This window comes from Bufo gargarizans, chromosome 3, assembly GCF_014858855.1.
Source record: "Bufo gargarizans isolate SCDJY-AF-19 chromosome 3, ASM1485885v1, whole genome shotgun sequence".
Taxonomy (NCBI): domain Eukaryota; kingdom Metazoa; phylum Chordata; class Amphibia; order Anura; family Bufonidae; genus Bufo; species Bufo gargarizans.
Window position 1 is genome coordinate 345,291,392 of NC_058082.1, and position 138,745 is coordinate 345,430,136.

At 45.4% G+C, this 138,745-nt stretch overlaps 1 protein-coding gene across 1 annotated transcript; it reads left to right on the forward strand.

The window, feature by feature from the left end:
• The first annotated feature begins 41,997 nt into the window (after positions 1 to 41,997).
• On the forward strand, positions 41,998 to 120,095 carry AGO4 (argonaute RISC component 4). Its single transcript, XM_044287641.1, has 18 exons — positions 41,998 to 42,340; positions 64,893 to 65,061; positions 65,168 to 65,288; positions 65,600 to 65,781; positions 65,871 to 66,007; positions 69,928 to 70,062; positions 70,154 to 70,241; positions 73,262 to 73,409; positions 74,288 to 74,407; positions 76,841 to 76,969; positions 77,937 to 78,070; positions 93,262 to 93,446; positions 99,944 to 100,103; positions 106,346 to 106,661; positions 109,837 to 109,971; positions 110,625 to 110,726; positions 110,811 to 111,010; positions 118,494 to 120,095. The coding sequence occupies exons 1-18, from the start codon at positions 42,322 to 42,324 to the stop codon at positions 118,600 to 118,602; spliced, it is 2,589 nt and encodes an 862-aa protein (XP_044143576.1). The 5' UTR covers positions 41,998 to 42,321; the 3' UTR covers positions 118,603 to 120,095.
• The last annotated feature ends 18,650 nt before the right edge of the window (positions 120,096 to 138,745 follow it).

The following is a 138,745-nucleotide window of genomic DNA, read 5'->3' on the forward strand; positions in this document are numbered from 1 at the left end:
GTTTGTTATTGTTTTCTTCTCAATGGGGGACCCTTTTCGAGGATGAAGAAAAGATCCTCCCAAAGTCCACAGTGCTCCCCAAAAATAAGCCATATACATTTATTCTTTCGATTCCTCACGCACCATCTCAACTGTGCAGCCACATAATATCCTTTTAGAAAGGGGACAGAGATTCCACCCTCTTCTTTATACAGGTATTGTATTTTAATTCTAACTCGTTTACGCCCCCATATTAATTAATTAAAAAGGGTCTCCAGTTTATTAAAAAAACATATCTTCTACCGTTATTGGGCTTGCATTTAGTACATATAATAGCATTGATAATAATGTAATTTTTATCAGGGCTATACGGTTGATTTGTGACAGGGGGAGTTTTAACCATGTTCTAATTTTTTCCTTAACTTTTACTATTATTGGGAGTATGTTCAGTTTCTTATAATTTCCAGTTTGGTCCCGATATGGATGCCCAGATATAGTAGAGATTCTGATGGGGTCAGCGTACTAACCCGCAAATTATAACCCGGTGGAACAGGGTGTCTCAATGGGAGAAACTTAGATTTTTCCCAGTTTATCTCATATCCAGATAAACATCCAAATTTGTCCACACTTTCCATAACCCTGGGCAAGTATCGTCCGCAAAAAGACTTATTTTGTCGGCTTCTCCCTCACATCCAAAGCCCTGTATTTCCTCATCTGCTCTAATTTTGCATGCCATTGGCTCCAGGAACAATGAAAAGAGTAAAGGGGAGAGGGGGCATCCCTGACACGTTCCTTGGGTCAGTGGAAAAGAGGAAGAGTATTCCCCATTAACTCGGACCCTGGATACCGGGTTTTGATACAGAATGCGAACCCATCTGGAGAAATATTCACCTATCTTCACCTGTGACATCACTCTCCAGAGGCAGGGCCACTCCACCCTGTCGAACGCCTTAGCCGCGTCAAGAGACAGGATGGAGCAGTCCTCCCCACCCCCCATCTGAATATTCAGGAAGGCCCTCCTTACATTATCCTGTATATTCCTTTTAGGAATGAACCCAGTTTGGTCCGTGTGAACGACTTTATGAATAACGACTTTTAATCTGTTGGCCAACAGTTTTGCAAGGATTTTATAATCTGTGTTCAATAGAGAGATGGGACGATAAGATGTAACTGACAACAGGTCTTTCCCCTTTTTGGGGATTAGTGTGATGGTTGCTTCCATCCATGAGGGAGGTAGAGAGCCCAATATCCATGATTGGTTTAATACTTCCAACATTTGGGGGAGGATAATTCCCTAAAATAGTTATTAGTTTACATTTCCCATATGTCTACTTATGTGGTCGTAAACTACTGTATGGGCACACGGCTGGGCGTAGAGGGAAAGGAGTGCCGTGTGGTTTTTGGAAGGCAGATTTTGCTGGACTGGTTTATTTACACCATGTCCCATTTGAAGCCCCCCTGATGCACCCCTAGAGTGTAAACTCCATAAAAGTGACCCAATTTTGGAAACTGCGGGATAAGGTGGCAGTTTTGTTGGGACTATTTTGTGAGGCAAGGTTACCAAAAATAGAAATTCTGAAATTTCATCTCCATTTGCCATAAACTGTTGAGGGACACCTAAAGGGTTAATAAAGTTTGTAAAATCAGGTTTGAATACCTTGAGGGGTGTATTTTTTTTTTTAGATGGGGTCACTTTTATGGAGTTTCAAATGGGACATATGGCATTCCTTTTCTTCTGCGCCCTGTCGTTTGGTCACACAGCAGTTTACGACCACATATGGGGTGTTTCTGTAAACTGCAGAATCAGGGTAACATAGTAACATAGTACATAAGGCCGAAAAAAGACATTTGTCCATCCAGTTCGGCCTGTTATCCCGCAAGTTGATCCAGAGGAAGACCCCTCTCTAGTAGCTATAGCCTGTAATATTATTAAGCTCCAGAAATACGTCCAGGGCCCTCTTGAATTCCTTTATTGTACTCACCATCACCACCTCCTCAGGCAGAGAGTTCCATAGTCTCACTGCTCTTACCGTAAAGAATCCTTTTCTATGTTTGTGTACAAACCTTCTTTCCTCCAGACGCAGAGGATGTCCCCTTGTCACAGTCACAGTCCTGGGGATAAATAGCTGATGGGATAGATCTCTGTACTGACCCCTGATATATTTATACATATTAATTAGATCTCCCCTCAGTCGTCTTTTTTCTAAAGTGAATAACCCTAATTTTGATAATCTTTCAGGGTACTGTAGTTGCCTCATTCCAGTTATTACTTTAGATGCCCTCCTCTGGACCTTCTCGAGCTCTGCTATGTCTGCCTTGTTTACAGGAGCCCAGAACTGTACACAGTACTCCATGTGTGGTCTGACTAGCGATTTGTAAAGTGGTAGGACTATGTTCTTATCACGGGAATCTATGCCCCTTCTGATGCAACCCATTATCTTGTTGGCCTTGGCAGCAGCTGCCTGACACTGGTTTTTGCAGCTTAGTTTGCTGTTTATTAAAATTCCTAGATCCTTTTCCATGTCAGTGTTACCGAGTGTTTTACCATTTAGTATGTACGGTTGACTTGCATTTTTCCTTCCCATGTGCATAACTTTACATTTATCAGTGTTAAACCCCATCTGCCACTTATCTGCCCAAGCCTCCAGTCTATCCAGATCCCTCTGTAGTAGTATACTGTCCTCATCAGTGTAAATTACTTTACACAGTTTAGTGTCATCTGCGAAAATTGATACTTTACTATGCAAGCCTTCTACAAGATCATTAATAAATATATTGAAGAGAATAGGGCCCAATACTGACCCCTGAGGTACCCCACTAGTGACAGTGACCCAATCTGAGTGTGTACCGTTAATAACCACCCTCTGTTTTCTATCACTGAGCCAGTTACTTACCCACATACAGATGTTTTCTCCCAGTCCGAGCATTCTCATTTTATATACTAACCTTTTATGTGGTACAGTGTCAAATGCTTTGGAGAATTCCAGATACACGACATCCATTGATTCGCCGCTGTCAAGTCTAGAACTTACCTCCTCATAGAAACTGATTAAATTAGTCTGACATGACCGATCCCTCACGAAGCCATGCTGATATGGCGTTATTTGCTTATTTCTGTTGAGATGCTCTAATATAGCATCTCTCAGAAAACCTTCAAACAGTTTACCCACAACAGATGTTAAACTTACCGGCCTATAGTTTCCAGGCTCTGTTTTTGGCCCCTTTTTGAATATTGGCACCACATATGCCATGCGCCAATCCTGTGGGACATTCCCTGTCAGTATAGAGTCTGCAAATATCAGAAATAAGGGTCTGGCTATGACATTACTTAATTCCTTTAGGATACGGGGGTGTATGTCATCCGGTCCTGGCGATTTGTCTATTTTAATCTTTTTAAGTCGCTGATGTACTTCTTCCTGGGTCAGACAGGACACTTTTAATGGGGAATTTATTTTTGCATTCTGCATGTCATCTGACAGTTTATTTTCCTCAGTGAATACATTGGAGAAAAAAAGATTTAACAGCTTTGCTTTCTCCTCATCGCTCTCTGCGACTTCCCCCTCATTACTCTTTAAAGGGCCGACACCTTCAGATTTATACTTTTTAACATTTATATAATTGAAGAACATTTTAGGGTTAGTTTTACTCTCTTTGGCAATTAATCTCTCGGTCTCTAGTTTGGCCGCTTTTATTTGTTTTTTACATGTTCTATTTTTTTCCTTATAGTTTTTCAGTGCTTCCGTGCTCCCCTCCTGTTTCAGTGAATGATATGCTTTCTTTTTGTCATTTATTGCTTTCGTTACAGTTCTATTTATCCACATTGGTTTCTTTTTGTTCCTTAACCTTTTATTCCCATACGGTATGTACCTCTCACAATGAGATTTTAGGATGTTTTTAAAGATATCCCATTTTGTGGCTGTATTTTTATTTTTGAGGACTTTGTCCCAGTTAGTTTGGCCTATGGCCTCTCTTAGTTGGCTAAATTTAGCTTTTTTGAAGTTTGGTATTTTTGTTCCTCCCTGTAGAAACGCTCTTTTGAATGATAATTGGAAGGTTATTACTTTGTGGTCACTATTTCCCAGGTGTCCCCCAACCTGCACGTCTGTTGTTCTGTCCGGCCTATTGGTTAATACTAAGTCCAGTATGGCCGTCCCTCTAGTCGGGTCCTGAACCAGTTGGGAGAGGTAATTGTCTTTGGTTATTGCCAAGAACCTGTTTCCTTTATGAGATATACAAGTTTCAGTTTCCCAGTCTATATCTGGGTAGTTGAAGTCCCCCATAATAACCACCTCATTATGATTTGCCGCCTCGTCTATGTCGTTTAGTAATAGATTTTCTGTGGACTCTGGTATATTAGGTGGTTTATAGTAAACTCCTATTAGTAATTTATTGTTGTTTTTAGCTCCATGTATCTCTACCCACACTGACTCCACATGTTCATGTCCCTCACTTATATCTTCGCGGAGTGTGGGCTTTAGACTGGACTTTACATAGAGGCAGACCCCTCCCCCTCTCCGGTTTTGACGATCCTTTCTAAACAGACTGTAACCTTGTACATTAACCGCCCAGTCATAGCTATCATCCAGCCATGTCTCAGTTATTCCCACTATGTCATAGTTCTCCTCACACATCACTAATTCCAGTTCACCAGTTTTATTAGTTAGACTTCTGGCATTAGTATACATACATTTGAGAGGTTTATGTATATTTTTTACCCTACACCTTTCCTTCTGAACTGTTCTAGTCCCTCCTTCCATTCCTCCCCCAGTCCCATTACCTTGCCCCCAGTCTCTATCTGCGCTATCTTCCCGTCCTATAACGTAATTACCCTCCCCCCCAGTCCCTAGTTTAAACACTCCTCCAACCTTCTAGCCATCTTTCTCCCCAGCATAGCTGCCCCTTCCCCATTGAGGTGCAGCCCGTCCCTACGATAGAGCCTGTAGCCGATAGAAAAATCGGCCCAGTTCTCCAGGAACCCAAACCCCTCCTTCCTACACCAGTTCTTGAGCCACTTGTTAATCTCCATAATCTCCCGTTGCCTTTCTTGTGTGGCTCGTGGTACAGGCAGTATTTCGGAAAATACTTAATAAATATTAAGTTTTTTTTGGCTGTTAACCCTTGTTTGTTACTGGGAAAAATAGCTGTTTTTGCACCATTTATTTATTTATTTTTTACCGTGTTCATCTGACGGGTTAGGTCATGGGGTATTTTTATAGAGCAGATTCTTACAGACATGGTGATACCTAATATGTCTACTTTTTAACAATTTATTTAGGTTTTACACTATAATATCCTTTTTTAAACAAAAAAAACAACATTTTAGTATCTCCATAGTCTAAGGCCTCATGCACATGACCGTTGTTCGGGTCCGCATCCGAGCCACAGTTTTTGAGGCTCGAGTGCGGACCCATTCACTTCAATGGGGCCACAAAAGATGTGCTGTCCGCCTCCGTTGCTCCGTTCCGAGGCCCCGCAAAAAAAATATAGCATGTCCTATTCTTGTCCGTTTTGCAGACAAGAATAGGCATGTCTACAATGGGCTGCCCGTTCCGTCCCGAAAATTGCGTAAGGCACATGGCGGCTTCCATTTTTTGCGGACCGCAAAAAACAGCACGGTCGTGTGCATGAGGCCTAAGAGTCAGTTATTTTTTAATTTTTAGCCGATTGTCTTAGGTAGGGGCTCATTTTTTGCGGGATGAGAGGACGGTTTTATTGGCACTATTTTGGGGGGCATATGACTTTTTGATCGCTTGCTATTAAACTTTTTCTGATGTAAGGTGATAAAAAAAATACCTTTTTTGCACTGTTTTTATTTTATTTTTTTGACTGTGTTCATCTGAGGGGTTAGGTCATGGGGTATTTTGAGAGATTCTTACGGACGCAGTGATACCTAATATGTCTACTTTTTTAAAATGTATTTAGGTTTTACACTATATTCTTTTTTTAAACAAAAAAAAACATTTTAGTATATCCTAGTCATATTTTGTTTTATTTTTTTTTAGCCGATTGTCTTAGGTAGGGGCTCATTTTTTGCGGGATGAGAGGACGTTTTTATTGGCACTATTTTGGGGGGCATATGACTTTTTGATCGCTTGCTATTACACTTTTTGTGATGTAAGGTGACAAAAAAAATACCTTTTTTTGCACCGTTTTCATTTTATTTTTTTGACTGTGTTTTTCTGCGGGGTCAGGTCATGGGGTATTTTTATAGAGCAGATTGTTACGGACGCAGCGCTACCTAATATGTTTACTTTTTTTAAATGTATTTAGGTTTTACACTATATTATCCTTTTTTAAACAAAAACTTTTTGTGATGTAAGGTGACAAAAAAAATGGCTTTTTTGACCTTTTTTTTTTTTTTTTACAGTGTTCACCTGAGGGGTTAGGTCATGTGATATTTTTATACAGCAGGTTGTTATGGACGTGGCAATACCTAATATGTACACTTTTTTACTTAGTTAAGTTTTAGACAATAAATGCATTTTTGAAACAAAATCATGTTTTATGCTAAGTCTACACAACAGTCGCAGAAAATCCATTTGAGATGGATTTTTCTGCGACTGTTGCGTCGCAGTCGCAGCATGTTGCATGTTGCAGTGCGACACCATAGACTGCCATTATAAAAATTGTCGCGCGACATTAGTGCAACAAAATGTCGCGCTACAAATGTTGCAGTGTAGTTGTGCCCTATCTGTCGCGCGACAAATGTCGTCGTGTAGACGTAGCCTTAGTGTCTCCATATTCTGAGAGCCATAGTTTTTTTATTTTTTTAGGCGATTGTCTTAGGTAGGATCTCATTTTTTGCAGATTGAGATGACGGTTTAATGAGTACTATTTTAGGGTGCGTATGTCTTTTTGATCGCTTGCTATTACACTTTTTGTGTTGTAAGGTGACAAAAAAATACCTTTTTTTGCACCTTTTTATTTTATTTTTTTACTGTGTTTATCTGAGGGGTTAGGTCATGGGGTATTTTTATAGAGAAGATTTTTACGGACGTGGCGATACCTAATATGTCTCCTTTTTTTAATTTATTTAGGTTTTACACTATATTATCCTTTTTTAAACAAAAACACTTTTTGTGATGTAAGGTGACAAAAAAATTGCTTTTTTGACCGTTTTTATTTTTTTTATTTTTACAGTGTTCACCTGAGGGGTTAGGTCATGTGATATTTTTATACAGCAGGTTGTTATGGACGTGGCAATACCTAATATGTATACTTTTTTACTTATTTAAGTTTTAGACAATAAATGCATTTTTGAAACAAAATCATGTTTTAGGCTAAGTCTACACGACGACATTTGTCGCGCAACATTTTGTTGCACTAATGTAGCGCGACAATTTTTATAATGGCAGTCTATTGTGTCGCACTGCAGCATGTTGCATGTTGCAGTGCGACACCATAGACTGCCATTATAAAAATTGTCGCGCGACATTAGTGCAACAAAATGTCGCGCTACAAATGTTGCAGTGTAGTTGTGCCCTATCTGTCGCGCGACAAATGTCGTCGTGTAGACGTAGCCTTAGTGTCTCCATATTCTGAGAACCATAGTTTTTTTTTATTTTTTAGGCGATTGTCTTAGGTAGGATCTCATTTTTTGCAGATTGAGATGACGGTTTAATGAGTACTATTTTAGGGTGCTTGGTATTACACTTTTTGTTATGTAAGGTGTTTTTTTACGGTGTTCACCTGAGGGGTTTGGTCATATGATATTTTAATAGACCTGGTTGTTACGGACATGGCGATACCTAATATGTCTTTTTTTTCACTTTTAACACTATAAAAGCATTTTTGAAACAAAAAAAAAATCATGTTTTAGTGTCTTCATATTCTGAGAGCCATATTTTTTATTTATTTTTTGCCCGATTGTTTTATGTAGGGGCTCATTTTTTGCGGGATGAGGTGACGGTTTATTGGTACTATTCTAGAGGGCATACGCCTTTTTGATTGCTTTGTGTTGCACTTTTTGTGATGTAAGGTGACAAACAAAATGATTGTTTTAACACAGTTTTTATTTAATTTTTTCTACGGCGTTCAGGTGAGGGGGTGGATCATGTGATATTTCTATAGAGCCGGTCGTTACAGACGCAGCAATACCCAATATGTCTGGTTTTCTTTTCTTTTTTACAATTTTATGTGTTTTATTTTGGGTAATAATTTTTATTTTTTACTTGAAACTTTTTTTTATTTTTTATTATGAAAAACGCTTTTTTAACTTTTTATTTTTGCCCCACTATGGGACTTCAACTTCTGGGGTTTAATCCTCTCTGCAATGTATTACAATATATCCTGTATTGTAATACATTGCATGTCAGCTTGTATGCTGACAGCCTGCCTGTGAGACCCAGCCTAAGGCATCTTTCACACGACCGTCAGTCTTTTTCACTGATCCGTTTTTTTTTGTTTCCGTTGTGTTTCCGTCTCTGTTCCATTTTTCCGTATGGCATATACAGTATACAGTAATTACATAGAAAAAATTGGGCTGCGCATAACATGGTCAATAGATGGTTCAGCAAAAACTGAACGGATATGGAAGACATACGGATGCATTTCGGTATGTGTTCCGTTTTTTTTTGCGCACGCATTGACTTGAATTGAGCTATGGAACGTGATTTGCGGGCAATAATAGGACATGTTCTAGCTTTCACCGGAATGGAAAAACGGAAATACAGAAACTAAATGCATACGGAGTAGATTCATATTTTTTTTGCGGAACCATTGAAATGAATGGCTCCGTATATATGGACTGTATACGGAATGAAAAAAAAGGACTGGATCTCACAGGCTTCCGTAGAAGGCAAGCCCCTATGCCTATGGGGGAGGGTAGCCGTACCTAAGCCCCGATGGAGATGAGGAGGGCAGCCGTACCCTCCGCAAACCCTCTGTATTGCGTGGTCAGCTTTGACCAAGTCATACAAGGGGTTAATACTCTGGCATCTGTGTTTTCACCGATGCCGGTGTATGTAGCAGGTACCCGACTATCAGTGACTGCCGGGTCTGTGCCTCTGATCGGGGCAGGTGCAGCTCCTGCACCTGCCCGATCAGCCCGCCGTACATGTACGTCGCTGGTCCTTAAATGACGTCCACCAGCGCTGTACATGTACGCAGCGGGTCCTCTACGGGTTAAGGTTGCTTTCTAAAAATGCACCAGATTTTGAGAATTTTCACCAAACAGATTAGTGTCTATGTGCACTTTCCATCAGTGACTGTGAGCCAAAATAAAGATAAGGTATAATAAAAAGATCTGCACCTGTTCTGTGTTTTTCACCCACTCCTGGTTTTGGCTCACAATCACAGATGCAAATCACTGATCAAACACTGACCGTGTGAAAGTGGCCTTATTCATCTGGTTCTTTTCATGTAGGTGAAAAACAAATGAAAACTGATGACATCCCTGCAGAAAAATTGCAAAAACTGCAGAAAACACTGACGAATACTAAGAGAACTGAGACTCTTTGAGATTCTGATGACCTTTCTTTAGGACAGGACATCAATATCAGATCACCGGGGATCTGACACCCAGGACCTCCACTGATCAGCTGTTTGGGGAGGAGCCATGGCTTCCTTGCAGCCCACCAGGCACAACGCCTTCCCTTGGATAGTTTCTGTGTTTTGTTCACTTGAATGGAACTGAGCTACTGAGGCCACATGATTGATGAACGTGATGTCACAATCAGCTGCATGGTGGGGGTCCCGGACATTGGACTCCTGCTGTTCTAACATTGATGACCTATCCTTCGGCGCTCCAGCTGCTGTGAAACTACAACTCCCAGCATGCACACTAAGGGTACTTTCACACTTGCGTTAACGTTTTCCGGTATTGAGTTCCCTCCTAGGGGCTCAATACCGTAAAAAAACTGATCAGTTTTATCCTCATGCATTCTGAATGGAGAGCAATCCGTTCAGGATGCATCAGGATGTCTTCAGTTCAGTCACTCTTAGGTCCCTTTCACACGAGCGCGTTTTCCGCGCGGGTGCAATGTGTGACGTGAACACATTGCACCCGCACTGAATCCTGACCCATTCATTTCAATGGGTCTGTGTACATGAGCGTTGTTCCGTGAAAATCGCAGCATGTTCTATATTCTGCGCTTTTCACACAGCCCTGGCCCCATAGAAGTGAATGGGGCTGCGTGAAAAACGCATTGCATCTGCAAGCAAGTGCGGGTGCGATGCGTTTTTCACTGATGGTTGCTAAGAGATGTTGTTTGTGAACATTCAGTTTTTTATCACGCGCGTGAAAAACGCATCAAAACGCATTGCACCCGCGAGGAAAAAACTGAAAAACTAAACGCAATCGCAGACAAAACTGACTGAACTTGCTTGCAAAATAGTGCGAGTTTCACTGAACACACTCTGAACGCATCCGGCCCCAATCCGCAACGCCCGTGTGAAACCAGCCTTACGGTATTTTCTCCGTCTAAAAGGCCGCATGCACACGACTGTGGTGTATTTTGCGGTCCGCAAATCGTGGATCCGCAAAACACGGATGGCGTCCATGCGTGTTCCGCAATTTGCGAAACGGCACGGACAGCCTTTACATATAACTGCCGCAAAGCACGGACAAGAATAGGACATGTTACATTTTTTTTGCTGGGCCACGGATCGGAGCAACAGATGCGGACAGCACACTGAGTGCTGTCCGCATCTTTTGTGGCCCCATTGAAGTGAATGGCTCCGCATCCGAGCTGCCAAAACGGTGGCTTGGATGCGGACCGAAACAACGGTTGTGTGCATGAGGCCAAATTCCAAAACACTTGCCGGAATGCCGGATCTGGCATTATTTTCCATTGAAATGTATTAATGCCAAGTGTTCCGGCAAAACGGATTCAAAAATTCAAAAATAAATAAATACCGGATCCGTTTTATTGGAAACTGGCAAGGGCAGTTGGTCGGATGCGGACCAAAAATACGTTGGTATGCATGAGCCCTAAGACTAGATTTAGTGGCAATGTTTTTTTGTTTAAATGACTTTTGTGACTTTTTAATGCCAAAACCATGGTGTAGGGCAGGGGTCAGCAACCTTCGGCACTCCAGCTGTTGTGAAACTACAATTCCTAGCATGCTCCATTCATTTCTAGGAGAGTTCTGAGAACAGTAGAGCCTGTGTGCATGCTGGGAGTTGCAGTCTTACAACAGCTGGAGTGTAGGGGGATAAATCTCCCCTAAATTTGAACCCAGCCTTCTACACCTCCTATCCAAGCTGATGAACATATAGGCACTGTAAATGTTATTACCTTCATCCTCTCCATACTTGCAGGTACTGATTCTTGTAGTTCATGGGAACATGGTGGACTCTTGGTGCAGGGGATTCATAATCTCTGCAGACTTGGGTCTAGTATAAGGATGTGGTGTAATACTGGCATACGTCCCCTAGGTGTCGCTATTGCTACAGCTCTTAATATGACTAGTAAAAGGATGCTTAGTGAGGCGAGTGGCTGTGAATAACTAAGTTAGGGCTCGTTCACAGGAACGTGTGAACCCCGTGCCGTGGACCGCAAATTGTGGTCCACAATGCACGAGCACCGTCCGTGGGGCAGGCGCATGGGGATCGCAGACCCACTTACTTGAATGGGTCCGCGATCCATCCGTTCCGCAAAAAGACAGAGCATGTTCTATCTTTTTGCGGTGCGGAAGCACGGAACGGAACCCCTAGTGCTTCTGTAGTGATCCGTTCCGCATCTCCGGATTTGCGGACCCATTGAAATGAATGGGTCCGCATCCGTGATGTGTAATGGGCACGGAACATTGCAAATGCGACAAATGCGGTCCGCAATACGGAAATGGGCATCACAGGTTCGTGTGAACGAGCTCTTAGGCTACATGCACACAAACGTTTGTTTCCATGTCCGTTACGGTTTTTTTAGCGGGTAGTATGCGGACCCATTAATTTCAATGGGTCCGCAAAAAATGCAGACAGCACACCGTGTGCTGTCCGCATCAGTATGTCCGTTCCGTAGCCCCACAAAAAATAAAATAGAACATGTCCTATTCTTGTCCGTTTTAGTCATTGTTACAATGGATCCTCAAAAAAAAATAACGGATGGCATACGGATGTCATCTGTTTTTTTTTTGCGAATCCGCAATTTACAGACCGCAAAACCCATACGGTCTTGTGCATGTAGCCTTAGGCCTCGTGCACACGACCGTTGTTCTGGTCAGTTTATGCGGCTTGGGTGCGGACCCATTCACTTCAGTGGCGCCGCAAAAGATGCGGACAGCACTCCGTGTGCTGTCCGCATCTGTTGCTCCATTACGTAGCCCCACAAACAAAATATATAAGTCCGTTTTGCGGACAAGAATAGGCATTTCTACAATGGGCCGCCTGTTCCATAAATTGCGGAAATTTTGCGGCAGCACGGTCGTGTGCATGAGCCCTTACACTGTAAAAGGAAGTACGTTCTGTATTGTACAGGTCTTAAGCTAGGTCTACATTCGAAATGGATTTTTCTGCGACACAGTCGCAGCATGTCGCGTGTTGCAGTGCGACACCATAGACTGCCATTATGACAAATGTCGTTGTGTAGACCTAGCCATAGAGGCAGACTTATGGCGGGGTTTCAGATATCTTTCCTGGTTGTTTGGATGACTAGTAGCGTATTCTGGACTGAAGGCCTCACCTACCTAAGTGTGTACAGGTGCAGGCACAGGGACGGTGAGTGGGGGTGTGGCCTCAGTGTTACCTCATATAAGCTCCTTCAGGAGCTGGGCATGGTTTGTTTTTCTGAGGAGAATTTTGTGGATCTGCTGGTGAGAGTGCAAGGAAATGGGCAGAAAAATATTGTCTGGATCGGAAGCTACTTGCCAGGCTGTTGTGAGGAATGGTAGTGCCGAGTGCCCAATCAGTTCTGGTAAGGAATGGGAGCGCCTTTACTGGAAAACCAAAATAGCTAATGGAATGTTAAACTGCATGGCCTTTTAAGGGTATGTTCACGTGTGCGGGTTTTGCTCAGGTCTGGATCGTAAAAGGATAGAATGCATAAGGATATGTTCACAAGTGTGAGGAGCAGTTAAACTTTCATTGGAAAACTTGGTTTTTGCTGTGGTTTTTAGAGCTGAAAAATGCAGTTTTTGACTGAGTGAATATTCACATGTGCATGTGTTTTTGCTGCAGTTTTCTGAGCATTTGTGTTTTTAGGTGTTTCATTTTGTATGCTGTGGCTCCACCTGCAGCTTTCCACAGTTCAGTGGGCCGAATCCATGTGCAGATACCTGTTGTGGTTACCAGCAGAAATACAATAGTTTTTTTTACGTGGTTTGGATATCTACTCAAAAATCGCCCATGGCTAGTTATGCGCGAACTTGTGTTTTTCAAGTACGGCGTGCAAGGTTTGGGTTATCTAAGGATTCCGTTATGGATTCCGCTACCACAGACCATAACTTGTGCTCCATGGTAGCGCAATCCTTAACGAAATTCTTAGATAACCCGAACCTTGTATGTCAAACTTGAAAACACAAGTTCACTCACCACTACCCATGGCTGTATAGACGGTAGCGGAGATTCCCAATGAAAATATTGAGGGGTGTTTTCTGTGCTGTTTTTGACACAGAACTCCCCACACAAAGGGGGACATATCAATTTTTGGTGCGCTGCGCCCTCCTGCACCACTTTCAGAAGTGGAGTGATAAGTTGGCCGGGTTTTACCAGTAGATCACTTAAATGTGACTTTTTAAAATGGCACAAATAAGTTGAAACTCCGCGCCAGGTAACCCCAAGGCATACTTTCGCTGATGCAGGTGGAACAAATTTACACTTGCACCCAATGCTATGTTAATAAATGGGTATGAGCGAATCAACTTCGGATGGCACATCCAAAGTGGATTCGGATAATACTTTGTTTGAATACTGTACGGAGCGACAGCTATGTACAGTACTAGAATGTATTAGCTCCTATGAACTGAAGTCTTGTGAGACTTTGCATAATTTCATAAATCAATTTGTACTGTAAAAAAACTTTTCCTGAACTCTGGTTCGGTTCCAACTGGTACCTTGAAACCAAACCTGTTTGGAATGTTTTTTTTTTACAGTACAAATTGATTTATGAAGTTTATGCAAAGTCTCGTGAGACTTCACGAGTTAAAGGGGTATTCCCATCTTAGACAATGGGGGCATATCGCTAGGATATGCCCCCATTGTCTGATAGGTGCGGGTCACACCGCGGGGACCCGCACCTACAAGGAGAACAGAGTGGGGAGCGCTGTGGCTGGAGAACCACAGATTTCCCGGGGTCTGTCCGCTACCAAGCGCTAATCCCCGCCGCTCCCATAGAAGTGAATGGGAGCGTGCCGCGCATGAGCGGCCCATGCTCCCATTCATTTCTATGGGGTAGACGGCAATAGCGCAGCTATTTTCGGCGGCCCCATAGAAATTAATGGCGGGCGGCTGCTCATGCGCAGTGCACTCCTTCACTTTAGGGGCTTCGTTCTCGATATAGGTGTGGGACCCGCACCTATAAGACAATGAGGGCATATCCTAGCGATATGCCCCCATTTTCTGAGAAAATAAAACCCCTTGAATAACTTCGGCTCATAGGAGCCAATACGTTCTAATACTGTACGGAGCACTCGCTCTGTACAGTATTCAAACGAAGTACGTGAATTTCCGAAGGCAATTCGCATATCCCTATTAATAAATTTTGTGCGGGCTAGCACGGAGTCAAAAAACTTAAGGGTGTTATTTATTAAACAGAATTGCATCTATTAGGTGCGTTTCTGGCGCAGATTGTGGGCAAAGGTCCTGCGACTTTTCCCTGCTCAAGCCAGATCTAAAGCGGGCGTCGTATGAGCAGGGAAGGGCCGGCAGGCCATCTCATTTACCATTTTCTATGCCTGTTTTAGGTGTAGAAATGGTCTAAATGAAGCTTCTTAGAGTCGGCGCCGGATACGCCAAAGTTATGTAGACACCGGTCCCTCTTCAGAACTCTGGCAGATCCTCAGCGCAGGGCTTTATTAAGACTAGCGCCTAAGTACAGATATCTTCCATGTGCACTCTGTATTTTCCTCATTCCCAGTCAGTAGAAAGTGCTCTGTAAGGCCTCAAGCACACGACTGTTCTGGTCCGCACCTGAGCCGCAGTTTTTGCGGCTCGGGTGCGGACACATTTACTTCAATGGGGCCACAAAAGATGCGGACAGCACTGTGTGCTGTCAGCATCCATTGCTCCGTTCCGTGGCCCCACAAAAAATTACAAAACACATATCCTATTCTTATCCGTTTTGTGGACAAGAATAGGCATTTCTACAATGGTCCACCTGTTCCGTTCCGCAAATTGCAGCAGGCACACGGGTGGATTCCATATTTTGCGAATCTGCAATTTGAGGACCGCAAAAAAAACAGAACGTTGTGTGCATGAGGCCTTAGGACAAGATTAGGAACATTTATGCAACTTGCCATATGGCTACATGGTTCTGCAAAGTATGGAGGTGTGCATGGCCCCATAGAATGTAAACCCCCAGTAGGCGGAATGTGACTCTCAGATGCAACAATCAGCGTTGAATGGGGCATCTGAGGGGTTAAGTGACGGAGGGAATGCAATTAGTAACGAATCAAATTTCTAGTCAAAGTTCGGCAAATAATTTTTTTAAAACTTTGCTCATCACTACCTGGGACCCCCCGCCTATCAGCTGTTTGAGTACTGCCGCGGCCTTCTTGCTTAGCCTTGGTTATGTGGCCTTGGCGCATCTCAGTCCTATTGAAGTAATCCAAGCACAGCCACTATACAATGTGCAGCAATGTGCTTTGTGAGCTGAGAAAAGGCTGTGACAATACTGTGAGTGATGGTGAGTTGATCTCAAACTGCTTATCGGCGGGGGTCTGTCGATAGGTAATCAGTATAGAAGTCCGGGGGGGGGGGGGGGGTTAGTCAATCTGCAAAAAAAGCACACAGATGAAAAATATGGTGTGCATGGAGGCTAAATTGATATGCTGCGCTGCATGTTAATTTCTGCCATAAATTTTGTACGAGCTATGTGGATGAGAAATCTTTCCCTCTTTCACCTGTAAAAAAAGACAATCCAAAATTGCATTAAATCGTGTGGTTTTCAGTTGTTTTCCAACAGCAATGTGAGACTGTACCCTTAGGGCTCATGAACACTATCGTGTTTTCTGTCCGTATCCGACCTGCATTTTTTTACAGGTTAGATGCGGAATGCACACAGCCGGTATCCCTGTTTTGCAACATCCGTGTGCATGATCCCTTAGGGTCCCTGCATACAGGTACAAGTGAACAAGCAGAAGATCCGTACAAATTTCACCTAAAACGCACAAGAAAAACGCAAGTGGTTTTTGGTGCAGATCTCGCACTTCCATTGAAAAGGGTGAAATCTGCAACCATTTTTAGGGTTGAAAGAAAAACGCAACAATTGACATGCTGCATATTTCACACTTTGTTAGTACTGTTAGGGTTCATGCACACAACTGTATGCCCTCTGAGAAGTGCAGTCCGTGAGCGGGCCATATGTCCCGGGGCGGCATACATCATGTGCATAGGAGCACACGGCATCAAAGGTTAATATGATACTGTGTGTATCGGGGCGCCTGCAGGACTATTATCCTGCACTCATATGATCATATGAGTGCAGGGCAGTAGTCCCACAGGCTGCCAGATGCACACAGTATCATAGTAACCCATGATGCTGTGACCTCCCATGCATACTATGTATGCCGCTCTGGGACATAAGGCCCTCTCACGGACCGTATGTCTTGGAGGGCATACGGTCGTGTGCATGAGCCCTTAGGCTGAGTTCACATCACTGTTTCATTTTCTGTCTTCTGATTGATCAGAAAAAAAGGTCCTGAGCATGCACATTTGGCATCTGTTTGAGACATTTCCATCTGAGATCTGGACAGAAATGGTGATGCCAAATGTGCATAACTCATGCTCCAGGATCCTATTTTTTCCATTCCATCCACCGTGACTGCCACAATGAGAGAACCCTTGACCTCTGTAGGGGCAGGAATACAGAGTTTAAATTGCTCCCAGCCGTTCGTCCTGCCTCTACGGGGTTAGGACGCAGAGTCCTCCTGGTGGGGAGGTGAAGATTAGCTGAGTTTACCTTCATCCCCTGCTGCCTTCCCGTGGCATGGGCTAAGGCTGAGCAGCAGTGGGCAACGCGGACACTCGCCCCAACTTAATGCTGGGACCTGTGCTTCTTTCTGTTTCACAGTCTCCCTTCCACTGTGAGTCGGAAGCAGACTGCTGATGCCAGATCCATGTGGGACATGTGAGTGAGCTGATGAGCGCAGCATCCCTTTGATCTTACGGCTGGCAGGCGGGGGGAGGCGGAGCCTGGGCACAGAGCTGATGACATGCCAAGATGTCAGAAACCAGGAAGTGTTTTAAAAGTGGCGCTCATGCAGCATGAAGCTGTGCATCACCGCCACTTTGTCCACTCCTGAGACTCCAGCATCCCGTCAAGAGGGTTCTGGGGCAAGAGATACAGCCCTTTCCAGTGCAGCTAGAATTGCTTTATGGATGAAGGCATGGTCAGGCGATAAAGCCTCAATCGCCTTCTCAGGGGAGTCTGTCTTTGGGCCAGTGTTTAGATAAAATACTGGAAAAGGCAGCTAATAAAGGGTTTCCGGAGGAAAAAGAAATAAAGAAAAGGCCCTTTCGTCAGTTTCCTTTACAATCCAGGCCCTACAGAGGTAAAGGTAAAACTGTGAAATCTTTCTTAATCCCCAAAACAAACAGAATAAACAATGACGCCAAGGGCTTACCTGTGCCTCGCCGGACTTGTGAAAAAAGATGGCAGCCCGCATATGTTCACGGGCGAACAATGCGAGCTGGCCATTACTGTTAACTAGTCCCCCTTTCTCTCCCTTATCTGAGAGCTCTATAAAACATCTGTCCATTAAAACGGCCTTCTTGATGGCAATCTGTTCTGCTAGATGTCTAAGTGAGATCCAGGCACTCTCTTGTAAAGAACCATATCTTTTTGAGGATCGAATTGTGCTAAGACTTGATTTGGGTTTTCTCCCCAAGGTGTTTTCACATTTTCATCGGGAACAAGAGATATAGTATTACCATCACCAGCTACCCAGGAGAGGAGATAGAGGATAAGATGCAACTCCTGGATGTTAGAAACGCCATAATACTGTATCTAGAGGCAACAAAATATTTCAGGAAAGATGACAACCTCCTAATTCAGTTTTTGGTGGGCGAAATAAGGGAAAAACTTTCCAAAGCTTCAATAGCTAGGTGGAGCAGATTCCACTATAGCAGGGCTGGCCAACCTGCGGCTCTCCAGCTGTTATAAAACTACAACTCCCACCATTCCATGCTGTAGGCTAATAGCTGTAGGGAGACTAAGCATGCTGGGAGTTGTAGTTTTGCAACAGCTGGAGAGCCGCAGGTTGGCCAGACCTGCACTATAGAATGTAGCTACTCTCTTAAAGGGATTCTGTCACCAGGTTTCACCCCTGTCAGCTAAAAATATGCTGATGTTAAGGGCGTCTTCACGATTCCTAATGTGGGCTTATAAATGTCATCTGTAGGCTTATTTAGCTAAAAAACAGCTATTACTAACCTGTCAGTCAAACAAATAAGGCGCCCAAGGATGTTAATGGATGCAAGGTGCCGGTTGCCGCCGTGCGTGCCCAGCACCGCCTTTCCAGACTTCTGCGCTGCCTCCTAATCCTCTGTGCTGCCTCTCGCTCTCCCTCCCCCCTCCTTCTGCTGTAAGATCTTGCGCATACAGGGGTTGAGCGAAGTGCCGGCGCATGCGCACTTCGCTGTATGAAGCCAAATGGAGAATTCTGCACGGGCGCATCAGGCAGAGCCCTGTGCGCGAGATCTTAAAGCAGAAGGAGGGGTGAGGGAGGGAGAGCGAGAGGCGGCATAGGATTAGGAGGAGGCGCAGAAGTCTGGAAAGGCGGCGCTGGGCACAAACGGCAGCGGGTGCGGCCGGCACCTTGCATCCATTAACCTCCCCTTGGACACCTTATTTGTTTGACTGACAGGTTAGTAATAGCTGTTTTTTAGCTAAATAAGCCTACAGATGACATTTATAAGCCCACATTAGGAATCGTGAAGACGCCCTGAACATCAACATATTTTTAGCTGACAGGGGTGAAACCTGGTGACAGAATCCCTTTTAACAAACCTTGTCCAGAAGGTATAAAAACCCATTCTACCAGGGCTACTGCCGCCTCTTGGGCAGAAAGGGCCGGTGCTTCACTAAACCAAATTTGCAAAGCGGTTTCCTGGTCAAGTTTAACACCTTTTGTAAAACATTATCCCCCTAATTTTACCGCCTCCGCAGATTAGTTTTTGGCTGAAAAATTCAGCAGGCGGCTTCCCACCCTATTTAGAGTGTTTTGTTAGTTCTCATTGTGGCAGTCATGGTGGATGGAATGGAAAACCATAATTAGACTTACCGGTAATTCATTTTCCTTGAATCCGCCATGACGGACCATATATTCCCTTCCCAAAAGAATAAATTATATATTTAACTATATATCGAAGATAAGTCTCTATTTTGGTATGAAGTAATACTCAAAGGACACCTGTAATATTGCTCACCTAAGGGGTAATTTGTAAAAGCACTGAGGAGGAAGGGGTGGGGCCAATTTAAACTGTGTAATCCTACCCCTACAGAGGTCAAGGGTTATCTCTTTGTGGCAGTCATGGTGGATTCAAGGAAATGGAATTGCCAGTAAGTCTTTTTTTTTTTTTTTTCCTAATGGATCAGAAGTACGGAAAATGAAAGGGACGCAGACTCCCCCTAATAGGGAGTATAATAACCCCTAAGGGTGGCAGCACATTGTGCAGATCTGCACAAAAAATGCACCTAAATGTACACTACACTGAGTTCAGCTTTGTATTTTGATGCAGTAATTTATGTGAATAAATAAACGGACATGTGATGAAGGCAAGACTAAGGGTACTTTTAATCTAGCGGTTTTCTTTTCCGGCACAGAGTTCTGTCCTAGGGGCTCAATACCAGAAAAAAACTGAATAGAGAGAAATCTGTTCAGGATGTCTTCAGTTCAGTCACTGAACGGCATTTTGGACTGAGGAAATACCACAGCATGCTGCGGTATTCTCTCTGTCCAAAATTCTGTATCAGTTGCTGGAATGCCAGATCCAGCATTAATTTACATTGAAATGTATTTTATGGCAAAAGTCGCCAAATTCCTCCACCTAAAAGGCATTCAAATCATACCATATCTCAACGATTTCCTGATAGCCTCACAATCTGTGGAGATCCTCTAGTCCCACCTGGCAGAAGTCCAGAAGTGTTTCACTATTCTAGGGTGGATTGTAAATTTCAAAAAAATCGGACTTGGTTAAATTTCAAAAAAATCGGACTTGGTTCTGGAACAAAGGAAGACCTTCCTGGGAGTCCTTCTAGATTCCTATCTGTTAGTCTTGTTTTCCCTGAGGAAGAAATTACATTATCTGCTCCTGAAAATGTCCCAGTTTTGCAGCTGGAATAAAACATCAATACAGAACATCATGACCATCCTGGAGCTTCTAAAATCAACAATCCTGTCAGTGTCATGCCCTGTTCTGACTATGTGCGGAGGTCGGCCAGAATAGCAGGATGTGTTTGGTGTTTGTTTTGGAGTTGTGCTGGATCCGACTCCCATCAGGTGTACTGGGTGGTGGGGTCATTAGTTTAAATGGCTCTCAATTCCAGTGCTCTGAGCGGGTTATAGAAATCAGTCTGGCCTTGGAAGGAAGGTAGTCTGTTCCAGCTCAGATAAGTGTGGTTTCAGTTTTTGTTTGCTGTCTAAGTTGTTTTTGTGTCATCTCTCCCATCCAGGTTCTGTGTGAGCAGGCTGCTCCCATTTCCCCTTTTCACCATTTCAAGGAATCTAGGGTGGTTTAGCCCAGGCATGGGGACACATCATTCCTACCACCAAGGTCTGAATGTGGGCTGAGCAGTGCAGGGAGAGGGGTCAGGGATTAGCTAGGTGGTGACCCTTCCCCTGCTTCTCGCCTAGAGCCTGGTTGTTGGTTTATCTGTGTGTCTGAGTGCTTGTCTGCCGTGACAGTCGGTCAGGTGGGCCCAGTTCCACACAAGAACTCTACAGGCGTTCCTTCTATGCTCCTGGGACAGCACCGCCTTTGCTCTGGAAAAACGGGTGATCATTCAAAGGCGAGTAAAAATAAATCCTTGATGTGGTGAATTCGAAAGCACCTTAAGACAGGGTTTTTTGGGTGTCGAGGGTCAGATTGACTACATATCCCAGCAGTACAGGCTGGGGAGGTCATTCATACGGGAAAGTGGTCCAGGGAACCTGGGGAACAGATATGGAACAGGCATCTTCCAATCTAAGGGAACTCTCGGCCATTTACAACGTTATGGTCTCCCTTCACACTCCCTCATTGCCAAAAAGTTTTTTTTTTAATTCAGACAACACCTACAGTAGTTGCCTATTTGAACAAACGGGGGAACCAGCAGTCACTCCCTAGTGGCAGTAGCAACAAAGATCTTTTTGGCAGAAAAAAACCTCACTTCTCTAACAGCTATACATGTCAGAGGAGAGGACAATACGTTGGCTGACTTAGTCACCAAACATTAAAAGAATGGTCTTTGAATCCTCATGTATTGTCAATTATGCCTCGGGTAGGGGACGCTGGAATTAGACCTGTTTGCCACAGGGGTCAACAAACGGACCAAACAATTTTGCTCCCTCTCCCAGGGGGATCGTCCTCTTTGGGTAGATGCTCTATCTCGACCCTGGCCCAGATGTAGTCTTCCCCCTCCACCCCCCCTCAGATAAAGTGGGAGGAAGGGGCCAAGGTAGTTTTCATAGCCCCCTACTGGCCAAGAAGGTCATGGTTTCCCCCTACTACTCAGACTTTCCTGCTGAAACCTTCTAGACTCTCCCGTCCACGCCGGATCTCCTACACCAGGGGCCAGTACTTCATCAGAGTGTCATTCATCTAAGCCTAACGGCTTGGAGACTGAACGCTGGACCCTGAAGAAAAGGTGTCTCAGACGAGGTGATTACCACTCTCCTGCTCAGTCGGAAGATATACCTGAGAACCTGGAATGCCTTTCTGTCCTTCTCAGGTAACATAATCTCCCCAGGAATTCCTCAGATTTTGCAGTTTCTTTAGACAGGTCTTGATAAGGGCCTTAGACCAAAAATTCTCAAGGTACAGGTTTCGGCCTTAAGTGCATTCTTGGACATTAAATTGTCAGAATCCCCATTGGTCAGGCGCTTTCTAAAAGGTGCTATGAGTGTCCCTATATCTTGTCCTACTGTTGCGCCCTGGGATCTCAACCTAGTTCTTTCAGTTCTAATGTATCCTCTGTTTGAACCACTTGACGAAATCCCTCTGAAACTCATGCTCAAAACAGTGTTTCTTACAGCACTAACTGCCAGAAGACTCGGGGAAAATCCAGTCCTTTTCCCGCAGGTCTCCATATTTAGTAATTCTGGAAGATCGTATAATCCTAAAGCGCTGTCTAGCCTTCCTTCCCAAGGTTGTTTCCAGATTTCATTGCGAGCAGGAAATCTCGCTGCCTTCCTTCTGCCCTTCACCATGCTCTAAGAAAGAAGAAAGTTATCGTAACTTGGATGTGAGAAGAGCTGTTCTTTGCTACCTCAGCAACACTGCCTCCTTCAGATGTTCTGACCAGTTGTTTCTACAGTTCCAAGGCCCCAACAAAGGTTGCGCGGCCAGCAAGCCAACTATAGCCAGATGGATTAAAAGTATGATCAGATCTGCCTATTTACAGAAGAATCTTCAACCTCCCGAGGGTATTAGAGCTCATTCCACCAGAGCAGTATCCTCCTCATGGGCCGAAGCCGCATCAGTCTCGGATCAGCTTTGTAGGGCAGCCACATGGGCCAGCCCTATGACTTTCTTTAACCGTTACAGGTTGAAAGTTTATAGAAACCAGAACTTGTTCTTTTGGTAGCAGAGTACTTTCAGCTGCAGTCCCTCCCTAAGCATATTTACTGTCAATCCTCCTGTGAGTGCTGTTGTGGAGGCGCCGAGAAAAAGGGATAATTACTCTTACCGGTAATTTGTTTTTCCAATAGCCTCCAACAGCACTGGGATTTCCCACTCGATTTCATATTTTTTGTCACCCTCCTGTGAGTGTGGTTGTGGAGGCTATTGGAAAAGAGTAATTATCTCTTTCCTCATCTGAAACGATTTATTGAAACAAAAGCCAACACCAGTGGTGGGTATACCCCACAAAAAAGTCAATGTCTCAAACTTGTCATCTGGCCTTGAGCATCAATTACAGCTTGACGACGTCTCATACTGTTCACAAGTTGACTTATTGTCTAACGCATGGTATCCCACTTCTCTTCTTGAACGGCTTCCCTCAGGTCATTGAGGTTCTGGGGTACAGGGTTACAAGCCTCTATGTGGTGATTCCGCTGATCCCATTGGTTTTCAATGGGATTCAGGTCTAGAGAAAGTGCAGGCCACTCCACCACTGAGGAAGGGGTCATTCAAAGAACGCGTATGGTTTAATACCCTGTACCGGCATGCTGGAAAAATAGCTCCCCTGGACTTCCAAGAATTCATCAGCTGTGACTAAGAGCGACGAACACCGGAGGAATCCTAATAAAACCACGGACATTGCTTCGGTGAGTAGGATATCCAGGTGACACCGCGCTCACAGCGAATTTCCACAGATCCGGACGTAGGAGAAAGAAAGACTACTGGCCAGGTAAAACTTAGCAACAGAGTTGCTCAAATCGGTGGGACGCCACCGCTGTGCAAATTCAGTATTATCGAAACCAAAGAAGCGCTTATAAGACTTTGCTACCAATTACGGTTTTTTTCCTGCGTTTTCCTTGTTTTCTGAACCCAACGAGTTCAGTATCTACAAGCCACATATGCCCAATGCTGCTTTATATCAATTAATGCATATGTCTATTGCTGCTATCTAGTGCACATGTCCTATATTGCTGCTATTACGGTTTAAAGTGTTTTATAATGTTTTATTAGTGAATTTTATTGGTGAATTTTATTGTTATATTTTACTGTTATTGTGGGAATAAATATCCTTATCAATTTACTCCATACTTGAGTGCCTGGTTTATCCTATATCATTTTGTATTCCTTTCTGTGACTGGGTGGGTCACATAAACCAAGAGCACCTTAAATCCATTACTCAGCTGCAGTGATCCACAGATACTGCACTTTGCTATTGGAAAAGAGTAATTATCTCTTTCCTCATCTGAAACGATTTATTGAAACAAAAGCCAACACCAGTGGTGGGTATACCCCACAAAAAAGTCAATGTCTCAAACTTGTCATCTGGCCTTGAGCATCAATTACAGCTTGACGACGTCTCATACTGTTCACAAGTTGACTTATTGTCTGCTAACGCATGGTATCCTACTTCTCTTCTTGAACGGCTTCCCTCAGGTCATTGAGGTTCTAGGGTACAGGGTTACAAGCCTCTATGTGGTGATTCAGCTGATCCCATTGGTTTTCAATGGGATTCAGGTCTGGAGAAAGTGCAGGCCACTCCATTTGAGGTACCCCAGTCTCCAGCAGCTGCTCCCATATGATGCTACCTCCATAAAGATGAAATTAGACCTGTTCATGCAGAGGCACAATGACTGGATTAATGATATTCAAGTAGTATGGGCTTATCGCTGTACCATTCACAAAGTGTGGGGTAGGTCTGTATTGACAAGACACACCTGCCCACACTAAAATCATCACCACCAAAGGCTTGTCTAGTGACAACAGTGCTTTCCTTGACTATTTCAACCTTGTTGGCTGACATCATTTCTGCTCAGCGTGAACCAACTTTCATCAGTGAACAGCACTGAAGCCTCCTGGTCCCTCATCCAGCGTAGATGCTCCCTGGCCCATGCAAGACTATGACGCCAGTGGTCAGGTACCCTTGAAAGTAGTCTACCAAGCAGAACATGCTGATGTACATGGTTTCAAATGGTCTAACATGACATTTAGGTGCTTTTCACCTCCCGTAAATGTGCCTGGAGTTGTGTGGCATTCATTACCCAGTTCCACATTTACAATGAAGGTCATCAGTGTGGTATGTGTCCAAAAAACATCCACTTCTATACCTTTTCTGTGACTCTCCTAGTCTCTGCAACCTGCTGACACTCTCTAAGCTCAGTGGCCACTTCTATCTGAGAACATCCTGCTTGAAGCCTTGCAATGGCAAGGGACTGTTGATCAATTGTTAGGTGCTGTTTTGGTCTCATGATGACAAAATGTGAACAGCATGATGAGGAGGACTGTTTAAATACCAATTGTAATTGAACCAGGAACTCTTGGGCGATTCATGGATCAAATGCCTGTAGTGAATTTTGCAGTTAAGCTCCTTGTTTAGAGAACAGCAAGTGGTGCATAAAGTACTGAAACATTGAACAGTTGGACATGTGCATTCAAAAGTTCAGAGAAGGTCACATTAAGCCCACCTGTAAAGGTTAGAGTGCATTTTAGGTTCATGCGGAAATTTCACCCACCAGCCAAATATTGCTAACTTTTTGAGTAGTGTATATCAGAATCGGTACACCCCCATACATGTTAGATGGATGTCTGGTCCTGTCAAAATCAGGGGATGTAAATGTTTGCTTAAGGAGGATTTACACTGCCCGATTGTCGAGCAGGTTATCAGGAATGAAGGTTCCTGCGAATGCTTGTTCCAGACAATCTGCCCATCTAAATGTCTGGCACCACCGTTCATGGCTTCTCGGCGGCAGATCGCACTGGCTAAACAGTGATCTTCTGCCCAGAAACTATGCAGCTGTATGGGGACAAAGGATTGCTATTGCTGTAAAGGAGATCACTGCATGTAAATGCATCAGTCTCCTTCACTGAACGAGCAGCTGACTGTTGGAAGGAACGCTTCCTACCCGACAGTCGGCTGTACATCAGATTGTCTAAACCTGCCTTTTACTGTGCATGGCCAGCTTATTGCACTGCATTATGGAAACCACTGTCATTTATTACATATGTACAGGAAACTGCCTACAGTGAGTGCTCAGTATAATGTGGCTGCTTAGTGGGCACTACGCATGCTGTAACACAATGTATAGGTATATACAGGGAGCTGGAGCCCCTTGCATTGTAGGACAGGCCTTCCTTGGCCCCACCAGAGAAAATTACTCTTGGGGCCCAATTTCTATTAATAGATTTTGAATCAAAGAAATAGACCCTACTGGCAATGAGATCCAATGACAGCTCCAAATGTTTTTATTCTCCTGGAGTTTCTATGGTATTAGATCTTGGGCCCACAGGAGGATCCTCTGGTGGGCCAGTCCAATCCTCATATAGGTGATTTAAAGTGAGTTGGAGCCAGGGGCATAACTACCATCAGGGCCGGCGCAACCTGTAGGGCGCAATTTAGCAGTGGGCGCTGGCCCCGTGCGGTGAAAAAAAAAAGCCTTGGTTAAGTGGAGGCTGGGCCGGTCCTGCCACAATTTTTTTTTTTTTTTAAATCATATTTTATTGTTTTCATACACAAAATCACAACAATAACAAAACAAAACCATATTACTCCATAGACAAACAATGGTCATCAAGTTAAACACATACATGTGCACATTAGATATTGCAAATATCTTACTGTAAATTGCGTCGGATGTCAGTCATAGAAACCCGAAAAATACAGACATAAAAGGACAAGCCTTATAATGTTTAGCAACATGTCCTGTAGCCGTATAAACAGCTGGCCCATGTGCCCAACCAGTCGCCTGCTGGCTGCCCCTCTACAATTAACCCACCGCCTGAAATATGTTCCTTCTCCCTCATGACTTCACTCTAACGCCCAGCATCGAATTCTACCGACCGTAGCGGTCCCTGTACCAATCTGCCCATTTACCCCAAGTCAATATAAATTTGTCATGTGATAGAGACTCCCAACTTGTCAACTCCTCCAATTGGCATATCTCCTGTACTTTATTTACCCACTCCCGTAGACTTGGAACATTCTTTGAGAGCCAATATTTGGGTATGAGCAATTTTGCTGCGGAAATAAGGTGCGCAGATAGCGAGTGTTTGGCAAGAGTGTAATTACAGTCAGGCAAATTCAGGAGAGCCACCAGTGGGGTGATAGGAGAACTGATCCTACAAATGTCTTGGACTATTTTAGATATCTCGTCCCAATATACTGAAATAATAGGGCAAGTCCACCATATGTGGTACATGGTGCCCTTGTCGACGCCACACCTCCAGCATTCCGCTGAATATGTAGGGGATATAGAGTGCATTACTGCTGGTGTTTTATACCACCTGGTTATTATCTTGTAGGAGTTTTCCTGCAGTTTAAGACATCTCGATTGTCCGTGTGAATGGGATAAAATTCTACTTACAATTTCTTCGCTCAAGGGTTGCCCCAGCTCCTCCCCCCATTTTTCTATAAACCCGGGTTTAGTATCCACGCCGAACTCTAGGATTTTCCCGTAAAGTAGTGATATCAAGCCCTTCTTACCCGCAGTCTGGTTCCACACCGCATCATACCAAGTGGGAGTATAATTGTTTTGCGTGGTGGACAAGTATAGCTTGCAATACCATTTGAGCTGGTAGTATTGTGGTGTAGTCCAAGGAATATGCTTGAATCGAGCTTTTAAGGCCGGCACCTCCGGGACTTGTCGGCCCGCAATCACATCTCCAATGGCTGCATCACCCAAGGAGGCCCACAAACCCATATCGTCCCGGAATTCCATGTTCAACAAGTATGGTAGGTACTTAATAGGTGTTAAAGGTGACATGGCTGTGGAACTGCCCAATTGTCTACTCAAGGTGCGCCAACAATCCAACACCCCCTTTAATGATGTAGGTATCTTAGAGTGGTGCTGTGTAGAACCACCTGTGTCCCATAACAGCGCTAATGTCCTTGACCCTAGCACTATCCTAGCAATTAGGCATCCCAATTTATGAACCTTGGGGCTGATTAACTCCGAATGCAATCTCATTTGAATAGCCTTATAATAACAACTGATATCAGGTAAGCTAAAGCCCCCTTTGGATCTAGGGAGAATCAGTCTCTGGTAGGCGAGTCTGGGTCTAGCTTGATTCCATATGAATGCTGAAAAAGTTTTCCTGATCTGTGTTAAAAAGTGATGGGGTAAATGCACTGGCAACGCCTGCATCAAATATAGTAATTTGGGGAGTACGTATGTTTTGAGAACGTTCTTCCTCCCCATCCAAGTCAGGAAAGGAATTTTCAGCTCTTTCAGTTGAATTCTAATATCAGCTAAGAGTCGGGGATAGTTCTGGGAGAAAAGTTTATCCGGGTCTTTGGTAATGTTTACCCCCAAATATTTGATGTGGTCACTTTCCCATTGGAAGGGATAACCCTTTTTGAGTTGGGCTATTGTCGTCTGAGGTGTGTTAATTCCCAGAGCCACACATTTGGCCAGGTTTATTTTAAAATTGGATACGAACCCAAAGTCATCTAATTGCTTCAACAAAGCAGGGAATGCTACTATCGGGTCTGGAAGTAAAAGGAGCATATCATCCGCGAATGCGGCTATAGTGTGAGACTGGGTCCCAATCTTTAGTCCCTGTATGTCCTTATCTTGCCTAATGGCCTGTAATAGGGTTTCCAAACAAAGAATGAAGAGGGTGGGGGAGAGTGGACAACCCTGTCGAGTCCCATTGCGTATGTCAAAATGAGACGTGAGAGCACCATTGATACGAATTCTGGCCGTGGGGCAGGAGTACAAGGACAGCACAGCGGTTACAAATAGAGGGGGAAACCCAAATTTGCGTAAGGTAGCTTCCATAAAGTGCCAATCAACTCTGTCGAATGCCTTTTCGGCATCAGTACTCAACAGTGTAAGCTTCTGACCATGACTCAAAGCATACTGCTGTGCTAGTATTACCCGAAATGTGCTGTCCCTGCACTCCCTCCCCCCCACAAACCCGGACTGTTCTGGTGAGACCAGGCCTCCCAACCAAGTTGCTATGCGATACGCCAAAATCTTTGCCCATAGCTTGATGTCTGCGTTGAGCAAGGATATCGGGCGATAACTAGATGGGAGAGTTAGGTCCTTCCCAGGTTTAGGCAGGACAGTAATGTGAGCCTCTAATGACTGTTTGGGGAGAGGAGACCCATTCATCAAGGAGTTGAACATAGAGACCAGGTGAGGGCCCAATATAGTGAAAAACTTTTTATAATAAGCAATAGTCAGGCCATCTGGTCCCGGACTCTTGCCTTTAGGGGTCGATTTTAGGGCTTTCTGAACCTCCTCCAAGGTCACCGGAGCCACTAGGGCCTCCTTGCCTGTGTCTGACAGAGCTGGTAAGTTAAGTTTTTGCAAGAATGAGGCCGTCTTGTCCTGTCGGTCCCTGTGTACTGCCCCAGAATCTCCCTTCCGTAAATCATACAAGTCCTGATAGTACTCAATGAATACCTTAGAAATAACATTGCTGTCCGTGGAAATATGGCCATCTACTGCCTTCATTTGTTTAATATAGGCCTGTTCTTCTCTCTTTTTTATCATCGCCGTCATAACCTTACTGCCTCTATTGCCATGTATATAATGTTTATGTTTGGCCCGTAAGTATGCTCTGGCCGCCCTAACGTTTAGTACCGACTTTAGTTCTTGCCGGAGTGAGACAAGCTGATCAAACTCTTTTTCCGCTAGTGATCTTTTATGTGTCTTTTCTATCTGAGATATTCGCGTTAAAAGTTCCACTATGCGTTTATTCCTTTCTTTCTTAATATGTGTGCCCAATGCAATGAATTCTCCCCGTATTACCGCCTTGTGTGCCTCCCAGGAGATAGCTGGTGACGTAGCCGTGCCGACATTTAACTCAAAATAATCTTGCAATTTTTTCGCAATCGACTCCACATGAGCTTGTGTGTCAAGTATTGTGTGATTAAGTCTCCAAGACCACTCTCTGCCAACTAGCTCAGGAAGCTGAATGGCACACAGCACCATTGCGTGATCCGACACTGTTATATTGTCTATTTTAGCGGATTTCACTAGTGGCAAACTAGTCTCAGGGAACATAAGATAATCCAATCTCTGATACGACTTGTGCGGATTAGAGTAGAATGTATAATCCCTATCAACCCCATGGATAGATCGCCAGACGTCTACTAATTGTAGCGCTTTCAACCGCACCTGTAAGGTTTTTAGGGCCCTAAAAGAGATTGCCGACCTCTGGGTTGAGGAATCCAATAGGGGGTTTAAAGTCACATTGAAATCACCGCCCATTAAAATCTTGCCAATTGCAAAAGCCGAGATTTTATCTAGTGTCTCCAGCAGCCACTGTACGGTACCAACGTTTGGGGCATATAAGTTGCAAAGTGTAAACTTAGAGTGGCCTATCTCACAATTTAGAAGTAAATAACGACCTGCTGGGTCAAGTAGCTGTGAGTGCAAGACAAAAGGGACGCTTTTCCGCACACCTATGCTGACCCCTTTGGACGCATTCCTATCTGAGCATGCGTGGTACCAATAATGAAAGTTAGAATTACTTAGGTTAGGAATATAACTAGTAGTAAAATGGGTCTCTTGCAGCATAATAATATCAACCAGTGCTGACTTAATAGACCTAAAAACCCTACTTCTCTTCACTGGGCCCTTACAGCCGTGGACATTGAATGTCGCTATATTAACCTCCAACGGCGCCATTTATGCACTGCGTTGGATAAGACATCAAGCTTAGACTGAGCAAGACCAAGTATGGAGTGTGAAACATAATAAACTTCAAACTTATGATAACAAAGCATAGTGAAAAATACCAACGTTGGTATTAATGGATCAGAGTCCTGGGTAGGACTCAGTACCCGGGGGGTGGTAATATGTAACAAAAACATATCCTGATCGGCCTAGATCCTTCTGATATACCCGCTAACGTCAGTGCTAGCCCCGGCATAGATAATTCCTAGCACCATATCTCAGTGACACTAGCAGTGCTATTGATATACATAAAATTAAACTGACCAGATTCTGCAGAGTACCAAAGCACGTCCCACATCATAATACCGCAGGAAAACCATATGCTAGAGAAGGATAGGGTAAAGAAAAATAAAACATCAAACAGTAAAGATAGTACTTCCCTGTTAAGCACATAAGGGAAGCAATCAGTCCTCCAGTGTGTGTGAGCACATGTCCTAGGTAGCTGCCAGAGAATCACATGTCCATGCCTCTATCAGCTGCCCTCTTATTCCTTCCGCTCCTTTGCTGCTTTGGCTTCATCCATGGGGTGACTGCTGGTAGAGGTGGCAGCTCCTCTTCTGTAGGGACAGGCAACCAGGAGGGGATCTCCACAGGGGTGATGTCCACCATTTCCCAGAAGGGGACCAAGTCTGCCGGCGCTCTCACGGTAAATCGGCGGTTTCCAGCAGTGATTAAGATACCAAATGGAAAGAGCCACCGGTATGGGAATTTCGAAGCCCGCAGGAGATCCGTTAATGGCTTCATCAGTCTCCGCTTCTGAAGGGTAGACGCTGCCAGGTCTTGATAAATCTGTACACTTCTTCCTTGCAGTGTCACCTCCTTTGATTCCCTAGCTTTTTGCAGCAATTCTTCTGTGTCCCTGTAGCTCAATAAGCCACAGATGATGTCTCTAGGGTTCTCTGAGGTGCCTGGCTTGGGTCTCAATGCACGATGAACCCTTTCTACAATAATGGACTGAGCTCTCTCCTGCCCCAACAGTGAGGTGAATAATGCGTTCATTACAAGCTCCAAGTCCTCTTTGTCAGCAGCCTCAGGTAGGCCCCGAATCCTGATGTTACGGCGGCGGCTTCTATTTTCCTGATCCTCCATTTGAAACAACAGGGTGTTCATGGCTCTGGTGTGGGATCCCAGCGCGTCTTTGACCGCCGTATTAAAAGTGAGCATGGCGTCCTGCACTTGTTCTAAAGACTCCACTCTGTCCCCAATATGGCGGACATCTGTCTTTATGGCAGTTAGATCCGCTGCGATGGGTGCCAGAGCTCTTTGCAGCGCTTGCTCTATAAAGTCCCTAGTGAGCGCCGCACCGCCCGTCTCTGCTTGAGACCCGCTCACCTCGCTTGCTTCTTCCTGCAGGGTCTCGGGACTCGATGCTTCACAGGAGCCTCCTTCAGTTTGCCGCTTAGGCGCCATCTTAGGTGGTCGCGCCGGGACCTGAGGTGCCGATTTCTGAAGGTATCTCTCCATGTCTGACTGATGCGGTGAGTCCTTTCTTTGTTCTGCGGCGGCTCTAGTCTGTTCCTTAGACTGAATCTTCATCTTTATGTGTCGGGTATCGCTATTACAGGGCTCAGTTAGGATCCAGTGGCGGGAGCTCCGCTCTCAAGCAGCCGCCATCTAGCTCGGTCAGGCCACGCCCCCGTCCTGCCACAATTTTTAAAGTCTGTGGCGGGGCTTTCCAGCACCAGGCGGCTGACGCACTGCTTGGGCTGACGCGTCTATTAATTGTGCAGCCTGAAGAGAGGGACTTACAGCAGGGAAGCGCCTCTAATGTAGCGTGGCTGAGCTCTGTTCGGCCCGCGGTACAGGAGCTTTTGTTTCCTGTACCCGGCCGGACTGACAGGAAGTGCTCACTTGGTGTGTACTTCCTTTCAGTCTGGCCGGGTACAGGGAAGAAATGCTCCTGTACCGCAGACCGAACAGAGCTCAGCCACGCTACATTAGAGGCGCTTCCCTGCTGTAAGTCCCTCTCTTCAGGCTGCACGGCGGTGCACAATTAATAGACGCGCCAGCCCAAGTGGTGCGGGGAAGCCCCGCTGCCAACTTTAAAAATGTCCGGTGACCAAACAGAGCTCAGCCACGCTACACTAGACGGGGGGGGGGGGGGGGAGGGAATGAGGGTGACAAGGGAGTCCCCAGAGCCTGACTGCAGCCAGAGACCAGATCATCTTATTGTCCTGGTGGTAAGTAGACAATACAATGTTTATTATTTAATTGTTTAGTTATTAATACTACACTGGAAACAAATTTTTCCCCTCCCCCACGACAGTACCATAGAGGGAGAGGGATCCACCCCCAGGGACAGAAATAAAAGGGTGGAGCCTCTCTTCCCATTCAGTGGTTTCCTGTCCCTGGAGTGGGAGACCTACAGTTTCCTTTTCAGGTCTTACCGTTGGTCTTGCTTCCTAGGCGTTCCTAGAGGGCTAACGGTTTTGCTGCCGGGGTCCATCGCGCTGCTGGGCAGGCTGTCGGGACCCTAGGATGCGGAGGTGCTCCAGGGGCCCTCCGTATCCTGCGGCAGGCATGAGGGTTACCTCTCAGGGAGAGCTCTGCCCCATGGGAGGCGCCTTATGATGGCGCAGTTAGGTGGCTAGCCTCGGGTTCAGGGGCTCTACCACTTAACCTTGTATTGGAGCTGCGCAGCGCTTCCATGTGTGTCCGACGCGGCGAGCGGGTGACGCACTTCCGGCGCGCGGTAAGTATGATGACGCACTTCCGGAGCGCACCGAGTAGGGCGCACTTCTGGATTCAGGTGGAATGCACATCGGTGCTTCCGGTTCCGGAACTGGGGAAGCCGGACGCCCTCAGTCCCTCCTGGTTATTTAAGGAGATGCTGGCAGGCCGATCCTTGAGCCTATACAGGACGGTCTGAAGCCAGACAATGTAGGAGGCCTTCAGTGGAGTGGCCCTAGCTGATAGTATTTAAGGATTTTAATACCATTCTCTTTGTATCCCTGAAGTGTATAGACTCCATATTCCCCCCCCCCCATCAGAAGTTATGGAGGAAGAAAGAAGACAAGAATCTGCTGAGGGTGATGTGAATCCCATTCTGGTAGTTCTTTTGATCTTCAGGGGGTAAGTGGCTCATTGTCTGGCTTTTGGTGTTAAGAATTGCGCTTTGTGCTCTTTTTTTCCAGCCTAAACCGAAAAAAGTGCTGGCCAAAAGAAAAAACAAAATGTCCGCCATGCGGTACGGCTTTATCCGCTTCTTATGGGAAGAAGCTGTGTCAAATTTGCATTGACAAAACCATATCGGATGAGTCACTGTCCCTGTTAGATAACATCCGGTCGCTCATCAAGACGGAGGTTAAGAATACCCTGAGGTCTGACAGAAAGGCAAGAACTTCCGCGAAAGATAAAGGTGGAAAAGCATCCCAAGTCTTTTCGTCAGAGGACAGTGATAAATCATTGGGGTCGTCCTCGTCTGGTTCTTCCTCGGAAGATGAGTCCATGTCCAACACCTTTTTTCCCCCTGAGGACACAGATAAATTATTAAGTCATTAGGTCCACCATGAACATTGAAGACGTAAGAGGATAAATCTGTAGCTGACTCCTTGTTTGAAGGGTTACAGGAAAAGAAGGGTCGCTGTTTTCCTGTACACGCCAGCATCATGTCGCTAATTCAGAGGGAATGGAAAAAGCCGGGCAAGAGGGTTTTTGCCTCTAGGGCCTTCAAACGTAAATACCCATTTGAAGAAGTAGCTTCCTCCTCTTGGGGGGGGGAAAGCCCCTAAAATTGATGTCGCCATCTCTAAAGCATCGAAAAAATCCTCTCTCCCCTTTGAGGATACGGGGATGCTTAAGGAGCCTTTAGACAAGAAGGCTGAAACCTTTCTTAGGGGTGCCTGGGAGGCCTCTACCTTAGCCTTTTGCCCAGCCATAGCTGCTACGGTCACGGCTAGGACCTTATCCTTCTGGTTACAACAGTTGGTGGGGCAATTAAAAGATAGAACCCCTAGGGATCAGATCTTGTCTTCCTTGCCAACCCTACAAAAAGCGGCTGACTTCTTGACAGATGCATCGGTCGATTCCATTAAGTCCAGTGCTCAGTCAGCTTCCCTCACCAATTCGGCACGGAGGGCCCTTTGGTTGAAGAGTTGGAGCGGGGGTGATTTGGCTTCTAAACAAAGATTATGTAATATCCCCTGCCAGGGAAAATTTTTGTTTGGGCCTGAGCTAGACCACCTTTTAGAAAACGCGGCAGATAGAAAGAAGATTTCTGGCCCTGCTTCAGTTTTCGGTCTCAGAAATAGGCAGTCCTTTCGTCCCTTCAGAGGTAATACCAGTAGGAGGTCTGGCCGAGATAAAGATCAGAGATTTAGATCCAGGACTTCGGGGGGGGGGGGGGGGGGGATTCTTATTTGGAGGCTCCTCCTCTACTAGCAAGAAACAGACCCCACAATGACGCCAGGTTAGAGGTGGGAGGAAGACTGAAGTTCTTCCAGGCATCTTGGGAAAGGGTTGCAGGTCCTTGGGTCCTGGACATAATCCGTTCAGGTCTAAAGCCAGAATTCATCACTTTGCCTCTGCAAAGATTTATTATTACAAAAAGTATTTGTGTAAGAGGTTCCTTTCCTATAATAAGTTTTGGACCTTATCAAATCAAAATTTCTTGATTCCCGTTCCGCAAGAAGAACTGTACAAAGGTTTTTTCTCCCACCTGTTTTTAGTTCCAAAACCAGACGGCACTTTCAGGACTATCATCAATCTCAGGGATTTGAACAAATTTCTGGTCTTCAGAAAATTCAAGATGGAGACGGTGAGGAATACGATTCAGCTTCTTTTTCCTCATTGTTTCATGGCAGTGTTGGATTTAAAGGACGCCTATTTTGACATACCGATGCACCAGAGGTTTCAGAAGTTCCTGAGTGGCGATTCAGATAGGTTAGATCAGACAATATCAGTTCCAGGTGCTGCCCTTTGGCCTGTCCATGGCACCAAGGATTTTTACGAAAGTGGTGGCAGAGATGGTGTCGTTCATGAGGATAAAAAATATTTTGATAGTCCCATATCTAGACTATTTTTTAGTTATTGCAGATTCTTTACAGGTCTGCGAACAGAATGTTCAGTCTATCCTTCAGACCTTCCAGGATCTGGGATGGATAATAAATTACAAAAAATCCAGATTGATACCGCTAAAAGTGCAGAAATTCCTGGGCCTAGTGTTGAACTCCGAGACTCAAAGAACGTATCTCCCAGAAGAAAAAATCGCAAAGGTCTGGCGTCAAATAAAATCCCTCTCTTCCACCTCCCTGACTCTTCGGAAGGCTATGTCGGTACTAGGCTCTCTGAATTCCTGCATCCCGGCGGTAGAATGGGCTCAGCATCACTCCCGACAGCTACAGTCGGAAGTTTTGACAGCCTTCAAAAGACACGGAGGAAAGCTAGATGTCAGAATAAGAATTTCAGACACAACCAAGAAAAGCTTATCCTGGTGGCTGGTCAGAGACAATCTGATTCAGGGAATTCCATGGTCCAACCCGGATCCTATTGTCCTGACCACAGACGCAAGCCCCTGGGGGTGGGGGGCTCATGTGCTGGGATACAACTTCCAAGGTCTATGGTCCCCAGCTCAGAAGGTATTTTCCTCCAACCGGAAAGAGTTAGTGGCAGTCAGACTGGCAGTGAAAGCTTCCTTAGCCCTTCTTGGCACAGGCCATGTGAGAATTCTGTCAGACAATCAGACGACAGTAGCATATGTAAATCACCAGGGGGTGGGACAAGGTCGGTATCCCTACAGTGGGAAGCTGGGAGATTGTTAACATTTATTGGAGAGACAAGTCAGTCACGTTTCGGCTCTCCACATAAAAGGGAAAGAGAATATTCAGGCGGATTTTCTCAGCAGATACCCCTTAAGACAGGGGGAATGGTCCCTCAACGCCTCAATATTTTCCAGGATCTGCAGGTCATGGGGCACGCCAACTATAGATCTTTTCAGTACAAGCCTGAACAAGAAAGTAGAAATCTTTTGTTCTCTAAATCCAAGAGAATCCCCCTATGGGGTGGATGCGTTTCTCCTGAAGTGGAACTTCCCTCTGGCATATGCCTTCCCCCCCCCCTTCCAGTTGATCCCAGCAGTTCTAAAAAAGATCAGGATAGACAGAGCAAGGGTCATCCTGATTGCCCCCTTTTGGCCCAAGAGGGCGTGGTTCACGCTGCTCCGAACCATGTCTATTTCGGACCCCTGGATCCTACCAGATCTACCGGATCTACTGTCTCTGGTCCGGTCTTCCGTCCGGCAACAGCTGGTCTCCATCTGACTGCATGGAATTTGAGCGGAGCCTATTAGTTAAAAAAGGTTTTACTCGGGAACTCATCACGACCTTACTAAAAAGTAGAAAACCTGTAACGGTTTCAATCTACGCGAGGACTTGGAAGAAGTTTATTGAGTTCAGTAAACTCAACCCTAAGCATTTGCCAGAATGTGTCCCTATTTCCCAGGTCCTGGAATTTTTGCAGAAGGGTCTTTCCTTAGGTCTCGCTAAAAGTACGCTTAAAGTGCAGGTCTCTGCTCTATCTACCCTTTTTGAGCATAATTTTGCCATGAATCCATGGATTTAGATTTTTCAAGGCGGTAGATAGGATGACGCCAGTCTCTTCCCCTATGGTGCCCCCGTGGGATCTTAATTTAGTTCTTAATTCCCTTACCAAAGCACCCTTCGAACCCATTGATTCAGTAGGTATTAAGTTTCTTACACTCAAGCTAGTTTTGTTAGTGGCCCTTACTACGGCTAGAAGGATTAGCGAGCTGCAGGCCATTTCCATCAATCCCCCTTTTACTGTAATTCTTGATGATAGTTACTATTCTACCTGATCCGGCCTTTTCTCCCAAGGCGTCTTCTAAATTTCACAGATCACAGGAGATCGTTCTCCCTTTTTGTGACCATCCAAAAAATGCGGGAGAGATTGTGTTTCATACGCTAGATGTACAGAGATGTTTGTTACAGTATCTCAAAGTTACGGAAGGATGGAGAAAGTCTTCTGCTTTGTTTGTTCTCTTTTCGGGATCAAATAAAGGGAAGAAGGCTACCAAAAGTACCTTGCCCAGATGGCTTAGACTGGCCATTATTCAGTCTTACTTGGAGGAGGGCCTGTCTCCTCCTCTTTCGGTGAAGGCTCACTCTACACGTTCGGTTTCCACTTCGTGGGCGGAAAGGTCGGGGGCTTCCATTGAACAGATTTGTAAGGCAGCCACGTGGTCTTCACTTTCTACCTTTTTCCGTCACTACCGTTTGGATTTACTCTCCTCTTCTGATCTTTCCTTTGGGAGAAAGGTTTTGCAAGCAGTGGTCCCTCCCTAGGAAGGGTTCTTTCTCTGTAATTCTCGCTATGGTGCTGTCGTGGGGGAGGGGAAAAATGATGATTACACTTACTGGTAATCAGATTTTCCAGAACCCACGACAGCACCCTTCCTAATTCCCACCCTGGTGATGGTTTTTCAAAAAAAAAGTGTATATATATTGTTATATTTAGAATTTTCTTGGTCTTGCACAATTTATAAGCTTATGATGTTCTGTCTGGATTAACCAATGGTGTAGGAGTCCCTCTCTTGCTCTGTAATCCACTGAATGGGAAGAGAGGCTCCACCCTTTTATTTCTGTAGGTTTCCTGTCCCTGGGGGTGGATCCCTCTCTCTATGGTGCTGTCGTGGGGTCTGGAAAATCCGATTACCGGTAAGTGTAATCATCATTACCTCAATTAAAAGGACACTATAGTCCCGGAACTACTACAGTTTAATGTACAGCTGTGGCCAAAAGTTTTAGAATTACATAAATATTGGAAAAGTTGCTGGTTAAGTTTTTATAATAGCAATTTGCATATATTCCAGAATGTTATGAAGAATGATCAGATGAATTGCATAGTCCAGGGGTAGGCAACCTCCGGCTCCCAGCTGTTATGAAACTACAACTCCCAGTATGCATACTTGCTCTGCTCTTCTAAGAACTCTCATAGAAATGAATGGAGCATGCTGGGAATTGTAGTTTCACAACAGCTGGGAGCCGGAGGTTGCCTACCCCTGGCATAGTCCTTCTTTGCCATGAAAATTAACTTAATCCCCCAAAAAACCTTTCCACTGCATTTCATTGCTGTCATTAAAGGACCTGCTGAGATAATTTCAGTAATCATCTTGTTAACTCAGGTGAGAATGTTGACGAGCACAAGGCTGGAGATCATTGTCAGGCTGATTGGGTTAAAATGGCAGACTTGACCTGTTAAAAGGAGGGGGATGCTTGAAATCATTGTTCTTTCATTGTTAACCATGGTGACCTGCAAAGAAACGCGTGCAGCCATCATTGCGCTGCATAAAAATGGCTTCACAGGCAAGGATATTGTGGCTACTAAGATTGCACCTCAATCAACAATTTATAGGATCATCAAGAACTTCAAGGAAAGAGGTTCAATTCTTGTTAAGAAGGCTTCAGGGCGTCCAAGAAAGTCCAGCAAGCGGCAGGATCGTCTCCTAAAGAGGATTCAGCTGTGGGATCGGAGTGCCACCAGTGCAGAGCTTGCTCAGGAATGGCAGCAGGCAGGTGTGAGCACATCTGCACGCACAGTGAGGCGAAGACTTTTAGAAGATGGCCTGGTGTAAAGGGCAGCAAAGAAGCCACTTCTCTCCAAAAAAAAATCAGGGACAGATTGATCTGATGCAGAAAATATGGTGAATGGACTGCTGAGGACTGGGGCGAAGTCATATTCTCCGATGAAGCCTCTTTCCGATTGATTGGGGCATCAGGAAAAAGGCTTGTCCGGAGAAGAAAAGGTGAGCGCTACCATCAGTCCTGTGTCATGCCAACAGTAAAGCATCCTGAGACCATTCATGTGTGGGGTTGCTTCTCATCCAAGGGAGTGGGCTCACTCACAATTTTGCCCAAAAACACAGCCATGAATAAAGAATGGTACCAAAACACCCTCCAACAGCAACTTCTTCCAACAACAGTTTGGTGAAGAACAATGCATTTTCCAGCACGATGGAGCACCATTCCATAAGGCAAAAGTGATAACTAAGTGGCTCGGGGACCAAAACGTTGACATTTTGGGTCCATGGCCTGGAAACTCCCCAGATATTAATCCCATTGAGAACTTGTGGTCAATCCTCAAGAGGCGGGTGGACCAACAAAAACCCACTAATTCTGACAAACTCCAAGAAGTGATTATGAAAGAATGGGTTGCTATCAGTCAGGAATTGGCCCAGAAGTTGATTGAGAGCATGCCCAGGCAAATTGCAGAGGTCCTGAAAAAGAAGGGCCAACACTGCAAATACTGACTCTTTGCATAAATGTCATGTAATTGTCGATAAAAGCCTTTGAAACGTAGGAAGTGCGTGTAATTATATTTCACTACATCACAGAAACAACTGAAACAAAGATCTAAAAGCAGTTTAGCATCAAACTTTGTGAAAACTAATATTTGTCATTCTCAAAACTTTTGGCCATGACTGTAGTGGTACTGGTGTCTATAGCCTGTTCCTGCAGAGAAAAGACACTGTGCTGTACTGGTGGTAAAGGAGCACTATAGTGCCAGGAAAACAAACTCATTTTCCTGGCACTATATAGTTGTTAGGAGTGGGGCACCCTCGTGTCCCCCTCCCACTGGGCTGAAGGGGTTAAAACCCCTTCAGCCACTTGCCTTTCTCCAGCGCCGGCACTGGGAACTCTTCTCCCCGATCCTCCTCTCTGCTGCGCATGCGCACACATTCAAAACTATGTTCTACGTCTTCCCACTGTAATTTTCCCAGTGAGAATGGGGGAAGCTCCTCTAGCGGCTGTCAGGGAGACAGCTACAAGAAGCTTGATTAACCCTAAGGGAAACAGCAGTTCGTTTAAATGCTGAGAAAGGGGTGGAACATGTGTGGTGTCATGACATGGGCAGATCATCTGATAAGGGGGGGTGGGGCGGCAAAAATCCATGCGACTGCTATGGGGCCCAGGGTAAGAGGGGGCCCAATTGGGATAATCTCCTCTTCTACTGGGGGTGGGTCTTGACCAAGTTTTATCTTCTAAAGAAACAACTTTTGAAAGGGGTTTAGGCAGAAACCCTACTGTTCTGGGGGGGCTTGATCGTTGTTATAGGACCCGTACTTCTCTATGTACACCACTGGCTCAAGCCCCTTTTACGGGTGATTTATATATGCTGAGCTAGAGCCCCTGGTATGTTATATATAGTGAGTGGAGACCCTCTTATAGCTGATGTATATAGTTGGCTGAGACCCTCTCATAGGTGATGTATACAGTGAGCTGAGACCCTCATAGCTGATGTATACAGTGAGCGGTGGTGACCCTCTCTTATAGGTGATATACAGTGAGCTGATCACCTCTCATAGCTGATGTATACAGTGAGCGGGGACCCTCTTATAGGTGATATACGGCGAGCTGCAGCCCCTCTTATAGGCGATATACAGTGAGCGAAGACCCTCTCTTATAGGTGATATATACAGTGAGCTGAGACCCTCTCTTATAGGTGTAGTATACAGTGAGCGGAGACCCTCTTATAGGTGTAGTATACAGTGAGCAGAGACCCTCTTATAGGTGTAGTATACAGTGAGCAGAGACCCTCTTATAGGTGTAGTATACAGTGAGCAGAGACCCTCTTATAGGTGTAGTATACAGTGAGCGGAGACCCTCTTATAGGTGGTGTAGTATACAGTGAGTAGAGACCCTCTTATAGGTGGTGTAGTATACAGTGAGTAGAGACCCTCTTATAGGTGGTGTAGTATACAGTGAGTAGAGACCCTCTTATAGGTGGTGTAGTATACAGTGAGTAGAGACCCTCTTATAGGTGGTGTAGTATACAGTGAGTAGAGACCCTCTTATAGGTGTAGTATACAGTGAGTAGAGACCCTCTTATAGGTGGTGTAGTATACAGTGAGTAGAGACCCTCTTATAGGTGTAGTATACAGTGAGTAGAGACCCTCTTATAGGTGGTGTAGTATACAGTGAGTAGAGACCCTGTTATAGGTGGTGTAGTATACAGTGAGTAGAGACCCTCTTATAGGTGGTGTAGTATACAGTGAGTAGAGACCCTCTTATAGGTGTAGTATACAGTGAGTGGAGACCCTCTTATAGGTGGTGTAGTATACAGTGAGTAGAGACCCTCTTATAGGTGGTGTAGTATACAGTGAGTAGAGACCCTCTTATAGGTGTAGTATACAGTGAGTAGAGACCCTCTTATAGGTGTAGTATACAGTGAGTAGAGACCCTCTTATAGGTGGTGTAGTATACAGTGAGTAGAGACCCTCTTATAGGTGGTGTAGTATACAGTGAGTAGAGACCCTCTTATAGGTGGTGTAGTATACAGTGAGCGGGGACCCTCTTATAGGTGATATACGGCGAGCTGGAACCCCTCTTATAGGCGATATACAGTGAGCGAAGACCCTCGCCCACTCCTCTTCTCCGCCTCCTTCTTTCCCTAGGACAGAGCTGTGCTCCAGAACCCGCTGCGCGCTCCCGCAGCCCCAGTGCGCGCCCCCGCTCTACATGCTCGGCCCCCACTCTTTTCCGTCTTCGGTGTCGCCGTACGGGCACAGCTGATCAGCGACTATCGTCACCCTCCGTGTTAACCCCGCAACAGAGATCCCCTTCTCCCGCACGCCGCCTGGCGCTGAGGTGCGACACTTCCCTGACAGCTGAGGCGCCCCGTCGTTCGGAGGCTTCTCCCCTTCCCTCAGACCCGATTCTGTCCGTGGAGGAACCCCCACCCGGAGCAAATATTCCGGAGAAAAAGAGACTCCCGGAGAGGACTGCTGCGGAGATGGAGGCGGTGGGGCCCGGTAAGTCCTGCCTGGGTGGCTCAGTCTAGGCCAGGAAAGCCTGGGGTGGGTAGGCCTCACCTGGGGCAGGTCGGAATCCATTGAGAGCTCCATATAGGGGCTTACGGCTGGAGCTGGGTGATCGATTAGCAGAGTGGCACCCTTCACCCCTCCTGTGCCCCCAGATCAGTGCCCCCCATGTCGGAGTGGTCCGTGCGAGGATCTGCGTGGTGTTGTGCCGCCTGTGCACGTTTAAAGGGCAGGCCACATTATGTGCACATTACATCTAGCAGTTTTCCTTTATTTTCCAGGTTGATCCTCCTGTTGTAGGGGCTTCCAGATCTCTGCTGGAATGTGTGGGAGCAGAGCTGATGCGGGGTGCCTGGTGACAACACACCACCAGATTGCCCAATATTAGTGCGCAAGTGGTGCTGTTTCCCCTTTTACTTCCTTGTAGGGGCGCCCTCCCTCTGCTTCCTGCAGAGTACTAGCAACTGTGTGCTTTCACATTGCATTCGGGAAGTCTTAAGTTGCTTTTACTCTTCACATATATGGCTACTTTCACACTTGCGGCAGAGGATCAGAGGATTCCGGCAGGCAGTTCCGTCGCCAGAACTGCCTTCCGGATCTGGCAATCTGGATGCATTTGTGAGACTGATCCGGATGCAGATCCATCTCACAAATGTATTGCAATACTGGATCTGTCTTTCTGGTTGTCATCCAGAAAAAACAGATCCGGTATTTTTTCTTCTTCTCACTTTTAAAAGTCTGCACATGTGTAGACCGCAAACCAGAACACTTAGTGCCGGATCCAGCCTTAATGTATTTCAATGGAAATGAATGCCGGCAAGTGATCAGGATTTTTGGCTGTAGAGAACTGCAGGTATATTCTCCGGCCAAAAAAAACGTAAATGACATCCTGATGCATACTGAACGGATAGCTCTCCATTCACAATGCATGGATATACCTGATCAGTTCTTTTCCGGTATAGAGCCCCTAGGACGAAACTCAATACCGGAAAAGAAAAAACGCAAGTGTGAAAGTCCCCTTATGTTGTGGCCTTGTGCTAAAATAAACAAAATCCAGTTTTCCTACCCCATAATGATGAAGACAGAAAATTGGAAATCCTTAGTGTTGAGCGAAGCGTCATTCAAAACTTAAGAATAATACTGTACGGAGATCCATCTCTGTAAAGTATTAGAATGTATGGGCTCCGATGAGCCGAAGTTATTCACAAAGTCGCTTGTGACTTTATTGAGTAACTTAAGTAGTTGATTTTTAAAGTGGAACAGTGCTTTAAAACTTGAAACCGGACTCTGCTTCGGTTCTGAGATGCTAGTCTGTTTCAGGTTTCTCCAGAGACGTTTGATTAGGGTTCAAGTCAGGGCTCTGGCTGGGACACTCAAGGACAGTCACGGAGTTGTCCCTAAGGGCTGTATTGCACTATGCCAGGGATGCCTAACATACAGCCCTCCAGCTGTTGTAAAACTACAACTCCTGCAATGCCCTGCTCTAGATGGATAGCTGTAGGCTGTCCAGGCATGTTGGGAGTTGTAGTTTTGCAACAGCTGGAGGGCCGCAGGTTGGGCATCAGGCAGGTGATTGTCGGCAGGGAAGCACTCCGTCCCAGAAATGGCCTGGTCCCTAGTGGAGGAGACCGCTGCTATTGCATACAGTGATCTCCTCCTCAGTAATGCCATCTCTTGTCCCCATACTGAATCATTGCTTGCTTGCCAGCAGTAGATCAGGATTACACAGCACAATTTGCCGCCATGATTTTAAACCTGATGAAGGATTTGGATTGCCCAATGAACAAGTGTTTGCTTGGTGGCAGTATTATACAGGCAGATCATTTCTATGACCGGCCCGACAATCGCCTAGTGTAATACAAGCGTATGCCATTCCTGTGTCTTGGCTGTGTGCTTAGGGTCATTGTCTTGTTGGGTTCTGCCCAGTCTGAGGTCCAGAGCACTCTGGATCAGACATCCATTAAGATCTTTTTTGCTCCATTATGCTTTTCCCTAACCCTGACTGGTCTTCCTATCCCAGCCGCTGAAAAACACCCCCACAGCATGACTCTGCCACCACTGTACGGATGGTATTGGTCAGTGCCTGATTTTCTCCAAACATGAAGCTTAGAGCCGAGGCCCAAAGGTTCAATCTTGGTTTCATTAGACCAGAGAATCTTGTTTGACACTGAGTCCTTTAGGGGTGTTTATTTTTTTTTTGTTGCAAACTTTCAGGTGTCTCTTACTGAGGAGAAGCTTTTTTCTGGCTGGCCACTCCGCCATAAAGTCCAGATTGGTTGATCATCAATGCAGCAGTCAACCTTTTTTGAAGTTTCTCCCATCTGCCCACAGGATCTTCGGAGCTCAGTCATAGTGACTATTGGCTTCTTGGTCTTTTGTTACCAAGGCACTTCTCTCCCAATTACCTAATTTGGGGGGCGGTGAGCTCTAGGAAGAGTCCTGAATATTTCAAATGTCTTCCATTTAAGAATTATAGAGGCCAGTGTGCTATTGGGAAATTACTGTTGTACCTTTTATCCAGATCTGTGCCTCCACACAATCCTGTGTGTGAGCTCTACAGGCAGATCTTTCCTCCTCATGGCTTGCTTTTTGCTCTTATGCATTGTTAGCCTAAATAGACAGAGGTGTATCTTTCCAAATGTCCAATCAACTAAATTTGCCACAGGTAGACTAAAATCAAGGCCTAGAAACATCTCAAAGATTATTCTGAGAAATGAGGCCCCAGAGCTAAATTTCAAGTGTCCTAGGAAAGGGTCTGAATACTTACATCCTTACAAAAGTAAGTTTTTCCCTTTTTGATAAATTGGCAAAAATTTCTAATATTCAGTTTTGCTTTCTCATTATGGGTGAGTGCAAATTAATGGGTGGAAACTTGATACTTTTTCTTTAGCACAAGGCCGCAACATAACATGCACTGTATGTAAGAACTATGCCCAGGACTGAGAGAGCTCACCATCATTGTATCTGTAGTTAGTCCAGAAGAATCATTCAGTGCAGTTATGAAGACTGACATAATGCCCATTTATAAAATTTCTATTTTTTTTTTTTTTTGTGTCCTGGTGTTGGAATAGAAAACTAGGGGAGGAAAACCTGAAGCCCTGAATCTAGTATATGATGGACACAGAGACCCATTGAACCCTACAAAATGAGGTCAATTGGGTTTCTGTTAGTCTGTCATTCTGCCAGACAAAATAGTGCGGCACATAGCATTGTTTTGTCCTGAATCTGGCCTTTAATGTAACCTCCGCCATAGATGGGAACACAATTTTGCGGAACGGCACAGACAGCCTTTAATGTAACTGCCTATTGTCTGCAAAGCGCGGACAAGAATAGGACAAGTTAGTTTTTTCGCTGAGCAACTGATGCGGACAGCACACTGAGTGCTGTCCGCATCTTTTGCGGCCCTATTGAAGTGAATGGGTCCGCATCCGAGCCGCCCAAACTGCAGCTCGGATGCAGACCAAAACGGCTGTGTGCATGAGGCATAAGGCCTCGTGCACTTAACACGTGTAATTTGTGGTCTGCAGATTGTGGATCCATAAAATGTAAATCTGTGTGGCATCCATATTTTGCATTGTTTTCATATTCGTATGTGCATTCTGCAAAGATAGGTCCTCAAAATGCGGACCACGGACCCACTGTAAACAATGGGTCGGCAAATAAAATGTGGACAGCACACAGGCCATGTCTGGAGGATGACCTGCAGCTAAATTTATATCCTGGTGTATAGTGGTTAAAGGGCTGTTCAAGACTTAATTTGTCCTGGTTCCAGTGCTGATGCTCCTGTCCCTGATGTTTCTGGTCCCCTCTAGACAGTACGTGTGACCTGCCATGCACGTGCACATGATCACTGTGGACTCTGCAGTGATGTATGCTTGAGCGGCAGTTGACCACATAACATTGCCGTTTTCAGTCCTACTGGGACCTGTATCCTCACTAGGGCTGCACAATATGGGAATTTTGTGCGATTGCGATTAGGGCCCTAAAAATTGCGATAACGATATGCGATGCAATATTTTAAGGGAATTGTGCTAGAGGTCTATATGCTTGGATTTTCCCATATGAGCCGCTGACGTGGCTGGGTATGACATGGTTATGGGGGAATCTGTGGAGGGTGCTGTTATGGGGGAATCTGTGGAGGGTGCTGTTATGGGGGAATCTGTGGAGGGTGCTGTTATGGGGGAATCTGTGGAGGGTGCTGTTATGGGGGAATCTGTGGAGGGTGCTGTTATGGGGGAATCTGTGGAGGGTGCTGTTATGGGGGAATCTGTGGAGGGCGCTGTTATGGGGGAATCTGTGGAGGGCGCTGTTATGGGGGAGGTGTGCTATGACACATAGGGCCATGAGGGGGGCCAGCATAAGACACACATATAGCATCTTATGCTGGTCCCCCTCATTGCCCTATGTGTCCTAAACTGCAATAAACATAACTGGCTTTGTGTGTGAAGTATTTTACTACTGTGTGAAACAAGCTCTCTCCTATTGATAAAATGGCCATCCTCTGTAGTCTGTACTCACTGTCACAGTACTATGAATGCGCGGCAGCGAGGTGGCCGGCGTCACTTAGTAACGCTCCTCCCACTTCAGGAAGCAGGAGCGTTACTAAGTCGCGTCAGTCACGCGCCGGCCGGCCTGCTCGCTGCAGTGCATTCATCGTAATAGTGAGTACAGAGGCCGGGTATTTTATCAATAGGAGTCAGAGAGCTTGTTTCACACAGTAGTAAAATACTTTACACAAAAAGCCAGTTATGTGTGCGGGGCCCCTTTATATATAATCGCGGCATTTTCGGGTCTGCCAAATCGCCATATCGCATTTGGCGATTATCGCGATTCGATTATCTTTTCGATATATCGTGCAGCCCTAATTGTCACGATCTGTTCAGGAAAAAAATTGTTTTGAGATCAGTTTTTTTTCCAAACCATGCCATCAGTTTTTAGTGGGTTTTTCACACGTGTAAAAATAACCCAAAGAACTGAAAAACAACCCTCAGCATCTTCTGGCAACTATCAGTGAAAAACATTGCATCTGGATAACTTCCATTTTTCATGCAAATCCCATTAATTTCTTTGGAGCCAGCGCTGCGTGAAAAAACGCACACAATATAGAACATGGTGATAAATGACGCTCATGTACACAGACCCACTGCAATGAATGGGTCAGGATTCGGCCCGAATGCCATGCTTTCATTACTCACATCAGATCCGGACTGAACTCTCTCGTGTGAAAGGGGCCTTAGTCTGGCTCTGCTGTGAGATTTTTAAAACTTTCTGACAACCCATTTAACCCACATGTCCAACTCTGATTACTGTTTTCCAGACTGGTTCTGACTATACAGCCCTGCTAGTTTTTACTTTTATGTCTTTAATAAAAGGGCCTCAGATGGAGAGAACAAATTTCTATGGTTAAAAAAACATACTAGATTCCTATGAAAGTAAATATGCAACAAGAAATAATGAATACAGTACTAAGGCTACTTTCACACTTGCGTTAGGAGCGGATCCGTCTGGTGTCTGCACAGACGGATCCGCTCCTATAATGCAAACGCTTGCATCCGTTCAGAACGGATCCGTTTGCATAACTGTTTATTTCAGATCTGATTTTTCACTTCGGAAAACTCAGATCCGACAGTATATTCTAAACACAGAAGCGTTCCCATGGTGATGGGGACGCTTCATGTTAGAATATACTGAGAACTGTGTACACGACTGCCCCCTGCTGCCTGGCAGATGCTGCCAGGCAGCAGGGGGCAGACCCCCCCCCCCTCCTGTATTTAACTTATTGGTGGCCAGTGCGGCCCCCCCTCCCTCCTCAGTATTAAATATGACCAGTGCGGCCCCCTCCCTCTATATTTATTGGTGGCCGGGCCAGTGCGGATTCCAAGTATTGTGAGCAGTGCGGCCTCCCCTCTCCCCCCCTAATTAAAATCACCCCCCCCATCATTGGTGGCAGCGGAGAGTACCGATCGGAGTCCCAGTTTAAATCGCTGGGGCTCCGATCGGTTACCATGGCAACCAAGACGCTATTGCAGTCTTGGCTGCCATGGTTACTTGGCAATAAATACAAGCATTATACTTACCTGAAGAGCTGCGATGTCTGACCGGCCGGGAGCTCCTCCTACTGGTAAGTGAAAGGTCTGTGCGGCGCATTGCCTATAGCACAGACCTGTCACTTACCAGTAGGAGGAGCGCCCGGCCGGTCAGACATCGCAGCTCTTCAGGTAAGTATAATGCTTGTATTTATTGCTAAGTAACCATGGCAGCCAAGACTGCAATAGCGTCTTGGTTGCCATGGTAACCGATTGGAGCCCCAGCGATTTAAACTGGGACTCCGATCGGTACTCTCCGCTGCCACCAATGATGGGGGGGGGGGGATTTTAATTAGGGGGGGAGAGGGGAGGCCGCACTGCTCACAATACTTGGAATCCGCACTGGCCCGGCCACCAATAAATATAGAGGGAGGGGGCCGCACTGGTAATATTTAATACTGGGGACGTGGGGAGGGAGGGAGGGGGAGGCCGCACTGGTCATATTTAATACTGGGGAGGGAGGGAGGGGGAGGCCGCCGCACTGGTAATATTTAATACTGGGGAGGGAGGGGGAGGCCGCACTGGTCATATTTAATACTAGGGAGGGAGGGGGAGGCCGCCGCACTGGTAATATTTAATACTGGGGAGGGAGGGGGGCCCGCACTGGCCACCAATAAGTTAATTACAGGAGGAGGGGGGGGGGTCTGTACACAGTTCTCAGTATATTCTAACATGAAGCGTCCCCATCACCATGGGAACGCCTCTGTGTTAGAATATACTGTCGGATCTGAGGTTTACGATGTAACTCAAATCCGATGGTATATTCTAAGTTCCCATGGTGATGGGGACGCTTCAAGTTAAAATATACCATCGGATCGGAGAAAACTCCGATCTGATGGGGACTCCTGACTTTGCATTGAAAGTCAATGGGGGACGGATCCGTTTGAAATTGCACCATATTGTGTCAACGTCAAACGGATCCGTCCCCATTGACTTGCATTGTAAGTCTGGACTGATCCGTTTGGCTCCGCACGGCCAGGCGGACACGAAAACGCTGCAAGCAGCGTTCAGGTGTCCGCCTGCTGAGCGGAGCGGAGGCCAAACGGTGCCAAACTGATGCATTCTGAGCGGATCCGCATCCACTCAGAATGCATTGGGGCTGTACGGATCCGTTCGGGGCCGCTTGTGAGAGCCTTCAAACGGAACTCACAAGCGGAGCCCCGAACGCTAGTGTGAAAGTAGCCTAATACTGGTAATTAATAATTTTCTATTGATGCTGGAGTTAGTCTGTACATTTATTCCTGCTCCAGCAGAAAGGGTTATTCCCATGTGGACAATACCATATGTCCCATTCTCCAGCTATGGGCTTGTCCTAGTGGTGGGACTAGCACCTATTGGGTATAGGGCTGCAGTACACGATTATTTTAGTAACCGAGTATGTTATCTATTTATTTTTTACGATTGACTACTCTAATAAGAATAACCTTCTTAAAATAACGTATTTCTTTATAAAAACAATTTTTATTTCTTGGTGGTATAGCACATAATTGCGCACACACAAGGCTTCTTTCACAGCCGGAATGTGCTGTATTGGGTATAGCTGGATACTGCCAGCTGCTGCAGAGATTGACTGTAATGGGGGGCCTTGTTAAAACATTCAACATGGGTTTTGGCGGACCAAAAAAAGCTTTGGATGATACCCAGCATGTATGCCGGAACATGGCCAGATGGCCTTGGACCACATTAGTCAATGAGAGCATATAGCTAGTTGTATACGGCTATACCCAATAAGTATACTCCGGCAGGCTGTTCTTCTGCCAGAAAGTGAATCTAAGGTTATGTTGTGAACTCTGGCAGTTTGTTTCGGTGGAGGAACAGACTGGAGTAAACTGGCTGCATCTGTCATAGCTGGATGCCCATTGACTGTAAAGGGGATCCGGGCAAAAATTGCTGCACATTTTAAGAAGAACCCTTCCAAGCCAATCAGCCTTGCCCTCAAATCGGTACCCCCATGGCAAGCCTGCAATAAGAGCCCCTTGCCACCATGATCAGACCGCCAGGCTGCCACCATCAGACTTTCCCTTGCATTCAGAGCTAGACCCCCATGCCATCCATTGCCATGTCCCCCACTCCCTCATTGCCATCAGAGTAGCTCCTCCATGCCATGTGCCCCATGATGGCACTGCCATCATCCCCTCCATACCATCCAGATTGCCATGATGTCCTTCTTCCCCAATGCCTCCACGCCATTCACAATGTCCCCCACTCCCATCAGATCAACCCCTCAATGCCAAATCACAGGTGCCCCCCGCCATCACAGGATTCTCCCCCGCTGCTAACTATATACTTGCATTTCCTGGCAGTGTGGCGTGTGCAACACATGGAGTCTGCAGGAGACGTGTCTTCATCCCAGCATACACTGACATCACACACAGCGTCAACCAGCGCACTGACTGTGTGCACGCAAGGCCCTGCCCAGTACAGCGCGGTGCTGAGTCGGGATGCCACAGAGTGGGGAGTGAGAAGCTTCACTTCACTCACGCTCTGATCATAGAACTTTTTTCGCCTTGGTTAAATCGATGAATTGTTTTCTTCACTACTGTCAAGAAATGGGGAATGTCCTATTTTGTCCGAACCGACATGCTCCATACAATTTGAAGGGGGACCATTTTTAACAGACTTTTTGAAGGGCATCGGTGAAAATGTTTTTTTTTTTTTCCACAATCATGTGAATGTACCTTTTTATCATTGTTGCAGTTTACAGGAATACATTTTGAAATCCACAGTATGTTCATTTCTGATGCAGAATGGTCTCTGGTTTGCCTATATAAAATCTACGGCTTACCCTCTGTCCATTATGCTTCCCTTTCCTGATGGTTGCCTGGCTGCTTTGCTGGATCGGTCCCAAGCGGATCTCTGGACTTCCCTTCCTGTCCACGGCAGGAGGCGGGGTTGTACAGAAACGGTTAAGGAGCTCAATTTTATTTGTCCCCCACCCCCCGGCTTGCCTGTTTCCGCAAATGAAATCTGCAAGCGAAGCGGCTACTGATTGGTGTGGATTGATCACTGCAGATTCTTGTAGAGGAAAACCTCAGCAATTCCACGTGTGCATGAGGCGTATTATGATGGCAGGAATTTTGCGCACACTTGATCTTCTGCGGCTGGCCCACAGCTATAACATTTCAGTGCTTCCTTGTAAATCCTTTCACCACTTTCCGTATTGCTGCTGCCGAGGAATATTTGGTCAGGATTGTGTACTGTGAGGAGCCATCCATGCGGTTATAAATAGCTTTCAGCAGTGCATTTAGAGGGCCGGTTGGGAAGAGCTTCCTGATTCGTCTCTGCAGGAAGCCAAGTTAGGGATATACTCGTGTGAACAGGTGGCTAATATAGCATGTAGCTGCCAAGAAGCCATTTTCCTCCCCACTTGGAAAACCCACGTTTTCTCACGGAATTCAGTCGGTTGTGTTGTGAAAATGAGTTGTAGAAGCCTACTAGCAGATGAGGTGGGATATTTCCACCTTTTATTTTTCACAGCCCCTTAGGAAAATGAAAGGTGGAATCTGGTTGCTATGGGCAACTAAGCAAGTTCTATGAAAAAGGAAGGGGAGCAGTAACAAATTAAAACTTAACTTTTACTAAATCTATTCTCCCAAAAGGGGGAGTAAGAGACCCCTTACACACAAAAAAATCACAACAAAACAGACATGATCCCCACAGAGGGGGGAGATTTTGAGGTTTAGCGCAGCATAGGTAGTGCTGCACACCGACACAGGTATCGTCCTCCCCAGGCCTATGGAGTGTGACACAAAGACCTGTGATGAAGGGACCGGGTGATCCCTAGTGTCTAAGTCCCTTGGAAGAGTCCAAGGAACAAAACATAGAAAATTGAAAAATCTTACCAATTTATATGGGCCTCACTTAGCGACCGCTTATTTAGCGTCAAAGCAGGAGGTGGTCACATGCGGCAGGTAGGTACCTCATCCAATATTCATGGAAGACGGAGAGGGACGTCACGGATATCCAAGTTCTACTTCACACAGGTTGATAAATCTCCCCCATAGTGCGCTCCTTTCCCCAGAAGTCCTAAATAGTTTAACAGTAGTTTTAGTGCACCCTTGTGATCAGTGGAAGTCCCAGTAGTCAGACCTTCACCAATCTAGCAACTGCAGCTTGTTGTAACTGGAGATTTTTCTAGTAGCTATATCCTGTAATATTACGCTCCAGAAATAAATCCAGGCCCCTCTTGAATTCCTTTATTGTACTCGCCATCACCACCTCCTCAGGCAGAGAGTTCCATAGTCTCACTGCTCTTACTGTAAAGAATCCTCTTCTATGTTTGTGTACAAACCTTCTTTCCTCCAGACACAGAGGATGTCCCCTCGTCACAGTCCTGGGAATGAATAGATGATGGGATAGATCTCTGTACTGACCCCTGATATATTTATACATATTAATTAGATCTCCTCAGTCGTTTTTTTTCTAAAGTGAATAACTCTAATTTTGATCTTTCAGGGTACTGTAGTTGCCCCATTCCAGTTATTACTTTAGTTGCCCTCCTCTGGACCCTCTCCAGCTCTGTCTGCTTTGTTCACTGGAGCCCAGAACTGTACACAGTACTCCATGTGTGGTCTGACTAGTGATTTGTGAAGTGGTAGGACTATGTTCTCATCACGGGCATCTATGCCCCTTTTGATGCAACCCATTATCTTATTGGCCTTGGCAGCAGCTGCCTGACACTGGTTTTTGCAGCTTAGTTTGCTGTTTATTATAATTCCTAGATCCTTTTCCATGTCAGTGTTACCGAGTGTTTTACCATTTAGTATGTGCAGGTGACTTGCATTATTCCTTCCCATGTGCATAACTTTACATTTGTCAGTGTTAAACCTCATCTGCCACTTATCTGCCCAAGCCTCCAATCCAGATCCCTCTATAGCAGTATACTGTCCTCTTTCGTGTAAATTACTTTACACAGTTTAGTGTCATTTGCGAAAATTGATATTTTACTATGCAAGCCTTCTACAAGATCATTAATAAATATATTGAAGAGAATAGGGCCCAATACTGACCCCTGAGGTACTCCACTAGTGACAGTAACCCAATCTGAGTGTGTACCATTAATAACCACCATCTGTTTTCTATCATTGAGCCAGTTACTTACCCACATACAGACGTTTTCTCCCAGTCCGAGCATTCTCATTTTATATACTAACCTTTTATGTGGTAGTGTCAAATGCTTTGGAGAATTCCAGATACACGACATCCATTGATTCACCACTGTCAAGTCTAGAACTTACCTCCTCATAGAAACTGATTAAATTAATTTGACATGACCGATCCCTTACGAAGCCATGTTGATATGGCGTTATTTGCTTATTTCCATTAAGATGCTCAAACATGGCATCTCTCAGAAAACCTTCAAACAGTTTACCCACAACAGATGTTAAACTTACCGGCCTATAGTTTCCAGGCTCCGTTTTTGGACCCTTTTTGAATATTGGCACCACATTTGCCATGCGCCAATCCTGTGGGACATTCCCTGTCAATATAGAATCTGCAAATATCAGAAATAAGGGTCTGACTGACATTACTTAATTCCCTTAGGATACGGGGGTGTATGCCATCTGTTCCTGGCGATTTGTCTATTTTAATTTTTTCAAGTCGCTGTTGAACTTCTTCCTGGGTCAGACAGGACACTTTTAATGAGGAATTTATTTCAACATTCAGCATTTCATCTGACAGTTTATTTTCCTCAGTGAATGCTTTGGAGAAAAAAATATTTAACAGCTTTGCTTTCTCCTCATCGCTCTCTGCGACTCCCCCCTCATTACTCTTTAAAGGGCCGACACCTTCAGATTTATACTTTTTAACATTTATATAATTGAAGAATATTTTAGGGTTAGTTTTACTCTTTGGCAATTAATCTCTCGGTCTCTAGTTTGGCCGCTTTTATTTGTTTTTTACATGTTCTATTTTTTTCCGTAGTTTTTCAGTGCCTCTGTGCTACCTTCCTGTTTTAGTGTTTTTTATATATATTTTTTTTTTTTCAGACCATGATTATGGGGGCTGATGTCTTGTCTGAAATGAAATGGTTTTCTAGTCATGTCTGTGACTTGTACAGGGAGTGAGAATATAAGCTATCAGCTGTTGTGATTGATGGATCCTGTGTTATCTATACAGATATAGTCTGTCATACTTCTGTCTGTTATAATGAGATGACTGCTGAAAAGTGATCTCTACGAAACAGGGTATTAAATATAGGTAGACCCATGTAAACACACATAAAAACATAATTTAAACAATGGGTCGTTTTTAGGTACTGATCACCTTTAAGCTAGGGCTGAGCAGTTAATAGATTTGATTAATTTAATTGCTATTTCATTTTACCAAAATTTTGAGATCTGTTAGCCTCCCCCCCTCCCCCTTTTGATGGGGTAATATCACGCCAAATGAAAACCATGGGAGACCAGCGCTCACTGAAGTCACTAACCCTCTAAATGCCACAGTCAATGGCATCTGCAGCATCTAGGGAGTTTAGAGGGAGGGGCCCTACCAAAATCCCCCAGGCTTGCCAGGCATGCTCAACCCAGATCAGCAGACCCAGATCAGCTCTGAAGTAAGTCTCTGCAGCCTTGTAAAGACTTTAGGGGCTGTATCCCCCCTGTAACTTGGGTTAATACATCAGCCCCAGTTGAAGAAATTGGCATTAAAAAAAGTTGTATGTAATCCAAAATGGTGTAGAAAAGAAATTGACTCTGTAAAGTTAGAGGACCTTTCACTTGTATAAACTATGTGAACTGAGTATGCTGCCATATATAGCGGCGCCCGGGGATCTCACTGCACTTATTATCCCCGGGCGCCACTCCGTTCTCCCGTTATAGGCTCCGGTACCTTTGCTCCTTAAGTTATAGTAGGCGGGTCTTCCCTTGTCCTGTGGGCGTCTCCCTCTCCTAGGCTGCAGCGCTGGCCAATCGCAGCGCACAGCTCACAGCCTGGGAGAAAAAAACCTCCCAGGCTGTGAGCTGTGCGCTGCGATTGGCCAGCGCTGCAGCCTAGGAGAAGGAGACGCCCACAGGACAAGGGAAGACCCGCCTACTATAACTTAAGGAGCAAAGGTACCGGAGCCTATAACGGGAGAACGGAGTGGCGCCCGGGAATAATAAGTGCAGTGTGATCCCCGGGCGCCGCTCTATATGGCAGCATACTCAGTTCACATAGTTTATACAAGTGAAAGGTCCTCTTTAAGCCATCATACGGCTAGAACAGAAAATTAGTTCAGGTCAGGAAAAAATGGAAAAATAAAACCCCAAGAAAATGGAGATTAATCCCTTCCTATGACTTACTATGTCATGGGAACCACTGCGTTCCCGCAATTTGACGTGATAGTACGTCAGTGATCGCGCAGGCTGGGTCTCCTAGGCAACTTGTGTGTACTACTCACTGTAGTACATGAACAGGCAATGCATTACAATACAGATGTATTGTAATGCATTGCAGAGGAGATCAGACCCCCAAAAGTGATCATAAATAAAGTGAATACAAAAAAAATAAAGTAATAAAATTAAAGTAAAGAAAAAACTCCCCTTTCCCCTTATTTTATAATAAAAAAATAGCAAAAAAAAACCTAAAACCACACATATTAGGTATCGCTACGTCCGTATTGACTGGCTCTATAAATATATCACATGATCCACCCTGTCTGATAAACACCATAAAATAAACTGTAAAAAAAGCCATTTTTGGCACCTTAAATCACAAAGTGAAACTCCAAGCGATCAAAAAGCGTATGTCCCATAAAATGGTATAAGTAGGTCACCTCATACCACAAAAAAAAGCACCTCACTTAAATAAATAAGAAAAAGTAGACATTAGGTATTGCCACATCCGTAACGATCTGCTCTAGGTCGCATGACCTAATCCCTCAGGTAAACGCTGTAAAAAATAAATAAAAAATAAACTCTGCCAAAACATGATTTTTTTTTTGTTACCTTGCCTCACAAAGTAATAGAGCAATTAAAAATCATGTACCCCAAAATAGTACCAATAAAACTGGCACCTTATCCCGTTGTTTCCAAAACGTAGTCACTTTGCGTTTCTACTGTAGGGGTGCATCAGGGGGGCTTCAAATGGGACATGGCATCTAAAAACCAGTTCAGCTAAATTTGCCTTCCAAAAACGATATGGCGTTCTTGCCTACTGAGCCCTGCTGTGTGCCCGTATAGCGGTTTATGATCACATGTGGGGTGTTTCTGTAAAACACAGAATCCGGGAAATATTTAGTTGGATTTGGCGGTTAACCCTTGCTTTGCTACTGGAAAATGATTTCAAATGTAAAATCTGCCAAAAAAGTGAAATTCTGAAATTCATCTCCATTTACCATTAATGCTTGTGGAACACCTTAAGGGTTAACAAAGTTTGTAAATCAATTTTGTATACCTTGAGGGGTGTAGTTTCTAAAATGGGTCCTTTTTGGGTGGTTTCTATTATGCAAGCCTCACAAAGTGAGATGCGAGCGCTGCCTGGCCCTGTCAATCAGGACTTGGAGAGAGGCGACAAAGGTGGGAGACGGAGCCTCTAGGAGCAGGAACAACGCCCCCTGCTCTTAAAGGCTAATTAGCATATTCTAAAAGTTCGATTTCTGACGTAACAGGGGCATAGAGCATTAGCACATTGCTGTGTCAGCTAGCTTAATAAAGTTAAATCTGATGACAGAAACCCACTGCTTAATTCTTGTCAGGATGTGGATGCTAACCCTGTGGAAATGTTCTGTACTGATGGCATGTATATGGCACAGGGTGCCTGGGCTTTGCAGTATTTTGCAAGGTTCTTGTTGGCACTCAAAGGGTTATTCTCATCCCAGCCTTTCATGGCCAGAATAACCAGATTGATCAGTGTCCTGGGGTAGGCGGTGTTTTGGAAATGGCAGAGCTGGCTGCAGTCCAGTGTTTCCCTAACTCCCATTGCAAGGAATGAGGGCTGCGCTAACTGGGACAGTCAGCTAGATATGCTGTTCCCATAACTTCTTGGTTATGGGACAGCTCAGTGTTACTGTGCAGCCCCCATGCACTGGTATGGGAGAAACGGAAACAGATTGCAGCTGGCTCTTATGTTTCCATAAAGCCGGTCACCCCAGGCCAGTGCATAATCAGGTTATTCCCATCTCGGCTATGAGGTGGAAGATGCCCCTTTAAGTGAATTTATTGCAGAAATTTCAGCCACTTAAATGGAATGGACGGGCACGTCTTTGTAATTTGCGACCTGACCTTCGTAATTATGTAGGTTAAACTGTCTTTTGCCTTTTTGGATTTCATGAAAGATTTTATTGTAGTTAAAGTGGACTTCAATAAGGCCTACGGTGCTGTAGTGATAATACTTCAAAGCAAAATATCCACAAAGTATATATAGCCAAATGAAAAATGAGCCCCCACACAACGAACAATCTGTATTGGAAGACCACCGCGTAGATAATGCCAAAAATTAGTATAGCCAATAACTAATATGAACAACAAAAGTTGAAACTCAAAAATGATAGAAAATGGATATCGCTCAGGTGTAGCTAATAGCTGGGGTCAAACCAGTGGTGGGTAAGGACAGGAGCCCCACACATTGCCACTGCTCAGTGGCTTCCTCAGGGGTAACAGGTCGCTCCTTATATAGTGGCCTCATAACAGCAGCTGTAAATTATTAATGGAACTACCTCATTTATTACCATTAATTTATTTAAAACCATTATTGTACCACAGTAGTGGTGTAAAAATTTTGCAGATTCAAGCTCGATATTTGTGCCATAATTTACGACTTTTGAGCTTGTCACCACATTTTTAAAAGAAATCTGCAGATTTGTACCCATGACACAGGCTGACCTGTTACATGTGCGCTTGGCAGCGGAAGGCATCGGTGTTGGTTCCATGTTCATATGTGCATATTACTGAAAGAAATTGTTTTAATGTATGCAAATGAACATAGAACATGTCCTATACTTAGCTGCAAAATGCGGACTATGGTCCCATTGAAGTCCATGGATCCACAACAAAATGAGGCTGCCACACAAAGTGCATCTAACTTTTGTGAACCTTGAAATACATACAGTTGTGTGAATGCACCCTAACATAAAAGAGAACGTGACACAAGGGGGTGGTTGGTTGATGGAGCTGTATAGTAAATCTGGTAAGCCCTTTCTGTTAAAAGTATGGTAACGGTTTCTAAAACATCTATGATCCAATTACATATTTTCAAAAGGAAACTAACTGATTTTTCTCGTGCGTGGCATTGGGGGACACAGCACCATGGGTATATGCCCAGCTGCCACTAGGAGGCTGACACTAGAAACAAAAAAGTGTTGGCTCCACCCAGGTGGGCTATACCCCTCTGCTAGAGCCAGAATAACTCAGTCTAGTTCTAGTGTCCGTAGGAGGCAGACATGACCTGCTAGCAGGTCTTTTTCTGCTAATTTTATTTTATTTTATTTTTATTTATTTTTTTATTTTTTCCTCTACAGGTAGCAGGGGTGGCTCCATCGTGTTCCACCTTAGTTGCCCCCCTGCGGGCGCGTACTCGGGTACCTTGCAGCCACCCAGTCCCCAACGTGACCTGCTTCTGCAGTGGATTCCGGCGGACCCACGGTTTCCGTGTTGAGTCCGCCGAGGGGGTGGTCATGCTGCGCCTGAATTAATCGGAGGGTGAGTATGAGCTTCAACCCCCCCCCCCCCCCCCTCTCCCTAGTATAGCTGGGCCTTCCTTTTGGGGGGGCACCTCTCCTTCACTCTCCTTCTCAGAAGCATCCTTCTGGAGCTTTTTTAATGGGGTCGGCTCCTTTAAGACGGCCGTTTTCGGCTTTCCCCCTCTCCCTACCTCTGGTGACTGTGTCCCCTCCTCTGCCTGTCCGCGGCGCTGACAGTTACTTTCTCCAGCGCTGGCGGGCAGGGGTACCGCTCTCGTCCGGCAGCGCTTTGATATTACTAGAGGCCCCGGCTTTTGCTTGGCCTAGGCCGCGGTCACGTGGGCGGGCTCCGTCTCCGCCTCCTGGGCTTCCCGGGCTTCCTCTCTTGCTCCCTCCCCTTGTGGGCGTTCCTCTGGGAGGTTCCTTTTTTTCCGCCCAATCCAGCGCCAGCGCGGGCTGCTGGGGGGGGCGTTTCTTCTTCCGAACGGCTTCTCTGTGCCTGAGCTGAGCGGTTCGCGTGCGTCGCCATCTTCTCCTGCGCTCCGGATCCTCCAGCTATCGGTTCCTGGGACACAGCACCATTGGTCGTGGTAGGCAGCCTCTGGCTGACTTCTTCTTTCCAGGTTCCACCATCCGCCATCATGTCTTCCTCTGGTCAGGCCCCCACTCCCCCCGCCGCCATTTCCACTCATTACGCCTGCTCTGTGTGTAATAGGAAGTTCCCATGCGGCCAGCCTACGTCCCTCTGTGTGCAGTGCCTCGCCCCCGGGCCCGCCCAGTCCGCTCCTGCGGCCTCTACCTTGTCGGTTCTCCCGGAATGGGCTGCTACCCTGTCCCAGGCCATAGGTAGCCTTGCTAGCCTCTCCCAATCCCTGGCGCAGTCTCTGGACAGTCTCCCTGCCCAGATTGCGGCTGCCTCTGGCAGGGCCTCTACCGCTGGTGATGCGCCTGGCGACAGTTCCCATCCTCGCTCCGGCACTCGGTCCCGCAAACGACCACGTACGGTCTCGGCTGGGTCCCACTCCTCCTCAGTTTCCCCGGATCGCTCTCCGGTTAGGTCTGAGTCCGGCGAGATTTCTTCTTCAGCCGCTTCCGCCGCTCCTGGGGACTCCTCCGCTTCAGATTCTGAATCTGAGCGGTGTTCGGCGATGTCGGCAGCCGTGCAGGATCTCATCAGGGCCGTTCGGGACGCACTCCATGTACAGGACGTCCCCTCGTCCTCCTCCCTGGAGGCAGTGTCCTTCCGCCGCTCTAAGCGGTCCACGGTGGTTTTCCCCAATCACGAGGATCTGGACGCGCTCCTTGCCAAGGAGTGGCGTCACCCTGACCTGGCGCCTTCATCTCACCAAGGCTTCTGATGTCCCTTATCCCTTCTCAGAGGATTCGGTCAATCTCTGGACGATTCCCCCTCTGGTGGATCCTCAGGTCGCTCGTCTGGCGAAGGCTACTACGCTTCCCCTGGCTGATGCGGCTTCCTTGTCGGATCCCGCTGATAAACGGGTCGACTCCTTGGCCAAGTCCGTTTTCATCGCAGCGGGCGCCGCCATCCGCCCTGCGTTTGCCGCCTCTTGGGTCGCCAAGGCATGCGCTATTTGGGCAAAGCAACTTCTCCGTGCCTTACCTGCTGACTCTGACCAGGGGGACTTGGCAGTGCTTGCCTCCCAGATCTATCAGGCTTCCAAGTTTCTTTGTGACGCCTCTATGGAATCGGCTCGCCGCTCTGGGCGTGCGGCCGCCAACTCTGTGGCTATCCGCCGCACCATCTGGCTTCGTTCCTGGGCGGCGGACTCCGCCTCCAAGAAGGCTCTTATCTCTCTTCCCTTTCTCGGTGGAAAGCTTTTTGGGAAACGCTTAGAGGAGCTCATCTCCGAGGCCACTGGAGGTAAGAGTTCTCTTCTTCCTCAGAATCAGCCTCGCCGCCGTCGTTTCCCCGGGTCGTCCTCCCGGACGCAGTCCTTTCGGTCCTTTCGGGCCCCTCCTGCCCGATCTGACAAGAAGCCTTCCAGGTCTAGTTCCTTTAAGTCCAGGCCCTCTTGGCACGCCAAGCCCAAGCCCGCTCGTCCCCAGTCCACTAAGCCTCCTTCAGCATGACTCGATCCCCGTCATGGTGGGAGGGCGCCTGCTCGTCTTTCGGGATGTTTGGCGGGCAAACGTAGAAGACGCTTGGGTTCTCGAGGTGGTCTCTTCTGGGTACAGAATCGAATTCACCGACCTTCCGCCCAGTCGTTTCTTCTTGACGTCCCCCCCCATGTCTCCCGCCCGAGCAGACAGGTTTTTTCAGGCCATTCATTCTCTGCGTGCTCTGGGGGTCATCGTTCCGGTTCCAGAGTCAGAACGTTTTCGGGGCTTCTACTCGAACCTATTCACCGTCCCCAAAAAGGACGGCTCACTCCGTCCTATCCTGGATCTGAAGGCGCTCAATCACTTTGTCCGGGTCCGTCATTTCCGCATGGAGTCCCTCCGGTCCGTGATCGCCTCTCTGGAGTTGGGCGAGTTCCTGTCGTCTATCGACATTCAGGATGCCTATCTCCACGTTCCCATCGCTCTCTCCCACCAAAGGTTCCTTCGCTTCGCGGTGGGTTCTCTTCATTTCCAATTTGTAGCCCTTCCCTTCGGTCTGGCCTCCGCACCGAGGGTTTTCACCAAGGTGTTAGCTCCCCTCGTGGCTCTTCTTCGTGCCAGAGGGGTCGCCTTGGTGCCCTACCTGGACGACCTTCTGATTCGGGCCCCGTCTCCCGAGGACAATCTGTCCAGCCTGAGCATCACCCTCTCGGCTCTTGCTCAGTTCGGGTGGCTTGTCAACCACTCCAAGTCCTCCCTTATCCCACGCCAGAGGATGCTCTTTCTGGGCATGCTCTTCGACACTCGCCTTGGGCGGGTGTTCCTTCCCCCAGAGAAGGTTTCTTCTCTTCAGGCGGGGGTGCATCTTCTCCGCAGGCCGTCCTCTCTGACCATCAGGACGTGTATGCGCGTCCTGGGGAGGATGGTGGCCTCATTCGAAGCCATTCCTTATTCCCAATTCCACTCTCGGGACCTTCAGATGTTCATCTTATCCAGGTGGGACAAGTCCCCGGAGGGTCTCGAGCGCCTTGTTCGTCTCCCTCCTCAGATTCGCCTGGATCTCTCCTGGTGGTTGCTTCCTCGGACGGTGTCCCTGGGCCGGTCCTTCCTCCCTCCCAGTTGGCGGGTGATCACGACCGATGCCAGCCTCTCGGGATGGGGAGCGGTGTTCGAGTCCCTCACGGTTCAGGGTCTGTGGTCTGTTCAGGAATCCTCCCTGCAGATCAACGTTCTCGAACTCAGGGCAATTTTCTTAGCAGTGTCGCACTGGACTTCTCGTCTGCGCGGCCTCCCGATTCGGATTCAAACTGACAATTCCACCGCCGTGGCTTATCTGAATCATCAGGGGGGCACCAGGAGCGTGATGGCCCTGCGAGAGGCCTCTCGGATCCTGCGATGGGCGGAGGACCACGTCCCCGTTCTCTCCGCCGTCCACATTCCCGGGGTCGACAATTGGGCGGCAGACTTTCTCAGTCGTCAGCTCGTCGACCCGGGCGAATGGTCTCTCCACCCGGAGGTGTTTCATCAACTGTGTCTCCGGTGGGGAGCTCCGGACGTGGATCTCTTCGCGTCTCGCCTGAATCACAGACTTCCGCGCTATGTTGCGCGGTCCAGGGATCCACAAGCTCTAGCGGTCGATGCCCTGGTTCTGCCTTGGTCTCAGTTCGACCTTCTGTATCTCTTTCCGCCCATCCCTCTTCTGCCTCGAGTGCTCAAGCGTCTCAAGGCGGCCCGGGTGCCGGCGATTCTGGTGGCTCCGGATTGGCCCCGCAGGGCGTGGTACGCAGATCTCGTGTTCCTGCTCGCCGACGTTCCATGGCGTCTTCCCCTGCGCCGCGATCTCCTTTCGCAGGGCCCTCTGTTCCACCCGAATTTACCGCAGCTTCGTTTGACGGCGTGGCTGTTGAGACCGCGGTCCTGAAGGCCCGTGGTCTCTCGGACTCTGTCGTTCAGACGATGCTTCGCGCTCGGAAGCCCCAGTCGGCCCGTATTTGCTATCGGACCTGGAGGGCGTATTTTGCTTGGTGCGAGTCCGCACGTTTTCGTCCCCTCCTTTTTTCGGTCCCTAATATTCTGGCCTTTCTTCAGGCTGGTTTTGATAAGGGGCTTCGCCTGGCTTCTCTCAGGGGGCAGATTTCTGCCCTTTCGGTCCTTTTTCAACGTTCTGTGGCCGCGCGGGCTCAGGTTAAGACTTTTCTGCAGGGTGTCGCTCGCCGAGCCCCTCCTTTTCGCCTTCCGGTGGAGCCGTGGGACCTGAATCTTGTCCTCGATGCTCTTCAGTCCTCTCCTTTTGAGCCCTTGGCAGACATCTCTCTGTCGTTTGTGTCATTTAAGGTTGCCTTCCTCGTGGCTATCACCTCTATCCGTCGGGTTTCCGAACTGGCGGCGCTTTCCTGCCGGTCGCCTTTCCTGGTGTTCCATCAGGACAAGGTCGTTTTGCGTCCCGTTCCTTCCTTTCTCCCTAAGGTTGTCACCCCGTTTCACATCAATGAGGAGATTATCCTTCCTTCCTTCTGCCCTAATCCTTCTCACCCTCGGGAGAAGTCTCTCCATTGCCTGGATGTTGTTCGGGCCCTCCGCTGGTACCTTCGCCTCACGGAACCCTTCCGTCGTTCGGATTCTCTTTTCCTGGTTCCGGCGGGTCCTCGTAAAGGTTTGCCTGCCTCCAAGGCCACCATCTCTCGCTGGGTTCGGTCGGCTGTCAAGGAGGCCTACGCCGCGAAGGGCCGTGCTCCCCCTTCCAGGTTGACCGCTCATTCGACTAGGGCAGTCGGAGCTTCCTGGGCGGTGCGTCATCAGGCTTCGGCTGCCCAGCTTTGCCGGGCCGCCACCTGGGCGTCAGTTCACACTTTTTCTAAATTTTACCACATTCATTCCCTGGCTTCTGCTGATGCCAGCCTGGGGCGTAAGGTTCTGCAGGCAGCGGTGCTTTAGGTTGCCGTCTTGGCATTCTTCTTCCCTCCCTCAGGGACTGCTTTGGGACGTCCCATGGTGCTGTGTCCCCCAATGCCACGCACGAGAAAAATGGATTTTTTGTACTCACCGTAAAATCCTTTTCTCGTAGTAGGCATTGGGGGACACAGATCCCTCCCTTTCCTTGGAGCATTTATTCTTGTTCGTGGTTCCGGCGTTTGCTTGTGGTTGTCGGGTTCCCCAGTTCAAGACTTGTTGGCACTCCGTTTCTTTTTGGTTCAGGTGTGGCGTTCCTACTGCTTTTTGTACTGACTGAGTTATTCTGGCTCTAGCAGAGGGGTATAGCCCACCTGGGTGGAGCCAACACTTTTTTGTTTCTAGTGTCAGCCTCCTAGTGGCAGCTGGGCATATACCCATGGTGCTGTGTCCCCCAATGCCTACTACGAGAAAAGGATTTTACGGTGAGTACAAAAAATCCATTTATTCTGTAGGTTCCCTTAAGGTCCCTTTACATGGTACAATGAAAAAGCTGATTCTCGCTAGATCGGTAATGAGCGTCCATAGTTGTGCTCATTAGCGATGATCTGGCAGTGTAAAGGCACTGCCGATTGCCCGATGAACAAGCGAAGCTCGTGATATTTTCAATTCTCTGCCCGTGTAAAGGGCCCTTTAGTGTCATTCCATTGTATTTATCAGGAGAGTGCTCCCTCACCAGCTATTGAAGACTTTTTACTGTGAGGAGAACAGGCGAGCTCTTGCCTCATGAATACAATAGGCGCAGTCTATGTACATGCCATTTTGGACCTTACTTATAGTCTGACAGATTTCCATTAATGATCACAAGCAACTAGTATCTTAATTGAACTTCACTTTTTATTTCAAGGTCCTCCACCGACCAACCTCTTCCAGCCTCCGCGGCGTCCTGGCTTGGGAACCCTTGGAAAGCCAATAAGGCTCCTGGCCAACCATTTCCAGGTACAAATACCAAAAATCGATGTCTACCATTATGATGTGGACATTAAACCTGAGAAAAGACCCAGGAGAGTGAACAGGTAAGGTCATTTTTAGAACTAGCTTGTTATCGTCTCCCCCCCCCCCCCCCCATCAACTACACCAACCTTTTTTATGCTGTAGCTAACATTTCCTCCCTGCCTGTAGGGAAGTGGTAGATACAATGGTGCGACACTTCAAGATGCAGATATTTGGAGACCGCCAGCCTGGATACGATGGAAAAAGAAATATGTACACTGCACATCCACTGCCAATTGGGAGAGACAGGGTGAGTTAAAAAAAAATAATTATATATATATTATAGTTTTTTTTTTTTTTTTTTTTTTTTACTTGTACTAGCATCACAATCTAGCGCCCAAAAAAGTTTAAATTTTTTTTTCAGTTTGTCACATATAAATAAATGAATAAGTTGAAAAAGGCACATATTCCAGTAAAACGCCAATGCTTTTGAATGTCCCATTCAGTAAAGACCTCCATTTTTAGCCTCTGCATCATGCTGCTGGTTCTAAGATTCTAAATACTGTATTTAATTGTGTTTGACAATCAGCATTTCATATATATATTCTCTCCCTTCTGCAGGTTGATCTGGAAGTGACTCTTCCAGGTGAGGGTAAAGACCAGACTTTCAAAGTGACCATTCAATGGGTTTCAGTAGTCAGCCTGCAGCTTCTCCTGGAGGCATTGTCTGGACACGTGAGTGAGGTTCCTGAAGACTCTGTGCAAGCTCTTGATGTTATCACCCGTCACTTGCCGTCTATGAGGTATTTTAAAAATTAATCCATGGGTTATGAGCCCTTATCAGAACTAGTGCGATAGGTATTTTTAATCCACTTTTGTTTTATTTCTGTAGGTATACCCCTGTTGGGCGTTCATTCTTTTCACCCCCTGAAGGTTACTATCATCCACTGGGTGGGGGCCGTGAAGTTTGGTTTGGATTTCACCAGTCTGTGCGTCCAGCAATGTGGAATATGATGCTGAATATTGACGGTAAGTAAAGCTTTTTTTTGTGTTAATATAATTTTTTGCTGCATCTTACCAATGTTTATTTTATTGTATGTAAACCAGTTTGCAGTTTTTGTAAGAATTAACGGGAAAATATTTTAAATGTACAAAAATCCCACAATAGTGCTCAAATCCACAATGGACTGCATGACCTCTTTATTTTTAGCTGCTTGCCAGAAACTGTGCTTTGTGGCAGAGTTAATTTTGGAATATTGGACACGCTGCTCAGTGAATGGGGTCTCTTGTAATGTTTAAGATGATGGAGAGATATAGATAGATAGATATACACACACACATCTGTAGATTTTCTTCATATGTCAAAGCGTGTGTAAATAACTTGCTATCTGTGCGTATTAAGTTGAGCCCTCAACTCAAGGACCTGATTTCCATGTCCTACATTACTTCAGGCACTGGCTCAAATAAATGACAGAACCCTCTTGGAAGTGTCAGCATCACAACAGAGTACAACATCTAGATTTATTGACCTAAAACCTTCTTAAAATACTTCACGTCATGTGAATCTTAACATTGCATAAATTAAATACCTAAAGGGATTCTCTGGCCTTTTGGGCTGCTCCCAGTGAAGTGGATGAGAGCAGCTCTGCAGTACCAGATCTATACATTACTACTGTGTAGTACTGCAGAACAGCTCATCAGTTGGGGTGGCAGGAGTCGGACCTTTCTGTATCCCATAAATCTGTTGCAACTTGAGTATGACCAAATATCGACATGGATCCCTAGCCAGTTACATAAGATAAATATCTTGGTCCTGAAATCCCATGCGTTTGCCATCTTATCAAACCTTGGCAAATGTTCAGCACTTTACTCTGTCCTGGCCTGCCTCAATAGATAGTACTGTGCATGCGCAGTGTCTTGAAGCACAGGTGTGGGACTTCAGGTTCATGTGCAAGGACAGTGGGGAAGCTTGAACCTCTACAGCCACCATGATGTACCAGTAGGTCATGGTGGCTGAGGTAATCTATGGAGCGGTTTGCTGCAGTGAGCCCGCTCCATAAGTGGCTGGTGCTGGCTGTATAATACCGCAGTCACTGGGCCGCATTGACTGGGAACGGTGATCATGCCTAACCCAGTCATTTAATCCCTCAGATGCCACAATCCACACAGATCATGGCATCTGTGAGGTAAGGCAGAGGGATGCGGCTAACTCTTTCTTATCGGAACCCCCACAGTGAAATTGCATGGCTCAGATCAGGTTAACATGGCAGGCAGGACGCTTCTGAAGACTGAAGCACCGCTCAGCAGGGAGCGCGTCTATATCAGATTTCTTTTTATTTTTTTTATTTTTTTCTTCCCCTAATGGATCTCTATTAGGGTGAATGCGACAAGGATAATAAAAAATAAAAAATAAAATCCTGTGTGGTGAAAGCTGTAACGAAAAAACCCCACATGATTATGATTCACTGTTTTGGTCACCTTTCCTCTCCCCCTCAAAAAAATTAAAATAGTGATCAAAATGTATCCCAAAAATAGTACCAATAACTACAGTTCGTCCTGCAAAAAACACGCCCTCCTATAGCCCTGTGCACGGAAATATAACATTGTCAGAAAATGGCAAAGCAAATAGTTATATTATATATATTTTTTTTATGCTACTTAAAAAAAGTTCGGTATCGTCGTATTCAGCAGCAGAATAAAGATGTTGTCCTTTTTTAGCACACACTGAACTCCATGATGTCAAAACCTTCATGGAATTTTCTCAATTTGACCCAACAAGTAATTTTCTAATTATAAATATGGTAAATTAGGGTTTCATCGGCTATCAAATTATCGATACCCAATCGATGCTTTTGTACCGGTATCTATTATACAGGGATTAGCCCTTAAGCAATACTAGGCTGCGCATTATCAGAACATAGCACGTGCTGCTCTCAGCTTGCACCATGTTCCCTCTCCCCACTGCGCCGCTGCCACCAGAGACAGGGGAGGGGCTGTGTGACCGCACCTGAGGGGTTAAGTCCCGCTGGTCACAGCTCCCTGTCAGAGGTCAGGTGCCAGCCATGTGATTCTGCCACAGACACCCGCCTCCTGTATTTGTATTAAAACGTTATCTTTTGACGCAGTGCGCCCCCCCCCCCCCCCAACCCCCCTCCAGTATTAAATCATTGGTGGCAGTGGCCACAGGGTCCCCCCCCTAACTTGGCGGTGAAGTGGCAGTTCCGATAGGAGCCCCAGCAGTGTAATCGCGGGGCTCCGTTCAAAAGTTATGGGGAGGAAAATGCAAAACTAAAAATGGGCCCCATACTTGGAGGACCTGTCATGGGTGAGGTTTTTGTTTGTTTTTCTCCCTGGCTGTGATGCTCTGCGCTGCGATTGGACCGTGCTACAGCCAGGGAGAAGGAGATGCCCATTGAGAAACAGGGCAGTCTCCTCCCTGTACCGATGCTATTCATTAGCATACCAGCCGGGAAAACTGCAGGGGGCACAGCAGGTTAACGGAGCAGCACCCAGATAAACTAGCAAGCAATATTACATCCATGCACAGTGCCCTACATATCCTGCTAGTTATTTCATAATGTCTAGACCTATAAAAGGTCCTCTTTAAGGGGTTAAGTTACAGATGGAGGCACTAGGAGGGAAGGCAGCTGAGCGATGGTACACAGGTTGGCTCTGGCCTATTCTAGGTGAACTGAATGACTAATTTCCATATGCATTAAAAGATGACTTTCTCCTTTTTGGTATCAAAAGCTGTGCGTACAATAGGAGGCATCCCTACCGGGCATTGTGGGTAGTTTAAAAGGGTTGGCTGGGCTATACAGATGTTGATGACTTGTTCTTAGAATAGGTCATCAATATCGGATTGCAGGTATCGGACTTTGGCACCTCAACGTTCAGCTCCTTAAAAGGACTGCACCGATCACAGCTTCCTCTTCCATTCACATAGTTGTAAGTACAACTTGCCCGTAAAAAACATTACGTATAATCAAGGGGTAAACTGGATCATTCCAAATGTAGAGGAATTGTTTTTATTCAATTAAAAAAAATTTCTGACAGTTTTATAGGTTTTCATGCAGTAAAACCGACTCTCTCAAACAGTACAAATATGATAACACATTTACATAGTTATTTCAATACGGACAAAAACTTAAGCCCCAAAAAATGTTCTTTTCCATATTCTCCTCCATAACCTTTAGAGATATGTCTACGGAGCTGTCAGGGCTTTTTGTGCGGTGCAATCTGTAGTTTTTATTGATACCAGTGTATATAACCATTTGATCACTTTATATTAAACTTTCACAATATTAATGTGTTTTATTTATATTTTTTGTGGTGCAGCAATGGCAATGATTTTTTTTTTTTTTTAATTATGGGGAAATTGGATGATCGAAATGTTTTGATATTAAAAAGATATGTACAAATTACGATCATCTTCTTTCCCCATATCTTTTTAATTCAAAACTTTTTTCACTTTTTGTCACCCTAGGTGATGATAGGAAGCAGGTATTTGATTTCTCCCATGCATTGGAAATGAATTGCCATTCCAAATTATTGCAGATTTGCTGTGTTCTTATAAAGCCTTGCTACCTGCAGTGTTCCATAGGAACTACATCTGCAGTAGCATGGGGTATTGTCAGAGTGCCAGGCTATCTCGGAGGAATGCCTCCCCCAATTGCCGTAAGGGGAAGCTGTTCAATACCTGGAAGCACAGCCCGGGTAAAGTTGCCTCAGATGCTGTGGTCAATTGTGAGAGGTAAAATGTATGCGAATCGGCATTATCGCAAACATTATCCTTGGGTGTCTGCTTTTTAAAATGGCAGAAACCAAGAGAAGTGCAGCAGGTGCCATCTTTAAAGAGCGGACCTCTGCTGTACATGTACTGTAGTGGTCACGAAGGGGTTGAACATATCAGTTGCCTTTCATATTTAATGTGTTTTTTTTTTTGTCAGTTTCCGCAACTGCTTTTTATCGTGCTCAGCCGGTCATTGAGTTCATGTGTGAAGTTCTTGATGTTCAGAACATTAACGAACAGACCAAGCCTCTGACAGACTCCCAGCGTGTGAAATTCACCAAAGAAATAAGAGGTCAGTCATAGAATTTTTCCCGAATTCTTTCCGCTCCTCCAGTGTTTGCTTTAATGGTTACTATTTTTAATATCACATGCTTGCTCTTTAGGTCTAAAAGTGGAGGTCACACATTGTGGGCAGATGAAGAGAAAATATAGAGTGTGTAACGTTACCAGAAGACCAGCAAGTCATCAGACGTGAGTTTTGATATTCTTTAATTTCCATTAAACATTTTGTGAAGCTGAATTCATAATGACGGGTCATCTGGAATAGTTTAAATTAAAGGGTTTCTGCAGTTTCCTCTGGATAGATCATCAGCATCTGATTGGCGGGGGTCCGACACCCAGGACCCCTGCCGATCAGCTGTTTTGAGAAGGCGCTGGCAGTAGCGCCACAGCCTTCTCGTTGTTGACCGCAGGCCCAGTGACGTCACGACTAGTATCAACCGGCCTGGGCGCAGCTAAGCTCCATTCAAGCGAACAGAGCTTAGCCCCGCCCAGGTCATTGATACTAATCGTGACGTCACTAAGCCTGCGATAAACTGCGAGCAGGCCGCAGTGCTACTGCCAGCGCTGCTGCCTTCTCAAACACCTGGTTGGCAGGGGTCCCGGGTGTCGGACCCCTGCCGATCAGATGCTGATCTGTCCAGAGGATAGATCATCAGTTAAAAAAAAAAATGCAGAACCTCTTAAGTTTTTTGTTTTACAATAATGGGCGTTTTAATTTTTTTTTAAGTGGTATGATAACATTTTTTAAAGCTTATCTAAAAAAAGATTTGCTTTTCAGTCACAAATCTTAAAATAGAGGCATTTGTAGACGGGAACCTCTTGCTGAGAGCATGTAATAGCGCAAGAGCTGAGTAATTGAATTTATAGTTTGTAGGTAAAGATTCAGTGAAACTTGTATCATTTCATGTTAGTCCCTGATCTTTCTATGGTTAAGGGTCTGATGGGTGTCCTGTTAGCAAAGGCTGGCTGTTACTGTATTACCATGCACACATGATGTTGTCAATCACTAAGAATGATCGTCCACTGGACTCCTAAACATAGAAAGATCAAAACTATGTAAGTGTGCTCGGCCTCTTCTGCTCTGCCATGTTATCCACAGTCCACATACAATGGACAGGTTCCTTTTTAAAGTCACTTGACTAGGACAGAGTTGTCCCATTAAAGTGAATTGGGATGGTGCCGCTGCATTGATGGTGAGCAGGTAAGTAGAGAGATGAACACTGCTTGTACGAGCTCTTCATTCTTAAACTACTGATCTGTGAGGGCGCCGAACCCCCGCCAATCTAATATTGATGGCCTATCGTGAGGATAGTTCATCAGTATAGCAAAAGCAGATAACCTCTTTAACCCCTTAATGACCAGGCCATTTTACACCTTCGTGACCAGGCTCATTCATGTATGACATGTATCACTTTCTGTGGTAATGACTATCCAAGCCATTCTAAGATCATTTTCTCGTGACACATTGTACTTCATGACAGTGGTAAATTTGAGTCAATAGATTTCACCTTTATTTATGAAACGGTCCCAAATTTGGAAAAATTCTACTTTGTCTACTTTATGTTGGCATCATTTTCTAAATGTCATTTTATTTAGGACATTAGAAGGCTTAGAATTTTAGAAGCAATTAAATTTTTTAAGCCTTTCCAAAACCCACTTAAGGACCAGTTCAGGTCTGAAGTAACTTTGTGGACCTTGCATAGTGGAAATCCCCCATAAATGACCCCATTGTAGAAACTACACCCCTCAAGTTACTCAAAACTGATTATACAAACTTTGACCCTTTAGGTGTTCCACAAGAATTAAAGGAAAATGAAGATGAAATTTCTAAATTTCACTTTTTTGGCATATTTTCTATTTTAATCAAATTTTTTTTCCTGTTACACATCGAGGGATAACAGCCCAAAAAAATTTATAACCCTGATTCTGCAGCTTACAGAAATACCCCACATGTGGTCATGAACTTATGTAAGGGCACATGGCAGGGCACAGAAGAAAAGGAGCACCATATGGTTTTTGGAAGGCACATTTTGCTGAACTGGTTTTTAGATGCCATGCCCCATTTGAAGCTCCCCTGATGCACCCTTACAGTAAACTCCCAAAAATTGACACCATTTTGAAAACTACGGGATAAGGTGACAGTTTTATTAGTACTATTTTGGGGTACATATCATTTTTAATCACTCTATTGTTTTTTGTGAGGCAAGGTAACCAAAGAATGGATGTTTGATGTGGCGATAGCAAACATGTTTAGGGTATTTTATTTTAAGTTTTACCCAATTCTAAATGTGCGTATATGGGAAAATGTAAAAAATATAAAAATATTTAACTTTTTTACTCAGACCCACTTGGTTCTTGAAGAGGCAGTGGGTCTGATGGCTCTACAATACACTGCAGTACACTCTATAGTGTACTGCAGCATATTTTAATTCACAGTAAGCCTGATCAGGCTCCTGCCTGTGTAAGGAGTCCGTTTGCCATGGTAACCATCGGAATGCTGCCACAGCAGAGGGAGGGGGGAGGAGGGAGCTCCAGCACCGATGTTGGCAGTATGTTGCAGCTGACAATCTACCGCTCGACGATCCTGAAAAAATGTGGGGGAGCGGTGTGGCGTCGTCCCCTCATTATTACCTGGTCCCGCTCGGCCATCCTGAGGGGGGGAGCGATCAGGGCCCAGTGAACACGGCAGCGCAGCCCCGATCTCCTCGACACTCAGAGATTAAAGCTGCGCTGCTGAACAATGCGATTGGTCAGTCAAATCTGACTGACCAATCGCAGCAATCCAAAAGCAGGGACCTCTGTGATTGGTCCCCTGCCAGGTGCCCGGACAGCTCAGCTGTCCATAGCACCCATTTAGATGCCAGTGTTACCGCAAGGGTAACATTTCGATCTCATGATGTACTGTGCACTTCATGATGCGGTAACTAACACCACATCATGACGTACATAGTAAGTCATTAGTCACTAAGGTGTTGATTGAGTATACTGAATATTATCAAATAAAACTTTTTAAAAAGTGCCAAGCTAACCTGTAGCCTTACTCCAGTGGTTAAAAAACAATCTGGAGTTATAATCTATAGACTAAAGGGTTTTGTTTTGAAGGTGTGCCAAAATGAGCAAACTGCATGCAAATTAGGAGCACGTAGAGTCAAGTAAAACTGACTTCAAAAATTCTCTTCATAATTCCCCCGTTGTTCTTTCCCTTGAAGTTTTCCTTTGCAGTTAGAGAATGGCCAAGCAATGGAGTGTACAGTGGCTCAATACTTCAAGCAAAAATACAGTTTGCAGTTAAAATATCCTCATTTACCTTGTCTGCAAGTGGGTCAAGAGCAGAAACACACCTATCTACCCCTTGAGGTAAGTGCTTGAATTGAAACTAGAAATCATTCAGGTGAGTTATATTAGCTAATGGGATTGAAAATGGTGATTAGGAATGAGTGACTAGACTTCTGATGCTTCATCCATAGTCTATTCACATAAAACTTTGTTGCATTGGTTCCGATGAGCTGAAGTTGTTACTTCACGAAGTCTTGTGAGACTTCATATAATTACTTTGTAAATTACTGTAAAAACCCTTAATACCGAACTCTGGTTTGGTTCCAAATTGTACCTTGGAACTGAACCAGAGTTTGGTATCAAGGTTTTTTACAGTAATTCGGTTACTACATAGTCTTGCAGAGTAATAACTTTGGCTCATCAGAGCCAATGCATTCTAATACTGTACAGAGCACCTGCTCCGTACAGTATTACAACGAAGTGTGCGAATCTAAGCCTATTTCCGTCCCTAGTTATGATGCTGTACTCTTCATGTCGCCCCTTTCTCCCACTTTTCTGTGACTAGCTCTAGGACAGCTTGCTTAAACAGGAGCCTGCCTCTGTGTCCCGTCTGCAATAGCAGGGAATAATTTGTCCTAGGTCTTGATGCCTCATGCACATGACTATGTTCAGCCCACATCTGAAAAAAATAAATAAAAATCAGATACGGACTTGTTCATTTTTAATGGGGCTGTAGAAACAGTACTCGGTGTGCTGTCCACATCTGTGTGTCTATTTGACACCCCGCAAAAAAGATAGAAAATGTAATGTTCTCTTTGTGGACAAAACAGGACATTGCTACAGGAGTAAATAGTCGGCATGCATAAGTCTAGGATCCGTGATTTACGGTCGTGTGCATAGGCCTTAGTCGTATATAGCAGTTCTTAAACGACTAATAGTTGTTTGTTAATATTTTTCAGGTCTGTAACATTGTGGCTGGACAACGATGCATCAAGAAGCTGACTGATAACCAGACTTCCACTATGATAAAGGCAACTGCCAGGTCGGCCCCAGACAGGCAGGAAGAGATCAGCAGGCTGGTGAGTGCTTCTGTAGTTATACAAGTTTGCAGTTTTTATTAAAAGGGTTATCCCATGAAAATTATAAATCACTTTTCCACAGGATGGTTGATGCCCGCCCCATGGTCAAGAGAAAGTGGGGTCCTCGAGTTTCCTCTCTGAATGGAGCGGTAGTGTGCATGTTGATTCACTGCTGCATTCACTTCTATGGGACTGACGGACAGCGCTTTGTCAGTCCCATAGAAGTGAATGGAGCAGTGGACCAACATGTGCACTACTGCTGCATTCAGAGAGACTTGAGGACCCCAAGTTCTCTGGATCGTGGGGGCTCCTAGCAGTCAGACCGTCACAATATGTTTATCACCTGTCTTGTAGGTAGATTCGTTTTCATGGGATAACCCCCTTAATGATTCCAATATTTGAGTTGGTCCAACTATGACAAATTATGATGGCTTGATGACTGGGTCAGAGATGAGGGCTACAGATAAAGCGATCAGTGAAGATTTTACAGAAGACTGAACAGCCTGCAGAGTCACTGAGACCTAAGGCTGCGTTCACAGCTGAGGTTTTTACTGCGCGTTCCTACGCGCTGTAAAATGCTCAACAGGCAAGAACCAATGATTCCCTATGGGAATGGTTCTCACCTGAGCATTTTACAGCGCGTACGATTGCGCTGAAAAACGCCCGACGCCCCAAGAAGTACATGAGCTTCTTTGGGGCGTCTTGTCGCGCATTCCTGTACATAGACTTAAGCGGGAATGTGCGACAATGGGCGTTCGCTTGTCTCTGTATGCGCGATTGCAAACGCCCATACAATTGCGCATACAGAGCACTCCATCGTGAACGCTCGGGTTTGAAAGTGTAAAGCCTAAGATATGTATAATGCAGTGATAAAAATGCTGCTCCTCCATTCTGTATTGGGCTGCCGGAGATAGTGGAGTATAGAGCTTGGTGATCTTCAGCAGACCGATTGAGAATCAATAGAGCGGCTATGTGCATGCCTGACTTTCTGATCCATTCAGACAAGGGAGTGGGATACTTATTCTTGTGACCACCGGGGTTGAGTTATCAGAGGGGGATGATCATAGGGAGGGGCTGGGGGGCGGATGAGGGGCTGGCTGCCATGGTACACTCCCTGCTGTTGTGTGCACAAAGCACAGGGCAGCAGGGAGAGTGTAAAGTCCTATTTACCCTAATAGAGCTCTATTAGGGTGATTATGACAAGGGTTCTAGCCCTTAAGGAGGCTAATGGTTATTAAATAAAAAGTTTAACCCCCCCCCCATATAGAAAACAATATATCGCACATGCTTAAAATGATATCGCAATATAGATTTTAGGCCATATTGCCCACCACAACCCAGCCCCACCAGGGCACCATTCCACTTAACTGCTGCTCCCTGATCAGAACTGGGGTCTTCTTCCTTTTTCAGGAACCTGCCATCTATTTAGTAGATATGCTCTACTGGGTGTCTTTTTGGGGAGGGCTTTAACGTACTCTGTCCCTACTTTACTTTAAAGTTTCTTTGCAATGGACATGGTAATTCTCAGGCTTAGCCTGTTTGGTTTCTACCCATGGACATGTGCCTGTGGGGCAGCTTTTTGGCTCTGTCTTCCTAAAGTGTGTTTAGAGTTCTGCGCATCCTCTGCCTAGATCTCTTAATCGCCCAGCCTTCTCCAGCAGCTCTCGGGCATCAGACTGCTTTCCTTCTGAGTTTCCCTATTTACATTAGTTGATGCATTTCGGTTACTGGCTAAACAGCTTTTCTGGAAGGGCTACAGCCCTTTGTTCCCACCCTCTGGTACTGGTTTGGAATATCCCACTGTCTCCCATGTCACGAGCGAGGAAACAATGTTTTTGACTCTCCTGTAAAATCCTTTTTCTTGCTAAGTCAATCAGGGACACTGCTTCCTTTAAGTAGTTTTGCTGGTTTATAAGGCTACTTTCACACTTGCCGAAACATGGATCCGACAGGGAGATCAGCCTGCCGGATCCGTCCTGCCGCAAGTGTGAAAGTAGCCTAAGATGGGTACCACTGTGTGTGGTTATGACCAATCTGAACTTTTTCTCTCCTTTTTTGTGATTTTATCTTTGGTTGTCTTCTCCTGGCTGCTCCTACTTGGGCTCAAGCTGAGGAGCTCAGTGCCTGCAGAAGGTGTATGTCTGTCTGGTAGAGGGCCACAGCAATGCTCACTGTCTCTGGTGTTCCCCAATGAACATAGTGAGATGGGTTTTCCATAATTTTTTATTTTTTTTTGAGTGTCAGTCTCATCTGTCTTGTGTATATCAAACTTGGTAGGTTTTTTAATTTGCGCTCAAGGAAATGTTTGTGCATGAGTTCCCAAGCTAGCAATGAAAACGTTCAGGAGCTGCACAGACTGACGTGTTGTCCAAAATGATAGAACGTTAGTGCTGAAAATTGTTTTATGTGATTTTTATCATTTTATTCCTACAGGTGAAGAGTAATAGCATGGTGGGAGGACCAGACCCGTATCTGAAAGAGTTTGGCATAGTTGTGCATAATGAAATGACAGAGCTCACTGGCAGGGTGCTTCCAGCTCCCATGCTTCAGTATGGTGGCCGGGTAAGAATTTTCATTACTTTATAGGGAATCTTTCACGCATTAAATTTTAGTTTATCAGATTTAAAGGGGTTGTCCAGGTTCAGAGCTGAACCTGGACATACCTCCATTTTCACCCCAGCATCCCCCCTGACATGAGCATCGGAGCAGTTCATGCTCCGATGCTCTCCTTTGCCCTGCGCTAAATCGCGCAGGGCAAAGGCATTTTTCTGAGTTCCGGTGACGTACCGGGGCTCTCTATGGGGCTGACAGGAACCCCGGTGACGTCACCGGCACTGATGGGCGGGATTTGGCTCTGCCCTAGCCAGTAAAACGGCTAGGGCAGAGCTAAAGCCCGCCCCTCAGAGCCGGTGAAGTCACCGAACACACTGCTGGGCAGAAGTTACCGCCTGGCAGTGTGTTATTGTAAACACAAGAGCCTGTGCCCTGCGCGATCTAGCGCAGGGCACGGGAGCGCATCGGAGCATGAGATGCTCCGATGCCAGGCTCAGGAGGGCTGCCGGGGTGAAAATAATAATACAGAGAGCAGGAGTGACAAGGGAGATGCATACAGAGCCTTCTCTATGTATACAGTGTTGCTATCTAGCCTTATCTAGGCCTCTAGCAAAGCAATAGAGCTGACAAAATGGTGGATGATGGGATAATTCTGCTCCTCCACTTGTCAGCTTTGTTGTATAGACTGGGAGAGAACAGGAACCTGGAAGCACCAGTTTGACTTCCCTTGTGGCCAGTGTGAAAACTGGATATTTCAAGATCTTCGTAAAAATTAATAAAAATACGTCACCCAAAATGTAAAAAATGTTGAGTAAAAAAAAACCTAAATTAGTGTTTTTTTGTTAATGCATTCTATTCAGCCACATAGGTTTTGTCTAGACTAAAGAACCAAATGTCCTGCGTGATGTTAACGGGAAATGTTTGGTTGCTTCAACATTTGCACGCTGATACCTGCTTTTGTTTTTTTTTTCTCCAGAATAAAACTGTGGCTACTCCAAACCAGGGTGTCTGGGACATGAGAGGGAAGCAGTTCTATGCTGGCATTGAAATCAAGGTTTGGGCCGTTGCTTGCTTTGCACCTCAGAAACAATGCAGAGAGGACTTGTTAAAGTGAGTTTGAGCTTATCCTGTTAATATTGACAAGTAGTGCAGGCAACATTGCTTGATTTCATTTGCAGCTTTTGTTTGTTCTATTTAACAATGGTGGGCCAAGTGTCGGAGAAGTGAAATTCTGTTTCCTTGGGTAGTTTGCAGTTGTTGATGTATTTGGCTCTTTTCCTCTGCCTGGAGCTTATGGGCTCTGAACCCCTGTCAGAAAAAGACCATATGCGCTCAACACCTAGCAGACCAATTACAGTATAGTCAGTTCTCAGCATTTACCATGTGTGGTTTGTTCTGCTAGATAAGTGCAGAACCCGGATTTACACCAACATGAAATGGCATTGGGAAAAAATTACTTTTCCACTACATTCTGAAGAATTAAAGGAATTGTGGGTATTTTACCTAATCTGTAGTTGATACAAACATGTGGAAGGATGGTCTTTTAGGTGGTACTTGCCCATCCCTTGCTCATCCGATGTCGCCGTCTGCTGCACTGATACAGGCTGTTCTGCATGGGTCCTGATGGAATGTGTCCTGGACCTGGGCAGAAGAGCCCACACCCAGTTCCTGTGCCACTGCGGCATCATTGGAGGAAGAGGTGGGTAATATCTTGAAAGAAATAAACTTCCACAGGTTAGTATCACATAAAGATTATCCGACATGCCCAGCGAACCCCTTTAACATCGAATGGCTAAATAAGTAGTGATTTCCGACTTTACTTAATTTGCCCACCACTAGGAATTGTGATAAAATGACAAGGAGGCATGCTCACTAGTTTAATCCCTGCTGCTAGGGATTAATCCTCTTCTACCCCAGGCCAGTTTTCACCATCCCGCCCAGGCCATTTTTTTGTAAATCTGACATGTCACTTTATGTGGTAATAACTTTGGAACACTTTTACTTATCCAAGGCATTCTGAGATTGCTTTCTCGTGACATGTTGTACTTCCTGACGGTCATATATTTGAAAACTTAGAGCAGCCGGCACTTAATATTCATACGCGGTGCACATGTCAGGGACAGCGTCCAGCAAACCAGAAGAAGGGAACGGCACTCTCTGAAATGGATACTACTTATTATTTATTGCCACATAAAGGAACAAGTAAGTGATGCATTTGACTTATCGAGTCTTTGACACTTAGGCCTCATGCACACGGCAGTGTTCAACAGCCGAGAGCAGTTTGTTGTAACCTGGCTGGGATTCCTGCTGACAGCAGGCGCGCACGGCGTCATTGGTTGCTATGACGCCGTGCACTTCATGCCTCCGCTGCACTACAGTAATGCACTCGTATGATCTATAAGAGTGTATTACTGTAGTGCAGCGGCGGCATGAAGCGCACGGTGTCATAGCAACCAATGGCGCCGTGCGCGCCTGCTGTCGGCAGGAATCCCGGCCGGGTTACCACAGACCGCTCTTGGCCGTGTGCATGAGGCCTTACTTGTTCCTTCATGTGGCAATAAATAAATAATATTATCAATTTCAGTGAGTGCCAGTCATACATTTTAGTCAGTATATTTCACCTTCCCAAATTTACCAAAAATCTTGAAAAATTAACAATTTTCCAAATTTAGGTTTCTCTGCCTTTTTACAACAGTGATACCTCAAATATTTATTACTTAACATTCCCCATATGTGTACTTTATGTTGGCGTTTTGTAAATGTAATTTTATTTTTTTAGGACGTTAGAAGGCTTACAATTTTAGAAGAAATTCTTAAAATTTTTAAGAATTTCCAAAACCTACTTAAGGACCAGTTCAGGTATGAAGTCACTGTGGGGCTTACATAGTGAAAACCCTCCATAAATGACCCCATTGTAGAAACTGGACCCCCTCACGTTACTCAAACTGATTTCACAAACTTTAACTCTTTAGGTATTACTCAAGAATTAAAGGAAATGGAGATGAAATTTCAAAATTTCACTTTTTTGGCAGATTTTCCTTTTTTCTTTTAACAGGGTTAACAGCTAAACAAAACTCAATATTTATTACCCTTATTCTGCGGTTTTCAGAAACGCCCCACATGTGGTCGTAAACTGATGTAAGGGCACACAGCAGGGTGCAGGAGAAATGGAGTACCATCTGGAAGGCAGATTTTGCTGGACTGGTTTTTAGATGCCATGTCCCATTTGAAGCCTCCCTGATGCACTCCTAGAGTAGAAACTCCTCAAAAGTGACCCCATTTTGGAAACTACGGGATAAGGTGCCAGTTTTATTGGTACTATTTTGGAGTACATATGATTTTTATTTTCTCCATTATGTTTTTTGTGAGGCAAGGTAACCAAAACATGTTTCGGTACAGTTTTTATTTTTTACAACATTTATCTGATGGGGTACATTATGTGCTATTTTTATAAGCATATTACGGACTCCATGATATCAAATATGTCTACTTTCTTTGTTTCAGTTTTACATAAAGCATTTTTTTAAATAAACATTTTTGTGTCCATTTTCTGAATGCCATATTTTATTTTTCTGCTGATCGTCTTGTGCAGGGGCTCGTTTTATGCAGGTAGTTGTTTTTATTACCATTTTTGGGTACATATGATATATATATTTTTTTATTTGGTCATTCATTATTGCGCTTTATGGGGCAAGGTGACCAAAAAATTTGTGGTTTTGGCACAGTTTTGATTTATGTATTTTTACCTGAGGAGTTAGGTCATGTGACATTATTATAGAGCAGATCGTTATGGACGTGGCAATACCGAATGTATACTTTCTTCAAGTTTTATACTTTAACACAATAATAGCTGTTTTTGAAGTTAAATAAATCATATTTTAATGTCTCCATGTTCTGAGCGCTATATTTTTTTATTTAGCGATTTTTCTTATGTAGCGGTTAATTTTTTGCGGGAAGAGGTGACTGTTTTATTGGTACCATTCTATGGGACATACGCCTTTTTTTTTATCACTTGGTGTTTAATTTTTTGTGATGCAAGATGGCAAAATGGCTGCTTTTGACAAGGCATTAGGCAGTCTGTGCATGGCATCGGGCTGCCTGGTCACCCATTGGGTCCCCGCCACAGCACCACCTATGTTGTGGTTAGCGCTGACCGTGGCATAGAAGGGGGTTAATCTGCTGGCAAAGGCTTTTACAGCGATGCTGGCGGATACAGCAGGGGCCCGGCTATCAGGGATATCCCACGGCTTGGGTTCCCGCCTAATCACCATGACGTAATAGTATGTAAAAATACGGCAAGTCACTTGCTGCCATGACTTGCTATTATGTCATGTCGGGAAGGGGTTAAAATGGTGAGTGCAGCAAATCTTGTTCGACGTCACCAAATTTTTAAGTACAAAAACCTTTTTTAGATATTTCATTTTATTTAGTACTAGCAAAAGGACCTGACCCCCCCACAGAGCTCTGTTCCCTTAAAATGTGACCTTCACAAGACCAGCCCTCTTAACATTGACCTCCATTGCGGACCATTCCCTGCCCCCTTAAGAGGTCTGACCTCCACTACAGTCTGCCCCTTTATTAGTGACCTCCACAGTACCCCATCTCCTGAACAGTGATTTCCATATCACCATGACTATATCACAAGGAGTTTGATCCCTGACCTCTGTAGGGACAAGAACAGAAGAGGTTTAATAGCCCCCTGCCACCACCATTCCCCTTTGTTTCCTGTCCCTGGTGAGGCCAGGGGCAGAGAAGAGTCTCCCTGCACATCATGGAGATGAAGTGTAAATTTATTTTTATTTTTCCTTGGGCGACCTGTAGGAACAGTCTCTTATTTACCTTAAGCTCATTTCATTTCTTTGAGCTCCCCAGTCTGCCGGCAGCCACGTGCTTATGCTGGGCTGGGGAAATCGGGAGGGCTTGCTCTGGTACATTCGGAGCCTGCGCCTGGGTTGCTGGCTCCTTCTCTCCCCTTATGGGTTGAGCTGGTAGCGCGGCCGGCGAGCAGGCACGCGAAAGACGTATGACGTCACTTCCGGGTCACGGCAGTCATGTGGTATGACCCGGAAGTTCACAGGAGCAGGCGGCAGCAGGATAAAAGAACAGCGGGGAGCCACGGACAAATGCTGATCTGAGGTTTGAGTAGTGATACTGTCTCAATATGTCGGGCCTGAGCTGCAGAGTCCTAGGGAGCATGATGCCCCAGCTTTGCCTCCTGTAAGTTCCTCTTGTGGGATATTATTATTATTTTTTTTTTTAATGTAGATCTGTGTTTTTTTTTATGCGCATAGGGAGCACTTGGTCTTGGCTTTATTTTATTTTTTTCTTTGCACATGGGTGTCACCACCATGCTCTGTTAAATCCCCCTCCTGACGAGGTAGTTTTTTTCATATCCTTAGGCAAAGGAGGCGCAGAAGAAAGCTAAAAAGCCTCTAAATGTATCTCTTGCTTCAAGAGATTACTTGAGTCATAAGTAAAAAAAAAAAAACTCTGCAAGGACTGCGTATCTAATGTTCATGAGGAGCAACCATCACTTATGGACAGTATCAGAACCATGATTCAGGAAGAAATGCGGCCCTGTCAACTGACAGACGACCCAGGGACCTCAACCCCCTAAGCGACCAGAAATGAGGGTAGTGTCCTCCTCTGATTCCGAATGCATGGTAGGTGACTATTCTTCCAAGCAATGGGCTGATGAGGAACCCCCATCTGAGGGAGAGGTGTCAGAGGGAAATGGGAAGTACTACTTTTCATCTGATTAAATAAATGACCTCTTAAAGGCACTTCGTGCGACCATGGGGGTTGAAGTCCAGAAAGCACATTCCATACAGGAAGAATTGTTAAACGTGCCAGTGTGTTCCCAATAAATGAGAACATTAAGGAATTGATTATGGAAGAGTGGTCTGATCCTGAGAAAAGGCTGGGCATTTCCAAAGAATTTAAGAACAGTCTGCTATTCAATCCTTCTGAATCCAAATTATTTAACTGTTCTGTAAATTGATCAAGTGGCTAATGTCAACAAAGACCTTTTCCATTTGAAGATGCTTCTCAACTCAGACTTGATGGAACGAAAAGCAGTTAGCCTTTTGCGGAGATCATGGGAGGCATTTATTTTCAGTCTTAAAGCAAATATAGCTGCTACGTCAGTAACTAGATCTATATATCTGTGGTTGAACGGGCTAGAAAATCACATTACAAGTAAAACGCTACGGGAGGAAATACTAGCTTTTATTCCTCCTATAAATATCTGCAAGTTTTTTTGGCAGCTGTATCTGTAGAATGTTAGATTTTCTGCCAGAGATGCAAGCTTATCAAATACAGCCTGCAGAGCTCTTTGGATAAGACTTTTAAAATAAATCTTTGCTCTATCCCCTTCTCAGGAGAATGTTTTCTGGCCAATTCTTGATGAGCTTCTGGCGAAAGTGTGCGATTAAAAAAAAATGGGCCATACATAAGGAAACTTCCATTTCGCGCCTATTCTAGTCAGGACAAGTCCTACAGGGGCAAAGGAAAATTGTGCCTTTAGAGCTACCCAAAGGGGGCTAGAGGAAGGGGTTTCTTCCTTTATCCCCAAAGTAAATCTGGTGACAGACAATGGCGTCAGAATAGGGGGGAGACTGCAGAATTTTCTAGTTCCCTGGGAAAATATAACCTCAAACCCTTGGACCCTAGAAATATCGGGATACAAAAATAGTTTTCTACTCTCTCCTGGTTTGGAACAAATCTCCCTCTATATAATACTGACAGATGTCAGCAGAATGGGTTGGGGAGCAAAAATCTGAGACTGTTATTACCAAGGTACTTGGGACAAAGTAGTAACCTCCTCGAGGTCTCTTTGAAATCATCACGTGAAGATACTATCGGACAACATGACTACGGTTGCATACCTCCTACACCAGGGAGGAATGAGATCAAAGAAGCGTCTACGTCTTTAAAAGAAATTTACCTGGGCCAAGACAGGTGAAGTAAATGTCTGCGATTCATCTCGAGGGATTCTTAAATCAAGAAGCAGATCATCTCAGCCTGCAGAGAATAGATCAGACAGTGGTCATTTAATCTAAGTATTTAACATGACAGGTGTGGCTCTCCGACAATAGACCTGTTTGCCTCAAGAAGAAATGGAAAACTATAAATATTTTGTTCTCTGAACCCAAGGGACAATCCTTGGAAAATAGATGCTCTTTCCCTCACTTGGTACTGGGAGTTAGCTTATGCATTCCCTCCTCTTCCCCTGATTCTGAAGGTAATTCAGAAGATCCTCCAGGGAAGAGTGACTGTCATTCTGATCACCCCCTATTTGCCGAAAAGGAGTTGGTTCTCCCTCCTCCAGAAGCTAACTATTGTGGATACTTGGGTGCTGCCCCACAGAAACGACATCTTACCTCAGGGTCCAATTCTGCATCCACACTTAGAGATACTCAAGTTTAAAGCTTGGATCCTGAGATCTCTGTATTAAAATGCCAGGGACTTTCAGACAGTGTTATATCTAAAAATGGGGACAAGACGGCTCACCTCCAATCCGGATAGAATTAGGTGCTCGCGTAAATGTAAAAAGTTTGTACAATATATGTACAAATGGGCACTCAGATCATAAGTTGTTGCATCAGAAAAAGTTTATATAAACATACCATTATACATTAAAATAATAATTAAAAATAACATTAAAACATTTATGTAAAAACAAAATTCGATACATTTTTTATCGATTTAATATAGTCGACTTTGGTATAAATCGATATAATCGACTCTTAAGACTGATATGAATTAGTCAATTAGAATGTTGGAATGTTCAGAAGAGTCGATCTTGAAGACATAGACTATTTTTATAAAGTATCGATTATTTGAAAAAGGCCACAAAGAATACTGGAGAAGCAGCAAACCACAGAAGCTCTAAATAATTTCAAATTATCTTTTCAGATAGTATTCCCAATATTTAGCATGTAAAACCACTTATATTTTCTTTGTCGGCAAGTTCATGAACACATGGAAAAAGGTATATGAGCAGTATCTTTGTTATATCTTCACCACTAGTGGGCCACACGCTTAATCAGTGTCTCCTTTTTCCATTAGTTGAACATGGATATAGGCTTCAGTCAAAACTTTCAAAACTTTCAAATGGTGGTCCCAAATTTTTCATATGGTAATCACGTACCTGGTGGTGTCCCACGTGATTTCTATACGTCACCTCTTTACAGATTGCAGCGTGGTCTTTCCTTCAGATTGAAGTCTGTAAATGTAGTCAAATTATCAGAATTGCCATACGCGTTTCGATGTATACACACAATCAGTGGCTGTCAGTCTGTATGTGTAACAGTCCATATTTTATGTGGTTTTCATAGGGACTGAATTCGGGAGTGGTGGTTTTCAGCAATCCCAGCTGCTCTATACTGTGGCCTTTCCCATCTCATTAATCAACATTTTAAAACATAGACATTTAAAATACATTGGTTTAAAACTAAATGGTAAAAACGTAATTCAAAATATCTAAGGAATATTAAGGAGATACAACTATATATACATATATAAAGATTGCAAATAGACCACACAAACAATATACATTTTAAAGCTGGTGCAGTCTTAGTTGGCAACACACGGTATATAAAAAGCCTCACAACTTTATCCCTAGAATCGTTCTTAAAGTGTTTGAGGATATTCCACTCAAACCTCCAATATATTTGGGGGGGCATAGGGGGGCATCCAATGGGTATTTTTATCTGTTGGAATTGGAAATAACACAAAGCATGAAAAACGCACAAAAACCGCATCAAAACCGCTGTTGCAGTATTTGAATACTTCGTATGAACCTATTTTCCAAAAATTTGTGTGGGAATTTCCTGGAGTAAGCCCTGAATATTGTGTCGGACAATCCAGATGTTTCATTCAGTGACATACATAATACATTTTACATTTCTCCAGAAGGAACAATAACAGATACTGCTCATATACCTTTTTCCATGTGTTCGTGAACTTGCTGACAAAGAAAATTATAAGTGGTTTTGCATGCTAAATATTGGGAATACTATCTGAAAAGATCGTTAGAAATTTAGAGCTTCTGTGGTTTGCTTATTCTCCAGTATTTGTGGCCTTTTTCAAATAATCGATACTTTTATAGTCGATGTCTTCAAGATAGACTCTTCTGAATATTCTAATTGACTCATTATCGATTTATACCAAAGTCGACTATATTATCGATCGAAAAATTATCTAATTTTGTTTTTACATAAATGTTTTAATGTTATTTTTATGTATAATGGTATTTTTATATAAACTTTTTCCGATGCAGCAACTTATGATCTGAGTGCCCATTTTTACATATATTTAGTGTTATATCTACACTGAGATGTTGCATGAAAAAACTGATCTCCAATATATTTGAAGAAGTGGTAAAAATGTAGTTCCTGGTCAGGGCAGATAAAATTTGGAAAACAGTTTTCCTGCAAAAAGGTCTGGAATTGGGCCTTACACCTTCCACCTTTTTTAAAGGTTCAGGTTTCCACTCTAAGTACCTTCTTCAATACTAATTTAGCAAGCAATAGGTGGATTAAACTGTTTATCAGGGCAACTTCCAGATTAAGATCTTCCTTTAAAATCTCACGCCCCTATCTGGGACTTGAACACGGTCCTTAATGGACTTGTGCCGAGCCCCTTAGACTCCCTTAAGAGGAAACTCTTCTAAGGGTTCAGTCACCTAATCTGAGCCTTTTAGACCGCCCAGATCAGGTTAGACTCCTGTGCCTGCATTACAATGGTACCTTTATTTGTGCTGTCCCTCGCCGAGAGCTTCCAAAAAACTTTTAAAACGTATGCTAATGAGGTTCGTCAAGTGCCCAGGGGCGGCGTTACTGCAGCAAGTGCCCAGGTGGTAATAGGAAAGGAGGACGGGCCAGAGGGGTAAAATAGGTGTGGTTTTCTGGGCACATCGCCGAGGGGCCTGGGCACTTGCTGCAGTAATGCTGCCCCTGGGCACTTGCTGAACCTCATTAGCATAAGTTTTTTTTTAAAGTCTTTTTTGGAAGATTTCGGCGAAGGACAGCACAAATAAAGGTACCATTGTAATGTGGGCAAATGAGTCTATAACATGATCTGAGCGGGCTAAAAGGCTCTGTCACCTGATCTGATTCCCTTTAAACTTCTAGCTTTCAAGACAGCTTTCCGAATTGAAATTGCATCAGCCAGGAGGTTAGGGGAGATCCAAGCTTTCTCTATCAGAGAACCCTACCTTTATAATTTCCGATAGGATTGTTCTAAAGGCTGGACCCGGAGTTCCGCCCCGAGGTTGTTTCCGGCTTTCAGAGAAGTCAGATCTTTCTACCCTCATTTTGCAACCAACCTAGATGTCCAAGTTGTACTAAAATATTTGGCGGTCACCAAAGAGTTCTGGAAAACGGATAACCACCTCGTCTAGTTCGCAGGGAAAAATAGGTTTCTAAATCCTTTATTGCTAGATGGATCAAGGATACAACTTCCTTTTTGTTAAAAGCTTCAGGTTCTACAGTCGTGGCCAAAAGTTTTGAGAATTACATAAATATTGGAAATTGGAAAAGTTGCTGCTTGCGTTTTTATAATGGCAATTTGCATATACAGATGACTTGCATAGTCCTTCTTTGCTATGATAATTAACTTTAATCCCCAAAAAAACTTTCCACTGCATTTCATTGCTGTCATTAAAGGACCTGCTGAGATCATTTCAGTAATAGTCTTGTTAACTCGGGTGAGAATGTTGACGAGCACAAGGCTGGAGATTGTCAGGCTGATTGGGTTAAAATGGCAGACTTGACCTATTTAAAGGAGGGTGATGCTTGAAATCATTGTTCTTCCATTGTTAACCATGGTGACCTGCAAAGAAACATGTGCAGCCATCATTGCGTTGCATAAAAATGGCTTCACAGGCAAGGATATTGTGGCTACTAAGATTGCACCTCAATCAACAATTTATAGGATCATCAAGAACTTCAAGGAAAGAGGTTAAATTTTTGTTAAGGCTTCAGGAAGTCCAAGAAAGTCCAGCAAGCTCCAGGATCGTCTCCTAAAGAGGATTCAGCTGCGGGATAGGACTGCCACCAGTGCAGAGCTTGCTCAGGAATGGCAGCAGGCAGGTGTGAGCGCATCTGCATGCACAGTGAGGCGAAGCCTTTTGGAAGATGGCCTGGTGTCAAGAAGGGCAGCAAAGAAGCCACTTCTCCAAAAAAACATCAGGGACAGATTGATCTTCTGCAGAAATATGGTGAATGGACTGCTGAGGACTGGGGCAAAGTCATATTCTCCGATGAAACCTCTTTCCGATTGTTTGGGGCATCAGGAAAAAGGCTTGTCTGGAGAAGAAAAGGTGAGCGCTACCATCAGTCCTGTGTCATGCCAACAGTAAAGCATCCTGAGACCATTCATGTGTGAGGTTGCTTCTCATCCAAGGGAGTGGGCTCACTCACAATTTTGCCCAAAAACACAGCCATAAATAAAGAATGGTACCAAAACGCCCTCCAACAGCAACTTCTTCCAACAACAGTTTGGTTAAGAACAATGCATTTTCCAGCACGATGGAGCACCGTTCCATAAGGCAAAAGTGATAACGAAGTGGCTCGGGGACCAAACCGTTGACATTTTGGGTCCATGGCCTGGAAACTCCCCAGATCTTAATCCCATTGAGAACTTGTGGTCAATCCTTAAGAGGTGGGTGGACAAACAAAAACCCACTAATTCTGACAAACTCCAAGAAGTGATTATGAAAGAATGGGTTGCTATCAGTCAGGAATTGGCCCAGAAGTTGATTGAGAGCATGCCCAGTCAAATTGCAGAGGTCCTGAGAAAGAAGGGCCAACACTGCAAATACTGACCCTTTGCATAAATGTCATGTAATTGTCGATAAAAGCCTTTGAAACGTATGAAGTGCATGTAATTATATTTCACTACATCACAAACAACTGAAACAAAGATCTAAAAGCAGTTTAGCAGCAAACTTTGTGAAAACTAATATTTGTCATTCTCAAAACTTCTGGCCATGACTGTAGATCCTCCTGAGAACCTCAGATCTCACTCCACCAGGGCTGTCATCTTCCTTTGCTGAGAAAGCTGGTGCTTCATTGGACGAGATATGCAGGGCTGTGATCTGGTCCAATGTGCACACATTTATTAAACATAAACTAGATTTTGTCTGCAAAGTTTTGGATGCAAAGTCCTTCAGGCTTTGTGATGCCGTCATGGCGATCATATGGAAATTCGGAATTAGTCTTACCGGTAATTCTTTTTTCATGAAATCTCCATGACTGCACATGATTCCCTCCCTTTAAGTTAAATTTAACTTCATGTTTGGTATGTAAGTAATACCATATATTTGCATTAGTCTTTATTTTAAGGCTCTCTAGTAATTTTTAAACACTGGGGAATGGTGGTGGGAGGGGGCTATTTAACCTCTTATGTTTCTGCCCCTACAGAGGTTAGGGGTCAATCCTCTACAGCAATCTGCCCCTTAACACTGGCCTCCATAGTGGACCGTCCCCTTAATTGACCTCTACAGCAGCCTGCCCCTAGGGTGGCCAGAGGTCTGGTTTTAGGCCGTTAACCCCAGAAATAATTTTCTGAAAGACACCTGGCGTATTGTGCAAATGCCAATTAACAGTTTACACCCATGGACCTTTTTTAATCCGTTTTTCCTCAAAAGCATGACAAAATGCAAAAAAAAAAAAAAATCAGGTTTGTGGTTGAAAGTGACTGAACCAAAGCCTTTAGGGTACTTTCACACTAGGGATTACGTTTTTTTCAGTATTGAGATCTGTCATAGGGGCTCACTACTGGAAAAAAAGCTTCAGTTTTGTTCCCATTCATTGTCAAAGGGGCCAAAATGTAACTGAACGGAAAATGCTTCTAAATGCATTGCGTTCCCAGACCGAAAAGCAGACCGTAACATGCTGCGGTTTGCTTTCTGTCCTGGGATGGGGAGCATGACACGTTTTTGTCATCTAACACAATAGAAAACGCAATGTTAAAGATAAAACAGCCGGATCTGTTCATAACGGATGCAGATGATTGTATTATTAGCAACAAAAGCATTTTTGCTGAACCCTGCCAGATCAAACAAAAACGCTAGTGTGAAAGTGGGCTTAGAAACGTATCGAAAATGAAAGTTCAAGATATCAACTAGCAATTCACAAAATACTGAGACTACAACGAAAATCTCTGCAGTCACCCTAGTAGAAAAAAAACTGCAATTTATTTTCTTATATGGTTGCCTAAGGGTACTTTCACACTTGTGGCAGAGGATTCCGGCAGGCAGTTTTGTCGCCGGAACGGCCTGCCAGATCCGTCAAAACATATGCAAACTGTCATTTGACAGAAGGATCCTGATCAGTCTGACAAATGCATTGAAATGCTGGATCTGTCTCGGGTGCCCAATCAGTTTATCCTGATATTTTTTTTTCTAATTTTTTTGCGGTCTGAGCAAGCGCAGGCCGCAAAAACGGGTCAGTTTTGCCAGACCTCTCGGGGCATGTCAATGGGAAATGCCAGATCCGGCAAGTGTTTCAGAATTTTGGACTGAGATAAAACTGCAGCATGCTGCCGTATTATCTCCGTCCTGAAAGGGCAAAAAGACTGAACTGATGCTCTCCATTCAGAATGCATTAGGATAAAAAACTGATTGGTTATTTTCTGGTATTGAGCCCCTAGGACAGAACTCAATGCCGGGAAAGAAAAACACTAGTGTGAAAGTCCCCTTCATATGGAATCCAACAGTCTGCTGCATAGTTTTGGACCTAAAAATGGTGTATTGTTTAAAGATGAATTTTCACTATCTTGTCTGTGGAGATTTGGGATGTTCTTAGGAAGTTGCTTTAAAAGCAAGTCATAGAATTTTAAATGGCATTCGGGCCTTTTGGATTCTTTAACCTCTTCAGGACACCTGACGTATCAGTACGTCATGTATGGTTCTGATCACCGCCACCTTGGCTAGCAGGCACTTTGGCTAGATGCGCCGGGGGGTCCCCCTCCCCCCCCCATGTCAGCGATCGCAGCAAACCGCAGGTCCGTACGGACCGCTGTATGGAAAGGTTTAAGTCGGGGAGCTCCCTCCCTCTCCCATCGGGGTGCTGCTGTACCTTTGCAGCCCCCAGACAGGATGGGGAGCTCCCCTCCTTCCCCTTCCCAGTCTGCTCAGTTGTGGCAGACGGCGAAGGTTCCCATGGCAACAGGACGCCTTCTCGGGTATCCTGCTGTCCATGGTGCTGAACAGATCTGTGCTAAAGGCATAGATCTGTTCAAAGTGTAAGTAGAATACAGTACAATACACTATATATTGTACTGTATTATACAGACATCAGACCCACTGGATCTTCAAGAACCAAGTGGGTCTGCGTAAGAAAAAGTGAAAAAAGTTAAATCCAAAAACACATTTATCACTGATTTAAAAATGAATAAAAAAATTCCCTACACATGTTTGATTATCACCGCGTCCGTAACGACCTGATCTATAAAACGGTCATGTTACTTTACCCAAACGGTTAATGCCATAAAAATAAAAAATAAAAACTGATATTGAAACTTTGCCCACCATACTTCCCAAAAAAGGTGATAAAATTGATCAAAAAAGTCGTATGTACACAAATAGTACCAATCAAACCGTCACCTCATCCCGCAAAAAATGAGACCCTACCGAAGATAATCGCCCAAAAATTGAAAAAACTGTCTCTCAGACTATGGAGACACTAAAACTTGTTTTTGTTATTTTTTTTGTTTCAAAAATGAAATCATTGTGTACAACTGAGATAAATAAATAAAAAATAGTATACATATTGGGTATCGCCGCGTCCGTGACAACCTGCTCTGTAAAAATATTACATGATCTAACCTGTCGAATGTTGAAAATAACAAAAAATAAACTGCCAAAACAGCCATTTCTTGTTACCTTGCCTCACAAAGTGTAATATAGAGCAACCAAAAATCGTATGTACCCTAAACTAGTACAAACAATACTGCCACCCTATCCCGTAGTTTCTAAAATGGGGTCTCTTTTTGGGAGTTTCTACTCTAGGGGTGCATCAAGGGAGCTTCAAATGGGACATTGTGTGTGTAAAAAAAAAAAACGGTCCAGGAAAATCTGCCTTCAAAGACCATATGGCATTACTTTCCTTCTGCACCCTGCCGTGTGCCCGTACAGCGGTTTACGACCATATATGGGGTGTTTCTGTAAACTACTGAATCGGAGCCATAAATATTGAGTCTTGTTTGGCTGTTAACCCTTGCTTTGTAACTGGAAAATGATTTAAATTGATTCTCAAATTTCATCTCCATTTGCCAATAACTTGTGCAACACCTAAAGGGTTAAAGTTTGTAAAAATCAGTTTTGGATACCTTGAGGGGTGTAGTTTCTTAGATGGGTCACTTTTATGGAGTTTCTACTCTAGGGGTGCATCAGGGGGGCTTCAAATGGGACATGGTGTAAAAAAAAGTCCAGCAAAATCTGCCTTCCAAAAACCATACGGCGCACCTTTCCCTCTACACCCTACTGTGTGCACGTACAGTAGTTTATGACCACATGGGTGTTTCTGCAAACTACAGAATCTGGGCAATACATATAGCATTTTGTTTTGGCTGTTAACCCTTGCTTTGTTACTGGAAAAAATTGATTAAAATGGAAAATTTGCCCAAAAATCTAAATTCTGAAATTTTATCACATTTGCCATTGGTAATGTAAAATCAGTTTTGAATACTTTGAGGGGTGTAGTTTCTAGAATGGGGTCATTTTTCTATGGTTTCTATTATGTTAGCCTCACAAAGTGACTTCAGACCTGAACTGGTCCCTAAAAAGTGGTTTTTTGAAAATTTCTGAAAAATTTCAAGATTTGCTTCTGAACTTCTAAGCCTTGTAACAACATCCCCCAAAAATAAAATATCATTCCCAAATTGATCCAAATATGAAGTAGACATATAGGGGAATGTAAAGTAATAACTATTTTTGCAGTTATTACTATGTATTTTAGGGGTAGATTAATTTGCAATTTTTTTTACAAATTTTTGGTAAATTTTTTTTTTTTTTTTTTTTTTTTTATAAATCAATAATTTTTGGACTTCATTTTACCAGTGTCATGAAGTACAATATGTGATGAAAATACTATCTCAGAATGGCCTGGATAAGTTAAAGCGTTTAAGTTATCAGCTCTTAAAGTGACACTGGTCAGATGGAAAAAATGGCCTGGTCCTTAAGGTGAAATATGGCTGTGTCCTAAAGGGATTAATAATTGAATGAGTTAATATACATGAACCGTTCTTTTCAGTGTTGTAATGTGAAAGCTATGCTTTGCTTTTCTCAATAGGAGCTTCACTGACCAGCTAAGGAAAATATCAAAAGATGCGGGGATGCCAATCCAGGGTCAGCCATGCTTCTGTAAATATGCACAGGGTGCAGACAGTGTGGAGCCGATGTTCAAACATTTAAAACTTACCTATGTTGGTCTCCAGCTAATTGTGGTTATCCTTCCTGGGAAGACTCCTGTGTATGGTAAGAGCCTTTGGCCTTAAAATGATCTTACTGACACCATAGACTATCATTAGAATTGTTGTGCGACATGTTGCAGTGTAGTTGTGCCCTTTGTCGTGCTAATTATGGTATTACCTTGTAGGGTGGCCCCCACTGATGCTATTTTAAATCCTTTTTTTTTTTTCAAAATCCATCCCAGCCCCTCCCCCGTTTGTCCGCTGTTTTGTCGCCTTGTATTATAATGAGCAGTATCATCGCACTGGGGTGGAGTCGCAGTCTTCTGCTATGGGCGTCTCCTTCTCCATGCTTGTGAGCACGATCTAATCAGAGCAGACAGCTCACAGCCAGTGAAAAGGAATCTCGCGAGAACTTGAGCCCCTTCTTCCTGGCTGATTGGATCACTCTCACAGCCAGAGAGGAGAGGTCCACAGCACAAGACTGCGTCTCCACCCCATTGCGACGATACTGCACATTAGAATACAAGATGCCAAATCAATGGGGGGCAACAGTGGACAAAGGGGGGGGGGGGGGGGGCTTTTGATAAAAAAAAAAAAAAAAAAAAAAAAAAATAAGAAATATAAAATAAAACATCCATGGCATCAGTGGGCGCTTCCCTACAAGGTAATGCCATAATTAGCCTATGTTAAAACTGATGAAAGGTCCTCTTTAAAGGGACACTGACAGGCCCTCTAAACATATCGAGTTAATCCTATGCAGTCATAGGTCTATTAAAGTGTATTCCAATGATAAGAGTACCCCCTGTCTGCATTGTAAACCATGTAAAAAACAACTTTATATTCATCTTTCAATCACATTTCTTTATGCCCAAGGGGTGTTTCTCATACCTTTGTGCCCAGCCGCGCCCCAACTGTTGATTCCTACCGCCGCCCAGCTCATTATTATTCACTGCGCTGGGCGGCTCTTACATTCCCCAATCCTGTCAGCGGAGAGAGGAGTTTCTTGGCCGGCGCAGGCGCATTAACTATCTGAATTTCTGATGACATCAGCGCTCTGAAGCGCTGGATAAGAGTTCCTTGGAGGAGAGATCGGATGCAGGCGCATTAAATTACAGGCTTGGGAGGGTGCCGGCGCATGTGCAGATGATCAGATTGAGGCCGATGCCCATAAGTCTCTATCGGGCATGCGCAGGAACTGACAGGATCGGGGATTGTAAGAGCCGCCCAGCACAGTGAATAATCATGAGCTGGGCAGCGGTAGGAATCGACAGTTGAGGCACGGCTGGGCACAACGGTATGAGAAACGCCCCTTGGGCATAAAGAAATGTGATTGACAGATGAATATAAAGTTGTTTTTACATGGTTTACAATGCGGACAGGGGGTACTCTTATCATTGGAATACACTTTAATAGACCTATAACTGCATAGGAATATCTAAATATGTTCATAGGGCCTGTCAGTGTCCCTTTAAGCTCTCACTTTAGATAATAGATGGGTACCTTGCAGTTGCTGACTTCAAAATAACATTAGAGAAAGCTTTTAAAACATTAGTAAAACATAGGGTTTCAGAACACACATGGAATCTACTTTAACCCTTTTGCTTCCAGCACCATACATGTTAGGCAAACATGGCGCCAGCTCGCACGTGCAGTGCACGTCATGGCTGATGGGTCTCTATTTTTCTAATACGGAGCATGGTGTAACTGAAAGGGTTAAAATGGCCAATTTGCAATTTTTTTTTCATTGCTTTGCTTACTCCAAAAAGTAATAAAATGCCATCAAAGCCACACTCCAAAATGGTATCAATAAACTACAGATTGTCACGTGAAAAAATGAGCCCCCCACACAGCTCAGCAGATGTCTCAATGTCCCAAGATTTATGGACCCAATTAACATTTTTGGCTCTGTACACCACCACAATGGATTTGAAATTACACCAATTTTTTTTCCTTTAACTGCAGACTGTCAGCTTTAATTTGAAGGTACTTACATCCAAATCAGGTGAACGGTGTAGGAATTAGAACAGTTTGCATATGTGCCTCCCACTTGTTAAGGGACCAAAAGTAATGGGACAATTCGCTTCTCAGCGGTTCCATGGCCAGGTGTGTGTTATTCCCTCATTATCCCAATTACAGTGAGCAGATAAAAGGTCCAGCGTTCTTTTCAAGTGTGCTATTTTCATTTGGAATCTGTTGCTGTCAACTCTCGATGAGATCCAAAGAGCTGTCACTATCAGTGAAGCAAGCCATCATTAGGCTTAAAAAAACACAAAACAAACCTATCAGAGATGGCAAAAACATTAGGCGTGGCCAAAACAACTGTTTGGAACATTCTTAAAGAAGGAACGCATCGGTAAGCTCAGCAACACCAAAAGACCTGGAAGACCATGGAAAACAACTGTGGTGGATGACCGAATTCTTCTTTCCCTGGTGAAGAAAACACCCTTCACAACAGTTGTCCAGATCAAGAACACTGCAGGAGGTAGGTGTATGTGTGTCAAAGTCAACAATCAAGAGAAGACTTCGCCAGAGTGAATAGAGGGTTCACCACAAGATGTAAACCATTGGTGAGCCTCAAAAACAGGAAGGCCAGATTAGAGTTTGCTAAACATCTAAAAAAGCCCTCACAGTTCTGGAACAACATCCTATGGACAGATGAGACCAAGATCAACTTGTACCAGAGTGATGGGTAGAGAAGAGTATGGAGAAGGAAAGGAACTGCTCATGAGCCTAAACATACCACCTCATCAGTGAAGCATGGTGGTGGTAGTGTCATGGCGTGGGCATGTATGGCTGCCAATGGAACTGGTTCTCTTGTATTTATTGATGATGTGACTGCTGACAAAAGCAGCAGGATGAATTCTGAAGTGTTTCGGGCAATACAGGTCCTTCTCAAAAAAATAGCATATTGTGATAAAGTTCATTATTTTCTGTAATGTACTGATAAACATTAGACTTTCATATATTTTAGATTCATTACACACCAACTGAAGTAGTTCAAGCCTTTTATTGTTTTAATATTGATGATTTTGGCATACAGCTCATGAAAACCCAAAATTCCTATCTCAAAAAATTAGCATATCATGAAAAGGTTCTCTAAACAAGCTATTAACCTAATCATCTGAATCAACTAATTAACTCTAAACACCTGCAAAAGATTCCTGAGGCTTTTGAAAACTCCCAGCCTGGTTCATTACTCAAAACCGCAATCATGGGTAAGACTGCCGACCTGACTGCTGTCCAGAAGGCCATCATTGACACCCTCAAGCAAGAGGGTAAGACACAGAAATAAATTTCTGAACGAATAGGCTGTTCCCAGAGTGCTGTATCAAGGCACCTCAGTGGGAAGTCTGTGGGAAGGAAAGTGTGGCAGAAAACGCTGCACAACGAGAAGAGGTGACCGGACCCTGAGGAAGATTGTGGAGAAGGACGATTCCAGACCTTGGGGGACCTGCGGAAGCAGTGGACTGAGTCTGGAGTTGAAACATCCAGAGCCACCGTGTACAGGCGTGTGCAGGAAATGGGCTACAGGTGCCGCATTCCCCAGGTCAAGCCACTTTTGAACCAGAAACAGCGGCAGAAGCGCCTGACCTGGGCTACAGAGAAGCAGCACTGGACTGTTGCATGTCATTCGGAAATCAAGGTGCCAGAGTCTGGAGGAAGACTGGGGAGAGGGAAATGCCAAAATGCCTGAAGTCCAGTGTCAAGTACCCACAGTCAGTGATGGTCTGGGGTGCCATGTCAGCTGCTGGTGTTGGTCCACTGTGTTTTATCAAGGGCAGGGTCAATGCAGCTAGCTATCAGGAGATTTTGGAGCACTTCATGCTTTCATCTGCTGAAAAGCTTTATGGAGATGAAGATTTCATTTTTCAGCACGACCTGGCACCTGCTCACAGTGCCAAAACCACTGGTAAATGGTTTACTGACCATGGTATTACTGTGCTCAATTGGCCTGCCAACTCTCCTGACCTGAACCCCATAGAGAATCTGTGGGATATTGGGAAGAGAAAGTTGAGAGACGCAAGACCCAACACTCTGGATGAGCTTAAGGCCGCTATCTAAGCATCCTGGGCCTCCATAACACCTCAGCAGTGCCACAGGCTGATTGCCTCCATTCCACGCCGCATTGAAGCAGTCATTTCTGCAAAAGGATTCCCGACCAAGTATTGAGTGCATAACTGAACATAATTATTTGAAGGTTGACTTTTTTTGTATTAAAAACACTTCTTTTATTGGTCGGATGAAATATGCTAATTTTTTGAGATAGGAAATTTGGGTTTTCATGAGCTGTATGCCAAAATCATCAATATTAAAACAATAAAAGGCTTGAACTACTTCAGTTGGTGTGTAATGAATCTAAAATATATGAAAGTCTAATGTTTATCAGTACATTACAGAAAATAATGAACTTTATCACAATATGCTAATTTTTTGAGAAGGACCTGTATTATCTGCTCATATTCAGCCAAATGCTTCAGAGATCATTGGACGGCGCTTCACCGTGCAGATGGAAAATGACCCAAAGCATACTGCAAAAGCAACCAAAGAGTTTTTTAAGGGAAAGAAGTGGAATGTTATGCAATGGCCAAGTCAATCACCTGACCTGAATCCGATTGAGCATGCATTTCACTTGCTGAAGACAAAACTGAAGGGAAAATGCCCCAAGAACAAGCAGGAACTGAAGACAGTTGCAGTAGAGGCCTGGCAGAGCATCACCAGGGATGAAACCCAGCATCTGGTGATGTCTATGCTTTCCAGACTTCAGGCTGTAATTGACTGCAACGGATTTGCAATTAAGTCTTAAAAGGTGAAATTTTGATTTATGATTATTTTTCCGTCCCATTACTTTTGGTCCCTTAACAAGTGGGAGGCACATATGCAAACTGTTGTAATTCCTACACCATTCACCTGATTTGGATGTAAATACCCTCAAATTAAAGCTGACAGTCTGCAGTTAGAGCACATCTTTAGTTTCATTTCAAATCCATTGTGGTGGATTATAGAGCCAAAAATGTTACAATTGTGTTGGTCCCAATATTTATGGACCTGACTAACTATAATAAAGTTATGGGGTCAGAATATGGTGATAGAATTTTTTTTTTTACAAGTTTTTTAATTTCTTTTTACACTATTTAGACATTTAAAAAAAAAAACTATACATAAGGGGTATCGTTGTAATCGTACAGTCCCAGTGAATAAAGGGCATGGGTCAGTTTTGCTGCAAACAAAATGCTGTGGGAACAAAACCGGTAAAATGGTGGAGGAATTTTTATTTATTTTTTGTTCCCAATTTCACCTTAATTGGATTTTTTTTTTTTACCACTTCCCACTAAATTGTATGCCATAATTAGTGGTTGAATTAGAAAGTACAACTTGTCCCGCAAAAAATAAGCGCTCATATAGCTACGTGAATGGAAATATTAAAAAATATGGGGAATAAAAACGTAAACGTAAAATTTTTCGGTAGTGAAAGGGTTAACATGTTTGGTCTAATTTTCTATTGAAAAGTGCCAACATGTTTTGCAGTGCTGTCATCTCCAGTGGGGCTCAGTCTAAATTCCAAATTAACCTGTGAGTATGTATTTGAGTGGGAAGAAAGTGAAGTACCTGGAGAAAATCCATGCAAACACAGGGATGATATATAGATGTTTTCCTTGATCTGATACGAAACTAGGACCCCAGTAATTCAAGGCTACTGTGCTCTATTTAGGAATTAAAATGTGTAAATCCCGATGTTTTTACACTAGCTACAAAGCCTTTTGCTTTGTAGATATCATTCTCTGCGGAAACTAAATCAATCTGAAAATTAAAACTGAAAAGACTGTTTCTTGTTTTAAGGTCTTATCTTGTGTTAATTTTCATTTAATTATTTTATTTGTTTTAATTATAAAATTGGTGTACTATTACCTTCTGAAGTGTTTAACAGTGCTTACCCTGATTTCTAAAGGAAGCAATGCACTGCTATTTTCAGGACTCCAATAGAATTGAATAGAGCCAGTCATGTGTGCAGCAACCTCTAGGGCAAAAAAAGGAACTAAAAAATGTGATTTAAATGTATTTTCTGATGAGTCGTTCCCTTTAAATCCATGTCTGCATTCCAGCCACTATAAACATATATTTTATTAATGTTTAGGTACTGAATTTTGTTTTTACAAAAACTGAGATTAACTTTAAACCTTTCTCTGCCAGGGCTGTTTGGTAATTTTTCACTGTTAAACTTCTGCCTCATGCGTTAATAAAAGCTCTAATTAGGAATAGAGACGTAATTAGATGGGCAAGCGCTCTCTTCACACCTTTTCTAGAAAATAAAAATAAGACCAGATAATTTTAAAACTGCTCAAGATTTTGCCTTCAGTACCGGGTACATCCTTGGCTACTGAATTGAAACCCTGCAAGGATGTATGACATGCGTCTTTGGCAGGTAAAGGACATGAATTTACCTGTGAGTGTAATAACTGTTAATTTTTTCATTTTCACTGTATATTAAAGTAACTGTACTAGTGTCGGGTGGTTATGTTACGTTAGTTTTATGTATTGTTATACAACTTTCTTTTTCGTCAGCTGAGGTGAAGAGAGTGGGGGATACACTCCTTGGTATGGCTACTCAATGTGTGCAGGTTAAAAATGTGGTGAAGACTTCTCCGCAGACACTGTCCAATTTATGCCTGAAGATCAATGCTAAACTTGGAGGCATAAACAATGTTCTGGTCCCACATCAAAGGTAACACAACTTTGTCCAATTTAAGTGATTCAGGATGCTGTTCTGTTGTCATAGTGAAGTAAGAGATCAATGGTTGTGAAATAACACCATTTCCGTCACCACCACTTCCAGTGCGACTGTTCCGAATCTGCCTGTTGCAAGTCAGTGATATGTGGCACATGACCTCAGGTCAGTGATTGGCTGCAGGGGTCACGTGCAGGCTACGGGCACAACAGCCCTGCAGTCAAACAAACAAAACCAGATGGAGAGGATCGGAGTGGCAGCAGTGTGGGGGGCAGGGGTGTGTATGTGCTTTTATTTTATGGTTCTTCTTGCCTGGGAGGGTGCTTTTTTGTAACTTGGAGTCCCTTTTTAAATGTTAAGAATCACTTAACTTTGCAAGATATTGCTTAGGGAGGAAATGGTCTTGTCACTCATGTTATTTTTTTTTGTAAGTGACTAGAGTTGAGTGAACCCTAACTGTAAAGTTCGGGTTTGTACTGAACTTCAGGGTTTTTTGTACCCGAAACCCTAACCTTTTTGTAAAAGTTAGAGTTCGGTGTTCAGCTTTTTTTTTGCATTTTTTTTTTTTTTATGGCGCTTTTTTTAAAAGGCCATCTCAACAAGCTTTTAACTAGTGTGCCCTTAGAAGCCATGCCTACTAATGGCATAGCTGTGATTGGCCAGTGAAGCATGTGACCCAGCCTCTATATAAGCTGTAGTCACGTCACTCTGCTCTTACTAGTGTAGGGAGAGACTGCTGCAGCTGTGAGGGAGAGATTAGGAAACAATTCTGGTGTTCTTGGTGTTAAATCTGCAAACTACAGTTATTATTTTTGTGGGTGCTATGCTACATTTTTATACCCCTGAGCTTAGTGCCACAGAGAAATGAGCTTTAATCAGTCTGTTTTGTTAGGTGTGCGTCGGCGACCATTTTTGCAAGTGCAGTGCACTTGCAACTGCATGTGTGCCAGGGACATTACTTTAATCCTGTTCTAGTACAAACCGGATTCCAAAAAAGTTGGGACACTATACAAATCGTGAATAAATACTGAATGCAATGATGTGGAGGTGCCAACTTCTAATATTTTATTCAGAATAGAACATAAATCACAGAACAAAAGTTTAAACTGAGAAAATGTACAATTTTAAGGGAAAAATATGTTGAATCTGAATTTCATGGTGTCAACAAATCCCCAAAAAGTTGGGACAAGGCCATTTTCACCACTGTGTGGCATCTCCCCTTCTTCTTACAACACTCAACAGATGTCTGGGGACCGAGGAGACCAGTTTCTCAAGTTTAGAAATAGGAATGCTCTCCCATTCTTGTCTAATACAGGCCTCTAACTGTTCAATCATCTTGGGCCTACTTTGTTGCACCTTCCTCTTTATGATGCGCCAAATGTTCTCTATAGGTGAAAGATCTGGACTGCAGACTGGCCATTTCAGTACCAGGATCCTTCTCCTACGCAGCCATGATGTTGTGATTGATGCAGAATGTGGTCTGGCATTATTTTGTTGAAAAATGCAGGGTCTTCCCTGAAAGAGATGACGTCTGGATGGGAGCATATGATGTTCTAGAACCTGAATATATTTTTCTGCATTGATGGTGCCTTTCCAGACATGCAAGCTGCCCATGCCACACGCACTCATGCAACCCCATACCATCAGAGATGCAGGCTTCTGAACTAACAACTTGGGTTGTCCTTGTCCTCTTTGGTCTGGATGACATGGCGTCCCAGATTTCCAAAAAACTTCGAATCGTGACTCGTCTGACCACAGAACAGTCTTCCATTTTGCCACACTCAATTTTAAATGATCCCTGGCCCAGTGAAAACGCCTGAGCTTGTGGATCTTGCTTAGAAATGGCTTCTTCTTTGCACTGTAGAGTATCAGCTGGCAACGGCGGATGGCACAGTGGATTGTGTTCACTGACAATGGTTTCTGGAAGTATTCCTGAGCCCATTCTGCGATTTGCTTTACAGTAGCATTCCTGTTTGTGGTGCAGTGTTGTTTAAGGGCCCGGAGATCACGGGCATCCAGTATGGTTTTACGGCTTCGACCCTTACGCACAGAGATTGTTCCAGATTCTCTGAATCTTCAGATGATGTTATGCACAGTTGATGATGATAGATGCAAAGTCTTTGCAATTTTTCGCTGGGTAACACCTTTCTGATATTGCTCCACTATCTTTCTGCGCAACATTGTGGGAATTGGTGATCCTCTACCCATCTTGGCTCCTGAGAGACACTGCCACTCTGAGAAGCTGTTTTTATACCCAATCATGTTGCCAATTGACCTAATTAGTGTTAATTGGTCTTCCAGCTCTTCGTTATGCTCAAATTTACTTTTTCCAGCCTCTTATTGCTACTTGTCCCAACTTTTTGGGGATTTGTTGACACCGTGAAAATTTGAATCAACGTATTTTTCCTTTAAAATGATACATTTACTCGGATTAAACGTTTGATCTGTTATCTACGTTCTATTACAAATAAATTGTGAATAAAAACTGAATGCAATGATGTGGAGATGGCAAATGTCAATATTTTAAGTGTCCCAACTTTTTGGGAATCTGGTTTGTAGCTTAGTGGGCAACATCTAGGCATTTTTTTAAGACACCTGCACTGCATATGTGCCAGGGGAAGGGAAAATATATGTAATCCGCCTGACTCTAGGACCCCGGGAGGGGACGGAACGGAACATATTCATATTTTTATTTTATTTTTTCTGTGAAGTACCCCTGTGCTGAATATCTGGCAGGGAAAATCCTATTCATTAAATCAATCTGTTAAATCAATGCAGCCTGCAGTGCATACCTGCCAGTGAAAATGATTCCATTACTTTAGGCTGTCACATTTGTGTGACCTAAAGCGATTATATATATATTTTTTTTCTTTGACACCGGCACTGCATATCTGAAACCTGTAAATACTGCTGTTACACTGTCGTTTGAAAAAAAAAGCACTTTTTGTGCTAGATGGTACATTTGCGTCCTGCTACATTTCTGACAGTCCACTAAAACCGTTATACTGCTGTTACATTGTTTGATAGATTCACATTTTTGACCGTAAAGTAATTGTTTTAAAGTCGCCTGTCACACTGTGTTGTGTGACCTCAAGAAATTTTCTTTGTCACAGGCACAGCCTTACTGTCAGTGAACTTAATTGTTGACTATTGGCGGTTACATTATCGTCTGACATAAACTATCTGTTTGTGTGAACACAAAGATTGAGCGTCCAATAAGGGACGTGTCCCTGGTCGTGATGCTGCTGGTGGAGCTCCTGTTGCAGGGAGAGGACGTGGTCAATCTGTGCCAGCTACACGCACAAGTGAAACGCCTTTCTCAGGTGTGAGTAGGCGACAGAACCTTCAGTGTTATTTGGTAGGCCCGAATGGTGAGGCCAGAACAAGAACAGGCAATGGTAGATTGGGTGGCTTACAGTGCCTCCAGTTCCTTCATGGTCTCCCACCCAGTCCCCTGCCGAAAGATCAGAGTTGGCACCTGCAGCCCATGGCCATCAGTCTTTCACCTCACCCCCTTGCAAATCAGCCAAGCAGTCTGAGCCCCAAGTCATGCAGCAGTCTCTTCTGCTTTTTGATGACTCTGTTAGCAGGGTTTCCCAGGGACATCCACCTAGCCCTGCCCCAGAAGTGGAAGAGATTGAGTGCACTGATGCCCAACCACTTATCTTTCAAGATGAGTACATGGGAGGACCACCGCAGAACGTCTTGGATGATGACGAAACAGGTGCCAACTCCTGTGGCTTTCTGCAGTGTGCAGACCGACGAGGAGGGCAGGGGTGAAGACTGGGTGGAAGATGTGGAAGACTGAGGTCCTCGACCCCACATGGAATCGAGGTCATGCAAGTGACCTGTGTAGTTCGGCGGAAGAGGCGGTGGTTGCACAGAGCCACCAGCACAGCACAAGAGGGAGCAGGGTGCAAAAGCGGAGCTGCCATCCCCTAGACAGTACACCTGCTACTGCCCACCGTACCAAGGGACCGAGCACACCAAAACCAGCTCCAAGGAGGTTCCTGGCGTGGCAGTTCTTCAGACAATATGCTGACGACAAGACACGAGTGGTTTGCACGCTGTGCAATCAGAGCCTGAAGCGAGGCATAAACGTTCTAAACCGGAGCACAACCTGCATGACCAGGCATCTAAGTGCAAAGCACGGCCTGCAGTGGAGTAGACACCTCAAAAACCAAGAAAGGTCTCTGGCTCCTCCTGCTTCCTCTTCTGCTGCAGTCTTGGCCTCTATATACCCCTCTGGAGTGACAGTGGCACCTGCCACCCCACAAACAGAGGATTTGCCAGCAACGCCACCACCTGGGTCACCAAGCATCTCCACAATGTCCAATGGAAGCGTTCAGCTGTCTATCTCCCAAACACTGGAGCGAAAGAGGAAGTACCCCCCCCCCCCCCCTTCCCCTGCGATCCTTGGCCCTGAATGCCAGCATTATCAAATTCCTGGCCTTTGAAATGCTGTCATTCCGTCTGGTGGACACAGTTTTAAGAATCTGATGGCAGTGGCTGTCCCACAGTATGTTGTGCCCAGCCGCCACTACTTTTCCAGGCGAGCATCCCTTCTCTGCACAACCAAGTGGGGGACAAAATCAGCCGTGCACTGTGCAACGCAATCTGTGGCAAGGTCTAACTACGGATACGTGGACCAGTAAGCATGGACAGGGACGTTATATTTCCCTAACAGCACACTGGGTAAATGCGGTGGCAGCTGGGCCTGAGGCGGGGATAGCAGTTTGGCGCATGTCTTTCTACCACCGAGGATTGCAGGGCGTTTCTCTTTGCCTCCTGTTGCTTCCTCCTCCGCTTTCTCATCCTCTACCGGCTCCTTATCCGGTCAGCATAACACCTTCACCACCAACTTAAGCACAGTAAATGGTAGACTGCAGCAGGCAGTTTTAAAACTTATCTGTTTTGGGGACAAACCCCACACCGCGCAGGAGCTGTGGACAGGCATGACGCAACAGACCGATGAGTGGTTGGTGCCAGTGAGCCTTAAGCCCTTCCTGGTGGTGTGCGATAATGGGGGAAATCCTTGTAACAGCTCTGGGCCTATCCGGTTTGATGCACATCCCTTGCCGGGTGCATGTGCTTAATTTAATAACTTGTCCCACATTTCCACCCAATCAGATTGACCTCCCTTGGATGTAGTATCACTTTCTCGGGCTGCCTCTCTGGCATGGAACCCTGATTCCCCGTTACATGTGATCACCATGGTAGGCGCATAAAAACATCAAAAGTTGATGGAGAAAATATCTAGTTGGATAGTGGATGTCATGGGGACATGCGACGTGGTGGAGCAGTATGTGTGCACACACACCTACACGTACTGACTGATGGGTCTGCCCCCTCCAACATCTGGGTCTCCAAATTGGGCACATGGCCTGAGCTTGCCCTTTACGCCTTGGAGGTGCTGGCCTGCCCTGCAGCCAGTGTATTGTCTGAACGTGTGTTTAGCGCGGCAGGAGGGGGTTATCACAGACAAGCGCAGCCGCTTGTCCACAGCCAATGTGGACAAGCTCATGTTCATTAAAATTAACTAGGCAGGGATCCCACAGGACTTGTCTGTAACTTGTGCAGAATAGACATGTATACCGGCCTCACCCAGCCATTGTTCTACTCCAGCAAACTTTCTCTGTTTTTATTTTTTATATTTCCCAAATCGTTTGGGGTCTAACCAAATTTGAAAAAAGTGTTTGCTACCTCCACTGCCACATCCACCGCCTCCTTAACCTCCTACTCCATTTGGATCTCCTCTTCCTGGATGAAGATTATTATTTTTTTTATGTATTTTGTTTTGTAATTTCTCTATTCACATTTGTTTGCAGAGCACTTGCCATGCTCTTAACCACATGTTTCTGCCTTTTGCAGCCCTCTAGCCCTTTCCATGACTTTTTTTTTAGAGCCATTTTATTGTTCAAGTTCAGGTCCCGAACTAACTTTTTTGCGAAGTTCGGTCGAACCTGAACTTCCAGGTGTCCGCTCAACTCTGTAAGTGACTTGACAATTTGACAATCTCTTGCTTAGAATGTTGATTAGTAAATTGTTTAGTTGTACTTATTCCTGATTATTACTTGAAAATATGGCTACTTAATTTGCACATGAGCACTGTCTAGTATGAAAGTTGAAATGCGAAGATTGTTAGAAATTGCTGCAAAATTTTTATATGCAGAAAATTGTTCTTTTTAGTATTTGATGTCTGTTAAATTTGACTCTAAAACTGATATTTGTGTTTGCAGGCCCACTGTGTTCCAGCAGCCAGTTATATTCCTGGGTGCAGACGTAACTCATCCTCCTGCTGGGGATGGCAAGAAGCCTTCGATTGCTGCTGTAGTTGGCAGCATGGATGGTCATCCAAGCCGCTACTGTGCTACCGTGCGTGTGCAGACTTCCCGACAGGAGACAACCCAAGAGCTGTTGTATAGTCAGGAAGTCATTCAAGACCTTAGCAACATGGTGCGGGAGCTTCTCATCCAGTTTTATAAGTCAACTCGGTTCAAGCCCACGCGTATTATCTATTACCGTGGTGGGGTGTCCGAAGGTCAGATGAAACAGGTGGGTGTAGCTTTCATCAAATTTTCCCTCTAATGTTTAGAAACAATCAGTAGCACGCCAGTAAAATACAGTAATTACGTCTGAAGTAGGACCTAGTAGGGTTTATTCAAAAGCCTTTAGACAATCAGAAAGCAACTTTTTGGCTTTTATGTGAGTGTGTTGCGGGCATGCTTTTTGATGTGCAGATGTCACTGGGGATGAGAAGATGTTACTCCTCATTGTAACCCTGCCTATGATGATGAGATGACCACTGAAAAGAAATCTGTACAGAACAGGAAGTGTCAACCTATTGCAAGGCTCCATGGCCAGAGAGAAAAGTGCAATATTTTTATTTAAAAATGTTTTTACAGATAGGAATTAAAATGGAATAATTTTAAAACAAATGTTTAACACTTTCCAACCTTTTCCATAAATTGGCAATGACTAATTTAAAGGTCAATCTCTAATCGTGGAGATCTAAGTCAGCTGTTGTGGCTGTTCATGCAAGTTCTGCATGCAACTTTGCAGCCATTGGTCACATGGGCCTTTGTGTGCCGTAGTCCCATTCAGGTGAGTGGGACTGATGTGCAATACAAAGCACAGCCGCTATACAGTGTACTGTCTGGTATACTAATGTATACTTTTCAACAGCTGATCAGTGGGGGTGTCGGGTGTCAGATATTGATCTATTCTGAGGATAGGGAATCAGTTTAACTAGTAGCTGATTTTCTGATTGTTTTAAGCATTGCAATCTTCAGCTAATATTAGTTTATGGTTGTTTCCTTAGTAAATTAATCAGATTAAGCACCACTCTGTGACCATGCCCTTTTCCATTATCCATTCTGTTATACCATTCTATTGTCTTAAACCAATGAGCTGTTTCTGCGATAGAATTAAATTATCGCACTTTGAATGGATAGTTGAGGTGGCATAATTTAGGATACTTTCACACTCGTTTTGTGCAGATCTGTCTTGTAGATGCACAGTCGGATCTGCACAAATAATGCAAACTCTTGTATCCATTAATAACAGATCCGTTTGCATTATTCATTCAAAGTCTAAGTCAAAACGGCTCAGTCTTGACTTGCATTAAAAGTAAATGGGGGATAGATTTGTTTTACATTGCGCCATATTGTCAGTGAAAACGGATCTGTCCCCGTTGACTTGCATTGTAAGTCAGAACGGATCAGTTTGGCTTCGCATAGTCAGACGGTCACCAAAACGCAGCAAGCTGAGTTTTAGTGACCGTCTAAAAAATGCAACGGAGGCCAAACGCAGCCAAATTGATGCATTCTGAACGGATACTTATCCATTCAGAATGCATTGGGGCTGAACTGGTCCGTTTTGGGCTGCTTGTGAGAGCCCTGAAACGGATTTCACAAGTGGACCCAGAAACGCCAGTGTGAAAGTAACCTTAGTATCTGCCTTTTTGCACACCACATTTTTGGAATTTGTGTAACCTAATCTAGTATTTTTCTTACAAGTATGCTGTAACATTACTATAGGAAAACCTCTTCAAAACAGAAGCCTAAAGTGTGGCAAGTTTACATCTAAATATGTATTAAAACCTCAAGTGTCTGTTAAAGCTGCTCTAAATCAGAGCCAAAGATGTTTGCTCTGCTGCTCCAAATTAGTAGCGTAATCCTAGGATTTTACATGTATGGAAGAAACCACACTGATGCCAGACAGGGGCAAAGTAGTTGTTTCTTACAGGAAGTTGAGCAGTATACAAGTACATCAGAGGGGGCATCCCCCTGAGGCTCGTGGCATTGTTCCATTGGCTAGAATACATAAGTAAAGAAAGAACACTTAGCTTCTGCGCATTGTGCACTATTTTACAACCTTTAGTATGTGATCTATGTAAAGATCTAACTACCGGCGCCATCTTGTAATGGCTTCACATTAACATCAGTACAGCATACGTCATATAACACATCAGGGAAGAGGGTCCTCTTAGATGGGCAAACCCTTTGTGCTTTATTTCCAACTTGAGTAAATAAGGCATTGTCTGTCTGAGAGCCAGTGGAAATGGGGGCCATCTTAACTTCTAAAGAATGATATCCACAGCTCTCATTTCTGCTTCTACTTTATAATGGAATTTAAAGTAAGCCAAAAAAAAGTGTTGTGTTAAAGAGAAATGTAGTGTGAACATAACCATCTGTTTCAAGAAATCTTGTATGAAAGCATAAGAAGTACAGCATATCTGGAGAACAGATTTGTCATATGTAACTTTGAAGAGAGCTCAATAATCGGACAACAGTTTTATTTATTTTTTATTCCGCTACTAATGTCTGAAATATCTGAAAATGGGATGTGACTAAGGATGAGCGAAGCTTGTATCTTCAAGTTTGGCGTATAAGGTTCGTGTTATCGAAGAATTCCGTTACGGATGCCACCATAACTTATGGTCCGTGGTAGCTGAATCCATAATGAAATTCTTAGATAACACGAACCTTGTATGCTGAACTTGAAAACACAAGTTCGCTGAACACTAGGATGTGACCAATGAGCATTTGGAACAGAGTGTAATGTATGCTTAAAGCATTTTATGGTAGCCATTAAAGGGGGTTGTCTGGATAGGGCATCACTACATGATAATCGGTGATCCGACCCCACACCACTGCTGATCAGCTGTTGTGCAGTAGCTCCAGTGCCAGAACTGTTCAGCACTGTCCATTGTGCAGTCGACAGAGTGGGTTACTGCAACTGATTATCAGGGATGTGAGTTGTCAAACCTCTGCCTACCAGATAGTACTGGCCTATCCTCATGACCCCTTTTAAAGAAGATCAACCATACACTTATTGTCATTCTCCACCTGCAACATGCCAACTTTTTTTGCTCCCTAGTAACTGAAATGAGTTATATTGCATTATAATAATTTTAAGTCTCTAACTTTTGTGGTTTTACTAGAAATTAGGCTGTCTGGCTTTATTATAGAAAGTTGTGTGCTTCATCCTTTATTCTTGTATATAAACTTATAATACTCCTATAATTTGGCCTTGACAGAGCTTGGCCTGAAAATTCACAAACTTGGGGGTGTGTGTATATGTGTGTGTGTGTGTGTATATATGTATGTATATATATGTGTGTAGATATATGGATATATAGATGTATAGATATAGTAATATCACTACTTTAATTGCATCCTATCCATGAATGTTCAAAAAACAACTTTTTTTATTTAATTTTTTGTAGGTTGCATGGCCAGAGCTGATGGCTATTCGGAAAGCCTGCATAAGTCTAGAAGAGGATTACAGACCTGGTATTACATACATTGTTGTTCAAAAGCGTCATCATACCAGACTTTTTTGCTCTGACAAAACTGAGAGGGTACGTTTACAGAACTATAACGCAAAAGGACAGCTACTAAACAAATGATCTATTATCCCCTTTATAGCATGTAAAAACACATTTCTGTAACTTTCCTTTTATAAGGCCTCATGCACGTGACTGTGTCCGTATTGCATTCCATGGATCCGTGAAATACCGACCCATGTGCATGCCACATTTTTCGCACTCCCATTACTATAAATCTGCAATACGGAGAATAGGACATGTTTTATAACTTGTCAAACAGATACACGGATGCAGACGGCACACGCATGACATCCATTTGCTGTGTTTTTTTTTTATTTAGCAGACTCACAGAAATGATCTCTGTGCAGTCTGTAAAAAATGTGGATCAGTCACTAGGCCTAAGCATTTTTTTATATCGCAATCTAAATAAAATACTAGAAATAGTATAATTAGAAGTATTAGACTCAATGATTCTCAACCCCCCCCCCCCCCCCCAAACAGTGTCTAGTACTAAAGGTTTCCACATCTTATTAATTGTACGTTAAATGAACTTCTAAATTATGCAGTTTGTAGTTCGTCAATTATTGGTATGGTAGAGAATATGCTATTGACTTCATGCTACACTTTTCAGTAAGCAATTCATAATGCATACTGTGTTTTTACAGAAGATCTGTATGTTTTGTTAGGTGGGAAAAAGTGGAAACGTGCCAGCGGGCACTACGGTAGACAGCACCATTACACATCCATCAGAATTTGACTTCTATCTCTGTAGCCATGCTGGTATTCAGGTATGCCATTTGCTATATTTATATGCTTTTTGACTCTTGACATGAGATTCTGGTTCTTTAATGCCGAATATTGTGTTCTTCTAGGGAACAAGTCGCCCATCTCACTACCAAGTTCTTTGGGATGATAACTGCTTCACGGCTGATGAGCTGCAGCTCCTAACTTACCAGCTGTGTCACACATATGTCCGCTGTACTCGCTCAGTCTCTATCCCAGCTCCTGCATACTATGCTCGTTTGGTTGCTTTCCGAGCAAGATACCATCTTGTGGACAAAGATCATGATAGGTGAGCAGTTATATTTCTAACAGCTGTCGTCATTTGCCTGTGTTCTCAATTATAGGTAGTACTTACCATTTTTCTTAAAGGGGTGTTCTGGGACTTTGATATCAGTGGCCTATCCTCAGGGTAGGACATCGATAGCTGATCAGTGGGGGTCCAGCTCCTGGCACCACTGCTGATCAGCTGTTTTGAAAATGCTGTTGAGCGTTGCAGGCTCTTTCTAGGCCAGTGATGTCACGTTCATCAGTGTAATATCAGTGTGCCTGTTGTGAGTACCTTTTTGTTTTTCAGTTAGTCTGAAATTTGGACACATCTGTGTTTTTTGTTTTTCTTTAAATATATAATTTGCTTTTGAGAATAACACATGATAGTACAAGAATAACTAACAAACCGTGCTTGGTTAATAATGGCACACATTAAGTATTAAGAAAATGGTCATACAGAACACTGACCTTTTCCTCTACTGTCTAAGCTTAAAAAGTGACAATATAATCAGCTTTCTCGCCCATTTTCCTTGGGGGACACAGACCTTGGGTATAGCTCAGCTCCCTAGGAGGCGTGACACTAAGTAAAACTGTTAAGCCCCTCCTCCATCAGCTATACCCTCAGCCTGGAGATAGAGGCTACCAGTTTTAGCTTAGTGTCCAAGGAGGCAAGACACTCCCTGCTACTGCAGGGCTGTTTTCTCCTTGTTAATTTATTATATTTTTCTAATTTTATTTTATTTTTTCCTAGGGATACCAGAGACGCATTGGACCTCTCTGCTCTCCCGGGGTTGAGCTGCGCCAGTGCCAACTTATCTGCACTGCTGCCTCCCCCACAGAAGCAATAGGAGGATCTGGGCAGCAATGGCTCCCCTACATCCCGCCAGCTAGGGGGTCGCCCGCACGCCAAGCCCCTCTCCCAGCTTCCTGCCACTGCGGTGCCAGTGGCTGAAGGGGCGACCCTGCTGGAAGGAACTGAGGGTGAAGACGTCGTTCGGTGAGATGGCTATTCCAGCCCATACCCCGTCCCTATTTGCAGCACCTACCCCTCTGGGTAAGGGGGGCACCCGTGGTCGCTTATTCTGAGCGCTCAAGCAGACCCTCCCCAGCTCCCCTCGGGGCTTATGCCCGACATGGGCAGATCGCGGCGGAGCTCGTTTCTCGGCGGAGCAGGGGACTTGGTGGCAGAAGGTCACCCACCTGGGCAAATCGCCGCACTCTAGGGGCCTGCGGGCCCTTTATTTTCTGGCATCTGGCTGCTTCTTAGCCCTGAGAGCATTTTCGGCAGCAGGGGGCGTGGCTTGCGCGCGCGTCATGTTGGGGGCGGAGCAAGCACTGGAGGGGGCGGAGCTTGTTTCCCCGCGATTCTGCTGAGATTTCCCGCGCTCCCTCACTCCTGACAGGAAGCTGAGACACGGTGGGGGACTCTAAACTCCTGTGTACATCGCTCGGCTTCTGTGGGCGCTATCTGCTGGCTCACTGCTGTTGCTGCTCTCTGCTGCTGATCTGCTCCATCTCTACTCCTGACGTTCTTCTGTGGCACTGGTAGGACAGTTAACCCTCTCCTAACCATCCTGGTCATAGCTGCTATAACCCTTTGTGGTCTCTATATTAGAGTACAACCACCTTTCAGCATGTCAGATCCCACGGGTGCCCCCAAACCCTGGTACCATGCCTGTACCGCCTGTAAGGAACTTTTTCTGCGTGGGCAATCTGAGCCGCATTGCCTTGCATGTCAGGCCCCGGTGCAGGGCCCGCTTCCCGCTGCGACCCCCGGTGCCTCTGAACCCCCTGACTGGGCTAGGTCTCTGTCTCAGGCAGTGGAAAGCCTTACACACGTAGTGGGCCGTCTCGTGGATAGACCGCCTCTCCCGCAGGCTGCCACAATCCCTGTCGCACCCGCTGGGACTACCGTTTCTGCCGCCCCCACTGGGACTACCGTTTCTGCCGCCCCCACTGGTTCCCTGCCTCCCAGCGAATCTTTCAGGGCCCGGCATACTCAAACGTTCAAGGGTTGAGCACACATCTTCTCCAGATGCTTCGCTCTCTCCGCCATGCGTACGAGCTCAGTCAAGTCTATCCTCTCAAAGGGATACGCTTTCTGAGGTTGAACTGGCGGATTCGGAAGTGGACATGGATTCAGAGCTTCCGTCCAAATTGGCGTCCGCGGTGGGGCATCTTATCGCTAGCATCCGTGATACCTTTCAGATACACGATGACCCCCCCCCAGCTCCGAACAGGCCGGCGTGTCCTTTCTCCGCCCCAGACAGGCCTCCAAGGTTTTTCCCATACACACTGATTTTTCTTCTGTGGTATCCAAGGCTTGGACCCGGCTTAACGTCCGCTTTATTACACCCAAAAAGCTGGACATTTGCTATCCCTTTCCAGCGGATTCTGTGACCACGTGGACATCCCCGCCTAAGGTTGATCCTCCCGTGGCTCGCCTGTCCAAAAGCACTACTATTCCGGTACAGGACGGATCTTCCCTCCAGTCTGTTGAGGACCGTCGTACGGAATCCCTCTCCAAGGCCATATTTACTGCCTCTGGTTCGGCCCTTAGACCGGTCTTTGCCTCCGCCTGGGTTGGTAAAGCGGTCTCTGAATGGGGTTTGCAACTGGAACGGGAGTTAGGGTCGGACGTCCCTGTTCAGGACCTCCGTTCCTTAGCCCAACTAATTGTTCAGGCCGGAAAATTCGTCTGTGAGGCCTCCCTTGATGCTGGTGCCCTCATTGCCCGTTCCTCTGCCCTGGCAGTTTCTGTCAGGAGGGAACTCTGGCTGAAGGTTTGGGCGGCGGACGCCGCTTCCAAACGCTCTTTGGCCGGCCTACCATTTACGGGTTCCCGCCTGTTCGGGACCCGTCTGGATGAACTTATATCAGAGGCCACGGGTGGGAAGAGTACTCACCTCCCCCAGTCCAGGCCAAAGGGCGCCCCCCGTGGTCGCGCTGGTTCGTCCCGGTTTCGGTCCTTTCGCAAGACCACCGGGTCTAGACCCGCGGCCAATTCTTCTTCCTCTGGCCCAGCCCAGGATAGACGCAAGAAGCCGTTTTTTCGGACGCAACCTACCTGGCGCAAGTCCCAGCCTGCACGGGCTCCCACAGGCCAGCAGCCCTCTGCCTGAAGGTGCGCCCACACCCACCCGGGTGGGGGGCCGCCTTCTCCTGTTCAGGAACGTATGGCGGGCCCACATCTCAGACGCATGGGCGCTCGAGATTGTATCTTGCGGATACAAGATCGAATTTGCGTCCATTCCGCCAGACCGTTTCTTCCGATCCCGTCCTCCGCGGGATCCCGTACGAGCGGCCGCCTTCTTCGCGGCCATTCGCTCTCTAATGGACAAGGGTGTCGTCGCCCCCGTGCCTCCGACGGAAAGGTTCAGGGGGTTCTACTCGAACCTCTTTGTGGTTCCCAAGAAGGAAGGCTCAGTGCGACCGATCTTGGACCTAAAACGCCTGAACCGTTTTCTCCGACTGCAGAGATTCCGGATGGAGTCTCTCAGGTCCGCAGTAGCCTCCCTGGAAAGAGGGGATTTCATGGTTTCGATCGACATTCAGGATGCATACCTCCACGTTCCGGTTGCTCCGTGTCATCACCGCTTCCTGCGCTTCGCGGTGGGGGACGATCACTTCCAATTCGTCGCCCTTCCCTTTGGTCTGGCGACGGCTCCTCGGGTGTTCACCAAGGTCCTGGCCCCTGTCTTGGCCCTTCTACGTTCAAGAAGTGTTTTTCTTCTCCCGTACTTGGACGACATCCTGGTCAAGGCACCCTCCTTCTCTCAGGCATCTGGCAGTGTGGAACTCACCCTGGAGACCCTGACGCGGTTCGGTTGGGTTATCAACCACCCCAAGTCTTCCCTTCTCCCCTCCAGACGGCTGATCTTCCTGGGGATGCTCCTGGATAGAGTTGGCGGAGGTCCGCCTCCCGTCGGACAAGCGTCTGGCCCTTCGCGGGTCGGTTCACAGTCTCCTCCGTCATCACCGCCCTTCCCTCAGATCCAGCATGCGGTTGTTGGGAAAGATGGTTGCCTGTTTCGAAGCGGTGCCGTTCGCACAATTCCGATCCCGCACCTTTCAGAGGGCAATTCTGTCGGCCTGGGACAAATCACCGGGGAGTCTGGACAGGACCTTTCTTCTGCCTCCCCTGGCTCGGGCTTCCCTCAGCTGGTGGTTGCATATCCCTCTAAGGGGGAAGTCCTTCCTCCCACTGAACTGGCTGGTGATTACCACCGATGCCAGCTTACGGGGGTGGGGGGGGGGGGGGGTTTCCCTCCCCGGTCCGTCCAGGGCGTTTGGTCTCTATCGGAGTCCAGACTTCCAATCAATATTCTGGAACTGAGGGCGATTTTTCTGTCCCTCAGACACTGGACCCATCTACTGAAGGGCCACCCTGTTCGGATCCAATCGGACAATGCCACGGCTGTGGCATACATAAACCATCAGGGAGGCACTCGCAGCGCTGCAGCGATGCAAGAGGTGACCCTCATTCTCTTCTGGGCGGAGACGCACGTGCCGGCCTTATCCGCGATTTACATCCCGGGGGTGGACAACTGGGCGGTGGATTTCCTCAGCCGGTCCACCATCGACCCGGGAGAATGGTCCCTGCACCCAGAGGTGTTCGAAGCCCTTTGTCTTCGCTGGGGTCGCCCCGACGTGGACCTCATGGCTTCCAAATTCAACCACAAGGTCCCCCTATACCTGGCCAGGGCACGGGACCCGAAGGCTTACGGCGCCGACGCGCTCGTCCTTCCGTGGCGCGAATTCTCCCTTCTGTACGTCTTTCCTCCTTTTCCCCTCCTGCCACGGGTTCTTCGGAGGATCGCGGCAGAAGGCGTTCCCGCGATTTTAATCGCCCCGGATTGGCCCCGCCGGTCTTGGTACGCCGACCTAATGTTGCTGTTGGCAGACGCACCGTGGCCACTGCCCTCCAGGGAAGACCTTCTCTCTCAGGGACCGATCTTCCACGAGCATTTAGGCTCACTACGTTTGACGGCGTGGCTATTGAGACCGCCGTCTTAACGCGACAGGGTTTCTCCGCGGACATAATCCGCACCATGATCCGTGCTCGTAAGCCCGTATCCTCTAGGATCTACTATCGGGTTTGGAGGTCCTATCTGGGGTTCTGTGAGTTCCGGAGCATCCCTCCTCTCCGATTCTCCCTTCCCACACTCCTGTCCTTCCTCCAGTCGGGCCTGGACCTGGGGCTGGGCCTCAGTTCTCTGAAGGGACAGATTTCGGCGCCTGTCTATTCTTCTCCAGCGTCCCCTGGCCCCTCTAGGGCTCATTAAGGCCTTCTTACAAGGGGTGGCTCACTCTGTTCCGCCGTACCGCCCTCCAGTTCCTTCCTGGGACCTGAATGTGGTGCTCTCGGCGCTCCAATCCGCCCCCTTCGAGCCTTTACGGGAAGTCTCCCTTCGTCTTCTGTCCTGCAAGGTCATCTTTCTTGTGGCCATCACGTCTCTCCGACGGGTGTCGGAGTTAGCGGCTCTTTCTTGCTCCGACCCTTTCCTGGTCTTCCACCAGGATAAGGTTGTGCTTCGGCCTGTCCCGACCTTCCTGCCAAAGGTGGTTTCCGCCTTTCACATCAATGAGGACATCGTCCTTCCGTCGCTCTGTCCCTCTCCTTCCCACCCCAGAGAACGGGAACTGCACCGTCTGGATGTGGTCAGGGCGTTGAGGATTTACTTGGAGGTCACCGGATCCTTTCGGAGCACAGACTCCCTGTTTTTGGTTCCAGAGGGTTCGCGCAAGGGTTTGGCGGTCTCCAAGGTGGCTATTGCCCGTTTCATTAAACTGGTGGTGTCTGAGGCTTATCGAGCCAAGGGCAGAGCTCCGCCTTTCGGCATCACTGCTCATTCCACCAGAGCAGTCGGTGCTTCCTGGGCGCAGAGGCATCGGGCCTCGGCTGAACAGTTGTGCAAGGCAGCCACTTGGTCCTCTCTGCACACTTTCACAAAGTTCTATAGAGATCATACGCATGCATCAGCGGATGCTTATTTGGGCCGCCTGGTTTTGCAGGCAGCGGTTTCCTGATGCTCTGGTGGTGTTCCGCCTTGGGTTTGTGGTCCCTCCCTTCTTGGACTGCTCTTGAACGTCCCAAGGTCTGTGTCCCCCAAGGAAAATGGGCGAGAAAAGGAGATTTTTGTATAACTTACCAGTTAAATCTCTTTCTCGCTCTTCCTTGGGGGACACAGCACCCACCCTTCTGTGTTTGGTTACAGGGTTATGGTTTGGCGCCCCGTTGGGTTGCTGGCTGGTTGTTCCTGTTATTGGTTGTTTTCCTTTCACTACTTGGACACGCAACTGGTAGCCTCTATCTCCAGGCTGAGGGTATAGCTGATGGAGGAGGGGCTTAACAGTTTTACTTAGTGTCACGCCTCCTAGGGAGCTGAGCTATACCCAAGGTCTGTGTCCCCCAAGGAAGAGCGAGAAAGAGATTTAACTGGTAAGTTATACAAAAATCTCCTTTTTTGGCTGATATTACAAAAAAAAACACGCAAGTTTTGTCCCTTGGCAGTAGTTTTTGTTGACCTGTTTAAAGGGGCTGTCCAGTTGCAGTGGGAGCAACGCTATAGTTAACAAGCTCCCTCCACTACAAAAGTGAAGCTGCTGCATAGTTCCAACTCTGACTTTTGGCAACAAAGGTACACAAACGGCTGATTTGGTGGTGGAGCCAGTGTTGGACTCCCTCTGATCTGCTAGTGTTGGACTATCCTGATGGTCAGTAATCACTCTGTAAAGGCTGGACAACCTCTTTAATTGTGTGCCAGGAGACCGACCTTTTTTATACTTCCATGACACTTGTAATTGACAGGTAAGAGTTAACCCAAAAAAATGGCTGGTTTTGAAAACAGTGATGTTCAGGTGTAATGTAGACTTTGCTTTGAGCATAGCTACAGGGGGTTCAGGAAGGTGCCTAGACTGTGTAACAAATCCTCAGATGCACATTTAACAGTGTATACAAGGTTATGGTGGTAGATTAGTAGCTTTTGTACTGCAATTTTCAAAGCTTTAAAAAATGATGCAAGAGCTGAAGTGAGATCTCAATTGTATTGAACTTGTAGGTTGCATAATTGACCTCCAGTGAGAGTTACATGTATGTATTGGTAGGCTTCACTGTGTGACTTTGGGTTCTGGTACACTTTGTTTTAGGTAAAAAATAAAATGCCTCACAAGAAGACACTTCTCACAGACCCTAGAGGCATGGTGTGGGAAGACACATTTTAGGGATTAGAAGACCTGTTAGTACGAGTGTTTAATCTAGTTTTATTATGGTTTAATGGCAATGATTGCTGAAACCATAAATGGCCCTAACCTTTCACAAGCTCCACAGAAAAATCAGTACTATTACAGCGAGTACTAAATCATTCTAAGCTACAAGCAACTAAATCGGCAGTGAGATACTGTTAAACTAAAGAAAATAAACCTAGGATTTTGAGAATTGGTAGAATGGTTATGGTTTGAGCGATGGGGTTGCCTTCTAATTTAACGTAATGTTTTGTTCTTAGTGCCGAGGGAAGCCACGTGTCTGGACAAAGCAACGGCCGTGATCCTCAAGCTCTGGCCAAAGCAGTTCAGATTCATCACGACACCCAGCATACAATGTACTTCGCCTGACAGCAGCAGGATGCCGCACCAAACTCCCTTCTCCTCAGAGCCCTAAAACATATGGTTGAAACAGTCTCCTGTTATTGTCAGGAATGGCACTCTTGGCTTCCTACCAGCACACTTTGGACTTTTTGCACTGAATCTCTTCACAGTCTGATCCGAATCGAGGAAAGTTGTGGAATAGTCTGTTTTAAATGTTTATTTAAGTATATCAAAAACTTAAACTGTCTTCTAATGCATTGGACTGAATCTTTACCTCAAACTTGCAAGATATCTGACGATTTTGCTCCAAATGTTTCTTTGAATAATTTTTTTCCTTTTGAACGCCAGCATTTCTCCATCCTTGGTTCCAGCAAGAGTTGACATACTTTGTCTTAACTACATGCTGCTTTGCGAGTATATACCATACATAAGTGGTAAAGTATAATTGTGTGGGGCCATAAACTTGCTAAATGAGGTCTAGTCTTTACTGTAAGATACCTTTTTAATTTTTTTACAGGTATTGAGGTCTGTCAGGTTCTTTACCATTGCAGACTTATACTTTTTAGCGTGTATGAGCTGCAAGACTATTGCACTATATTGCAAATGAATTGATTTTTCTGTATAAAATGAATGTGTAATATAAATAAGATTTTAATATAAGGGCCACGTGGCACACACTGCCATTGGTTTTTAAAAAAATGCAGATTGCCATTACTTTTTTTTTTTTCCTGCTGCCCTCCCCAGGAGACATCCACTTCCCATCCAAACGAAATGTAAGTATTTTGCCAGCACATGAAAACGCCCGTGTTATGCTGCTGTGATTTGATAACAATTTTTACTCTTGTAGGAAGGGTTGAGGGTTTGGAATACTTTCTGGCAATAATTCTATTCATAGCCTCACACAGCATTTCTACGTGTAACTGTTGTATATGTAGCGTCCCCCCCTTTCTGTCTTAAAACGACTGGTGCAGCCGAGGGGTTTCTCTTTAGTCTTAATCGTGTTTTTATGCTGCCCACAGATGCTCAGGCACCCGGTGCTTACCGACATTTTGGGATTCTCTGCCAGCGGGGCAGGCCCTGTTATTGGCACATAACTCCTCATTGGTTCAATGACTAACATAGCGTAGTAGCCATGAGTCGGTAGAAACCTCACCATTTATACCAGCAATTTTAAGCTGTGAGGTGTCTCTGAACTTAACTCGCCCCCTTCCATGTCGCAGGGCCCACTAATTTGTTGTCTACCCCCATGTTGCTGCATTGCTCCTTTTGTTTCAGAAAGGCGACCAGTAAAGTCTGTAGAGTGCCGTCTTGACCCGTACAATGTTCTGTAATGTGATAATGCCAGCCAGCTATTCATTGTTATCTCTGTAAATACCTCAGATCACTTACTGTTATGGTTTGCTCTGTCCCTTCACCCCACCTTTACTTTGCAGCATGGCTATAGGTTTGACCAGCACTTGTTTTTTTTTTTCTCCAGCTTCTGCCTTTTTTTTTTTTTTTCTTCCCACACGCAAACAAAATATACCTCACTGGGATAGTGGAAGTTCTATATATATGTATTTTGTGGGGGGAGTATTAATGCTGCTTTTGGGCTTTGCTGCTTGTTAGCCCCTTCATGCCAGGTGGGGGTCCACCAGTCTTCGGTCTGTGCCAGATATAATTGTATGCAGCAGTAGCACTGAGGTCTTATCTGCCGATTATATATGCTTTTTGGCATCCTGGTGTTGAAGGGGTTATGAAATGCTCCTTGATGGCTGAGGTGACAGTGTTCATATCTACAGCTTTTTTTATTTTTATTTTACCTGTGCATAAGACAAACCTAACCTGTGCCATTAGTTTTTGCAATATCCAGCTTGCCTGCTTGTGACTGGGGAGGAAGGGTCAATTGCACGTTTCTGTACATATATTTAAAACTGAGCCAGGACGCTTTAGGTAGATTGCATTCAGATCCGTGCAGTCAGGTGAAAGTAGGGTCACTTACAGCTTTGAATATTAACATGGTCCTATTTTTATTTGATTTTTTTTTTTTATTAAATTTTTTGATGTATGTAGGAAATTGGGGTGGGAATGGGGGGTAGCACCGTGTAGGTATGTGTTTGTACGTTTTTAAAACCTTTTACAGATTGTGTTGCAGCAATACTATAGTGAAGTGTATTGGGCTTTATAACCTTTTTAATTGGTGCAGGATGGAACACGTTGGGGCTGTGTATATGTGGAAACTGATGGGGATTATTGTCTGAATCATAATTTTAAAACGTGGATTGAATATCCCAGCTAGAGGATGAACTGTGAAAGCATGCATTTTACAGGACAGGAGGCTGAGCGTTTCAGTCAAGCAGATACTGCCTTTAGAAATGAACTGGTGTTGGAACCAGTAAGAATACTCGTCAAGTACGATGGTGATTGGGCGAGGAGCTCTACCTTTCCCCAACTGGAATACCAGCAGTTTATGACGCTACACTCTGATATAGGTGTATCTTGAAAGTTATTCTAATAGGTTTCCAACCTGACATCAATGTGTAATTGTGTGTCGCAGCCTCACGTGTGTTTGTGCAGGTAGTGAGGAGGATGCAGAGTATGAACCATGCGTTTTATTGGTTTCGATGTAGCATTCAAGTCTAAATAGATCTAAGAGTTGACAAATTTGTGCTAATGACAATCTTACAAGTGGAACATGTGACATTATCACAAGCAAGTAGTTTCAGTGTCTGACTTAAATAAAACAAACTTTCCTGAATGGCGACGTCCTTCGAACGACATTTCATCATGATATATGGTACCTCAATTTGGCTGTATGTTCACAAAGGCATGACTACTGAAAGCAGAAATGAACTTGTAGGTGCCGCAGTTGCTGCTTTCTGTTCCCTACGAGAAGATGGGTAACCTCCATATTCATACACCTGTTCTTAAAGCTGGGTGGAAGTTATGTAAGACTGTATAGGCTTAAAAGAAAGGAGACGCCTGCTTTCCTTGAGGGCATTTAAAAATAACCTTTTTTTTTTTTTCCCCCCCCTTGGGCTAACTCTGTGTGACTTTGACGTTATCACTTTTTTATTCTAATGTATAAGTATGATACTTTACCATGTTATTAATTTCTATAGTGTTTCTATGTCTACAATGGGGATTCCTTGTACAGGAGTTTGCATTTGTTTGGATTCTGATGTACATTTTTGTTTCTATATTGCTAGACTTGTAATGTTTAAATTGTGTTTTATGAAATTCTGAATGGATGTCTATAGCAATACGAGGTAAAATACACTTTTCCTTTTCTCCCTATGCTATTTAAGGGCAACCTACTGGCCCATGTTGCTAGATTAAGATGCTGGCTGTATTGTTTTTTTTACCTTGCAGGGAAATTTGTTTTTAACGTGTAATTAAATGAAATATATGGCAAGTTGCCAAATAATTGTGTTTTTGTGTGTTTTATGTGAAATCAATACGTACATTTCTCGAACTGCATTTTTAGAGATTTTGGAGTGAATGGAGAAGGAACCAGATGAGAGGTAATGTCGTTGTGCATTTGTGACCTCACACAGGGCTGAATAATTAAAAGTTTAAAATGCAAAGCGACATAAGTCTTTCATGTGTCACATGCAGATAGTAGTAGCAGATGAGCTTGTGATGAAGAGTGGTTTGTACATAGAAGGTGCTAAGCATCTAATCTGGTCAAATCATATGGGTTTTTTATCAGTAGGCTGTTAGCTAGGATGGCGCACTACATGTAATCTTGTGATAGGATGCGCCTTACTGACAGTTACCCATGTCAAAACTGCAGTGTCAAGCTGCCCTCATGTAGTTTTTATACATACAATCATGTTGTTGGCACAATGTGGTTCCTCTTTAGAGAAGTTCTGAGAAATGTAAATCTCCTACTTGTGGGAAAACCACTTTAACCCATTGGCGACAGGTTTTTAAACATGGTACCCATTCAGAAGCTGAACAGGTGCCACAGATAGCCAGTGACTGCATATTATACAGCAGACACCTGTTGGCAGTGTCAGTGATCCGAGAAAACTCATCACTGATGGTTAAACCTTAGATGCAGTGGTCCATTCAGTTACTATGGGAGCTGATAGCCTTCTGAAGGCTCCCAGGCCTGCCATAGCAAAGTTCCTATTAATTCAACAGCTGAGGACAGTGAGTGGCTGCAGCGGTTATGTGCTGTATCCATGCACTTTCCTGTTTGTAAACGTATAGTGGCAGGAGTATCGGACCAGCATGTATCAATGTTCTGTCAGTGCTTTTCACTGACTATTGGTAGAAGTTGCTCTAGAAATGCCTTTCTCAGTCTAGTAGTGCATGTGGAATATGGTTGAGACAGACCATTTTTAGAGCCAGCTGTATTGGGGTACCTGTGCACGATTTAAGATTGCATGCTGAAAAATTGCAGTGTAATACAGTACAAGCAAAGTGAGATTTGGCACATCTAATGTGTACTTTGCATATATTTACATATGGAAATTGGCCTGTATATTTTTAAATCCACAGCATGTCAATTGTTTGTGTGATTCTGTACCTTTTTATATATCGTTTTCTCCCGTAGACTTCAATGGGGTTGTTAAGAAAAACAGAAATTGTGCACCAAAAAACAAGCCAAAACCAGATGTCATATGGGTTTTCTGCATACAAATGCACATCATGTGCAGGTCTAATACAGCTTGTACCCTGCTCTCATTTAAAGAGGACCTTTCACCACTCCTGACATGCTTGTTTTAATGGCTTCATGCATTCCCTATGTAATAACAATTCTGGGACATCCACTGTTATGTCTCTTTTGTGCCATTCTTTTATTTCTATTAGAAGTTATGAATTGTGTGTAGTCTACAGTAAGGGTGTTAACAAGTTTGGGGGTGCACCTGTATAGTCTGAAAATGGCAGCACTGATTGGATAGAATAATTCTGTGGGTACACACCCTCAAATGGCTACCTCCCCTCTGTACCTTTACTGCAGACTGCTACTAATTCATAGTTGCCCATAGCTATCAATCAGATTCCACCTTTCATTTTGGACTGCTCCTTTGGAAAATGAAAGGAGGAATCTGATTGTTTTCTATGGTCAACTAAGCCAGTTCTTCTTTAAACTAGTTTGATAATGACCCCCTTAGTGTCCCCTACTCTCACACCACCTCCTCGTCTTCTCCCTTCTCTGTTGGTGTTCCTCAAGGCTCTGTCTTAGGACCCCTGCTCCTCTACAGCTTTGGCCTGGCACAGCTCATGGTCCCATGGATTTCAATATTACTTTTATGCTGATGACCTGAAAATTTACTTTTTGGTCCAGATATGACCACCATACTATCCAGAATCCTACATTCCAGATCTTCTATATCCCCCTTGCATTCTAAAACTTAATACATTCTGTTTTTATCTTTTTCCCATCTCACTCGACCACCCCAACAGACTTATCACTATCAATGGCTGCACATTCCTGGTCAACCATGTACTCTGCCTTGGAGTAACCTTCGATTCTGTCCTGTGCAAACGGCACATCCAAGCCCTTTCCCCACCTGCTGCCTCCAATTTAAAAATCTTACATTCTTAAGCCAGGAGTCTGCAGAAATGTTTGAACATGCCCTCATCACTGTAACAGCCTACTATGTGGCCTACTATCTAGCTCCCTTGCACTCCTCCAATCCATCATCTCTGCTGCCTGACTAATCCACCTCTCACCCAGTTACTCCTCTGCCAATCCCATCCCTGGCTCCTCATTGCCCAGTGAATTTAGGTTAAAACACTAACAAATACATACAATGGTGTCCCCTCCTTACATCTGAGCTAATTTCCTGATGCATCCCCACATGTAATCTCTGCTCCTCACAAGACCACCTGCTCTACTCTTATCACCTCTTCCCACAATTGCATCCAAGATGTCTCCTGTGCATCCCCCTATACTCTGGAATGCTCTACCCCAACATATCACTCTTTGAAACCTTCAAAAGAAACCTGAAAACCCACCTGTTCAGACAAGCCTACAGTGAATCTGCTGCTGCTATATACCCCCTATGACTGGCTTAACCTTCACCTACTGTGTCCTTCTCCCATACCTTTTAGTTTGTAAGCCCTTACAGGCGGGGCCCCTTCTCCTTCTATACCGGTTTGTTACTCGTCTTGTTCATGCTTATTGTAATTTTGTATTATGTGTGTATATATACCCCTTTTAATATGTACAGCACTATGGAATGTGATGGCACTTTAATAATAAATATTGAGTATTTGTGTGGATTTCACCCTTTTCAATGGAAGGGTGACAGCTGCGTCAAAACCCGCAATAAATTCACAACAGAAACCCAAAGGGAACCTAGGCATATAGGTACCTTTTTAGGCTACTTGCACAGTATGTATTTTTGTGCAGAAAATCTGCAGTGGTATCCATTTCCAGTAAAGTTAATTTGCTTTTAGAAATCTCATGTACATAAGTACAAAAAAAATTAACAGTTGTGTGGCTTTTAAAAGCTGCAGTATGTCAATGTGGCTGATATATTGTGGTCTTCCCCATAGACTTGATTGTGGTTGTCAAATTATATGGGAAGTTTGCATACATCCTTCACAAAAGGGTAGGCTCACACCTCCGTTTACAGATCTGGCAGGCTGTTAACCTGTACTGGCCTAGACCATAATGGCATCCAGCCACTTTTTAGCATTAGTGCTGGGTTTCGGCTGCACAAAAGCTGCAGTGGGTTTTGTCTCCTCGAAACTCCACCAGATCCAGCGAACTGTAGCAGGCTGTTCCCTTACGTCCTACCAGCAGCACAGATGGGGTTAACTGCCCCCTGTGGACTGGTAGGACCGGCGGAATTTTTAATGACCCCAAGAACCAATAAATGATCTTCAGCTCCCTGAAAGGGAGGAGATCACCCCCCAGCCCACCGTGGTTTTTTTCTGTCCTTTGGACTGGTGGATCGCTCCCCTTCTGGGAGCTGAAGAGAGTTAGGGGCTCTTTTTTCCATCTTATAGGAAATTGCTCTTTTTTATTTTATTTTTGCCTTTATCGCCTTTTAGGCGTCATTACGGATACAGGTTACCGTCGGGGAAGGGGGGTTTCTCCCCCTCTCTCTTTTTCCGCTTGTTGCGGCGTCTTACGGTGTCTCGTCCTCTCCTCGCCGACAGGTGTGCGGCACCATGGGCGCCGCCATCATCTTCCGGAAGTGACGCGCACTTAGTGCGCTACGTCACTTCTGGTTTGTTCGTCCAATGCGGTGAGCTTTAGTTTAAGGCTCACCGCTCGTTTCTTTCTCTCCTTATCGGAACCCTGAAGGTTCAGGAAACCTGGGGAGTCCCATAGGGTTATTTTGAGCCTGGTATAGGCCCTATTACTTCTCTGGGCTGGTTTCGAGTGAGGCCCTGCCCAGGGGGTGGGGCGGGGCGGGGCTTCCTCTTTAAGCGCCCAGAGCCTGTCATTCAGTGCTCTGGTTGCGTCTCTTTCACAAGCTAGCTCCAGAGTTCCCTTGTGCTTGATATATATATTCTAGTATATTGCTTGGCTTGGTTTTTTTTTCACAGCTCTAATTTCTTCAGTGCTGGTGGGCGCCCATATGGTCTCGTTTTCATCTCCACTTGATGTTTGTAGGTGTTATGACCTGTTTGTTCTTTTTCTTACAGTTATGGCTTCCTCTAAGAATCCTGATCAGCGGAAGTCCACGGCCAAATGGAAACATTTGGCCTGTTATGAGTGTAACACTCCTCTAGAGGACAACTACCCTTACTCTAGGTGCGAGAGTTGCCGCACACAGTCATCCACGGAACCCACGATGCAGGAGATGTTTCAATGGACAAAGACCTACGTGGATAATTCCATTAAGGGAGTAGTGCGCCTGCTGAATGAGAGGCTACCAGGATCCTCTCAGACTCCCATGGAAGTGGCTGCATCGGTCGAGAGACCTACTCCCTGTTCGGTGGGGTCTTCTTCCGAGCAAGAAGAATTAACTTCTTGCTTTTTTCCTCCAGAGAAAACGCAGAAGTTGCTGAAGTCAATCAGGTCCGGGGACCAGGATGTTGACATGGGGGAGTCCTCTGATCCCGCCGGACGGACACAGCGTGTCTTTAGAGCGGATGAGACCCTCCTCTCTGTGATGCGTACAGAGTGGAGAAAGCCTGAGAAAGGCCCAGTCCTTACCAGGAAGTTTAAGCTCATGTATCCGATGGCTAAACCCTTGGTGGAATCGTGGGGTTCCGTTCCCAAGGTGGACATGGCAATAGCCAAGTTGTCTAGGCGCACTCTGGTCCCTGCAGACGATGGGTCTAGCCTGCAGGACCCTCTAGACCGGAGGGCAGGGTGCACCCTTAGAAGGGGTTACACGGCGGCTGCTGCCTCCGCATTAACATCAATTGCGGCCACTGATGTAGCCTCCTTTTTATGCTCCAAGCTCAACCAGATCCAGACGGACGTGGACCAGAGCGTTTCTAGAGACGACATCTTGGCAGCCTTTAAGTCAGCCAATCTGGCTATGGATTTCTTGGTCGATTCCACCCAAATGCAGCTGAAGCTGGCCGCCAAGACCATGGCTCTGGTTTCAGCTGCCCGCAGACCGCTTTGGCTGAAGCCATGGATCGCGGAAAACACGTCCAAGTTCAATCTTTGCGGGCTCCCCTTCGAACCGGATAGGCTGTTCGGGTCCGAATTGGACAGAATCATGGAGGGACTCTGACAAAAAAGGGAAGAGTCTCCCCCAGCAGCCCTTTCGGGGTCGCCCCAGGCAGGATAAGAAGGACGGAGGCCGTTCAGGGCAGCAGGCTAGGCGCAGAGATTGGGGGGGGCCGTCTCGTAGATTCTCGAGACTCCACCGCAAACCCACCAGGGAGGCAAAACCCTCCTGACTATGGGCCTCTCCGAGGCTCTTGGATAAGCCCTGCTGCCCCTGCAGTATCTCCTCTAGATTTTCCCGTACCCCTCCCCCAAATGCCCGTGGGGGGCCGTCTCTCCCACTTCAAGGACGTTTGGGCCCAGCAAATTGCGGATCCCTGGGTTCAGGATATAATTTCTGCCGGTTACCGGGTAGATCTCATCTCCCCCCCTCCGGAGAGATTCATCACAACGCGAAACTTCGGCCCTGTCAAACAAAGGATCCTAGAATCCTATATTCAGGACTATATCTCCAAGGGAGCCCTGGAGGAGGTGCCGGCAGGGGAGAGAGGCCTAGGGATTTATTCTCCCCCCTTATCTTCACCAAGGTGGTGGTAGCTTTGAGACTTCAAGGACTGACTATTATTCCCTATCTGAACGATTGGCTTTTCATAGCCTCTTCATTTCCGATCCTTACCCACCATCTTCAGATCGCAATCTCCTTTCTCTTCCGCCTAGGCTGGATCATCAACTGGCAGAAGTCGAATGTGAGCCCATCGACTTCAATCCATTATTTAGGATTCGTGGTCGACTCTGTGGAGATGACCCTCCAGTTGACTCCAGAAAGGAGAGCGCGGGTTCAGGACCTGGCAAGGGTCCTTTATGTCCCTCGTCGAGTCTCTATCCGGACTCTCATGAAGATGCTGGGGCTCATGTCAGCGGCTGCGGACGCAGTCCCTTGGGCACTATGGCACCTCCGCCCTCTTCAGTCGGAGGTCCTACGCTTATGGAACGGCAGCCCTGCAGGGCTAGATTCTCTGTGCTCCCTGTCCAGTCAAACCTGAAATTCCCTCAGATGGTGGTTCCATCTGCCAGCAGGGAAGTCTATGACCCAACCAGCTTGGGTCATATTGACTACAGACGCGTCCCTTGTAGGCTGGGGCGCTCACCTGGACGGATCCCCAGTACAGGGATCTTGGTCTCCTCTGGAGCGGCATCTTTCTTCCAATCTTTGCGAGATGCGAGCTATCCGGCTAGCCCTCCTTCACTTCGCCCCTCAGATTCGGGGCAAGGCAGTGAAAGTCCAGTCAGACAATGACTGCGGTTCTCTATATAAACAAGCAGGGAGGCACAAGATCATTGCCCCTTCTATCAGAGATCGGGGTAATTCTTCAGTGGGCAGAGATGAACCTTTCCCATCTATCTGCCACTCATATTCGAGGCTCCCTCAATATGATAGCGGACCGCTTAAGTCGAGGATTACCGACCATGGAGTGGTCTCTGCTTCCAGAGATCTTCAGGCAGTTAGTTCATAGGTGGGGTATGCCAGAGGTGGATCTCATGGCAACCAGGTTCAACGCCAAGGTGCTGAGGTTCTGTTCCCTCTACAGGGAAGACAACCCCCTGGCGATAGATGCTCTGTCGATACCGTGGCGGTTCAGGCTGGCTTACATCTTCCCTCTGTTTTCCATGATACCGAGGGTATTGATGAAAATCCATCAGGATCAGGCCTCGGTAATAGCCATCATACCATTCTGGCCCAGGAGATCCTGGTTTACCCAGCTCATTCAGATGAGTCGGGGACAATACTGGAGACTCCCCCCCCCCCCCCCCCGGAGCAGACCCTGGTGTCGTGGGACACTCATCTCTGCCCAGATCTGCACAGGTTCAACCTGACAGCCTGGAGGTTGATCAGTCCCTTCCCAACATAGAAGGGCTTTCCGAGTCGGTCCTAAGAACTTTGTCGCATTCCCGAGCAGAGTCTACGAAGAAGGCCTACTCCAGGATCATGAGAATCTTCATTTCATGGTGTGATTCCAAACAGATGGCGTCTGCAGATCCGCCCCTTCCTGCGATATTATAATTTCTTCAAGATGGATTAGATAAAGGTCTTTCTCCAGCTACCTTGAAGGTACAGATTTGTGCTATCTCGGCCTGTCTCAACAGGCCGCATTCTCGGGACCCACTCATTAAACGCTTCCTGAAGGGAGCTGAAAGACTAAAGCCTACTATACTGAAACCCATTCCCCAGTGGGATCTTTCAGTAGTGCTCAGGGGGCTAGCATCTCCCCCCTTCGAGCCTTTGGAGGCGGTCGATTTCAGATTTCTAACTTTAAAGATGGTTTTTCTTCTGGCTGTAGCTTCAGCCAAAAGGATTTCTGAATTGCAGGTGTTCTCTGCGATTCACCCCTATATTATCTTCCTACAGGACAGAGTACTCCTGAAGTTCTTACCCTACTTCAGGCCTAAGGTGCCTACCTTCCAAAATATCAACCAGGTAATCTCCTTACCAGTTTTGTTTTCAGCCTCCTCCTCTGATACTCCAGCAAGAGACCCGCTGGATATTTCAAGGTGCCTCCAGGTCTATGTGGATAGATCCAGAGAATTCAGGATAGATGAAAATCTCCTTATCCTGTTTGCTGGTAAGTCTAAAGGCCATAAAGCGTCTAAAGCCACCATTAGTCGCTGGATCAAGGAGGCCATTAGGGAGGCCTTCATCTCCCAATCCCTACATCCTCCGGAGTTTGTGAGAGCCCATTCTACTAGGGCTGTCTCCACCTCTGTTGCGGAAAGAAGACTTCTTCCCTTAGAGTTGATCTGTAAGGCGGCCTCCTGGAGCTCTGAGTCAACCGTCATCTCCCATTATAGGATAGATGCTAGGATGGCAGAGTTTTTGGCCTTTGGGCAGACAGTTCTTAGTTCTGCCAGGCATGAGGACCCTCCCTAGGGGATTCTTCTTGCTATCTCCCCATCTGTGCTGCTGGTAGGACGTAAGGGAATCGTTAATTTCTAACGATAATTTGTTTTCCCTTAGTCCTAACAGCAGCACACAAATATCCCACTTGAAATACATTATGCTTGTTAAAAACACGGTGGGCTAGGGTGTGATCTCCTCCCTTTCAGGGAGCTGAAGATCGTTTATTGGTTCTTGGGCTCATTAAAAATAATTATGTTATAAGGGAAAATAATAAAGATCTGGTCCCCATCCCGATCGTCTCCTAGCAAGCATGCGTGAAAATCGCACCTCATCTGCACTTGCTTGCGGATGCTTGCTATTTTTATGCAGCCCCATGCACCATGCAATATAGAGCTTGCTGTGATTTTTCACGCAACGCCCAAGTGATGCGTGAAAAATCACAGCTTGTGTACACAGCCCCATTGAAGTGAATGGGTCCGGATTCAGTGTGGGTGCAATGCATCCACCTCCTGTATTGCACCCACGCGTAATTCTCGCCCGTGTGAAAGGGTCCTAATACTTGGTCCAGTTCGGGCAATTCTTTGTCCTTTCTGGTCTAAGTTTGTGAGGAAGCTTCTAAAATGAAGCCTAGAGCTCTCAAAGCATCCGCTCAGTCTAGAGCAAAGTAGGCTTCTATATAATCATCTAAGGCAGGGATGCCCAACCTGTGGCCCTCCAGCTGTTGCCAAACTACAATTCCCAGCATGCCCTGATAGCTGTAGGTGTCCAGGCATGATGGAAGTTGTAGGTTTGCAACTGCTGGGGTGCCGCAGGTTGGGCATCCATGATCTAAGGGGATTTTTTATTATAAAGCAATGAGATTATGGAACTCTGCCAGAGGAGTTTGGCCCCTTTCAGACGAGCGGTCCTCCTGCAGCGAGTCCATGACTTGGCTCCCAGTGCTGCCGGGGGTCACATAGCATTATATTGATATATGATGTTATGTAACCCTTACCAGTGTTATCCAATACATTCCAGAACTGTAAGGGTTACGTAGCATCATAAATAAATATAATGCTATGTGAATCCCGTCAGTGCTGGGAGGTCAGGCCGGGTACTGCGATGCCGACTCGCTGCAAGAGGAATGCTTGTCTGCAAGGGGCCTTTGGGTCATGAAAAACTTTAAATGAAGGCTGGATACCATTGTTTTATATTAAAATAGCCTGTACTAGGTGTAGTTGATTGCTTTCTGCATGAAAACGGCAGGGTGATTGTTACTATTGCTAGTATGGCACAGTCAAAGCTAGCTCTGCCAATACTCCCCTGTTTTCTATCAATCTTTGTAAAAACAAAACAAGGTATAATATAACAGATACAAAGTGCAAGGTAACTACATAGCAGGAATAACCATTCTGAACATCACAAATTCAGAATGTCGAGAGTTAGAATAAGGCCTCCTGCACATGACTTTATCTGTCTTGAGGCCTGCAACTCATGGATCTGCAAAATACAGATGCGGTCCATGTGCATCCTACAATTTGTTGTGGGACCCACTGTAAAAAAAAAAAAAGTATAGGACAGGTTCTATAACTTGGCCACACAGTGGTTTTTGTTTTGCTGTTCTATACAAGTGAATGGGTCCATGTGTGATTTGCAAAAAAATGCGGATCAGACATAGACCAAAAATATTAAATACTAAACTAAGTGTACCTTGTTTGAAAAATAAGATGTAACTTTTGTTTCTCTCATTAAAATAAGTGCAGGTACTTTCACACTAGCGGTTTTCTTTTCTGGCACTGAGTTCCGTCAAAAGTGCTCCGACTACAGCCTGTTAGTAGTGATGTCCCAAACTATTCGCCGGCGAACATAGCTTGTTCGCGTTCGCACATATGCGATGTTCGGTCTGCCCCCTATACATCATCATTGAGTAAACTTTGACCCTCTACCTCACAGTCAGCAGACACATTCCAGCCAATCAGCAGCAGACCCTCCCACCTCCTGGACAGCATCCATTTTAGATTCATTCGGAATCTGCTTTCACAGAGAGAGGAAGAGTGCTGCTGCTGCTAATTCAATAGGGAAAGCGTTAGCTAGGGCATTGTTCTGTGTCCACAGACTCAGCTGCTGTAAGGACAGCATCCAGACTGCACCCCAAAAAGCCCTGCTTTTTTTTTTTTTTTTTTTTTTGCTTTATTTATATATATATATATATATATATATAATTTTGCAGTTGCCTGTGTGTGAGAGGCTGCAGGCTCAGTCATAGAAGACAGCACTGTGTGCACAGTGCACACCATTCATACAGGGTGTGACAGAAAATACCTTGCAGATAAAAAAAAAATTCTATTTAATATTTTACTGTGATCTAATCACATTTGCAAGCCTGTGTGTGTCAGGCACCCACACATACTCTATTGTGTCCACTGGCTAGTGGCTGGTTAGGCCTGCACTCACCGTTACAGGGTGTCATTTGCCCGAATACCTTTCAGAAAAAAAATATTTTATTTTAAATTTAACTGTGATCTAATCACATTTGCAAGCCCGTGTGTGTCAGCCAGGCCCACCATTTATATAGAGTGGCACAGTACCTTGCACGCATAGTAACACTTATCTAATAAAAAAAATGACAGGCAGAGGCAGGCCACGCCACAGGGGCCGTCGTGTTCGTGGTGCTGTGATTTCCACTGGCCCTGGAATAATGCCCAGTGTTCAGAGGCCATGTACCCTGAACACAAAAAAATTCTGAGAAAATAGTTGACTGGCTTATACAGGACACCCAATCTTCCCAGGACACCACCAGCTTCCGCTAAGAACCTTGACGCACCATCCTCCTCCAGCTCAGCTTTGGTCACCACTCTCCCGCCGCCATCACTACCACCACAGCCGCTTCACTTGATCCCTCAGAGGAGTTATTTACACATCAGTTGGATGAAATTAGTGATGTGCAACCATTATTGCCAGGGGATGTAGATAACAGGGATATGTCTCAGTCAGGCAGCATTACACACATGGATGTACAGTGTGATGATGATGATGATGATGTTGTTGTTGTTGTTGTTGTACCCGCTGCTGCTTCCTTTGCTGAGGTGTCAGATACAAGTGAAGCGGTTGATGATGACGTGGGTGCCTGCTCGAAGAGAAGAAGAAGAGGGGGAAAGTTCAGAAGGAGAGACAGAGAGAAGGAGGAGATGAGTTGGAAGCAGGGAGAGGTCGTCGCAAGGAGTTAGTGGCACAGTCGGCCAGCATGTATCGGCACCCGGGGTCAGCCAGACAGCACGCCAATCAACGCATGCTGTTGCCACCACCAGAATGCCATCATTGCAAAGCTCAGCAGTGTGGCATTTTTTTTTGTAGGTATAACTGCTTTGCGAAGGTACATGATCGCACATCACAAACGCCTATGGGATCAACACATGATGACGAGTAGAAGCAGCACACAAGCTCAAAGCCACCATCCTCCTCCTGGTCCAGCATCTTCAGCCACGTCAACCACTGCTGTCCTCCTTGCCCCCTCTCAACCACCCGGCACTCCGCCTTTCACCTTGAGCAGTTCCATCTCATCTGTCCACAGTCAGGTGTCTGTTAAGGAAATGTTTGAGCGTAAGAAGCCAATGTCACAGAGTCACCCCCTTGCCTGGCGTCTGACAGCTGGCTTGGCGGAACTCTTAGCCCGCCAGCTTTTACCATACCAGCTGGTGGAGTCTGAGGCCTTCAAAAAATTTGTCGCTATTGGGACACCACAGTGGAAGGTACCCGGACAATTTTTTTTTTCTAATAAGGCAATCCCAAACCTCTACTCGTGATTGAAAAGGAAGTCATGCCATCTCTGGCATACAGTGTTGGGGCAAGGGTCCATCTGACCACTGATACCTGGTCTGCAAAGCACGGTCAGGGCAGGTATATCACCTATACTGCGCATTGGGTCAACCTGCTGACGGCTGCCAAGCATGGAATGCGTGGCTCTGCTGCGGAGTTGGTGACACCGCCACGACTTGCAGGCAGGCCTACTACCACCTCCTCTACTCCTCCTACTCCGTCCTCTAACATAACCTCCTCGGCTGAGTCCTCTTCTGCTGCGGCATCTGGTTGCACATCAACTGAACCCCCCCAGCTCCCCAGGGGCTATTACACATCCCGGATAAGACAGTGTCCCGCTGTCTTGGGGTTGACTTGCCTGAAAGCAGAGAGCCATACTGGACCAGCACTCCTGTCCGCCCTGAACGCACAGGTGGATCAGTGGCTGACCCCGCACCAACTGGAGATCGGAAAAGTGGTGTGTGACAATGGAAGCAATTTGTTGGCGGCATTGAATTTGGGCAAGTTGTCACATGTGCCGTGCATGGCACATGTGTTGAATCTCATCATACAACACTTTGTGTTTAAGTACCCAGGCTTACAGGACGTCCTCAAGCAGGCCAGGAAGGTATGTGGCCATTTCAGGAGTTCCTACACGGCCATGGCGCACTTTGCAGACATTCAGCGCCGAAACAACATGCCAGTGAGGCGCTTGATTTGCGACAGCCCGACGCGTTGGAATTCAACACTCCTAATGTTCGACCGCCTGCTCCAACAAGAAAAAGACGTCAACGAGTATTTGTATGACCGGGGTGCTAGGACAGCCTCTGCGGAGCTGGGAATTTTTTTGCCACGTTACTGGACGCTCATGCACAATGCCTGTAGGCTCATGCGTCCTTTTGAGGAGGTGACAAATCTAGTCAGTTGCACCGAAGGCACCATCAGCAACCTCATCCCATTTGTTTTCTTCCTGGAGCGTGCCCTGCGAAGAGTGCTGGATCAGGCTGTAGATGAGCGTGAAGAGGAAGAGTTGTGGTCACCATCACCACCAGAAATAGCCTTGTCATCATCGCTTGCCGGACCTGCGGCAACGCTGCAAGAGGAGTATGAGGAGTCAGAGGAGGAATGTGGCTTTGAGGAGGAGGAAGAAGACCAACCACAGCAGGCATCCCAGGGTGCTCGTTGTTGTCACCTATCTGGGATCCGTGTGTGACGAACTGCGACCGCCGCGGCCACAATACGTCACAAAACCGTCACAGCGCCCCTAGTGGTCAATCCGCAAACAGGCCTCCCGGCCACTTTCAGCACACCGACAGTCTAACTTGAGTCTGTACAGTCGATAGGCTGAATGCGCAGGGAGTGGACCGCCGACCGACCGCAAGTAAGCGTGTGACGAACTGCGACCGGAACCACACACAGGGTAGTTTAACTGCCACCACCTTGCAAGTTATGGGAGCAAGGAACCCACTATCTAGATAACAGAACCGAGTAGCTTTCTCTTCGGAGAGGCTAGGGTAAGTTTTTGCAGTGTTTGAAAACAGGCATATGGCTAGAGAAATGACTTGGAGGTCATTTATTATATATCTATATACAATACAAATTATCACGATCCACAGTAATTATTAACACAATAATCAAGGAAAGTATAGTCCAATAAACAAAAAGAGAGAAAAGAAAGAAAATACTTAGTTTCCGCAGAAAAGATGTCCGTTGGTGAAATAGTCCGTTGCAGAGATAAAGTCCAAGAAGCCTTTGTCCAGTGTAATATGCCTTCAGCCCACAGGTTCTCTGGCTGAGGCCCTCTTCAGGTGTTGTTAAAATCTCTTGTTAAATCTCTTTTAGCAGATTCTAGGTCTTTGTTATAAAGGGTCCCAGAATCAAGGCGGGGAATTGAGAGTCCGCCTGCTGGGCAGGCTGTATTCCTGAGGTGAATGTCAGTTCTGAAATATGGCATGTGCCATATCGCGGGATGTCTCCGCTGTACACAAGTAACAAGCACATATTCACATTCCCCACAAAATATGGAGTTCAGGGATACCAAATCTGACTATTATAACTGGTTCTCTGATGGGGTAACACCATAACTTTATCTGGGCATCTCCTAGAGTTATATTTGTCATATGTACATGTCCAGTGAATTCTGAGTGACACGATGATGTAATTTTTACGTCCGTAAGATGCATGGTCTCTCTTAAAAAGGTAAAAATCATATCTCAGATTCATGTTGCAATCTGGGAAACCTTGGTGCCGGCCTGTCTGCAGCAAGCTAGCTTACAGACCCTTATGGCAGCGACACCAAATGGCTCCCCCCCAGGTGCAGTCTTCACACCTAGCTGTGATATCTCTGCAGAAAGGGAAGTTCTTTTGTCAACCTAAGGAAGCCAGCTGTAACTGTGTTATCTGCTGGACATCTATTGACTGACTTGAACAAAAGGACTATGTTGTTCTCTGGGTACACAGAAGAAGACGCTCTGAGTAATCAAATTGTAGGTTCTGGGGTCTAGGGTAATAATTACTGTTTAATAGACCTACTGCTCAATAAGGGAGACTAATATTGATAATATTGGGAGGACAGTTCAATATTCTCGCGGATCATCCGTGACACCTCCCCCCGCGTCTGTGGCTAGACATCTGTCCACAAGACGGGTGGCGTCGCCGCTAACCTGCGCTGATCGGTCTGGATCGCCGTTGCACCGGGATAAGCCATCCGCATTTTGATGTCTGCTGCCTGCCCTGTGCTGGATGGTAAAATCGTACTGCTGCAGCGACAAGCTCCAACGTAGGAGCTTCCTGTTGGACCCCGCAGTACGGTTCAGCCAACTGAGAGGATTATGGTCCGTAATGATTGTGAAGGAGCGGCCGTACAGATAGGATTGAAGCTTCTGCAGGGCCCACACAATCGCCAGACACTCCTTTTCTGTAGTTGAGTAGGAGACTTCTCGGGGAAGAAGTTTCCGGCTCAGGTACAGAAGAGGATGCTCGTCCCCTTTTCCATCCACCTGGCTTAAGACAGCGCCGAGACCTTAATCTGATGCGTCAGTTTGCACTATGAACCGACGGCTGAAATCTGGGGCTTGAAGCACAGGGGCGCTAGCTAACGTCTGCTTCAAGGCCCGGAAGGCGTTCTCACACTCAGGGGTCCACGTAACCACTTTCGGGTGCTTCTTACCAGTGGCATCCGTCAGGGGCTTCGCAATGGCACTATAGGCCGGTACAAACTTCATATAGTAGCCCGCGGTCCCCAGGAATGCCTGAACCTGTCGCTTGGTGATAGGCCGAGGCCACGCTAAGATGGCGTCAACCTTTCCCGTGTCCGGTTTCAGGGTGTTCCCTCCCACTCGGTGCCCTAAATACTGGACTTCCGTCATGCCGATCTGACACTTACTTGGCTTAACTGTCAAATTGGCTGCAGCCAGCCGTTGCAGTACCTGGGACAGATGTTTGAGGTGTTCTTCCCAGGTGGGGCTAAACACCGCAATATCGTCCAAATATGCTGCAGCGAACGGTTGCATTTCCTCCAGCAGGTCGTTCATAGCCCGCTGGAACGTGGCAGGCGCACTTTTCATTCCAAAGGGCATCGTCGTAAATTCGAAGAGCCTGAAGGGAGTGATAAAGGCCGACTTCTGCCGCGCGTCCGGGGCAAGAGGGATCTGCCAGTACCCCCGGCTCAGATCCATGATTGATAGATAGCTGGCAGCCGCCAGCTTATCTAGCATCTCATTGATGCGAGGCATGGGGTAGGCGTCCGTAGTGGTTACAGCGTTCAACTTCCGGTAGTCCACGCAGAACCGCGTTGTCTTGTCTTTCTTGGGTACCAAGATGACGGGTGCCGCCCATGGACTACAGGACCGCTGAACGACCCCCAGTTCTAGCATTTCCCCCACCTCACACTGCATGTCCGCCTGCACCTCCGGAGAGACACGATAGGCGGGTTGCTTGATGGGGGGATGTGCTCCGGTATCTAACCGGTGAGCGACCAGATTGGTCCGTCCCGGGATACCTGAGAAGGTCCGGTGGTACCGACCTAACACCTCCTGTAACTGCTCTCTCTGGGACGGGGAGAGCTGCAGGTTGACATTTATGTCCCCGTCCGTCTCCCGGGTGTCAGCCAGCAGATCTACCAGAGGGTCTGTCTCGCCCTGTTCTAACCGGCTGCACACTGGGAGTACATACTGGGTTTTATCGTGGTGAGCCTTCAGCATGTTAATGTGAAAGGCCTTCTGTTTTCTACCCCCCATGTTCACCAAGTATGTCAGGGGGTTTAAACGCTTCTCTATGGTGTATGGCCCCTCACATGCCGCCTGTAACTTATGGTGCCATATGGGAAGAAGGGCACAGACCTTGTCTCCAGTTTCAAATGCCCGGTCTCCTGCGGTGCGGTCGTACCATAGTTTCTGTTTGGCCTGGGCCTGGGCCAGATTCTCCGTTACCATGGCAAAGAGTGACTCCATTTTGTCTCTGAACTTCAGGACGTAATCCACTACAGAGGGAGAGGGTGGTTGAGCGGCACTCCTGGTAGTGGAAGGCGGTGCTCAGTGGTAAGGTGCATATAATTAATATTGAAAAACCACGGCACTCTATAGCTATATTTTGTTTGCTTCTTTTATTTCATTTCATTGTATATTTTTAAATATTGTAAATATTTTCATATATCCATCCAAAATTAGTACGTCACTGTAATCCACTACAGAGACATCCGTGGGATCACCTTTGCCTTCCCACATCTCTCGCATCAGCTGTAGTGGCCCTCGGACGTTCCTGCCATACAGGAGTTCAAACAGGGAGAACCCGGTGGACTCTTGCGGTACTTCCCTGTAGGCAAACAGCAGATGAGGCAGGTATCGTTCCCAGTCCCCACCCTGCGACTCAACGAACGTGGCCAGCATCTGCTTTAATGACGCGTTAAGGCGCTCGTAGAGGCC

Coding starts and splice junctions, on each gene's coding strand:
- AGO4 (XM_044287641.1), top strand. Junction 74,408..76,840: donor AGGAAGAGATCAGCAGGCTG/GTGAGTGCTTCT, acceptor TTATTCCTACAG/GTGAAGAGTAATAGCATGGT. Junction 76,970..77,936: donor TGCTTCAGTATGGTGGCCGG/GTAAGAATTTTC, acceptor TTTTTTCTCCAG/AATAAAACTGTGGCTACTCC.